This window comes from Medicago truncatula, chromosome 3 (genome assembly GCF_003473485.1).
Source record: "Medicago truncatula cultivar Jemalong A17 chromosome 3, MtrunA17r5.0-ANR, whole genome shotgun sequence".
Lineage (NCBI taxonomy): Eukaryota > Viridiplantae > Streptophyta > Magnoliopsida > Fabales > Fabaceae > Medicago > Medicago truncatula.
In genome coordinates, this window is record NC_053044.1 from 24,616,655 (window position 1) to 24,760,086 (window position 143,432).

Genomic DNA, 143,432 nt, shown 5'->3' on the forward strand with positions numbered 1-143,432 from the left:
TTAAAAGATTTTCCACTCTATTGTGCTTTAATTAAGATTTTATCATAAGTTATACCAGGAGTGTGATCTATTTAGACTTTTTTTTTTAAAAGGCTAAAGAAAAATATATTAAAAATCCAAATAAAGCTCCTCTAACATAAGAAGAAGTGTGAGAGAAACTTATCAATCCATGAAACTCACCTTACAAGAAACAGTAACAACTACGCAACAAAGGAAAAATTAACAAACTGCCGGTAAGCAGCATGACAAAGAATTCTGCCTTTAAAGATGATAATCAAAATCGAACAAGATATAATACGATTTTAACCACCAATAAATCTGAAGCTTGACCTTTTCACTTAAAGATTGAAGAAGATTAATTTTATGTTGAAAAATCATCTCATTCACCTCCTTCGAAATGACACAAAGCACATAAATCTAGATAATATTTAAAGTCAGATGAGAGTTTTTGTAGAACCCACCTAACCCACCAAACGACATAAGATGATCTTGTAAATTGTCATGAAAACTTGTTGAAATACCTAACAAACTCGAAATCAAAGACCAAAGTCGTCCAAACAAGTCACAATTAATGAATAAATGGTCTATATCTTCCACACGTCCACAATCAGCCGAAAAATTAATATCAATTTTAACCGAAATTTGACGCCTAAACAAGTTATCCTTTGTTGGAATCCTATTAAAAAACAACCGCTGGACAAAAACGTTAAATTTGAGGGGAACTGCTTTAAGCCAAAACACATCATTATATTCCACAATGAAATTGATTTTTATAGTAGTTAAGTTGTTATAAGCACTTTTGACCGTTTACAATTGGAACGAATGAAGCTTCTAAACCCAACGGTATGCCACCTCAACATGCAAAACAACACGTATCAATTGATCCACACACTCCCTCACCAACTCCTCCTTCCACACAAACAACCTCCTACGCCATTTCCAAGCCTCACCATTCACCGCAAAATGCTTACCTACAACAATAGCTAATTTATTCTCCGCCAATTCAAAAAGCCTTATAAATTTAACATCTAAAGAGGCACCGTCAAACCACAAACCACACCAAGACGTTTTCCTAAAATCTAAAGAGACTTAAGGAGAATCAGCCGACCCCCTAAAGAGAGATTCCTACTCTTTCTTCCTGACAATCTACTTCGAATAAGTCTAACCAAAGGGTACCAAAAATGAAGCTTTTTAGGATCCCCACCAATAGGAAACCCCAAATACAAAAAAGGAAGACAACCTTGTTTACTATTCATCACCAAAGCCGCCTCATGCAACCACGACTTAACCACATTAATTCCAAACAACATGCTTTTGTGAAAATTAACTTTTAAACCAGAAATCTCTTCAAACAAAATTAAAACTGCCTTCAATGATCTAAAATTAGCCCAAATTTTGACCCCCATCAGCAGTGTATCATCATCAAACTACAAGTGAGAGACAGACACATTAGCTTGCGCCCCCACATCGAAATCAGTAATCAATTTAAACCTTCAACATCAAATAGAAAAAGATGAAAGTGGATCTGACCAAGCCCTCTTTCCATCTTAAACTCATTAGTTGGGCTCATATTCACAAGCACTGACTTGTCGCTGTTGTTACACATTCTAAAATCCACTTACACCAAAGTAGAGGAAAGTTCATTTTAACCATCACATCTCCCAAATACCTCAATTCAACCGAAACATGCGCTTTCTCAAAATCATCCTTAGAAAGAGTGATCCTTTCTTCGAACTACGTGCATCATCCACTAATTCATTGACTATTAAAATACAATCTAGGATTTGTCTTCCTTTGACGAAAGCTGACTGAGACTCCGGCACAACATTACCAACCACATTTCTCAATCTATTATCAAGCACCTCTGACAAAATTTTATACAAACAACCAACCAATGATATAGGGGAAAAAACTACCAACCTTTGAGGAATTTCAACTTTGGGAATCAATGCTATAAAAGTACCATTAATACCCTTGGTTAACTTACCATTTCGATGAAAAACAACAAAGAAATTCAACAAATCTACCTTTAATATATCCCTAAAATCTTTGATAATATCAAGATTAATCTCATTCGGCCCATGACTCTTGAAACTATCAGAGCCTCGCATCGCTTCCTTGATCTCTTCAAGCAAGAAAGGTCTAATAAGATCAGCCCCTCATCCACACTAATAGATTTGAAAGAAAGATTCCCCATCCCTGGTTTAGATATTAAAAACTTTCCAAAGATTTTCCTCCCTATTGTGATTTTTCAAACTTTACAAACTACATTTATTCCATAACACTACTAGTAATTTATTCCATAAAATGAAAGAATCGAAGAAAATTATATATTATCATATATTGTGGATTTTTTTTTAAGAAATCAAAATGGAATATATTAACAACGGCGATGAAATCTCATTAGTACAAGGTGTACTAAAGGATCCAATCCGGTAAACAAACAGTCATAAAGTATAATTACAAAATGAAGGTCAGTCGATGTTGGTGTAAGCCCTAGAGGCCAATAGTTTATGTTAAACTTATCTTATGTATCATGACTTTTATTATTGAATAATATATGACACTCTTTATTATATTTAGATAATGTTAATAAAGTCCTTAGAATAGATAGTTCATGTAATTATATATTAATTGTGACTTAATCATGAGATTACATTATCTTAAAGAACGCTATTCTTAAATGTATCCGTAGTCAAAGCTTTAATATGAATAAAGGATAATAATAAAGTGTCGAGACTATTATGTATGTAGACTTATGACCACATCTCATGGGTCATAGATATGAGATATCAAGTCTATACATAGGTATAAATATTAGGAGTAATATTTATATTGGATTGACCCACCGTGAGAATACTACATAGTAAGTTATGAAATTGTCATAAGATATTCTCACAATGATAATAATGTATATCGCTCTTAGACCTGAAACCACTATGATCCCTAGATGTGGACTCAAGTGCTTTGTTGCCATTCTAACGTTGTCTGTAAAAGGATAATCATAACGTTGGTTGATGGGTACTTGATGAATCATGCTAAGGGGCATGAGTGTCCTAGATGGGATTTGTCCCTCCTCATAAACAGGAGATATCTTTAGGCCTCTTGATGAAATATGACTGTAAAACTGCATGGCCATGCCGAACTAAGTCAATATGAGATATTGGACTTATTCGTTATTCAGTATATTTCGGAATCAAGAAATATAATTATTGATCTATACAAGGGTGACAATACCTATGCCTTGGGATCAATAAAAGGTATCGAGACAAAAGAGTAATTGTACACATGAATTTTATCATGAAAGGTTTCGTCAGATCACTTGACATTCTTGTCACTTGGGTAGCAATGATGTGTTGCTAGATACCGCTCATTGTTTATAATATTAAATATCAGATTTAATATTATTGCCAACGTGACTAGAACCTATAGGGTCACACACAAAGAACAGTCAAAAGAGAAATATATATAAGTACGACTTATATAAGGGGTGTGTTTAGTAAATAACGCTAATTAGTTAGCAAAATTACTAAACTCGTTATTGGGCTTAGTGAAGTCCAATAGTGGCTTCTGACTTGCATAGCACACAAGGAGTTCTATAAATAGAACCCTAGTGCTGAAGTTTAAGGTTACGCGTTTTGAAGAAACCCTAGCTCTCTGAAACTTCTGATTCCTTGGCTAGCACCGAGTTTTGGATGAGCACTGTTCGTGTGGACTTGCTAGAGGCTTTGCTGCTTGCTGCTTGCTTTGCTATGATCGTGATTCCGGTTTCCAGCTTTCAGTTTTTAGTTTCACACTTCGAGGTAACAATCGAATCACTGATTCATGTGTAATTCGTAATGATCCAAGGAAAGAAAATCGAATTATTTTCCGCTGCTTATTCTGTATTAAAAAAATCGATTTTCCTTCAGTCGACACCCAAACAATGTAGAGGGTTCGACCACCAACTTTGAGAACCGTACACAAAAGTGGTATTATTGGCTTTAAGCCACCACAACGAATGAAATTTAACTTTATCTAATAGCTGCTCAATAGGTGTTTCAGTGTTTTTGAATAGTCTGTTGTTTCGTTCGTTCCATATCATCCACACACAAAGAAGCCATAATAATTGTAAAAATGATCGACGAGCCTTTGAATAACCTGAATAATGGATAAATTGATAAAAATGATCATGGACATTGTCAGCGTCTGACACCCGACACTCCAATCCAAGATCTAATCTGCTGCCAAATTGATAAAAATGATCATATATTGTGGATTAAAATAAAAACTTTACAAACTTATTATTAAATGAAAAGATTTTCCACTCTATTGTGGTTTAAGATATAATCACAATAGTGTGACCTAATATAAACTTTTCAAAGTAGTGATCTAATTTAAAAAAACCAATAAGTTACAAAGTGACGTCTTTTATTTTAGTGTTGTTAGAAATTAATCAATTGAAATTAAATGATGAAATTTTAAGAGGACGTGACAACATTGCATTTGTTGATTAATATTTGGGAAAATTGTTTTATGAGCCGTCTATCCCCTGCATACAACTGCAAAGATTAATCTCTTAAATCGGATAAGATTATAATAAATGATAAAAACTCTTCCTCAAAATATTTAAATAAATTATATTGAAAGTGTCATCTTTACGTATATTCTTAAGATGAAGATATGTGTATCTTTTTTTTTTGGTCAAGAGGATATGTGTATCTTTAATATCGATAACTAATTATTTCGAATTTATAATTTTACCATGAAGAATATTATTGCACCATGTCGAGGCCTGCATCTTGAAATGAATAAAATGTACAATGAGTCATTTGTTACAAGTCAACTTCGTCAAAGTTTGTCTCTAATATGCTATGAAATACTAGTGTTGAAACTCAATGAAATAGTTTGTTTAGTTATATAATGGGTGACGTGTGAAATTGATCATTTATTGGACCTACATTCATAATTTTGGTCTATAAAGTCCAAGCACCCGACAAGGAGTGTGTGCATAAGCCTCTTCAAGCATGTCTTCAAAAATTTCTCATTTCTTCTTGGTTTCTCTTGTTCTCTTTTTCTTTTGCTTTTTAGAGAAGAGCTTTGCCATTGAAAGAACATTGGAGGAAAGACACCATCTTGTTCAAATTAGCTCTCTCCTACCATCAACTTCTTGCAGCTCTTCTACCAAAGGTCAATATATTTACTCTTACATGCATGCTAGCAACTTTTATTGATTTTATTGTTAATTTCTACCAAATAAATTGAGCTATAGAATAGCATAGATACATAATTTGCAGTGGCATAAATCAAAGGACAACTTAATTAAATTAATATTGTTCCTAATTATTTGTAGTTAATGTTGGTATGTAGCATATGGTACACATAAACTCTCCGGTCTTGTTTTGAGGGTTATAGTAACTAAATAATTAGTGTCATGTTTGAGGGTCATAGTAGCTAAATAATTAGTATCATGTAAGTGTAGAGTAAAAAACTGCAGGGATATTTGATATGTTAAGCATGCAATTCCCATTTCTTTTTTTACACACGTCAAATACCTTTCAACATCTTAATGCTCCTACTTAGGTCATAAGCTTGCGTTATAAAGCTCAGCGCATGCAATTTCCATCTTGAACGCACTAATAAATGTGTAAGTTTCGCTTGTCACACTCTTTGACAAAAAAATAATAATTAAACAACCAATTCCTTGGACAAATTATAAACTGATGGAGGAAATAGAGTGAGAGAGAGAGAAAAAAAAAAAAGAGCAATTATTTGTTTGATATATTCCATAAAAAAGGAAGAGAAAATGAGCAATTCTGCCAATTTCTTTCATGGGTGGGCATCATTTGTCACGGAGAATATTCACATGGAACCCACCATCTTGTGCTTAGTGCTTTCTCAACAAATAAAATGGAACCCATCTTAAAAAAAAATGGAATCCACCAACCATCACATATTAAAGATAGGAAGGATAAAGGAACAAAAGCCAGCTGCCACTCATACATTTCTTGTTTGATTAATCGTTTTTATCCATAATAAAAAATAATATTAAATTTTTTACTTTATTAAGAATATATATATATATATATATATATATATATATATATATATATGTATATAAACATATACAAACAAATGATTATAATGTTTTGTAAAAAAAAATTGATTAGAATGTCATAATAAACTTATTAACATGAAAAATTTAACGGCAAAAACAAATTAAGTCATTTGATATATTTACCTCCGACCGAATTTCATATTACTATGACTATTTTCTTGAAAATGGTAGGGTTAAGAAAAAAAAAATTGTGCAAGTTGTTATCACTACAAAAATAATGTATTTCTTGTTTTTTCTCCTCCTTACTTTATACTAGTATGGACAAAAAGATAAGTTTATAATCACGGGTCTTCATGAACAACATTAATACATAGACATAAATATTGACTATGAAAGAATCTCATTCACGGGTCAGTGATCACGATTATATATTTTGGCTAAACTCATTGATTGATCAAGTATAGCATTGCATTTTGTTGAATTATAGATACAAACTTAGTATTTCAACAGAAAAAACAATATTCATTCACGTTTGGTACCAACCCACTAAAGTTTTTTTTTATAGATAGACGAAATGACAAAGTCATTATACTCACCCACATAAGTGGAAGTATCGGGGTTCGAACCCCGATCATAACATCTGATTTAACAATTTCGGCATTTTGCCAGTTGAGCTAGGACTTCTGGATCCAACCCACTAAAGTTAAAAAACAAATAACAAGTGGCTAGTTTTCATATTAGCTACACGTCACGGTTTTCTACCCAACTAGCTATTATTATTTTAGGCAAACTTTATATAGATGAAGATATTGACAAAATTTGGCCAAAAGATCTTGAGATGGAAAGGTGTGTAAAATCTTGACGTGTTTTTCCAATTTTCATTGTCGTAAAAGAAAGAAAAGAAACTAAAATATTTGTGGACTTTAGTCAATGATTTAACTAGATGGGGATACAATTAATTATATCATAGGGTATACGAGAATTAGTCTATTGCTTTTTGTAATTACTTGTCACCTTAAATTTTTGGAAAGAGTAGCCTTATAAAATTACTTGCAAAAGATGAGTGACTCTTTTCATAAACTCTTATAAAAACTTTATATATTTTCCATGTCGAAAATGTATTTTCTCAATATGTCAAATTGACACTTAAGATTTTTCGAATACACATCCACCACACTTGTCACTACCGGCTTTGTGAATAAATATAAGTGACAGGTGGCGAAGACAGATAGAGCATATACCAAATTTGATTTTGACTTGAATTTAATTCAACCTTATAAGATCAATCTATATATTTTCGATGCAAGACTTGGGTTTTTTTTTTTTTTAAGTCAGATATAAATTCTTTAAATAACATCGAGAGTACTCCAATTAATCCATAATTTTAATTGAATTGTATCTATTCTTTTATTTTAAACAGAAAACTAATTTTATTAATGATCCATACAAGCACAACCACAAAGTAAAGACACAAAAGTACAAATTGAAAACATCAAGCACCAATACTTTGACAATAATAGATGGAACTTCACACTTTGCATTTATTCAATTTCAATATCAACTTGTAAGGTTCAATTTTTTGTGTTTATTCGAATCAGATAAAAACATACATGCATGAAATAATGTAATATAATATATAATATAATTAATTGTATTTGAATAGTACTCAATCTCATCCAAGACAAAAAAAAAAAATGTGAGTGGTGGACAGTGGGGAAAGCTAGAAGTTGGAAAAATGATTATTTTTAATGCAAAATTATATTAAATTTTATTATGTGGTATTTAGTTATATGTACATCCTCCGATCACTAATATAAACAAAAATCTACTTTTTAGATAATTCAATTAATGATGTATGTGACATATAATAAAGACCACATACATCATTAATTGAATGTATCTAAAATGGATTTTTGCTTATATTAGTGACCGGAGGGTGTACCAAACTATAATAATAGAAAACAATTATTGGTGGGTATAAATAACCCTCTCACTTGTGATATATAACCAACTCAAGATAAGATTTTGTCTTTGAGTCCTTGAGAGATATGTTTCCATGACCTCTAGATTCCTTGGTATAGTCATTCTCATCCTTATATTATCAAGTATTTTCATATATTCCCTAAAAAAATAATATTCTCATACATATAACAAAAATTTAATTTAACAGAAGAATCGAATTTATGAGTTACCTTTTTCTAGGGCAACTTTTGAGTTACTTCTAAAAAGGTTGAATTACCAACAAAAATTTGAGACAGATAAAATGTAAATATTGATATCTAACTTTAGCAAGTCTTTAACATTTCATGAAAAAATTAGAAAAAATATATATATTTTTAATTTGACTTTATTTCTAATAATATTGTATGGATGTCATTATTCATTATTAGAAAAAATATATATTTTTAATTTGTTTTTTGTGTATTATGCAATATATGACATTACCTTGATGAATAGACTTGTATTATTGATTTTAACGTAGTAGTTAAGCAACAATAATTTGACACCACTAAGCATGTTTCATTGTTCAAATTCAGGTACCAAAACAAAAGCATCATTAGAAGTGTTACACAAACATGGGCCATGTTCCCAAGTGAATAATGGAAAAGCAAAAATTATTCCAGCACACAGTGATATTCTTGATCATGACAAAGAAAGGGTGAATTATATTCACTCCAAATTATTATCATCGATTAAGAATAATAATTTGGAGGGCTTGGATTCTAAATCTAAATCAATTAAGTCACGTAAATCAGCTAACCTACCAGCTAAATCTGGTAGCCTTATTGGATCAGGGAATTATTTTGTTGTTTTAGGGCTTGGAACTCCTAAAAAGGATTTGTCACTTATTTTTGACACTGGTAGTGATCTCACTTGGACTCAATGTCAACCTTGTGTTGGTTCTTGTTACAAGCAACAAGATGAAATTTATGATCCAACAAAGTCTACTTCTTATTACAATATTACATGCACTTCTTCAGATTGCACTCAGCTCTCTTCAGCTACAGGTATATATTATTACATTATAATTATATTATAACGATTAAAGAGTCAGTTATATATCCCCGTGAGCTTACCTCAGTTGGAAGGGATATTGCATTTAATATGTAGGAGCTGGGGTTCGAATCCCGACACTCCACAATTAAATTATGTGAGCTCTAACCACTAGACTATTTGAAAAAGGAAGAAAAAAAAAAGAGTTAGTTATATTATAATGATTAAAAAAAATTATTTACTTGTTTTGTTACATTATTATTATAGGGAAATTAATTTCATTAAAAAATAATTATTATTACAGGAAATGACCCCCGCTGTGCTAAAGTATCAAATGCATGTGTATATGGCATCCAATATGGTGACCAATCCTTCTCAGTCGGATACTTCAGCCGCGAACGGCTAATCGTAAATCCAACAGATGCCATTGATAGTTTTTTATTTGGTTGCGGCCAAGACAATGAAGGCTTATTCGGTGGCTCAGCCGGCCTATTAGGCCTTGGTCGTCATCCAATCTCTTTCGTCCAACAAACATCTCAAAAATACCAAAAAACTTTCTCGTATTGTCTTCCCTCCACATCTAGCGGCGTTGGCCACCTCACATTTGGCGCCTCCGATAACAAGTACGTAAAATACACTTCCTTCTCCACTGTCTCCCGGAGCAATTCCTTCTACGGCCTTGACATTGCCGGAATCAGCGTTGGTGGAACCAAGCTTCCAATCTCATCCTCTATTTTCTCCTCCGGTGGTGCCATTATCGACTCTGGTACCGTTATTACACGGCTGCCTCCGACTGCCTATGCTAGCCTCCGAGATTCCTTCAAAAAAGGCATGACGAAGTATCCAGTTGCTCCAGCGGTTTCAATTTTAGACACATGTTATGATCTTAGCGGGTACAAGATTGTTTCCATTCCAAAGATTAGTTTTTTCCTCGGAGGTGGTGTCACGGTGGAAATAGCCGCGCCAGGGATACTTTACGTGGCGAGTTTGAAGCAAGCTTGTTTGGCGTTTGCGCCAAATGGAGATGATAGTGATATTACTATCTTTGGAAATGTGCAACAAAGAACATTAGAGGTTGTTTATGATGTTGGTGGTGGTAAGATTGGGTTTGGACCAAATGGTTGCAAGTGAACATAGTTTTGAATATTTTGATCAACGATTCATTCTTATTTGAACACATACATATATCCAATTAATCAAGCAAAATGAAAAATACATTAAAACAATTGTATTTTGAGTTTTTGATTGGTCAAGGTTATAATTAAAGTGTTCATATAAGAATTTCTCTTGATCAATTGTTTTATCTTATATATGCTTTGGGCTAGTTAGGGGAAAGAAATCTTTATTGGCCCCTGCATTTGTTAATGTTATTGCAACTAGTACTAAATAATCATGTGGGGGTTTGAAAAGAAAAACAAAAATAGAAATGGAAAATGTGGGAAACTTTGTGTTATATAGTGAGTGGTTGAAGATGACTTTGTGGGCAATGGTGATAAGGTGTAATATATATTGATTGAAGAGAAGGGACTATATTGATGACTTTAAGATGTATAATTGCTGGCAATTGTTCATAGATGTGTAATTTGAAACAAATGTAAGCTTGTTTCTGTCATTAAAGGTTTGTTGAATAAAACCAGATTTTCTTGTTTTGGATGATTATGTTTTATTATTTAGTTTCGTCTGTTTTTTTTAATGTAAGACTATATTCTATGAAGGATAAATTCGCATTAAGGGAAGGTTTTGATTTTCGTATGGATGATGGAAACTCCTCTTGCTGGTTTACTAATTGGTCTGGCATTGGAAAATTAGCGGCACATGTTTTATATGTGGATATCCATGATCTCCACATGAGAGTGTGGGACGCCTACGTAGATGGGGCTTGGACGATTAATCTACTTTACACGAGCATTCCTACAACTGTTACGGGTCGTTTGAATTCCCATTTGGCTGACGGTTATACGAGGAAAGGTAATCTCAATGGCATTTATTCGACCTTAACAGGTTTGTTATTGTTGAACCTAGCATGGAGAATGCTTTTGGAATTGGCTATGGCAGCCGCTCCCTGCTCCGGAGAATATTAAATTTTTTCTTTGGACTGCTATGAAGAATTCTCTTCCCAACGAGATTGATGTTATGATATCGCGGTATGCTACATATGAATCTGTGCCCAAGGTGTAATCGGGAAGTTGAGACTACACTACACTGCTTGCAAGATTGTGCTTTTGTGACTGTTTTTTGGAGAGCAATTGGCTTCTCTGGTCAGTGATAGTTTGTATGAGTGGATGCGGAATGGTGTTGCTGGTACATCTATTTTTCTATTTCTAGCCGGCTGTTTGGTGGTTTTGGTGCGCAAGAGACAAGTTGTGTATGTCAAATGAACTAGTTTTACCTTTCTCTATTCGGATTTAAACGGAGAATTATGCTCATTCGTTGATCAAATGTTCCCGGCAGCAGCATACCATGGTGGTACTAGAATGATTTTGATTGTTGATTGTAGTAGTCTCGGTAACCCCGACGTTTCATGCTATGATAGATTGATTCGAAATGCTGATGGTGAGTGGATTCATGGGTTTGCTGGGAATATCAGATTTTCCAATATACTCCATGCACAATTATTGGCAGTTTATTATGGATTCGTTATGGCTTGGGAGTTTAGTTTCTTGGAGTTGTGGTGCTATTCGGACTCTAAGACTGTAATTAAGTTGATTTCTAAACCTGTTAATAATTGGCATCACTATGCAGCTATCCTTCACAACATCCGGGATCTTATTGATAGGGACCGACATATCAATCTACTACATACTGTTCGGGAGAAAAATGTGAGCGCCGACTACTTTGCTAAGTCTGGAGCTCAGAGTCTTGAGGCATATACACCGATAGTTGTTCCACCAGTTTAGCTTAGTCTCCTCGGATGCTAATGGGTTTCCTTTACTGGATAGTTTGCATTTTCTTTTTGTTCCTTTTCTTCTTTAGTACAAAAAAAAAAAAAAAAACAAGGATTTTTTTTTTTTTGAAGAGGAACCAATGCCTAGAATAGAAAACGGACTAAGCCACCAACCATGGTAATTGAGGGGAAGACTAGCATGTTTCCCTTTCAACCACGTAAAAGTCAGTGATTTGATTTTGTCCACCACCTGCACAATAGAGCAATTTTTGTCGTTGAAGATCCTATTGTTTCTTTCTTTCCAAATTTCCCAGACTGTTGCAAACAAAATAACCTGTAACATATAACACCTTGTCTTGGCCACACCACCCATAAAACCAAACTGATAAAAGTGACTAGTAATATCACCAGGCAAAACCGCGACCAAACCAAGCCACCTAAGGATATTATACCAAACACAGCCAAAAAAAGTACAGCGTAATAATAAGTGTGAAGATGTTTCCACCTCCCCACACAACTGAGCATCAACGTCAATTACAGGACGACGGTAAAGGTTGTCTTTTGTAGGGAGCCTGTCACGAAACAAGCGCCAGGCAAATAAAATCACCTTCAATGGAACATCCCTATGCCACAGAGAAGGAGTATTTTAGCAAGTGAATAACTAAAAAGTGGTTAAATACACCTTAAGGTGTAGCTTTGCTAAAACACTCCCACATAAAAACTAGTGGGTGTGTTCTAGCAAACCCCATATATATATATATATATATATATACATACTCATACGAGCCGTGTCGGACAACTCAAACAAATATCTAAAACATTTTTTTCTCTCTTGCTTCCACATAACTTAGATACAAGAGTTACATATGTACATATGTTTTGAGAAATGTTGATCAATTAGGGGGTAACAAACATTACAATTGATTATAACATTTTTAACCTTTTTTATAGTAGATGAATAAATAAAGGTCAAATACTACGATATCTTATTTTAGAATTTTTTCTAATGAAATAACTTGCTCAAATTAGATTCTTATATTTGTATTTTGATTTTCATTTTAGACCGTATATAAATAAATTAACATATATGTAGCGGTGTCAGTATCCTATATTTTTTACATTAACGGTGTCAATGTGTCTGTGTTGGAGTCCATACTTTATAGGTTTGAAGTCAAAAGTCATCATATACCAATTGCTAACTAACTTAATCATGATAAACTCTAACTCTTCTAATGCAAGAACTAAAATAAACAGAGCAGTCTGAATTCATAAAAAATCTAAGAAAAAAGTCTGAACAGTAATTAGAGTTTTTTCTATCAAGCAATAATTTGAATTAAATCCAAGACAAGTTGCATTAAATTGTAGATTATAAAGCTTGGCTCTTTAAAATTTTTACACTATTATCTTGTGATAAAGTAGATATTCTTCTCACTGTTGAAGTTGTGGGGTTTGATAGAAAAGGAGGACAGAAAATAATAAGAACTTTGGATATTATTGATAATAATTTGATATTGACTGGATGCCAAAGACTAAACACTAACCCCTATGTATTAGGGATGGCAAAAAACATTTTAAAAATCAAAATAATATTTTTTTTAAATTAAAAAAATGAATCAATTTTAAACCTCTATCTTAAAAAGGGAAAAATTCATCTTCAAACATCCTTCAAAAAACACAAAATTTTCAACCATTAATCACAAGAAATTCATCACCAAATTCATCTCAAACCCATTGTCAAATACAAGATATTATGTGACCTTTGTAAACAACAACTCTCTAAATTACAAAGCTTATATTCAAATTTGTTGTGGAAGTTGCAATTAAAGATTCAACAAATTGATTTGAAAACACTAACAGCAGCTTGAGAAAGAAAACCCCCAAAATCCATCTTCATCAAAAGGAAATGAAAGAAAATCCCCTCCACCATATACACATTAACAGCAGCTTGAACACCATTCAACATAAACTCAGATCCGCGGGAGTGATAACAACGTCATCAGAGTCCAAAAGAGATCCAACGTATTTCGTCATTAGTGCCTTCTTTGATTAGTAACAGGGGAGGAAAAATTATCTCTTTGATTCGCCTTCTGGCCACTTCGACAACCTTTTGCTTGCTTTTTCCACCAGCACTAGTTTCAGTATCCGCTTTGGCGGCAAGCCTTTCTAGCCCTATAACTGATCATTTGTGACCATTAAACGCAGCGTTTTGACACCCTGAAGCCTTTGAAACATATCGTTTTGATCCAACAACAACTTAACGACCACTTCAGCATCAGTTACACGGAAACTGACAATAGAGGTAACAGTGAAATAGTTTATCAACTAAAATGACATAATTTAAAACTTTTGAAACTTAAATGATTGACTTGGAATTCTGTCAAGTTAAAAGGACAAAAATTAGTATTTAGCCTTTTCCGTTTCTTTAGTGGTGACGTTTTTAGTCCTTTATGCATTATGATTTAGCCACCAGCAACAAAGAGATCAAATATTTTATCATATTTAGTTATATCAAATGTATATGTTTTTGCAACAAACTTATCATTTTTAGGTTCGACAGGGTTTTTCCCATCTGATGGTTTTAATAACTTACAAACGTAGGGAGGTCCAGATTTTAGTTATGCCACATTGACCTCATTTTCTTCAATATAGTCATAAACAATGTCAAAGTCTTGGTCAATTTCGTTAGTTTCGATATAAGCAACATTTTCTTTCTTATAAAACTTACTTGTTCTAGCTTTTAGTCTTTCGACTTGTCAAACTCTATCTGTTAATTGGGTCATATCCCTTAGATATTGAGTGTCTAATTTCTTCCTAATGGAATAATATAGGCCATCAGCAGTCATTTCGACTAACTCATGTTCATGGACTTGGGTGAAACACCTTGCATTCAGAAGTCTAAACCTATTCAAATAGTCATCTATAGACTCAGGAACTTTGCGTCTAACACTAGCCAATTCTTTAAGGCTAATCTTAAATTGACCCATGTACAACTGCTCATGGAAAAATCTTTCTAACTGATTCCAATTATGTATGGAATGTGGGGAAAGGGTTGAAAACCATGTGAAGGAATTCTTAGTCAGAGAATTTGGAAAATTCTCCATCCTCAAATTCTCATTATTTTCTATATCCCTTGCCTCAATTAAGTATCGACCAATATGTTCGACAACCGATTCACTAGTGTCTCCTGCGAATTTTGTGAACTTGGGGATTTTCCATCACATAGGAAATTCAGTTTGTAATACAAATTCAGACAAGGCTGACACAAAGTTTGGTCTATGTAAGCCCACATCAAGGCCATTTTGGGCGAAAATATCTTTGACCATATGAGCCAAATTATTGTATCCTCGAAGGTTTTGTTGGACATTTTTAACCACTTTATCAACATTTTGAGTCCTGTTAACCAAGACTACTTGTGGGTTTCTTATAGCCTTTCTTTGTATTAAAGGATCGACTAATTGGGGCATATTTTGCTGCCCTTGATTTTCAGGTTTCCTTCATTATTGGGCCTTTCCACATTCTGAACGACCAAACATTTTGAATTTGAAGAATCTGGATCACGCACTTGACGAGTACCAAAAACGTCTGCAATTCGACCCATCTGATTAGCTAACATTTGGTAACTATGGTTTGTGTTCTGAATCAAAAGATTGAACATTGTACCTATTTGTTGGGTAAGCATATTAACCATATCATGGCTACTTTCCTCCATCTGTTTCTTAATGACATGAGAGATGTTATATTTAACGATGGGTGTATATTTCGACCAGAATTACTTTGTGCCGAACCTGAAGCCAAATGAGTATTATAAGGCGAAAACGCCATTGTTGCGTAATTTGCATATGTAGACGCATTTTTCTATAGGCATGCGATCATTGATGTTGGCACACCATAAGGGTATTACCTAGTGATCATTGGTAACGAAAACTGTGGCATAGAAGGGAATCTAGATTCAATAGAGTTTCCATTTATGAGACTTGTAAGTTGTAACCATAGGTATTACTCGAAAACCCACTGGCTGTGGCACAAACTCCACAAGGTTAGAATGTGTCAAAGCTGCCATTGTCAAACGGATACATAAGCAGTTACCCCAATAACCGTCGAAACTGGCATATGAGCAGTTACCTCCATAACATTTGACACATTGGCGCCACTAACCGACGCTTGGTTTGATTGTTCTTGTGTACTTTGAAAGTTACTCTGTGTGTTAGATGTAGAAGCGTTATTGGCGTGTTTGACCGATCCATTTCAAGAATGGATTTACCACTTCTTAAGCGCATACACTCATGAACTTTTAAGAATAGCTTATGCAAAAAACAAATGCACCAACATAATGAAAAAAAATTCTAAGAAATGAAATTACTTAAAAATTTGCACAAAATGGGTCCTGCCGGTGTGCCAATTTTTTAACTAGTGTTTTTGGTAAACAATTACTAGTTTTAAATTAATTACTTGCATGATCAAACTAGTGAATATTAGGACATATTTGTGCAATATTTCTTAAAAAATGTTTGAATGTTCATCATGTTCATCAATTTGATTGTAAAAGATGAATCTAAATAACTATTTTCATTCAGTCGAAATTCGTTCAGGATCAAAGGAAAAACTTAAAAGTAAATTCAAACATTTTAAAAAGAAAAGAATTTGATTAAATAAATGAAGAAAATTGGTCATACATTTGCATAGGACTTGTTTCTCACTGTAACATGAATAATTTGAGTGTTTAAAGTTTCTGTGAATGATTTGTGACCTTTATTTCTTATACAAAACTATTAATATACTTGCAAGAAATAACTACAAATAACAGTACAAGCAAAAGCTTTCAACATGTGTCCTGTTATGTTTATCAACTTTTGACAAGTTCTCACGTGTCTTTAACATCTTGATCTTATCTCTTCATAAAAAAATTGAATTTTTGCAGTCGAAACTAATGACTTTGCAATCTCAAATATACCAAGTGCTCTCAAATGTCGAACTAACAATCATCTGAAATGTAATCAAATATTAGTCCCAACTTGACATGTTCTTTCCTTTTGAATTGTGTGCGTCGAAAATACAGTCTAACACCAATTATTTAAAAATATGTTTACCATCTAAAGTACTTGTACTAACTTGTTACAATACTAGTAAACATGTTATTATGTTAGTAACCCACGTTACGTTCGACAAAAGAATATATATCCACATGGCAAAAGACTAACCAATGGATCCATAGTTTACCCTAGAAGTGAGCCACCCTCACCAATCACAATCCAATAATCTATATTTGGTGTAGCACAAGGTAGGTTCCATCAATTTCATTTTGTTTTTTCTTCTCCATATATTTCTTAGGAAAATGTCAAAAACTTAGTGAATCTTAAGCATATGATAAAGTTTACTAGCTGGCAAATTAAGTTTTGAATCTGAATAAAACAACTTTCAAACAACCCATCTGACCATTGCAACACGTCTCTCAAATCTCAATTGGCACCTTAATCATTTGTAATTAATAATGATTTGGAATAATGGAATGGTTTCCAAAATAACCCAATCTTACAAATGAAATTGATACATGTTTCATGTTCATTGCCTTTGTTTATAGCTTGTGACTTCATTATTTGTACAGAAAAAAGAAAATAATGCAGGTGTTTTCAGTTGTTAATTACACGTATTAATGTTGGTAACCAAGTGGATTCGTTGCATTGGTTCCTTTTTTTCTTACCACACTACTCCCATGTGATGGTCCCACAACCATAGCTGGCTGGTATCTTATGTATTTTCTAATTTCTACTACTAAAAAAAACATATGAGATTGCGGCGATTATTGATGGAACAAAGTATACAAAAAAACATGTATCCTGCTTGTCAGCCAATATGATTTTATTTGTAATAAAAAAAGCCAATAGCAAAGACAATTACATTAAAATAAAATGATATACGTGAAGAGGGTAACGCAACAATCCAAGTTCTTGAAAATGTGTATGATGCGTATCCAAAAGAAAATGTGTATGATAAACCGCATAATTGTTGATGTCAATAATAATGGACTAAAATTAAATAGTCTAAAATTTATACAGAAATGCATATCAATACAACAATAAGAAAATTATCATCCAAAATTCTCATATTTTCTTCTATTAACGAATTTTCTATTCTTAAGTGTATTGACGTTGATTGTCATTCTCCCCGTCCTCCTTGTATATTAAGCAAGATAATTGGATTATGCCCCTCATTATGAGTTAAGTGTGTGTAGCATTAATGATGGGATAACCAAGGATCTCTTCTTTTTAGAGACCACCTTGGTAATTTTTTTTAGGTGCAATAGTCATTAATGATGGAGTAAATAGTCAATTTTCTTTCTGAAATTGTAAGTTTCGTCAATTACCCTCGAAATTAACAAAACTTCAATTACCCTCCTGAAATTGCATAACGTTAATCAATTTACCCCTCCGTCAGATTTTTCTATTAACTGTTTACGATTATGATCAAATATCCCCCTGAAATTTTGCACTTATGTGCAAAATGCCCCCTAAACTTAAAAATTTAGAATTTTCGTGCTCACCGTCCCGTACTATTTATCATTATCCAAGATTTATATGACCAATAGCTGCATAAACATACATTCCATACATATTTATATGATCAATAATTGTTAATTTGTTTGTCTTTAATATCTTTTGAGTCAAGGATAAAAAAAATATAAATTTTTAAAGTTCAGTGGGCATTTTGCACATAAGTGCAAAATTTCAGGGGGGTATTTGATCATAACCGTAAACTGTTAACAGAAAAATTTGACGGAGGGGGTAAATTGATTAACGTTATGCAATTTCATAGGGTAATTGAAGTTTTGTTAATTTCATGGTGGAAATTGACTATTTACTCATTTTCTATGTTAAAATTTGTGCAGCTAGTTATGCTATTAAATTTGCCCATGTCAAAGGTTGAATAAATTTATGGTTCAGAGTGTAACTCCCTCCTCATGGTTCAAGTTTTTACTATATAAATTCGATTCCTTGAAAGTTTAAGGTCAAATAAATGGAAGAATTGTCTTCATATTATTAGAAATTCCCGATTTAGATTTTCTCATATTTATAGTGAGGAAAATACATGATTAGATAAACTAGTCAATAATGACTTCTTTTGTTGACGATTTAGTTTGATGAATCACTTACGTAGATGGTCTAGAGAAGGTTTCTTTAGAGACATGATTGGTTTACCTTCTTATCATTTCCATTAATCTTGTTTTTGGTGGGTTTTGTTTATGCCCATGTTTGTTCTTTTTCATATCAATAATGCTTGTTACGATTTGAGTACATATTTTTACTTTATACATTTCGTAATATTCACGATGAATAATAATGGAATACGATATCTTTCATAATATTCAATGTGTCATGATCCAACCTTTATCAATTTCGTTAATAAAAACAATAATAGAATAATGATTTTTTTTTTGACAAAGTTATAAAATGATATATATAATTACCACATAGTAAAAAAATTGGAGAACACAAAACCTATGTCATTTTTTACCAAAAAAATTGAAAACACCTAAATATTTATGAATTTTATTTCTCTAGTGTCTTTATATTTTGAAATTGTTGCAAATTTTTAAGTTTTCAACGCTATCAAATGTATATTTTATGTGTAAGTGATCAAACAATTGTGGAAAATGCTAAAGAGTGATTTAAAGCATTGTTAAGAGGATAAAAATAATAATATTGCACTGGGAAATAAAAAAATGATGAATTTGACATTTTAAAAATTAATTGGTTCCTTTTTTTTTTTAAGAAAAAAATAATAATTCGAATTCATTTAATTAAGTCTAACCCGACAATATTGAGAAATTACATTAATTTAATTTAATCACTAGAAGATGTTGTAAGTAGTGTAATTATGGAGCTAGATTTAAAAGAAATTCATACCAAACAAAAAATATAAAATAGGACTAAGAAACAACTTTTCATTTTAAAAAAAAAAAAAACAACTTTTCCTTTCAAAAAAGATCTCAAATTCATTTTTCAATTTTAGGCCAACCTATTTATACCCAAACAAACACACACCACAACACAACTAAACAAATCACAATCTTCCCTTTCATCTCCATCATCAAAACCAATTCACACCATGAACGAAACCTCCACCCCAACAAAAAAAATCAATTTCGCAGAAGAATCACTATTACCAAAAACAACCACCAACATCAACAGACACAAATTCAACCGTAGCATCTCCCACGTAAACGACGAACTCCACACTTTCCGATCATATCTCCGATGGATGTGTGTGGATCAATCAAACGCAATCCACGCAACACTCTCCTGGTTCGTTTTCTTCGTCTTCGCATTGGCTGTTCCTGCTTTGTCGCACTTTTTTCTAGCATGTGAGGATTGTGATGCGAGACATTCGAGACCGTATGATTCTGTTGTTCAGATTTCGTTGAGTTCTGTTGCGGTGTTGTCGTTTTTGTGTTTGTCGACGTTTGTGAAGAAGTATGGGTTGAGAAGGTTTTTGTTTTTGGATAAGCTTTGTGATGAAAGTGAAAATGTTAGAATGAACTATATGGTTCAGCTCAATGTGAGTTTTCTTCTATCTACCTCTTCAGCTTGCTCTGTTTCTCTGTTTTTTTTCTTTTTTACTATTATTGTCTATAATTTTTCTAAAAATTATACATTTCAATAAATTTTTGGTGCTTCTTTGATTATTTTTCTTGAACAATGCTAACAAAATACAAGAATCATCGTTAAGCTATCAAATATAGTGTAATTATGCCTTATAACGTGTGTAATCAATAAGTTTAGAAATATTTGTCTTTGTAAACTTAACTTGGTTGATAGAGTTATTTTATAATATAAATAGAGACAATTTTGTAAACTTAACTCGATTGGTAGAGTTATTTTATAATATAAGCAGAACCTCAGACAATTTACTTATAAGAAGAATTTTCAAGAGTTCACTTATTCACTTTAAAAATGTGAATTTTTAACCTGTAAATTACATGGAAAAAAAGAAAAACATTTTTAGAATGATCTTTTTTATTAAACTTAACTAAAAGAGGAATAAAAAATGTTACATTTTTGTGCATAATAAAAATGAAACTATCCAAGTCATAGAAAGTGGTAGGACAATCTGTGATTACAACTGGCAAAGAGAGGAAAAAGAGTGATGTTTGTTTATACTTTATTTATTCATAGAATCAACTAGAACCATCATGTGCATTCATATTTGATGCAATAAACAATGCATCAAAATTGGGTCAATCGTTTAGTCGAAATTAATTCTTCAGTAATTTTTTTTGGAAAAAATATAAATAAGAAGAAAATTATGGCTAGTTAGCTACATAATCTGATTTAAAAAGTGTACAAAAAACTAAAATAAAGTGAAATAGAAAGAAAAAAGCCACTTATTGAAAGAAAATTTAATTTTATAAAAATATCTGATTTAAAAAGTGTTTAAATTTAGGTGAATATAATAGTACCATGATTTCAGAAGTGTGGTTAGGTATATACTCATTATCTAATTATTGATTGCATGTTATATATTTGTATTAATTTATTACACTGAAAAATTAATTTTTCTTAAGAAATATTTGCCGGTTGTAGATTCCGAGTACATATTAACATTTCTCTTAAATATATAATCAAATTTTAAAAGAGTTTTATCTATAGAGCATCGGTATCTAACCAAACTTTAAAATACTTAAGAATTTAGCTCAAATTTATCATTCAAACAATTAAATTTACGTCGAAAAATTTGAATTATTTTCTAAAATTATATTATCTTAATCAATTATTTGCTAATTGTGTGTTTGTTATTGGTTACAGAGATCTTTGAAGCTCATATCAGTCTTCTCAGGACCATGTTTCATAGCAATGGCAACATACAAAATCTGGTGGTATGCATCAGGAGGCTCACAAATCCCCTTCTTAGGAAACGTATACCTTAGTGATGCAGTAGCATGCATATTAGAACTCTGCTCCTGGTTGTACCGAACCACCACAATCTTCCTTGTGTGCGTTCTCTTCCGTTTGATCTGTCACCTTCAGATCCTACGGCTGAAAGATTTTGCCACATTATTCCATGTGGATTCTGATGTACATTCGGTTATGTCGGAACACCTGAGGATTAGGAGGCATTTGAGGATTATAAGTCATAGGTATCGTGCTTTTATTTTACTTGCACTTGTGTTGGTGACTGGAAGTCAGTTTGCTTGTTTGCTTGTGACCATGAAGGCTAGACATGATCTTAATGTCTATAAGACTGGTGAACTTGCGGTATGTGATCTCATCTCTCTCATTTACTCATTGTTACGGATCATAGACTCAGACACTGACACCAAATATGATACATACACGTCGATATTGATGATAATTCGAAAAAATTATATGAATTAATATAATCATATATGTCGGTGTCTTGTTGGTCTTAGGCACGATACATATCCGATACCGGAACATGTCAAATCTAAAGAGTATATATGTTTCATATTTGTTTATGAAGTATGAACACAAACACATACTCTAACACATCAACACCGATAATAACTTAAGAAAATGATATATTTAATATAATTATATGTGTTAGTATTGTGTCGACGTTAGATCAACGCCAAGACATCGAATAAGTGTATGTGTTTCATTGGTTACTATTAGCACTTATTTCTTAAACAAATGAAACTAGCAGCTTTTTCTTAAACAAGTTGTAAGATTAGTGTTTTTTGAAAAGTTTGTACGGTTAAAGACTTTCTAGGCCTAACATCACTTCATAAATAATGTTTGATAACTAATCTAAAACATGTGAAAAATATATGCTTTAGTTAGCTTTCAAAATAAGGACACATATACAGAACAAAATTCAGTCTTTACGGTATATATCAGTCTAACTTTCTATGTTTCTTTTATTTGAGTGAGTTTGACTATGGTATAATACATTAATATAAACAAACTTTTGGTTCATCTAATGACACCTTATATATACCATCATTTATATAAAATAGATTAAATTAATTGTTTACCCCTTTAAACGTTTTAGAAACATACAAGTGGGCATGTTGACCTAAAAAAAAGATTAGCTTAACATACAAAGCTGGCATGCTTATAAAAATGATTCTATTTGTATCATTTGATTTGATTGTTAAATATAATTATTTTAGTAACAAACGTTAATTTATGTATATAAACCATCTTATAAATCTACAAAGGTACATGGAACCCTTTGTTAGCTGTACATGCCAAAATCATGAAGGTCAATTGCAATAAATAAAAGTTTACGTAATTGAAATCATCCGAAATTTGAGGAAGACGTGTCCATTTTTATACAATTGTGACATGCCCCCCTTTCACTCTGTTCCTTCCTAATAAATTTCATATCTTATTAGAAAACGACAAGAACAAAACATTAACAAAGCAAAGATCTTAGTTATCAAACCAAACTTGGCCTACTATCGTGAAGCATGGACATGCATTGAATTAGGCGTGTTTCGGTGTGGACATGTATGGTGTTCGACACCAACATATATAATTACATTGAATTATATTATTTTCTTAAATTATTAACGGTATCAACGTATCACTATCTGTGTCGTATTTGATATTGTGTCCGCATCCGTGCTTCAATAGCCTAATACTTTATGTGTGATTTTGTTATATTCTGTTACAGCTATGTTCGGTAACGCTTCTTTCAGCACTGTCCATTATGTTCCGTAGTGCAACAAAGATAACACACAAAGCACAAGCAATCACAGGATTAGCAGCCAAGTGGCATGTTTGTGCAACGTTGGATTCTTTTGATGGAGTGGGTGAAGGGGAAACATTATCGGCTCAGATTTCTCGTGAGAGAATCTATCCTTCAGTGGGAACAGATGGAGAATCAGAGACTGATGATGCTGGCTCTGAAGAAGATGAGATTGATACCACAAAGATGATTCCATCTTACTCTTATAGCACTATCTCATATCAGAAAAGACAAGCTCTTGGTAATTTCCTCATCAATTATCATTTCTTACTTCCCCATTCAAATTATAACTTGTTTTAATAAAAACTTTAGTTATTTTTTTAATGGAAAATAGAAATTACTAATGATTATATAAAATTATTTTTCATTAATGACATTGAAAAAATTTTAAAAAAAACTAAAAGAAGATAGAGTAATAAATAATTAAAAATATGATAGGAGAATAAGTGGGGTAAAATGACTTATAATTTTTTTTTTTTTTTGTCACGTAGTTTAGTGGTTAAATTCACCTTATAAGGTAAATAAGTGGGGTGTCCAGGATTCGAACCTCGACCGCTGCATATAATAATGCATTGTCCTACCAACTGAGCTAAACTCACGGGACTATTATCTATTTATTTATTCAAAAAAAAAAAGTAATATTTTATTCTGAAAAATGACTAATAATTTTAAATTAGAGGTTTCTGCAATAGTATAGATGTTTTTAGAGGTTTGTGGAACCGCAATTGTGGTGGAATCAATCACATTTATCTGCATCATTCTATTTAAGCCAAGAAAAATGCTAATGAGTAATTTGATTTCATATCTTTAGAAAATAAATATACATGTTTGTTGATTTTGTGGTATTTTTGATCATATTTTGCAGTAAATTACTTTGAGAACAATAAGGCAGGAATTACTGTATATGGATTCATGCTGGATAGGAGTACACTACATACCATATTCGGTATTGAGATGTCGCTAGTTCTTTGGCTGCTTGGAAAAACAATAGGTTCTTTTTGAATAACATATATTTATTTTGTTTGATTATAGTTTATGAATCATGGAAGAAAAAAAAAATGCAGTGTGAGTTCCCTTATCTATGATTTATTGTTCTCAATTGCCGGCTGCTTACTGTTCAAATTGGATGAGAAGATAGAAATGGATCAGCTTTTATTTTAATCAATAATAATGAAATGTCATTTTTTAATGACTTCTTTTGCAACTTTAAATACAAAAGTAAAATAAACTTTTTTTAAAGAAAAATACTTAACATTTCATTAACTTTGTCAAAAAACATTTTATTAAAAATAAATTGTTCAATACAGCGAGTTACATTAAAATAAATAACGAGACTGACTGTTAATGTGTCAACCCCCGTCAAATGGTGAGCCACCTCATTTGTTTATCGCGTGTTGAAATCAACCTTATAGTTTCAGAACTGAGTGGTGAATAATCGTCTCAAGCGGATATAATTTGTTCAATTTCACTCATGCATGTGAATTTTCCACTATTCAAATTTCATGAAATTCTCAAATCATGAAAAGTTTAAATCCTGCAAAGTAAAAGAAAATCAAATATAAGCATAAATGGAATCGAAAAATTTGATTTAGAATCAGAATCTAAAGAGGAATTGAATTGATGAATCGAAACGACGTGACCTACCTTATGATTTAGAATCAGAATCTAAAGAAGGTCTCATAGTTTTTAGACATTTCACTGATAAACTATAGATGAATACAAACCACATCGTGCAATTAAGTAAAAATAATAAACCCTATAATGTGCCTTAAGAATGGTTAAGGAGTACAATTTAATAATACATTTTTCAGAGATTAATTTCCTTTTGGTGTATAATATAGTTTTGAATTGATGCAGGAAGATAACCCAATTTTACAGAGATTAAGAAAATCTACATATGGAGTTAAACTCACAATGAAAGTTAATCTTTGAAGAAAATTTAAAATTAAACTCCATATATAAATTGGTCACTGAATCTATATATGGAGTTTTGACCAATTTTGGAGAAGGATTACAAAATTCAATCCAAGCAGTTAGTTTTTACAAAAATGGATTCAAAAACATCAAATAATATATGGAGTTTACATTAGATCACTACTTAAAAATGATTAGTATTGTTACTTTGTTCAAATGATTTCTACTAATATGGAGTTTTTACATTATTAGTGAAATACATTCTGAACAATACAATATGGAGTTTTTACATTATTTGATGTTTTTGAATCCATTTTTGTAAATATGGAGTAGTGATTAAAATGATCACCACTCCATATTAGCAGTTAGTTTTTTTTTAACCATAAATATTAGTATTGTTCAGAGTGTATTTCATATGGAAATCAAACCCACCACCTCCTCATCTCTTCAGTCCTTTAACTACCCACCCCACATTGCCAACCTTATTGAACAATTAACTAGTAAATAATTTTTTTGATAAAACAAATGAACAGTTTAGTATTAACACTTCTAACATGCAAAGAGTACCGGAAAAAATATCCGAATGAATTCATAAGCAATTCCCCAACTCACAATTAGAAACTTAAATCCTTATTCTATCACTTAACACGTATCAACGAGCAACACGCAAAAAAATAGTGTTACCCTAAGCTAGCCCATACAATATTACATTACATAAAAGGTTACAGTCTACAAAACTAATGCAGCAACCCTTTTCAATGATTCAGATGCCTTGTGAACATCGGACTCTGAATGCCCTGCAGAAACAAACAATCTTATTCCGACAGGTAAACGGCACTTGTCTAATGTTGATCTTCGAGAAGTCGCCACAAATACAGAATCTTCTTTCAAAACCTGTGAATACAGAACAATAAATACCAGCAAAACCGAAAGTGAGAAATAAACATTGTCACAACAATTCTTACACGTTCGGCAATATTTTCAAGCAGGCGTAGGTCATCATTCAAAGAACCCGTTGACTTCTTTAATCTCAAATAAACAATTGGTGACTCTGGATGACTCGCAATCGTGAAGCCTGGTATTTCCAACAACCCTGCAGTAGCCAATGCATCTCATATAAAAGTTCTCAACAAAACAATAAAATGAAATAGAAGCCTTTTTAATTTATTTATTTGGAGATCATTTCAATCTGTTGTGCAAAAGCCAAATAATAGACACTACAATACAATTCCATTTATGAAAGTAGCAGGTGATATCAAAGCCTACCTTTCCATAACACAGCAATGTTGTTCTTCAACTTTGTTAATACATTGGGATTTTCGTCAAGGACATCAATAGCTGTAATTGCAGCGCTTGCAAGATATGGAGGCAAAGAAGCAGAAAAGACGTAGCCAGAGCTACTCAATCGCTGTAAAAGTTGAAAACACAGACGTTGGCGGAGGGAAAATGAACGAGAAATAATAGCATGATCAACCAATCACTTCGCCTTGAAAATAAATTCTTAATTTCAGCACACTTGGAAATCCAAGTTGGTTTATGAATCAGTGTTACAAATGACACTACCATACCTGGTGATCTATAACTCTTGCACTTCCGGTGCAGAATCCTCCTTCTGTGGCCAATGCATGTCCCATAGCAGCAGTTATAAGATCTAACTTCTCAACCTGCAGCACACGATCACAATCACCAACAGCAGTAGAAATTTGAATGCATTAACGGTAAATCTAGTGGGGCTGTATGCACCCACACCCAAACGGAGATTTTCGGTACATACTGGAACTCCATAGTGTTCAGTGAGACCTCTTCCAGAACTTCCAAGCACGCCAAATGAGTTGCTCTCATCCAGTAAAATACGAAACCGATATTTTTCCTTCAATTTAATGATATCATCTAAGGGTGCTATTTGACCAGAATTCTGAAATTTTTAAAAGGAAGCATATGTCAACAAATAATGATCAAGCAATTTTAGTTTTCACTTAAATGCTAGTATGAAAACTGGTGAAAGAATATCTACTGTAAGTCAGAATAGTTGACAAAACCAGAGCAAGTAGCAATAGTGTTTTAAAGAACGACATTGCAATAGGCACCAGTCTAACAGCAACACCATATGCTCACAATTTGTGTTTTTAATACTTCGTTTATATCTTCAATTTGCATGTGTTTATTACCATACTATCTCACCAGAAATAGTAGTTCATATAACAACTTGCCAATAATTCAAATTGCAAGAAACGAGTAATTCATTCAACTGAAGACTGTGAGCACTCCACTCGAAACACGATATAGAAGTGCAAAGCTATTAAAAATACGCTTCAACAAAACTAAAAATATAACGCTAATATAGAAGTGCAAAGCTAATACAGAAGTGCAAAGCTAATAAAAATATAGAAGTGCGCGGCTAATATAGACAACATCTACCTGGTAGAGAGCTTCGACAACAATATAACGCCTCAAATTCTTGGTGTGCTTATATTTAGAACTAAGCTTCTCTAATGTTTCTTCTAAAGAATCCATGTCATTGTGCTTAAAATACACGACAGTGCTTCTAGAAAGATAAAGGCCATTCTGTATTCCCCAGTGGACTCCTTCATCCCTGTTAAAAAATACAAAATTATATATGAAACTAGAGCCTACTTTAAATATCAGAGTTATATAAAGTGGATGAAAAAAGAATTAAGTTCATTCTTCACACCATTGTAATAAAAAAAGTAAAGATGGTAATAAAACCATCCAAATAGTTCTATATATGTGGTGTATGGTTATCAATGGCCAATATAAATGTCATCAGACAAAAAAATTGAACAAAAATGGATAGTAGATGCTTAAAGTTATGCATACTTACGCCACAATTATATCTCCTTTTTTAGAAAAAGCAGGAATAGCACTGAACATGGTGGAAAGTCCATAAGAGTATAGAATTGAATCAGGCGTTCGTAAAAATTTTGCTATTCTTGCTTCACAGTCAAGATGTACATCTGCACAGGGAAAGTATCATAAGAGAACATGCATTTCCTCAAAAACAAACTTTAATATTAAAGCCTTACCAATTGTTCCATAAAATCCACGGGGGCCACATGAACCAACACCATATTTCTCTAAAGCAGAAGTGCATGAGTCCTACAATATAAAGTAAATATAGATTCAGTGTACTGAAGCACTGGTCAAGAAAAAGAATTTATTGATATGAGATCATGTCCTTACAAGTAACTTTTGATGACCTATAAGCCCAAGATAGTTTGCTGAAGCAAAATTGATAACTTCTTTACCATTAACTATGGTATGAGGGCCAGCAGCACTGCATAAGAAATTTATCGCAATCAGTATTTTAAAAAATGGATAATTGGCTGTTTTTTCACAATACTGTTTAACTTACATATATTATGAGCTTATCATGTCATTTATCTGTCTAGAGTGCAAACTGTAATCCTAATGTATCATTTATGTATCAATTAAGATCATTACAAAAACTTGTCAAGAGAATATACTTCAACCAAAACTACTTCTAGTGAACTATACCGGTCTCTCTCTATTATCACAATCTTACACGAACCTTCCTTATTTTAACTTCAATAAAACGGACAGCTTCCCTATATGCCATGATAAAAGTTAGCAATAAGGAAAATGTATGACATGCAAGGGAGACATCTGAAAACCTATGAAATCACATGAGAACTTTTAATCTACACTAATTTTCTTTATCGCAAGATAAGAAGAAAAATGATTTAGAATCTAAAGGGTGGTCTTGTCCAGTGCATAAGACTGCCACTGTAGTGGGGTCCAAGTAGGGTCTGAACTGACAACCTTAACCTTGCTACTATGACTACCATGTCACAAGGTGGAAAACCTACCAATATGCTAGGGCTTATCCTAAAAAAAGTTCATGCATTTAAGTCAAATAAATGTAACCACGGCAGTGATGTTGACAAGTGCAAAACATAAGATTATTTCAGGGAAGGAACGCAGACAACAAAGCACACAAGTAACAAATTTGAAAGTGTGCAAAACATTTAAAATGATAATAGATGAGGATGCTACCACAAAAGAAAATGTAATCACCTCTCCAGCACTGGTGGTTCATAGTGCATATCTTTATCAAGAGAAGGAATAAGCGGTTGTGGAACCCATTCATCACATAACTCGTCAATTTCCTGCAGAAATAAAGAATAAATTTAGAAAATGTCAAAATATAACACAATGAATCTCGAATTAGATTGTACAACTAACATGGAACACTATGGTTAGAGTTCCACATTAATTTAAAACCAAAAAGGTTAGACGACAACAAACTGTTTTGATCATGAATGATGGGTGGACAGACAAAGGCATTCATCCTACTACTTTTTGGTGAACGAGCAACTCTAAGGGAACAATTTTCCTACTTTCATTGGACACTTCTGACTTCTAAAAAAAATATGTATTTGAAGATGCTAGATGATGAAATCAAATTGGTATCTGAGGAGTATCAAGTATGCAGTCGACATGGTTATGAATACTGCTGAAAATTTCAAGGTAGCAGGGAAATGTAATCATATGCTGAAATATCTAAAAAGACTAATGGTTCATCAAGTTACCATAAAGGGGGGAAGAAGGATAACCACGGACATATACTCTAGAACAATGCTTATTACCATGTTGAAGAAGTCCAAATATGGGAGGAATTTGACCAGACCTATTATGACTAGATTTGTTACTACTAATTTGGTTATAGTTTGTATCAGTGATCTAAAAGCATCATTGAGAAGTATGTTTAGGTCAAGGTCAAATGAGTGAAAATCAAGTAGGTTCGGATCTTGGCAAGAGGGAAGAAAAGTAGCAAACATTGTTTTCCCGATTGCTCCAGAAATTTTATGCGTCTCTCTCCGGCGATTCTCTTTCTAGTTATGTCCTCTCTCTGTAGATTCTCTATTGAACTTCTCTTTGCATATCCTGTGATTCTGTCTCACGTGCATTTGATTATATTTTAGTGCTTCTGTCTCTCTGCATCTCTGAAGATTACTGGCACGAATTGCTGCCTGTGTCATTCCTAGGCAAGAAAATTTTATTTGAATTTTAATGTTTAGACAATTTAGTTACTTTAACCCTTAGAGGATTAAACTTCTTGGTTAGTGATTAGTGGTTACCACAACTTTTGGTATTTTCTATGACTTTTTTATTGTTAAATATGAATTTCGAGTAATTTTTATCATTTTTTAGAATCACTATTTCGAGTAACTTTTTTTACAAGTCTAGGGGTTGAGTCTACAGAGGCTTCGCAAATTTACCTAAATTCTTGAATTTTACAACCTTGGTATAGACTATAGACAATCACCCAAAAGGCAAGTCCCAAATGCATCATGAAGATAGATGCTATTAAGTCACCCACCATGAAGCGACAGTGATTACTTTCAAACTTCACAAATTGAAATGCTTCATTTATTGATTCTTAAAACTTGAAGGCAAAAGCATACAAAATGTAAATGTAAGAGTTTGTTCCTGTTTCCAAGTAAGCAACAGAAAAAATGCATATGTTCAGTAATAAAAGCATGGCAAAGACCACAAGTGAGGAGCATATTTCCATCCATCGAAAAGCTAATGATTAATCAGATTTGTAAGTTCTAAAACCTCAGAAAGAATATTTAGAATTGCCCTATGTTAGATCCATAGAATTACTAAAAACTATAACAGATAAGTGTATATCACTCTATTTAGATTTAAGTGTTTGGATAAATTCTAAAACCTAAACATTAATAGAAACCTTTTGAACTGCACAACATACTCATACAAACTCCACACACACAAATAAATTAGAGCCAAATCCTATTAGCATTTCAATGACATAATAAACCAATAAAGTCACTTTACCTTTAAAAATAAAATCCTATTAATATACCAAACGCCAACTTTATTTTCAAATTATAAATTTTAGACAGCTCTACATAGCTAACACACATTCATAAAATAACTAAAAAAATCTAATACATAACAACAACCAAGTCTTATCCCACTAAGTAGGATTGACTACATGGATCAAACGACGCCACAATGCCTTGTCATAAATCAAATCTCTATCCAACTCATATCTCTAGGTCTTTCTTAATAGTTTCTCTTATAATTTTTCTTGGTCTTCCTTCGCCTCTTGCGACTTAACTACCTCCATCTGATCTATATTACAGTATAGTGAATAAACTAGAGTTAGATGATAGGTTAACTAGAGCTACCAATTTGGTTAGGCAGTTAGGGAGTTAGTTACTCCAACTCACTCCCATAAATAATTGTGGTACTCATTCCTCTCTTTTATCAATCTATTCATTCTACTATGGATCTCTATCTTGCTGCTCACTATGATCTTTATCCCTATGATTCCATGATTCATAACAATCTACTATACACCAACAACTACCAATCCTTATCCCAATAAATGGAGTCGACTACATGGATCAAATTACGCCATAATGTTCTATTCCAACTCTAATGTTTTCATTCATAATCATATCTCGTCTAGTCTTACCAAAAATTGTACATAGACGAGAAATCAAAATTTATACACACACGCTCAAAAAGATAGCATCATACCTTGTTTGTCAAAGGTCTTTTAGGAGGCTTGTAACTTTTCTGAGAAAGCAAGAAAAGTATGACCACCAAGAGAAAAACTTCAATAAATAAATGTCCTGCAAACATAAGATAAAAAAAAAACAAATCAAATTAATTAATCAATTAATCATCCATCTATAAAGTAAAAAGTAAAAGATAATTAAGTCCATAACAAGAAATATTACCACCAAAATTATATCCAAAAACTATAGCTCTTGCAGAAGGTGCATCTAAAGCATATGTAACCCAATTTAATGTAGTGTTCACGAAATTAACAGCAGCTGAAGCCATCATTAGCTTAATATATCAATCAAAATATCAATGAATCCTTCAATTTCACTCATGCATGTGAATTTTCCACTACTCAAATTTCATGAAATTCTCAAATCATGAAAAGTTTAAATCCTGCAAAGTAAAAGAAAATCAAATATAAGCTTAAATGGAATCGAAAAATTTGATTTAGAATCAGAATCTAAAGAGGAATTGAATTGATGAATCGAAACGACGTGACCTACCTTATGATTGAGAGTGAAACGACAAGAGCTTGATTCGATGCGAGATTCAAAAATGATAGGAAGAGAAAAAGAAGAGAAAGAGAAAACAAATATTTTATTTTACAGAATAGATGAACACACATATTTAGACACAAATACGACAGCAGTTACTTTTTTTTGTAATTTTTATTAAAGTACAAGGGCAAAATCGGGTTTTCAGCTGAATAATTCTCTCTCTGTACGTCAGTCTCCCTCTTCTCTCTGCTATCTCTCTTCCCTGACTTTGGTGGTGGTTAGGTCGAGAAGAAGGAAGAGGCAATTGTGACCGGGGTAGAAAGGATGGTGGTCGCAGGAGGAGGGCGTTATGGTGGGGGTCGGAGTCACAGAAGACAGCGATGGCTACAGGAGGCGACAAGGATGGAGGGAGGGACGAGCTCACTGTTTGTTGTGGTTGTGGAGGTCGGATCTGAGAAGCAGGAGGCGGTGGAGAGAGGAGGCGGATGTTGTGGCGGTGGTAAGAGGGAAGAGACGGTGGTGAGATGGAGAGACATGGCTAGAGAGAGAGTTGTTGAAAAGGGGGACGAGGTAGAGGAGAAGAAGAAAAAAAAAATAGGAAAAGGGAAAAATACCGTATTTCTATACGGTGTCGGTATCGTGCCTATATTTTTGTGTTTGGTTATCATTGCTGTTTATTTTAACGGCTATGATGATGCCACGTCATATCTCGTTACACATAATTTAATAGTTATCATGATGCGGCGTCTGTCTTTCTATCTGGATTCACTTCTGCTTGGCTGCTTGTTACAACGGGCAGGTTCGGGCCCCAACTGCCGAACCGACCAGAACCCGCGGGTGGCATACATGAACCCAGCTTCGCCCATTCACACATACACGGGTTGAGCGGGTTCGGGTCAATCGGGCTGCGGGTAAATCGGGCGGACATATGCGGGTTAACTCTTGAACAAACCCAAAAAAATTCTTAAGCAAATCAGATTCATAATAATACTCATCAAACAGAAAAACAAGAACACACCAAACTGAGATCTAAGAAAAAGAAAGATAATGAAGAAGAAGGAGGAGAAAGGAGTGATTATCTCTATTTTATTAGTTTAATAGTGGTGTTGCATGGTTGTCTTCTTGTTTACACAACAACAAGGCAAGGGAAAAAGATCAAGAGCCATAAAACTACAGACATGAAGAAGGAAGGAGAGAGGATCTGTCTACATGGTTTCAAAGAATAATGGTTTAAATGGAAATAAATAAGTGAAAATAAAGAGGAGAGGGTATAGATATTGATAATGGTAATTAAAAATTATTGGAAACTTAATATGTATGCATTTATTATTATTAATAGTAATAATCATTGTCTATCATAGCTCCATTGTAACGGCACCTCTCACATCACACATTTTTTCAAATAAAATTCAAAGATTGTCACACGATTTTCAATAAAGACTGTGTCACAGACTAGAATAAATTTATTATATCCTCAATTCCTATGCATAATCGGGTAGGTGAAGGTACCGACGGTCCAATATTCTCCATCCGGACCCGCCCGTTCTAACCCTTTATTGCCCGCAAATTCAAACCCGCAGACCCGTATGAACTGTTTCAACCGACCCGATTTGAAAAAATCTATGCGGTTAGGACGGTTTTGGACGGGTTCGGTTTTTCTGTCCACCCCTAGAAACAAGCAGCCAAGCAGAATTGAATCCAGATAGAAAGACCGACGCCGCATCATGACAACTATTAAATTATGTGTAACGAGATATGACGTGACATCATCATAGCCGTTAAAATAAAATATTTGTTTTCTCTTTCTCTTCTTTTCTCTTCTTTTTCTCTTCCTATCATTTCTGAATCTCGCATCGAATCAAGCTCTCGTCGTTTCACTCTCAATCATAAGGTAGGTCACGTCGTTTCGATTCATCAATTCAATTCCTCTTTAGATTCTGATTCTAAATCAAATTTTTCGATTCCATTTAAGCTTATATTTGATTTTCTTTTACTTTGCAGGATTTAAACTTTTCATGATTTTAAAATTTCATGAAATTTGAATAGTGGAAAATTCACATTCTTTTTTTTTTCTTTAGATTCTGATTCTAAATCAAGGAGAGTTGTTGGTGGTGAGTGTGTCAGATAAAATCTTGGAATCTGTTTCAAACAAACCAGAATGCATTCCATTCGAAATTGCCACTTTGATAGCTTCCAATAAGCTTGGAGTTTCAGCTTCCATAATGGTGGCAGAGGAAGGAGAATAATCTTATTTGCCCAACAAAAATTGACCCATAGAGTCTCGAAAACACATCATGTATCCCATAATAGTATTACTGTTGAAAGAAGTAGTGTCAACATTACACTTGATCATGCTTAGTGGTGGCTGAGTCCGAGTGTGCTCGGAATCTTCATTTCATATCGGTGTTTTTTCTCTTTGCGTACAACACAATTTGTTGAGGGTATCCTTTGCGAGAGTGACTGTGGTGGCGGGAGAGGTGTCTGTGGCATCCCATAGTTTGGTATTTCGGCTCTTCCATATGCTCCAAAGAGTCATGGAACTAACAATTTCTATTGTGTTTGTAACCTGTCAAAAAGATCAAAAAGCATATCGAAAAAATTGTTAGCATTTTGAAAGAGCACCCGTATAATGTCTTGAAGGCCAATAATTCGCAAACAACTTTTAGTCTATAGGTTTACTCTTTCTAAAGCTGACCCTAGTTTTCTAGTGGGAGAAACTCCAACTTCTCTCTAAACTTTCTTTCTCCTTCGTTCATCGAGGAGGGGTGGTTTTAGGTCATTTTTGACCTAAAATCACCCCTCTACATCTTTTTTCCCATTTTCTTTCAATCTAAATAAGTGGTTTTCACATCTATCAAGTTTTTCTTTTTGTGTTTTTTGTGATTTCGCCGTCTAAGTGCGGCATTGTGTTGTTCGTCGTCTTGTGCGGCGTTTTGTCGTGGTGTTTGTTCAATTTCTATTGAAAGATCTACATCAGTCAATTACAAATTCAACCAACGATTTGGACGTCAACGTTGCAGATCCGGAAGCATGGGTATTTCGGTGACTTAAGTTTTATCATATTATTTGTAGGCATTTTGCCGTTGTATGATATTAACTTGGGTGCTGTGAGATTGTTCGCAGATTCACCATTTACGTTTTTAGCGATGTGTTTGTATCTGATGTACTCTATCGATTTGAATGAATGAATGTCGTTTTATTTTTGTCAAAAAAAAAAAAACTTTTAGTCTTTGAGAAAACAAACGTACATATAAACCATTAAAATTAAAATATTACAAAATAGTATAACATTAATTAATAGTTTTTTTAAAAAGAACATTAATTAATAGTTAATACCTTCACAAGGCTTCAAAAAAAAAAACATTGATACCTTGACATCATTCTTCTCAATCTTCGGTTGATCAAACCTGAAATACACACACGATCATTGTCTTCATTTTTAAAATCAATTGACATAATTGCAATTAATGGCAATCAATTATTCCAAAATTTTGCATTTCAAATCATTCAAAACAATTCTATTTCAACACAATTTTGGTCCTATACCGGTGAAAAAGATGCACGGAAGCGCAGCCAACCACGGAGAAGCCTTGCGTTTCAAGCCAGAGGACGAAGATTACTTGATGTATGAAGAAGCTTCTCCTCCTCTCACTACAACATTTTTGACTTTAGACCGCGCCAGCCTTCCCAGGAAGACTAAAGGCCGCGGTTTCCATCAGGACCCGTCTCTCACCTCATCTCCAGGGGCGATGGATGTGGCCATGCAGTACCTGAAAGATCAATAGAAGGATGGATTGTTTTGGTGACTGGTGTACACAAAGAAGCTCAAGAGAATGATTTGAAAGAGGTCTTTCGCGATCACGGAGTGATCAAGAACATTAAGATCAATTTTGATCACCGTTATGGTTTTGTCCATAGTGCGCTGATTGAATATGAGCATTATGAGGAAGCCATGAATGCAATACAGAAATCAAATGGATCTGAGTTTCTTACACAAACCATTTATGTTGATTGGGCTTTCATCACTGGACCTGCTGTTAACCTGAGGAGATATTGACAAGATTGTCCATTGAGGTTACAAAGCCTGATTTTATTTTATTTTAATAAATTACAAAGTCTGTTAATTATTTTGCATGATGTTGTTGAAGTTGGTTTCATGTACTTATTGGTTGCTGGGATTGTTATCTTACATTATTTGAATGCTTTTAACTCCTGGTTTATTATGGTGTATGGTGTTTTTTTATTTTGGTAGACAGATTATAATTATTATGGTGTATTCTCTTGGTTTGTCTTTATATATATCATAGATTTAGAGAGTATTTTAAATTGATAGAGATTTCTTTGGTTACAAAAGGGATAGAGATATGATAATGAGATAAATAATAGATTTTTAAGAGAAAATAGCAACAACAAAAAAATTAAGAAAAGAGAAAATAGCATGTATGTAACTTATTATATCAATTATAATATTTAATACCATGGCGAAGTGTTTGGTTTAGTTTTTTGAAAGGTTCTTGTTAATGAGTATCCTAAGAGCATTCTATAAAGATTTTTAATTAAGAAAGTGTTTATTGAAAAAGTTAAATAGTTTGATTTCTAAACTATTGAATGCGTCAATTTCTATACAAGCTTACTATCTAAGGGTTGTTAAGGAATGCCCTTAGAGCCTTCGTTAACATTTTCCTTTTTTGAAAATATGTAATGACACTCTCCACGGAGATAGGGTATGTTTCGGATTTCACATTGTATGTGGTATGCATGAACGAGTAAAGTGTTCCGGTATGTTTATTGTTCTTTTGCTCTTGAATGTGTAACAAGTAACCAAAGTAGCCGTTCAATGTGACAGAATTATAAAATAGTTATTGATTGTGCACTTTGTTAATCAAAATAGTTCCTGATGATAACAAATTCTCCTATTTCCGATCAAGAAATACTTAAATATTTCATGCATATTTCTCGTTTTAACCTTCCCCATTTTAATCCACCACGCTTCAACCCTCCAAGAACTTCAAGAGTATGTTAATATACAATGGTGGACAATATTTGGTTGTCCATTTATCATTTCTCTAACATATATGCTCCACGGCGAGAAGGTGTTGATTGGGGGATAAAAGGAATTCATTGACCAAATCGAAAAATTTTCTAATGGCTAGGTGTCTTAAACCTAAATATTTTCCATGAAATATTTTCTTAAGGCTTCCTTGGGCCATTCCCCTAGCCAGGGGCGGTTTCACCGCCCGGCTCGATCGATAATCAGTGGCGGATCTTCCTTGGAACCCATGGTACCGCAATGTTTCTATATATATTATATCCGGCATAGTATTTACATATTTTCTAGTTAGCGCAGTGGAAAAGCAGTTGCCTTTTCTCTCAGAAGTCACAGGTTCGATTCTTCCTTCTTCTCCCAGTTTTATATTTCTGTATATATTTACTTTTTTGTCAAAAAAGTTCCATAGAGGGAATCAAACACACACCTTTGGGCCATACTCATGTCAATTAAACCACTACAGCAGTTAACATTTTTGATAAATCTTTCAAACAGTTTAATATATATTTCATAGAATTTTGGTACCCCCGAGAAAATAACTCAAGATCCACCACTGTCGATAAATCCTTCAAACAATTTAATATGATGATCCTTTTTTATTTTTATATGACTATTTATCTATATATATATATATATATTTTATTTTTTTTTAAGGAAAGAATTTATATATATTATATCACATGTGAACTTGCGATAAATTTTTCGCCCAGACTCTATGTAATTCCTAGCTCCGCCACTGCCCCTAGCTACACATGGAGAAACTTGTTTGAAAAATAAGGAATGGGAAGGACATCAATATCAGAAAAGATAATTGGTTTCAAGTCCTAACATGAAAACCTTGGGAAATAAAAATCATATAGATTAGGGATATTTTTTATGTTGAAAACTGTTGTCTGAACAATACCCAAGTGCTACCCCCTTTGATGAATCAAAATGAAGATGATCAAGTAACGTGAAAGGGAAATTTTTGAGATAAGAGACAATAACAAGCAAAAATCTAAAGGGTTGCTCCTCAATTTCTATAAGGCAAATTGTGATGCAAACCTTCACATGGAAGGTCACTGGGGTCTTAGTACAGTGATATTAGGGTTGCAAGTAGAAATGTGGTTGCTGCGGAAAATTGGAAAACCAAAGGAACGGAAGATGCAACAATGGCAGAAGCTCAAGTATTGAATCGCTCGTTTGATCTTGCGCATGCCTTTTGCTTCAAATCTATAATATTCGAGATGGATCGAGAAATTTTATCAAAGGCACTCAAGACCACGATGTCTCCTCGAAACTACTGGGGATCAATTTTTTCCAACATCAAGAGGAAATTAGTTTTTTCTTTTATTATGTTTGGGTTACTCATGTCAGTGGGAGTGTGATTGAGCCTTGTAGAGTTTTTTTTTCTTTTTCTTTCTTCTTTTCAATACCTTTTTGTTTAGACTTTCCTTTGATGCACAACTATATATACATGTATTACAGGAAATTGTTATTCCAGACATACAAGCATCTTCATTGAAATAAATATGATATTTAAGTACCCGGTAGAGGCAAAGTCTGTGGTGCATAAGGGATGCAAGTTTTACACCATGCACAAAATCACTTTAATGATTGAATTAATAAAACTCTTATAATTAAACTAAATTAACTATGAAGAGACTTATTGATAGAATGGTAAAAAATAAATTTGTGCCTGATGCAACTACAAATAACTTGTGCATATTAGACAAAGCCCCCTAGAGAAGCATCAACCATGTCAAAAAAGCAAGTAGCAATTAGCGAAAATGTTTTTCGATAATAAAAGAATAGTTCGACGATTTCTATAAGGCCATAACTTTTCCCACCCTATGAGTTTCTCTCATGCTCTAATGTTTCAACGTGTTTTGGAGGTTTTGATAGAGTATTTGTCGTTCGAATTCTATAATCCGAACTGCATAGGGCACGCAAGAAACTTATAGGGTAGGAAACTTCTTGTGGAGGCTTACCAAGAATCTTCTTCCTACTAGAGAAAACTTGTCCAAAAATAATATATCAATTGGACACTTGTTGCCCACTTTGCCGCATGGAAATAGAAACTTCCAAACATATGTTCATGCAGTGCTCAATAATTGCAAAACTTGTATAGTTTTCATGCCAACTTGATATGAAATGTTGGTTAGTGCAGGGATTAATTTGTGAGGAACCAATGGCAGCAAAACTGCTTTGTATCCTTTGATGGAAAATTTTGAGAGATAGAGACCAATGTATTTAAGCACAAAGCTGTCAACTCCTTTGAAATTAACAGCGCAGGAAGCAATGTCCTTTGCCCAAGAGCTAGGTATCTGCATTAAAACCTTTAAAACCGAAAACCTCCATAATCCCCCTTGACAATGGCTTGAATAAAAATTGTATACAACCTGTATAATGCACCCGAGAAAATACACATTGTACTCTCAAAGAGTAAACAATAAGTCTCTCATCGAGCCATTGATAGTATATATTTTTTCTATAAAAGTAAAAAATAGCATTATTCTTTCATGCGCCAGAAATGGAAGGGCCAAAGAAGATCCAAAGTATGGTTACTATTTTTTTATTCTATAATCTGCTGTTACTGCAACTGCTTCCTTTAAGTTTCTGCACATTCAAGGTAGGTAGCTTCATACAGAGGGACAGAGATAAGGATTGATACACGCAATAAAAGCTATTTCACAGCATTTTCTCGGATGCATCAAACTCCATGCACTGATGCACAGACAAAAGAATATTCATTTTGACTACTGGAAATCTAAATCTAATTTCCTTTTCAAATGTGATCTGTCAGCACTGCAGAAAAAAGAAACAGAAATTAATTATAATTTATAAGACATGATGGAGCATAAAATATAAGAGAATATCTTACGATATCTTTATCTCTTAAGATTAGTATTTTATCTTTAGCATAAGATTGTTTTTTATGTTTCTTAGTTACTGCTGTGAGTTGTTACTCAGTTTCCTATTTATTTAGGATATAGAGTCTTGAATTAGTAAAGGTTAATGCTTAGTCTTTGTATCAAGCTATTGTAATATTCAAATATCCTCTTTAAACTTTGTGTTCTCCTATTTATGCACATACTCTCAAACTAATTCGAATGACAAACTAACTTCTCTAACAACTCATAACTACAATCCAAACTAACTAACTAACGTCTTAAAAAATTCATAACAACTTTAACTATAATTAGTGAATATTCAATATCCTAACAAAAAGTCTTTATTCTTTCTCTTCTCCTTTTCTCTAAACTCATAACTTCAACAATCACAAATTCAACACAAACCGCACAGTATAAGTCTTACATATCTTCCAACGTCAAGATTAGTAAAATGTTCATGGTTTAATCTGTAAGCTCAAGAATTTGATTTTTGTTTGACAGGCTTGAAACTATAGATTAAAAATTATTAAGCCACTTTGAAATTATTAAATGAGAAATATTGCTTACCTGGTAATTGTTGGTCTATTTGGAGGTTTTAATCCAAAGACAGAAAAATTTAGTGAATTTGGTGTGGGCTCATTTGTGCCAGTATTATCGCCAACTGTATGTTTGAAATTACCAACATTATCATCAATCTTATTTCTTTCCAACGTACTGCCTTCAAATCCATCACACCTTGGCATCACTCTTCTAATCTTTCTTGAAGGTGATAATTGAAAAGAATTCAGATCTGAGACCCTAGATTCCCTCTTGGGAACAGGTCTTGGAAGCTTTTCTGGATCTGTGGGAAGAGGCACAGAAGAAAAGTACCTAAAATGGAAGATGAGAGATTGAAATCAAAGGAAAATACAGGAAATAAGTAATTATTTTTTTAGCAGAAGTTATATTGCAATACCTGTGTTCTAATGCTTTCTGCACAGAAATTCTAGCATTTGGATCGTAGGTAAACATCTTTGATAACAAATCTAAAGCATCATCACTTGCCATTGGAAATAAAGAACGCAACGGGGGAGCAGCAATATATTTTTCTTGAACATAATATTTAAGGTACATCATATCAGGCCACTGGGAAGGTGATGGGGTTCCAAATGCTGTGAAAATCTTCCGTGCTTGATGTGTATCAGTTGATCCCTACCAAATGACAATTCATAATAAGATGAAAAACAAATAAATGAATGCAATAAATGACATAGCGCACGTAGATATTATAAAGAAAAAGAAAAAAGCTGCACCAAAATAAACATAAAAACAGAATAAGATAAAAGCCAAATCATAATTCAATAAAAAAGCCTTGAATAGTCAATAGTGCCTATAAACATCAAAGCAACAGCACCTTGCTAATTCTATATCACCAAAACACTTTGAATGGTATACTCAGACGGCGACTTTAACTAGATGACAAAATTAAATGGTCGATCTCATCATAAACAAAGTCAAGTGGAGTTAAGATGGCCGGATAATTAAAAACCATTTAGCATTTATTACAAAAGCAATACATATATAAACCTTATCATCATGACAATCTTGGCTTACCTCCAAAAAAGGTCTACGAAGAAGAAGCTCAGCAAATACACAAGCTGTAGCCCAAACATCTACCCCTGACCCATACTTCTTGGCACCAAATAATAGCTCAGGCGCTCTGTACCACCGAGCAAATGCCTATCAATGTATACAAGTAAATTGTAAATCCATTATGAGAAGTTGAAAAATACAAACAGATAATATGAAACAAGTAGTGTTCGATATGGACAAGATATAAAAAAAGACAAGGGTTCCAAACGAAGCAGGTATGTATGTTGCTACTAGTTTAATATATTGTACACCACTCTTCACAGTCAGTCTAAGACATGGTTATCATCGAGAATTACAGTCCTTGAACACATACACCAACACCTATAGTAAATTTCTTAAATACACCAATGCAATGCATGGTATCTAGAAAATAATCTTTTTCCCACTCCTTGTCCTTGTTAGGTCTGGGGAACAAAAACAAGCAATAGTAATGCAGGTTTCAAGGTTAACCCCATTAAGTAACACCCTTGGTTTTTCGTGTATATATATTTAAATTAAATTACCATATAAGTCGAACCTGACTGTAAACAAAACCATCTCAGCCTTGTGGACTTTAATCATCTAACATTTGTGCAAAATTTGCTGGTATGATTGCAAATTAATGAGGAAATGGGATGATTAATGGTATGATTAAGTTTTATTTCACAGACTACTACGAACGCTGACTTGTATTAAAAGCAATCAGTTAATTTTCAAAGACATCAAAGCACGTACTCTAAAAGAAACAAACCTGATCAGGGAACTCGTGATCTGGGTCTCCAAATATCTGTGATAAACCAAAATCTGCAAGTTTCAGCTGTCCATTTTGTCCTATCAACAAGTTGTTTGGTTTCACATCCCTAAAAGTATATACAATCAAACTTTTCAGCTAAGAACTAAAACAAACAATTTTATAATAATCAGGTCAATATTGTAACCCACCTATGCAAAACCCATTTTTTGTGACAATAAGCAAGACCTTTTAGTATCATTAGAAGGTAAGATTTAATATCAGCTGGTGAGAGGAAAATATTTCGGTCTCTTATGACCGCTTCAAGATCTGTCTCCATGAATTCAAACACAAGATGCAAATTCTGTTTATATTGGAATACATCAATCAAATCAACAATGTTTGGATGTTTGAGCTCTTTGAGAAGTTTTATTTCTCTAAGAGCTGTAAAATTAACCCCGTCCAGCGGCTCATCAATCCGTTTCCGAATCTTCTTAATTGCAACCATTTGTCCGGTCTGTCCATGAAATAAACAAGTCTTTAAAAGAAGCTAAGAACCATGTGATAACAGTAGAATGCAGTAGTATTGATGTACTATCCTTTTTATTATTGAATAGAAGGCCAGCTTGTGAAGACATAAATGAACACAATCAACTAGTAATCAAGTATACATACCAAGTACCAACCCCCTAAAACAATTATAAAAATAGAAAGTGAACAGTCGTTTTAGTCCCTGAATGTGTCTGACACTACTGTCGCTATAGTTTTCGAATTAATCGAAAAGTAAACATATGAAATTCACACCGCAATTCACAACACAACCGATTCCATGAACCCAAATGCTGATTCCATTAACATACTTAATCACAAAAACCAAAAAAGTGAATCAATAAAGATCCATGCTGTTCCCTAACTAGCACAGTTAAAAAGATCTATCCAATCAATCCACCAAATGACCCCCACACCCAAAATAAAACCAGAAAACACAAACACAAAAATCAACTTGACTAGTGAAATTTGAATAGTGGCACCATAGTGCTGTAGCATAGCAGAATTTTTTGTGTAGTGTAGCGGAATTAGAACAAACTGCTACTCCCACACAATTGACAACGCAACAAATTGCATGAACTCTAATGCTGATTCCATTAACATACTCATTCACAAAAACGGGAAAGATCCTATGTAGTTCCTGAATGTGTCCGGCACTACTGTCACTATAGTATTCAAATTAATCAAAATTAATAATTCTCAAATGTGTCTCTCATTTGTCACACATTTACATGCCAAAATGATTGTTTATTCTAAATTAAAAAAAAAAACTAAAGAATTTAATTCTCCATTACAAGTTATAAAAAGAAGAATGCACAACTTTAAGAAATTCATTCTATTACAGCTTAAGATACACATACACTATGAAGCACCGACACAGACACCACACGCGACATTGACACTGACACATACACACCCATGATAATTTGAAAAAAATGACATGATCGAATATAATCACATGTGTGATGTGTCGATCTCAGACATTGAACACGTCTTTGATCATACGTGTCGGTGCTACAGAGCATATACATGAATATTCCCTGGCCAAAATAAAACCAGAGAACACAAAAACACAAAAATCAATTTGACTAGTGGATTTTGAATAGCGGTGCTATAGCAGTGTAACGTAGCAGAATTTCTTCTGTAGTGTAGTGAAATTTGAACAAACTGCTAGTCTCCACACGATTGACAACACTGCTACTTACTATGAGATTCACATCACAATTCACAACACAACAAATTGCATGAACTCTCATGTTGATTCCATTAACATACTCAATCACAAAAACAAACAAAAAAAATCAACCGGTAAAGATCCTATGTAGTTCCTGAATGTGTCCAGCAATACTGTCGCTTTAGTTTTTGAATTAATCAAAATTACAATGAACATTCTCAAATGTGTCTCTCCTTAGTCACACATTTACATACCAAAATGACTGTTTATTCTAAATAGGTTTAAATATGTCTTTAATCCTTGCACTTTCATCAGATTTTGGCATTGATCCCTACACTTTTTTTTGTTTGGAATTGGTCCCTGCACTTTGTAAAAATATTGGTATTGGTCCCTCTATTAACTTTCTGTTAAAAAAAAACACAAAATTATTGGTATTGGTCCCTGCACTTTGTAAAAATATTGAAATTTGTACCACATGGCGTGAAATGATTGGGCCACGTGGTACTCCGTTGGTTTTGTGTTTTTTTTTTAACAGAAAGTTAACAGAGGGACAAATACCAATATTTTTACAAAGTGTAGGGACCAATGCCAAACAAAAAAAAAGTGCAGGGACCAATGCCAAAATCTGATGAAAGTGCAGGGACCAGTGACACATTTAAACCTTCTAAATAAAACATAAAAAATTCGAATTTTCAGATACAAATTATAGGAATAATGCACAAATTTAAGAAATTCATTCTCGTTCAGCGTAAGAGACACATACACTATGAAACATTGACACATTCACGAACACAAACACCAAACATGACATTACATTGTCGTCAATGCCGGTAATAATTTTTATAAAAATGACATAATTAAATGTAACCACACGTTCTGGTTTCGGACATTGAAGATTGAACACATTTGATGAGACATGTCGGTGATAGAGAGCATATACATGAATTAAGCTTAAAATACATACAATCATAGACACGACATTTACACTGATACTGATACGTCCACACTCGGAATAATATGAAAAAATGACGTAATTGAATATAATCACATATGTCATTGTTAGACATTAACTCGTCTTTAATCAAACGTGTCGGTGTTCCTGAGCATATACATGAATATTCCCTTTCACATTACTCAACGGTTCAATATATAACGCAGTTTCATCTTAATACACGTTACTATAACATAATCAAACTCGTCTAATCATAATTTTTGAACTGAGAAGTGATCGTAATAATTAGTTTTAATAAATGTTTAAAAGGATGAAAAAGAAACCTGGGTATCAATGGCTTTGAACACGATACCATAGGTACCTTCACCAAGAACTTCGCGCTTCAGATACCTGTCTGCTAGTTTCTTACACGGATTCACTTCTGCCATTTTCGCTCAAAGGTTTTTACTGTCAAGAAAAATTCATATGCGAAAATTGAGAATTTATACAAACGGTTAGGGTTAAAATTGGGTGGTGTAGTTTTTACTTTTTATCAATGTTGCAAAAATTACACGTATTAAGAAAATTTAAACATAATAATTTGGAGGATAATTTTTTGAATTTTGTATTTTCTTTGAAATAAGTTTCGGCGGAAGATGGAAAAAAAATTACATTGACTATTATTTATGGAGAAAATTGAAAGTAATTTCTATTTAATTTCATGAGAAAAGGTAAAAAAAAATATATTGGAAAAGATGGTTTTAAAAATAAAAAAAAAATTAAATTAAATATGATAAAATTTTGTTTTTTTCTTTATAATTTGAGACAAAGCAAGTGAGTTTTTCGTACATTTTAGGACGGAGGGAGAGTACTTCTTAACCATTTGTTGGATCAAAGTTGAACCATCAAAACCAAATAACCTGGTTTTTTTACCATTAATGTAAGGTTACTATTCTTTTATGAAAAAATATTTGGATGAGTTTGTCCGAGAACTTACAGGGGGTCAAGACAAATTTACATAGATATTTACAAATCACCCAACAGAAAGTTTTTATGTTGACAACAGAAGTTGAACTTACACTTTTACAAAGTATGAATCAACTAATTATCAATTGAATCAATCTGCATTGATTAATGTTATCACAGTCCGAATCTTTTTAAAGAGTGATATTTTTTTTCAAAGTTTTGTTAACTTGTACTCTAAAAATACCTGTTAGAAAATTCAAAATTAGAAAATGTACATTAATATAACCAATATTTTAACCAAGTTGGTGGTGTTAAATATCTATATTTTTCTTCTCCTTTTCTTATAATAAGACCACCAAGCTACATTTTGTTGAGTTGTGTTTGGATGAAGGGATAGACAATAATTCAAATCTTTTTAAATTTAGTGTAATAGTTTCGATTTCGGATAGTTTAAAATTGACTTTAGAAGTGTAAATTTGATTTTAACATGTTTAAATATCTCAAAGTAAATTTTTTCCTCTAAAATTGATTTTAAATTGAAATTAGATATTGAAAACGTTTGACTTGTTCACTTAACTTTTACGTGAATATATTTAAACATAAAATACTTTTCATTCAACTTAATTTTTATAAAATCAATTCTTCAAAACTTTTGTCAACCAAACACAAACTCTATGTTTTCAATGGTAGTTTGAAAGCAGTTTTTGAAGAAAGAAAAAAAAAACTCTTGCATACTTTGTAATTGATTGTTCTATGATTCAGCCTTCATTGTCTCTTGCTCTATCGTTTCTGAATACTTGAATAAAAAGAAGGAAAATAAAAGCTGTAAGCTGCATTTTTTAAAATTTGGTCCGATACATTTTTAATAGGAAACTAAATGCAGTTATTGAACTAAAAATGACGAGACTTTCATCGGTGTCATTTCACATGGGAAAGGTGAAAATCTTCCCATGATGGACCACATGTGATTATAGGTTAGATTTTGAGGTTGTATTAAATTTTATCATATGTCTCCCACACCATAGCACTTCTCTTTCTTCTCTCCCTCGTTGCTCCCCAGCCAACATCATCCTCATCAACCTCAAACACCTAGAATGAAGGTTGTATCAAATCAGCATCACACATAATTTTTGGGTTTATATTTCATTCTCTTTTCCTTACTGTTTTTATATATTTAACAGTGCTGCAAATCTTCATTTCCTATGAGATTTCAACCATGGTCGGAGAAAATTCATAAAAACAGCTTCATTTCAAGTTCCAACAACTCGGTTTCCCTTCAATTCAATTGATCACTGGTTTTCTAAAATCCCATTTTTTTCATTGTGCAAGTTTTCACCATTGTTGACTGATATTGGCAACAAAAATAAAAGCAACCAGATGTTCGTAATATAGGCAGTTTGTGGCATCTGGAGTGGCTATTCTTGCTTGGGAAGAAGACGTCGTTGAGTTAACTCACCACCGAGTTGGTGACTCAGTAGAAATAAAAAAAAAATCAAACTATAAATCTAAGTGGGTGTGAGAGAAGAAGTGAATGCAGATAATTAGATGAAGTTGATATTACAGGGATGAACATTTTGATTTAACTTGCTCAAAAACATATTGAAGTTGCTCAAAATTTCAATCTTTATTTAAAAAAAGAAAAAAAAATCAATCTTTAATATTTGGAAAACACTTGCCCACGTTACTTCAGAAAGAAGAACATGTGTATTTCTTAAGCTCTTTTAGAGAGAGAGGAATGAAAAAGAAATATAAACAGGTTTGGTATTGGTGGTGGTGGTGGTGGTGGTGGTGGTGGTGGGTGGGAATGGAAAAGAGATGCTATGGTGTGGGAGACATATAATAAAATTTAATACAACCTCAAGATCTAACCTATAATCACATGTGGTTTATCATGGGAAGATTTTCACCTTTCCCATGTGAAAAGGCACCGACTTTCATCTGCTCCGTCTACAATTCCATTGCATCCATATGCATCCATATTCTTTCACTTTCTATCCATAAAAACTTCTGCAATTTCATTTTTTAGTCTGTTTGGCATCACAGATTGCATCTTTGTCTATGTTTGACATCACGGTCGTATGTCAAAATTACAATGACCCACTGTAAGATTCTAACATACCCCCGTCATGATACTAAACATACACTTAGTTGGCACAAAAGTTTAAGTTGAAGTTTGATTGCAGCTTTAGAAAATTACGCACGATAATACTCATGTGATGTTCCAATAACTTTTGCTCAAAATTTATAAAAATGATATTAGTAGTTCCTACTTAAGGCACAATAGTTCCTTCTTAACGTATCCATATTCAAATTGTTTACCCTCAAGCTTCATAAACACAATTAATTTGAATAATCTCTCTTAACTTCTATTTGTTCTTCTAAACTTCGTAAGCAAGAAGCCTGATTCCTTTTTCATTTCCAATTTCAATTTTGAGTGGGTGGAAGGAAGATCCACAACTTCACAACATTGAATTTATAAATTGGAGGGGCACCACACTTTATTGTTTGAAAGGTGCTTAAAGGAACTTTAACATATCAAAATGGTGAAAAGTTGTTCTCTTGGGACTTTAAGCCTACATATTGTCGAGGAATGAAACCCCAAAAATAAAAAAAGGTAACAGGTGATAAAGCGACAATATTCAACAAACAAACATGCATGTAGGTGTGTGGGTGTAGAGAGATGATAAAAAATCATCTCAGAAATAATTCAATTAGATCAATCAGTATAAGTTGTTGGCTGAGCATCAATGAATTGTTGTCCATTTTAACCTAAGCAACGGCAGAGGGTAACCATGGATAAGGGAGGCAAATGGGTAAAAGGGTTTAGCGGGAAAGAAACACCATAAAATCTGAGATTTCAAAATCAAATGGAAAAATAAAACTGTATACATGGATGGGATTTGTTCAACACTTCCACATTCTTTCTTCACGCTGTTAATAAACCAAAAAACGGTCATAAAATTATGCAACTCCCGGTATAGATAGAGATCCAAAATTCGAATGAAATGTCACATTATATACTAGAAAACAGCCCTATAGTCTATAAAGGGACTGATAAAACTATTCAACTTCATTCTTTCAAACAGAGAATGTTCATTGGATCACAATATTAAAACTCAAGGAACTAATGTATTATGAAGCACAACTAATCAACTGTGTAATACACGAAAAGAAATTAAGATGTCAATTATATTTCAAAATGAAACATTAACCATAGTTTCAAAATTAACAAAACACGACCTGAACAATCATTATCTATGGCTCCACTGTTGTCACCTGTTGCCATTCCCCATCTACGGCTTCTTTCCATAATGTGACATTGTTGTTTCCATCAGCCACAGCCAATATATTTCCTGTCAAAGACCATGACACCCTCCAAACAGGGGTCTTGAAATCATTCAAATCCTTGCCTTCCCAATGATCCCCTTCTTTGCCAGCAGTCCATATGATCACTTTACCGTCCTGTGATGCACTAGCAATAGTAGATTTAGGAAGTCCCAAATTCGGTGCCCAGGCAACATCTCGAACCCAATCGTTATGCTTCTGAAGTGCAGGGAAGCAATCCATCTTCCACTGTCCATTGCTGAGCTTCCACACCTTAACAGTATTATCACAACCACCAGAGCAAAGCTTCTGCACAGGATCAAGAAGCCCTGAACCAACAAGAGCACCCGGCGCCATCGAAGGAGCCCAAGAAACAGAAGTCACACCAACTGGGTGAGCTTGATCAATCCTTGAGGTGTCCCATCCACCATCTGCCCTTGCAGTAAATACCGATATATTCCCATCAGACGAAGCACAAGCCAAGCAGAGACCCAACTCATGAGGCGCCCAAGCAACTGAATTGACGGACGACTTATGCTCATCAAAGACATGAGCTTGGATCCATTCATTCTGGTTACCCTCCTTCCAAAGAATGACGCGTCCGTCATAGGAACATGAAGCGAGAAGAGAACCAAACTTAGGGTGAGCCCACGCAACCTCCCAAACAGGTCCTTGGTGACCAGTCAAAGTTGCTAGATGCTGAGAGGCTGAATTGCTCACACCAATTATCTTAATTGTGTGATCCGATGAAGCTGTTGCTAGCCTCTTTCCATAGTAATCCATTGAAACATCGTGGATTATGTCTTGATGACCGGTTTCAACCTTCTGAGAAGGCATGTTTCTGCTATCAACATATCAATAATTCAAACAATTAGTTTCAAGTAACCATTTCAAGATAAAAGTAGCCACAAACATATTAAAAATAACCAGGGTCGCCTTTAACAGCTTGGAGGCCCTGTTCTAAACTTACAAATTGGGCCCCTAATGAAACAAAAATGTAGTCAACTCTCATGATTTATCAGATGCTCGGAATGTCCTAGTGATTTGGTTTGTGAATGACACTTATGGGTAGTGGGTTCAAATCCCGAGTTTGGTAAATTTAAATTAACTAAAATTATTATAAAAAAAAGGCACTACTGGGGGTTGAACCCATGAAGGCGCGCGCCCATATGCAGACTGTAATACTTGTAGAGCATTGCATTCCACTTGTCTAAATGCTATCTTTCATTATATAAAATTATTCGTTTAGGGCCTTATAACATATAAAGAATAATTTGGGGTCAAAAAAGTTGAATCCCTGTGCCATAGCCTAGCATCGATGATCTGAGGCCCAGACCTGAAAATAACTAAACTAAAATCTTATTTAATTTGCTAATTCCGATGAAAGTTCGGATTAGCGGTGAGATTGACAGAATTACAGTGTGTTCATGTAATTTTGGCAAAAGAAAAACTTTGAAACTTCACCAAAATCATGGTGATTTTATCAAATTCACCATGATTACTAACATTCATCAACGCAACAAAAATCATAGACATAAGATCCAATACAATCAACATAAATAAACATTGTCTATATCTAAATCAGATACGATGCAAAGTAACGTAAAAAGGATCTGTGAAGCTATTTTCTTAGAGCAATGTTCTAATGTTAGATTGCAACAACTCTACTCTCGGTGATGTCCTGTTTCAGATTCTATAATCCAAAATCCAAACAAATACTTTACACATTCAGTTTATAGAATCCAAAATATATCAATAATAAACATTAGTTTCAATTCAATTTACATGGTTATGAATCCATGAATCACAAACGATGCAAATATAAAAACACAAGACAAAAATTCGTGCGAGGATTGATCGATAATTGAAAAAATTAGAATGATAAAACCCTAAATAAATCAACAAAAAAAAAAAAGGAGGAATCGCGAAATTGAGACAAAATGTGAAGATCTAGGTTGAAATTTGAACAGATCGAGTGAGAGAGAGGGAACCTGAGAAGAAAGTGAGACGGAGAGAGTGGTAGAACGGAAGGTGGAGACCGGAGACGCGGTGAAGGATTCGCCGGTGAGAGTAAGATGATGTGAGATCTAAACAAACGAGACACTTCGAACTTAATATAAGACGAGGAAATCTCAAATAAGAACCATTGTTGTTACTTTTTGTTTTTTTTTTCTATTACTCTTCTCACCCTATATCTTTCCTTCGCGTCCTATTATTTTTTTTTTTCAATTTTATCTTTGATTTGGAGTTCATTTTTCGGATTGCATTGTTAGAATTGTGCAGATGTTTCCGAATTACCAGAACTTTTGCAATTTTAATCTTCAAAATTCGTAAAATAAATGCAAATAAAATAAAAAATAGAAATAAAAAGACACAAACATAAAAACACCTCATTTTATTAATATATGAACAATATATTACAATAATTTTCAAGTTTTTTAAGCTTATTACATAAGATCCTAAATCTATTTCTACTCTTAACTTATTACATAAGCAATACCGGTGGTTCCAGCCATCGGTGGAGAGGAAAGAGGGGGGGAGGAATGAAGATGGCGGGGAAGAAAAAACCAATGTTGCCTCATAGGACATATCAGTAACTTTGGTGTTGGTGGGGAGACAAAAGGGGCACAGGGGCCTCTAGGGAACAAGAGAACATGATGGTCAACATGACACCCAGGCAAACCAACCTCACATCTAGACTGGCCCCTTCCCTATTGACCGATCATATGACCCCTGATGGATTTCCAAAGAGGCCTTTTTCTATGAAAGGTCAACGATGAAAACACATCGTTGTAGAGGAGAATAGGAGAAAGAAGAAGGTGTGTAAATGTTTGAGGAAATGAACCATATTTATATGGGAGGGGGATTAAAAAAATGTGGGGAAACCATCAATTCCGGTCAAAAAAACGTGTAGAAACACGTTTTTCAACTTGACCATCGTCCAAAACTTTTGAAAAACGTTTTCTTTGTGGTACAGACCACCGGACAAAAGCTTCTGGTGTAATCCGGAATGTATAATTCGGAATACACATATATTCTCGAATATATATTCCGGAAACATACGATGATGGGGTGAACAAAGGGAAACTTGAGACTTTGAGTATGGTGAAGGTTGGTTCGGATTTAAGAATCCAGATTTATTCAGCATTGGATTCTTTTGTGTGTCCCACATTGCACCGACAATTTTTTGTGGTCCACAACGCCCACATACCTCTCTATAAATAGGGGTCCCTATTTTCATTACAAGCAAACTACATCAGACAAAAAAACAAGGAATTCCCTGGCTTTGATCTGAACACCAAGTTAGCGGCAGTCTACTACAACGGTGGACACCACCCCATCTGTTTAGGATTCGAGACGATGTCACCCTCTCTGAGCTGAAGGATGAGATGGATCAAATCAACCGACAACTCAACCACAAAGACACGAGGAGGGTGGTCGGAGTTGAATATCGATGTCCATTGTCCGACTCAGCCGGATCTCTTCGCTTCAGCCGGATGAAACTCAAGAACGACGACGTGCGAACCATGTTCTCTTTCTTTGGTCAGCACAGTACAAGATGACCGATCGAGTTGGACGTTTCGTTGGTTAGATATGTTGAACAAATTCCGAAAAGTTTGCACCGGACCAGGAACTACGAAGAGATTCGGGCTCTGCTAGAGGGACAGAGGAGGAAGAAGTTAGTTTAGATGATCCGTGATAATGTGTTATGTTTTACTTAATCGCGTGTTTTATGTTGTTTTAATTATGTGTTAGTTATGTGTTGTTGAATTAAATTGTTGCATTATGTTTTAAATAATATATATATTATTTAAACTTTCATTATGTTTTAATTTACGTTAAATATGTTCATTTATTCGATAAAATAACCAAAGATATGCTTTTCGGATTACGAAATTCGAATTTGCCTAGGGCGTATGTGTGTTCTGGAAAACGAAATCCGGAATACCTCAGCATATGATTCTTTTGTATGGACCACATTGCACCAAGAGTCTATGTGGTCCACAACATCCAAGGACCTCTATAAATACATTCTTTTGTCTTATGTTGCTTCAGTATATGTTATGTACCTTTGTGCTATTTTTTCCAAGGCATTTGCAACGAAAACGATCCAAACAAAAGGGTCTGATGCAATTCGGACTTTAAAATCCGGACTAGCTTCATGCATTCCGGATTATAAAATCCGGAAACCCTCAGTAACAATTTGGCCGATGACGTTTCACCAAAGGTTATGCCGGTTAGTGGAGTTTTAATACGTTTTTTTGGACGGTTTTGAATGAAAAACACGTTTTCCTTGACTTCCAAATTACCTATGACTTGTTTTAGGCTATAAAAAGGTTTGGATCTTCAACATTTTCCTTCATTCTTCTTCACTCTCCTTTCTTACATTTTCTTTTTTTTAGTTTTTTAGGTAGATTTTAGGAGTGTTAGTGGTGTCATGGTCATTGTTGACCGCTCATGTGACCCCTGCAATTGCATTGCAGCTTATGCGGGGGTCGTATAACGGTCAACAGAGACCCTTGACATCAAAGAAAGACACAAAATATTCATATCGTATTTGTCCGGATTATATATTCTGGAAACACTAACAATCTGGTATGGATTACGTAATCCGGACCAGATATATTTATGGAATTTTTGCAAGGCGCGCGAGAAGGCAACAGGGTGGAAAAAGTAATAGTTGTAACGCCCTAGTTGTTATAATTAATTATTTTAATTTATGTGGAGTATATATATATTTATATATGATGTTTGGTGATTTATGCGGAGTATATGCTTATATTTATATATATATATATATATATATATATATATATATATATATATATATATATGTGTGTGTGTGTGATTTTGGATGATTTATGTGGTGAATTATTTTATTATATAGTTATTTAATAATAATTAGAATAAGTATGAAATATTAATTATTTTAGAGTTTGGGGAGTTATTTAATACTTATTAAAATTAATGGGGAGTTAAGTGAAAATATAGGGAGTTAAGTAATGGGAAGTTAGGAAAAGAAAGATTAGAAGCAGTTGTACGTAAGAACTGACAGTTTGGGAGAAAGGAGAGAAGAGCAAGTAGAACTCAAGGAACCTTTTGTGCTGTGCAATTTTCTGCAATTTCTAAGGTAAGGGTGAGGTTTACTTCAAGAATGTAGTTATTAAATTCTGATTTTGTATTTAACAGGTTTTGGTGAGGAATTGGGAATTTGGGGTTTTATGATAGAATGAGGATTTTGAAGTTGTAAGCATGTTTTTGATGTTAGAATTGGTTTCTGGTTGCATAGAACACTTAATTATGTATCTGTAAACTGATTTGGGGAGTGATTGGAAGAAAAATGGGATTTTTGGGTAAAACCAGTTTTCTGCCCGTACTGATGTTCATCGCTCGCCTCGCGAGTGAACAACATCATCACTCGCCTCGCGAGCAGTCCCACTCGCCATGGCGAGTAACCCATATCAAAACTTGATTTTTGAAAAGTTGTTATAAGATGTTTTGGGGATGGTTTAAGGTACCTAGATGATATTAATGATGAATGGTGAAAGTTTTAGGTTAAAAAGATGAATAGGGAACTTAGAATTTGGATTTGAGTGAGAAAATGACATTTTTCCCGAGAGCACCTGATTTTCACTCGCCTTGAGTTCGCCTTGAACTCGCCACGGCGAGCTAGTGTTATTGTGAACTTGCCATGGCGAGCAGATGTGCTCGCGAGGCGAGCTGCACAGTTCCTGAGAGTTGTTTAGCTAGCTTGAATAGTGGTGGTTGAATGTTGTTGTATTTGGGCATGGTTATATACAATTATGCATTATTTTGGTTGTGTGAATTGCTGGATCGATGATTATTGGTGATGGTTGAATGTATGTTATTTATTGAATCATACATATTATTATAGTGGAGTCACATGGAGTTGCATTGCATGGTCAGTTGTATGTAGATATACACAAGTAGGTCCATTGCATATGCATAAAACAGCGGTGAGGGCTTCGGTCTTGAAGTACTAGTTGCTCAACAGCGGTGAGGGCTTCAGTCCTGATGAATGCTTTAACCATTCAAAAGCGGTGAGGGCCTCGGTCCTGTTTGGTACCACATGCATATTGCATTTCATTAAGAAGTCTAAGATGGTGTCTTAGCAGTGGTCATGTCATGTGCACGAGTCTTGGTTGTTGATTTCATTTATTACCTGATGGATGATGTTGGTGTTGAATATGCATTTATATATATTCATTGTGATCATGGTGTATTGTTGATGTTTGTTGTTGCTTGTGACTTATATGTTTACAAGATAATGTGTTGTTGATTAGGGTGTTAGATTCAATTGATGATTTTAATATCTATATTTATTGTTGTGAATCTCACCCCTTCTGCTTGAAAATGTTGCCCTTCCTATGGGTAACTTGCAGGTGATCCTGAGTAGTTGGTGGTGGCTCAAGAGTCGTGTCTAGGGCTCTGATACGTGGGATGGGAACTGTCATTTATATTATTGTTGTTTTTCCTTTCCATGTATCAAATTTTGGAACTTGTTGCTGTGGCCCTTTGTTGGTCGACTTATTGTTGTTTAGGCCTTTAATGCCGCAGACTGTTGTTGAATTGAAAACTAATCCGCTGCTATGTTTTCATATTATATCAAGTGGTTTGATTAAATAGTTTTATTTTCTATTTAAGGACTTTTGAAATTGCAATGTAGCATACCCGTTTGGTGAATTACTCTGATGATTATTTGTTATTTAATTGCTTTTGGGTGACCGGGTGTTACAATAGTCATTTTTTGTTTTGTTCTCTACATTCGGTTATGCAATTATTGGGCTTTCTACAACAATTTGCAGGCCCATCACTATTTTCAGAGATAAAAATTCATGCACGACCAATCAGAACATTTAAAATCGTCACATCAAATAATGTTTTTAATTTACATGACAAATTAGAATGTTTTGATTGGTTGTGTGTGCAAAATTATCGTCAACCCATCTACCATTAAGGTCCGTTTGGTTCGAGAATTAGGAGGGGAGGGGATGGGAGATATTTTAATTAAAATCGTGTTTGGCTCGCAAGGGGAGGGGAGGGATTTTAAAATTATTTTAATGTTTTACCCTTAAACTTAATTAAATAAGGATAATAAAGTAACGAAATAATAACGATGTAATCGATTTACTCAACAACAAAAAATGATGTAATCGATAACAACATGATGTAGACAATGAAATAATAAATTAGCACTAGGGTTGTTACAAGTAGTAATAAAAGTTGTTAGTGTTATAAATATTAATAGTGGATGTCCAAATAGCAAATGTGTTATTGGGCCATACTACTAGGTTATTGGGCTTAGTTCATAAGCTACTCTATTTTCTTATAAATAGAGCTCATTTGTAACATTGGGATACACACATCAGTGAATAAGAATACTGCTCCTATTCTCTCTTCTCCTTCTCTCTATTATTATCATCTCTATTTACTTGTATTCATAACACGTTATTAGCACGCCCTAACCAATTAAAAAGCTGGTGCATAACTCTTCTTAATCTATTATAGTATCGATGATTATAGGCTATTATTACAATTCCATCAATTTGGAATCAAAGCCTTATAGATACTATTGCGGAAATTTGTTATTTTTACACGTATGATATGAACTTGTGTATGTGATATGTTTGTTTTCATTCTTATGCGTGGTGTGACTATTTGATTTGTTAATCCCATACGTGGGTTTCATTCTTGATTGTGCAAGTACCATTCGATTTGAAAAGAGCTTTGAACTTGACTCCACCTTGCGATGAAAACTCTTACAATGAGATTACATAAAATAATCAAATAATTAAAATGATGTTTTTTAATTGTTGAATTTCTGAAGAATCTAATTTTTATAATGAATTCCTGAAGAGTTCAGTTGTAATGAATTTATAAAGAATTCAATCATAATGTATCCACGAAGGATTGCACATATAAATTGGATTGCACATACAAAATTTCTGAATGAATTCCTGAAGAATTCTATACTAGTTCATCCTTAAAGGATCAATTAAAAATAAATTTTTTATGAATTTCTGATGAATTCAACAGTAAATGCATCCCTGAAGGATTGAACAAATATTTTATCAAATTCTTGAAGAACTTAAAAACCAAATTTTATTCTATGAGTCCTTGAGGAATCATCATTGAAGGATTCCACGTAATTGATTTGATCGTGAATAATATTAGCCTTGAATTCTTGAAGAATTCAATACAATATTAAGACCAAATAATCTCCGCTTGCGAGTGATTAGCATGTTAACGAAAAGTCGTAAAAAAATTGATTTTGGATTCAGTACATGAATTTGGCAATCAATTGATTTAAACTACAATTCAATGGATATTTTTCCACTAAACAAACTTGTTTGTTATCCGCTAACTATGAGAACAGCGATGTATTTGTTTAAAATGAAAGCATGACACAACGAATTCCATATAGATAGAGAATGACAGGTACAATTTTTTTAATATTAAAATTACATATGGTTTTGGTAGAAATCATGGATAGGAACAGTGTCATTCTTTCTTTCCGTGGATTTTTCCTCAAAATAGTATTATCCTTATGAGAATTAATTATACTCTTTATTCTTTAAATTAATAGGACATGTCGTCATACATGTGTTTCTTCTTGCATTTAAATAGCATCATTTGCTTTTCTATTAACAAATTAATAATGATGCAATCAAGTTCTTATAACAAAATAAGCGATTTTGATGGAACCAATTCAATTACGAAAAAAAGAAGTTATATGGAACTTAGTTAATATGGAACTTAGTTAACAAACTCAATTCAAATAAACATGATCAATCTGTTTAATTAATTTTCTGTTTTACTAATGAATGATCAATTTATTTTAAAGATTTGTGATATAGTTCTTGAAAAACTCAAAAATTTAAACATCCTTGAAGGAGTATTCAAAGTAATATTCTCAAACACCATCTACATTTTTGGTATAAATTCCTGAAGAATTAATAATGTAATATCAAGAATCCTTAAATGAATGCGAAAATTATGTTTATCTTTGATCATTGCTTAGAGAGATTTGTGACATTTTTTTTAGGAAATAAAAGATTTGTGACATAGTTCTTGAAGAGCTCACAAATTTAATATTCAAGCATCTCGTAGGATCGTTCAAAATTGCGGTATAGTTCTCGAAGAACTAATGCTAAAAATTCTTGAAGGATTATATGTATAAAAAATAAATAAATGTGTAATATAGTTCCTGAAGAATTAAGACTTTGATATAGATCATTTGGGACATGCTTCTTGAAGAAATAAAAGGATTGGTTGATGAAAGAATTGTTATTGGTTATCATTTATGATGATTTGATTGTGTGTTCTTGAAGAATTACACATTCAAAACATGATAAAAATTTATAAGATCTATTTGATATGAAAGAAAGAAAAAAGAAAGGGAAAATATGAAACACTATGTGTATTTCTATACCACTCGAATATGCTCCTGAAGTAGCAAATAAGTTAATATCTTCAAGAATATTTTGTATGATTAGTCACATTTGTAATTGAACAAAGAGTGTTTCTTGATTAAAATGGTGAAATGTCACATTGAATTTCATTCCCAGAAGTGAATGGCCCATACTATTTATTTTATATAACAGATGTTGTGGTTATAGTAATTTATTTAGCAGAGATTACTATTAATCTGATAAAGTCAAGGTCATAAAATTTCATTAGTATAAACTTAAATCAGTTGAAAAAAATAATAATCTTTGATCAAAGATTTTCTTGATACGATCATATTTCTGTTATATGTATTGAATCTTGCAAGATTGTTTATTTATTCTAAGACTTCTCTACATAAGACTTCTAGAAGGATTGAATTACAAGGTAAGCACAAATTCTTCTCTACATAATTCTTGAAAATATCTTCTATGAATTGACATTCTCTTATTGACTTCTAAATCATTCAAGATTATTATCTCATAAATATTACATGTTAGATATGTATATTTTCTTATGAAATAAATTTATTTGATCTTGATCTCACTTGTAATTTTCATTTTGGAGTGATCGAACTTTGAAAAGATTTTTTTTTAGTTGCCTAAATACAACCTTGAATGAAAAACTTTATAATTTATAAACTTTACTTGTTCGAGAAATTTGTGTGTAGTTTATTGATATATAACCATAGTAATGCAAAAGATAAATCAAGGTTTTAGAATGTTTATTATATAACTTCACTTGGATATACTATTTTCTTGTTCATTGTTGTTTTCAAATGGATTAGAACAAATGAATCATATGTTATTGTAAATCAGAAGTTTACAAATCATGTTTTAAATGCTCATTCTTGAGTGTATCAAACAACCACGAAAGGGTTGCTCAAATAATGATTTATCTTGATCATTTTTTATTTAGTTTTCGAAGAACTACATGATTAATGAAGGCTTCTGAAGAGCATGATTTTTTCTTTTGTTATTCGGTGAAATAATACTCTGAAGAAAATAAGTGTTGTGGAAAAGTTATTTTCCTCTGATTTGTATTACACTTATATTAGTGCAACGGAAGCACATATTATTGTAAACCAAAAGTTTACAAATTATATTAAGTTTGTAGTTGGCAATACCGGTTGGGTTATCCCGGATTCGTTATGATGCGAAAAATAAATAAATTTTAATGAATTTGTATTGAAGAGCCAGAAGATTCTTCAATAAAATACTTTTTGTGTCTTAACTATTTTTTTTTTCAAAGTAGAAAATTTGAGAATTTTGGTCTCTCAATATATGTAAATGCGTATAAGTTGATATTTGTGAATCAATACATCGAAAGTGTAGATGAACTAAATGACATGTATGGTTATTATTAACCCACAAACCAAAAGTTTGTGTGATTATCTTGTCAACAAATTTGACAAAGAGTTTATTTTCTGAACTTTTCAAAAAAAAAAACATTTGATAAGTATCATTTATCAATTGAAATTGATATTAAACAACTTGTAGCATATGCTCATAAAATGGACTTGAAGATCCATTCTTTAGACGTCTAAAGTTAATTGTATGATCTATACTTATGAGACCATACCTTCAAAATTCTACTTTGGAAATAACCAATATGTTGAAATATTGATTCGCATCAAGCCAACAAGTTACCATATGTAAGTCCTCCCCTTATTTTATAATTTATATTTTGATTAAGAACTTAATATTTCTCACATAAGTAAATTTTTGGATGTGTTGTGTCTATCACAATTACTCCAATATAATGCACTTAGATTGAATATGATAGAATATTGGGAAAATCTATTTGATATGAATCTTCATCTATTATAAATTGTATTGAGCCAACTTGTTTACAGCCTAGTAGGCTGATTAGTTTTCCCAATATTAGGGGGAGAGAATAAGCAGCTGAAAATGTGAACCTGAAATTCAAATGAATTATTTGAAACAAAATATTATTGTCTCATCTTGATCCTCAAAATATAACTCGTTTGCAAAGTTAAACAAATAAAATAAGCAGCTGCTAATGCTCCAATCGAAATAGATGTCCCTGTTGATTATTGCAAATGAGTCTCAACTGCGCATGAAGCGTGGTAGACCAATCAGTTCCACATATAAAATCCTCAAACAATAAAAGGAGCTAAAAATAAAGATAACCCAAATAAGGATGTGTAAACTCTAAAAGAGTCATATGACATTTGATTTTAAGTTCCAGAAGAACCGACCAGGTACCTGAGATGTATGAAAAATAAAGAGATCTCGATAAATGATGTCATGAATGGAATGAGGTGGAACAAAATTTAAAGTCAACGTTGACGATATTTTTGCTTATAACATAGCGCTATATGTGATGAGTGTTAACGAGGATCATGGATTAAAACATGAAATCAAACTCGCTTTGTAAAGTCGAACTTTTTGGACTTGTGGTCCGCACACTTGAAGATGTGAAGTTAATTAGATATATAAGATTTTTCGCGCGAAAGAGAATTACATTGATAAAATACACATGTAAAGAGTTTGATATGTTCACCGGAAGTGAGATGATATATGTCGAACGTTTATGTTTAAGAGACATATTTACCTGAAGTGAATTCAAGAACTTTTTCTTGCTTGATTAAGTTTAGTATTACATGAAAGGCTCAATTTATATGAAAGATGTGTTGCAATATAGTTGTATGACTCACGTGATAGTGATGAGTATATGAAACTCTCCGATAAAATTAATTTTCGTGAGATATTGAAGAAATGACATCATATGTCCATTCTAAATCTTTGAAAATGAATTTGTTATAATCATTTTAATGATGATGGTATAAATATTATTGAACTCCTGAAGAGATTCTAACATCTATTGATTATAGAAATATTTGAAATTAAATATGTTTCATGCACAAAGTTTGTTTGGATTTGCAAATTTATTATTTAATTGAGATTTTGTGCATCAAGAAACTTATATAACAAATGTATTTGATATGGACACATCTAGTTGACTGTGTACTATAATGATTGTGATGTCACTTGATATTAGTATAGATCATGTCCTCAAGAAAATGATAAACAACTTGAATTGGTCCTGAAGTACCATATCTTAGTTCAAACGAGAACATCAATGTATTTTGTTAATGATATTTATTGTGGTATTTTGGTTTGCCAATGTTAGTAAATACAGATATCAGAACAAAGGCAAGCATATATTTTGTATCTTAAAGAAGCAACATAATCAAGGAAGTGAAGAACACTCTTTTATCAAGGATGATGATTTTACAAGTACAAGAAACTTGTTGATTTCTTAAAGGGGGTCTTGCAACAACTCAATATGAAGAAACTTCTCAAGCACTACTAATTTGAAGAAGACTATGAAGATAAACCAGATATTTCAACAAAGTCGATGCAAGTAAACTTTTGAGTAACTAGAATAAATATTATTTGACTTTCTTCGTCTCATAGATGATTGTCTTTATGAGGGGGAGACATAAATGTGTTCTGCACTCTTTTTCCCTTAACCATGGTTTTGTCCCATTGGGTTTTCCTGGTAAGGTTTTTAACGAGGCAGATTATCATACACAAGATATTGCACTCTTTTTCCTTCACTAGAATTTTTCTCCTATTAGGTTTTTCTCTAGTAAGGTTTTAACGAGGCATATCGTCAATGGACATCCAAGGGGGAGTGTTATAAATATTAATAGTGGATGTCCAAATAGCAAATGTGTTATTGGGCCATACTACTAGGTTATTGGGCTTAGTTCATAAGCTACTCTATTTTCTTATAAATAGAGCTCATTTGTAACATTGGGATACACACATCAGTGAATAAGAATACTGCTCCTATTCTCTCTTCTCCTTCTCTCTATTATTATCATCTCTATTTACTTGTATTCATAACAGTTAGAACAAAAAGTTGTTATACGATAATATAACCTAATAGTAATAAAAAATTGTTACAAGATAATATAACCTATAACATATAACCTAATAATAATAATAATAATATAATAATAATAATAATAATAAAAGTTGTTTTAAGAATAATATAACATAATTATTGATTATAAGGATAATATTTAGATTTTAAATTAATCAAAGGATAATTTTGGCACTGCAATAAAATTTGTTCCTCTCTCCTTCTAAAAATTGAATCAAACACTTCAAATTAAAAATCTTCCATCCCCTACCCCCTTCAAAACTCTCGAACCAAAGAGACCCTTAAACTTATCTATTATAAAATAGTTTTTATATGATTTGCATAAATATTTCAACCAACATTTTTTTTAACAACAATTTTTTTATTAGTCATGAATATTTCAACTAACTACTACTACCTCCGTCCCTAATTATAAGATCCTTTTGAGAATTTTTTTTGTCCCTTTTTATAGGACACCTTTGTTATTTCCAACTACATTAATTATTTCTTTACATACATGCCCCTATTTATTATACATCTTTTTCTTCAATCAACAATAAATAACATGTTGAAAACATAAACCAACTCTATATCGTAAAGGATAAAATTGTCAAAACAATAGTAATTACAAACATATTTAATACAAATATCCATTATCTTAATTCCCGTTATTTTTTCAAAAGGGTCCTATAATTAGGGAAGGAGGTATGATATTTTATTAGTAAAAAAACTAACTGTTTTTTTTTTTTAGGAAAAAAAACTAACTTTATATTTCTAATAAATTTTTTAATTAGAAATTCATCTTATCCACTAAATGTTTCATGTAAATTTTTTAATTAATTTCTAATAAATTTTAGGTAGAACCAATTAATATCTAACTTAGGGTTCCCTTTAAAAAAAAATTAACTTAGGGCTCGTTTGTTACATATTAAAATAAAAGTGATTTTTACATCAAATAATTTAGAGATTATATTTTAGAGATTTTATGATTATGATGCATAATCTATTTTGCATTTGTTTACCGTGATAAAAATCACTTTTTTTAAACAAATAATTTAGTTTGTGTAGGTACAACTATATAAAAGGAATTTTTTGTTACAAAATTAGTTTAATCTTTTAAAACATATTTTCTCTTCCCTCTAAGAAAGATATATTTTTTGATAGACTACTTATAACAGCTTCTCATTTGAAGCTGTTTTTAGATTTTATTTTTTAAATTCTAATTTTTTTTTTAAAACTGTAACAAATTAATGTAAAACTCTTAAATTTCTCTTGATCTTAGCCTCAATCAGGTAGTATTCGAAACTGATTGTCAACTAGTTATGAATGTGTCCTTGGTAATAGCTCCTATCTGAACGAGTTAAGAATTTTACTCTCTAATTGTAGGACTTTGTATTTTCTAATTCTAGTTATTCTCTAATTTATGTTAGGAGACAAGCTAATAGAGCCGCTCATAATCTTGATCGAGCATCTATATTACATGTAGTCTCATTACTTTCTATTGTCCTCCATATTACATTTACTCTATTATTGTGGATGAAATGAGACGAATTATCTTCCCCTAAAAAAATGTTATATAAAAATGTTTTTTTTTTTGTGCTTACAATCCTATTATTAAGCGAAGAGATCTTAATAATTTAGAGTTCAGGTCAGATAATTTAATTCTAATAAATTTTTTTTATACCCAACATCAAACTCAAATTGTTCCGAACAATCCATCCCTATTTTCCTCTTCACTTCGAAGTTGGAACAGGTCCTCTTCCGCCACAGACATTTTCCATTAAGCCACTTTCAGGTAACACTGCTTCTTTTCTCTCAATTCATTTCTCCTCTTTTTCCTTCTTCCTCTTACATCTAATTGCTTTGCATACCCCCCTTAACCATTATTACTAACAAAAACACTCTCAATTTCATCTCCTTCTTCCACTTAATTTCACTCTAATTCAGATTCACACCATTTCCTTTTCCACAATGCGAACAACAAGAACTTCAATCTCTTCATGTTATCTCCGTCTCAAAAACCATAACAACCTAACCTCTAACCTTCACTTCTCCTCTAACGCCGTTAACAGCAACCCAACAAACACAAGAACCCATCTCTTAAACACCATAAGAACCCTCACAAACGTTAACACCGCCGTCACATTCTTTCACCAAATGCTCACACTCAAACCTCTCCCTAACATCAAAGACTTCAATCTTTTATTCACATTCATAACCAAAACCAAAAACTACACAACAACAATTTCACTAATCAAACACGCGCATTCGTTTAACATCAACGCCGATACTTACACGCTCAACATTGTAATTAACTGTCTTTGTCATCTGGGCCATACTAAATTCGCATTCTCTGTTTTGAGCCAGATGTTTAAAACAGGGTTAAAGCCGACAGTGGTGACTTTGAACACGATTGTTAATGGGCTTTGTGTTGAAGGTAATGTTGCACGAGCGGTTTGTTTAACCCGCGAAATGGAGAATGCGGGTTATGAACCAAATGGTTACACATTTGGTGCGTTGGTTAATGGTTTGTGTAAAATTGGGGATATGGTTAGTGCTGTTGGTTGTATTAGGGATATGGTTGAGAGAAACTATGAACCGAATGTTGTTGTTTATAATGCAATTATGGATGGTTTTTGTAAAGGAGGGTTTGTTTCGGAGGCTTTGAGTTTGTTTGCGGAAATGAATGAAAAAGGTGTTAAGGGTAGTTTGGTTACTTATAATTGTTTGATTCAAGGGGTTTGTAGCATTGGTGAATGGAAAAAAGCGTATTTTTTGTTGAATGAGATGATGGAAAAGGGCGTAATGCCTGATGTTCAAACTTTTACGATTTTGGTGGATGGTTTTTGTAAAGAAGGGTTGATTTTGGAGGCTAAAAGTGTGATTAGTTTTATGGTGCAAATGGGTGTGGAACCTAATGTTGTGACTTATAATTCATTGATTGGTGGTTATTGTTTGATGAATGAAATAGATGAAGCTATAAAAGTATTTCGTTTGATGGTTTTGAAGAAGTGTTTGCCTAGTGTTGTGACTTATAATTCACTGATTCATGGTTGGTGTAAGGTTAAAGATGTTGATAAAGCTATGTGTTTGTTGAATGAAATGGTTAATGAAGGTTTGTATCCTGATGTTGTGACTTGGACAACACTTGTTAGTGGGTTTTGTGAGGTTGGTAAACCTTTGGCTGCTAAAGAATTGTTCTTTACAATGAAGCAATATGGTATGGTTCCGACTCTTTTGACCTGTGCTGTTGTTTTGGATGGTTTAATTAAATGTCATTTTCGTTTTGAGGCGATGTTGTTGTTTAGGGCTTTGGAGGAAAGTGATTTAGATCTTGATATTGTGATTTATAATGTTATGATTGATGGTTTGTGTAAAGATGGAAAGTTGAATGATGCAAGGAAGGTTCTTGCACGTTTACTGGTTAAAGGGTTAAGATTCGATTCGTATACGTTTAATATCATGATTGGAGGTTTATGTAGAAAAGGGTTGTTGGATGATGCTGAAGACTTGCTTATGAAGATGGAAGAAAATGGATGTCAACCTAATAAATGTTCTTATAATATCTTTGTCCAAGGATTGCTGCGAAAACGTGATGTTCTAAGGTCGAAAAAATACCTTCAAATAATGAAAAACAAAGGGTTTGCAGTGGATGCTACTACCACAGAGTTGCTTATAAGCATTTACTCAGATGATAAAGAAAGCGACACATTTCAAGAGTTGATGCAGAACTGAGGTTCGTCTGAATTTTTCATATCATGTTTTGAGAGCCTTAATGATGAAATGGTATGCTGTAAAGGACAAGGGCGAGCACATTATGATGTTCGTATATGAAAATCCAAACTGGATTATGACAATGATGGTGTTCTAAACGTTAACAGATCGAAGAGTTCAGAGCCGCAGCTTTTTTTTTTGCCAAGATATTAGTACAATTCAATGCAATCAAAATGAAGGTCTTGCTTTGGCTTGATTGCAATTACATGAGTCTGGATGATATATAAATGTTTGTCTGATGTTCATACAAGGGAAGGTATGTTTCACATGACCTAGTCAAACAATATTTACCGTTTTCAAGTTTACCTTCTGGTATGTTAAAGTTACCTTTTGCGATTTGCAGTATGAAACATGCGTGGATAAGTTTGTTGCTCATGATTTAGAAATTATTGCTTGAAGTTCTGTTATAAAACATTTTCTTGCCTAAACCTCTCATCTCCCCTCTTTGCTTTGCAATGAGGTTAAGATTTAAGAAGAAAGAGGGTAAAAAAGTGCATTGTTCCTTAATTCTTATTGCTTTTTGCTGTAACTTTAGAATAGGGAATCATGTGTTTTGGCCATTATTGTCAAATAGGATAATAGCGCTATAGCATAGCGGGTTTTGATGAATTCGCAATGAAAACTGCAACATTATCCTAGTTTCGCTAATAGGGCAATAACATCTGCTATTCCATTTTCTGCTAGCGAGATGTAGAACTGTTTGGATGAAAAAATTACAAGAGCTTATGAGCTCCCCTTACAAGCTTATCAATTTGGGCCTATGAATTTTGGACACAGAGCGGAAACACGGAACCGGTTCATTTTGCAAAACTCAATTCTCTCACCAGGGTTCTATCTTCGTTCTTTTCTTCTACCTCTTCTTGAACCAGAAACAACGCTACATATCCGTTCTCTTCGACCTCTTCCTCTTAGTTCTCTTTGCTTGTTGTGCTATCTTCGTCTTCTTCATTCTCTGTAACTCAGGTACGCTAGGGTTTCTGAGTTTTTTGCTGTTGTTCCTTGTTGTGATTTTTACAGCCAATATTTGCTTATTCATGTTGACTTTCATTGCAATTGTTCCTGATTTGGTTGCTTGTTTCTCTGATTTTCTATTGATTTGATGCTGTATATCATTAGGCTTGGCTATTCAATTAGTTAGCTGAATTTAAGTATCAGATTGCTTATAACTTAGACAAATAGATGTAGAACTTAGACAAAGAGATAGATAGATGTCGCTAATGTTAGCCTTGTTCTGTACGTCCCAAATTTTAGATTGATTATGGTTTTGCTTTGGTTTTGTTTCAGATTTATTCACTAATGCAGAACTTGCAATTGCTATAAACCTCTACTTAGCTCTACTCTTCAGCATACCTTTTGCTGAAGTCGTAAGGTATTTGTTTACTTGGTTGTATAATAGGTGACAGTAGATGAAAGAGGGTATGACAGACCTTTAATTTCGAACTTGGTTGGATTGAAATAGATGAAACTTTTGAATTTATATATAACTTTTCAATTATAATCTTTTTATTATAATTTTTCAGGATTAATAAAACAATCTCATTGCTATTTTCAAAATCAAACCGGAAGTTCTTACTACCAAATCGGAACACATAATGTGATAGAGCAGAAACAGTAATAGAAGGAAAAATAAAAAGAGACTAGATGAAATAGTGAGTTTATTGATAGAAAATTCAGATGAGAGATGACTCTCTACAACTGACCCAGAGTCCTATGACTCCTCAGAGAATATTTCTCTGTCCTCTCTTCTAACAGAATGTTTGCCTTGTTTACTTGCTCACTGCTTATAACCTCTCCCATAACAAACTGCCAGCTAAACATTTCCCTTAACGGTATCCTTCTCTCCCCTCTTTTTCTTCCTCTCATACACTCTCCAAACTGTGGGCCTAGAATTCATAGGTGAGACCAACATAGCCTCATTTGGCCCAAGGGTAATTGGTGTCCTATCATAATGAGTGTGACCTGATTAATTGATGTACCCATGTTACTGCGGTATCGATTGAGCTTCATAGTAGTCAATATTGTCAAGAGTTGTTTGAAATGTCGTTTTTGTCACTAGTAGGTGTTGTTGCTTTTTCCTATCCTATTGTGCTTGATGTTGCTGCATATTCTTAAGGTTGTGGCTCCAATTGAAAGTAAATCAAATCTAGCTCCTCTGTATATATATGTTTGATAAAATGAAGAATGCCGCAATTTGAAAACAATTTTGTTTTCAAGCCTATGATTTTGATCATTAGTTTGTTTATTTCTGTTTGAGTGGGCGGGGAAGTTGGTGTTCATGGATTTTCAGTTAAGATTCTTGACAAAGGGCACTGCTTTTTTGTAGTTTCTTGGTTTCCACTAGACTTCCTATTCAGTATAGTTCTGATTTCTGGACCTAAATTTATAGAAACATTTGACAATTCTTTGTGATATTTAGCATAACAATTTGTGTGACTTGTGACTTCTTTAAGTTTAACAATTCTGTGATGTTTGTACAAGAGAACATGCTTTTATAGATTTACTGATGCATATTATCAATCTTTGCTTTTTCTCTCCTTTACTAATGACATTAATCTTGCTATGCATTATAATCTGATATGACAAACTTTAAGCCCTTAATTCTCTTTCACTTATTTTAATCTGATATGACAAACTTTAAGGCCTTAATCTGATATGACATTAATCATGTTGCATGTGCTTGTAACAGGTACCTGTAACTGTTGACCTAACATAACCATTTTGACTTTTGTTTAGCAAAATTGCATGTTTTATTTTATGAGGCATACTTCGGCCTAAACTGTTAAAAATGCATTTTCACTAGAAAGTAATAGAAGTAAAATTTCAACCTTTTCAATATTTAGTAAATCAAATTTATTATATGTAAGGAATATCCTGAAGTTGCAATGTTCAAAGACAGGGAGAATATGTGCCGGAGCCGGAGATCCTTTTTAAGGATACTATGGCATCCAGCCATGGTAAATGGGCATGGTCTATAGACCTAGAAATAAGGACTGAAGCAACTGGTGAAGATTATGGTGAGCATGTTGAGGAGTTAGTAGGGCAAGGTGAAGAGGTATCAAGTTCTTCTATTCAAAAGCCAAAAAGTAAAAAGGGTTGAAATTGATAACAAGAAAGGAGGTGCTGGTTCTCAAATGTGTGATCAATTTGATTGTATAGTTTAAAGTTTAAATAGTGAAAATACTTTTAATAGTGATAAAGCTGTTAATGTTTCTACAATTCTTTATTGTTTGGAGATGTTTAAACAATTGCCAGGGTTGGAGTATGAAATTGATACCCACCTTTTTAATATTTTAGACATATTTGATCATTTTCTATTTTATATACATAATTTTTAATGATGATTTCATGATCCCCTAAAAAAATTGATTTTATGATGATGGGTGAATGATGATATTTTTCTTTTTAAATTCTTATCATGATTTTAAATAATAGTTTTGTATTACAGTGATTGCAGATTTTGTGTCTATTTTTAGTGTAATACAAAAATATATATAGTCATCTAATAAAAAGATAAATATACCCAAGAACGCTTAGATGAGATGACACGTGTTTCTTCTAACTTCATCAAGATTCTGGGTTCGAATCCATCCTTACGCACGTGGCAGCGTTAAAACTCTCAGGAAGAGTTTGCCTTCCACTTGGATTCCACAAGACTCGAGAGATTAATATCTGTGATTGCGCGTGCAGAGGGTATCCGGTTTACAACAAAATAAATGACAAATATATATATATATATAAATGGTAACCGGTGCCCGGACACTAGGAAGCAACTATACACGTATTTCCAATGACTTGCATGTATAATTTTGCCAACCCAAACATACCCAAATTTAAAGCATAAAAAACACATGCACCTTTTATTTATTTTTTGGTGCAACACATAAACACCTTTTACTATATAACACGTGTCTAATTGTTAACAAAAATTCAAATTCCGAGATTAATGCATGTCATGTTTTAACGGTTTAACTCAAATACAAGAACCATTTTTGCGCGAACTCTTTTGTTTTCAACAAGGGAACCCTTTCTTCTCCTTTGAACAATTAACATCTCTCTGCATTTTTGTAACCCCTCTTTGATTCTCTTTCACAAAAAACCAAATTTTCATTTTCATTGCTCATGCATGGTATGGAGATTGTCACGGTTCCAAATGATTCAAACTCGAAAGAGAATCTGACCCTTTATCAAGAGTGGTTCAATTATGCAGATGCAGGTTATTCTATAAACAAAATTTCATTTTTTTTTTTTTACTTTTGTGTAAATTAAAATTTATAGGATATTGTTTTTCACCATGTTTGTTATGATTATGAAGTTTTTGATATTTAACTTTTACTCTAATCTTTTCTATAAAGGGATATAATTATGCTACATGCTTGTGAAAAACTGCACACGTTGATGTAGCCTTGAATAAAGCTTTTAATGTATTCATATTCCCCTTTATGTGGTTTCTAATGCAATATTTTATATTTTTTTTTGCATCATTTTACTCTTTTGTGAAAACAATATGGTGATTGGAAATTTGTGTTTTTTATACAGATGGCGATGGTCGCTTTACCGGGACTGAAGCCACCAAATTTTTTGCAATGTCGAATTTGTCTCGACAAGAGCTCAAGCAGGTTTCAATTTTTTTTATTTGGCTTGTGCATTGGAACAAGGTGTCTGTATAAATAGGAATAATGTATGTGTTCATTAGGGTGGAAACCAGTCAATTAGTATTTTGAAGTAAAGGCTTGTTTCCTTTGGTAAGGCATCTCAAATTTGAGTTTTTATAATTTAGGTTTATTGGAAAAAATTAGAGTGCACATCGACTAGAGATGAGGTCTATACTCTATAGTGTTTATACATCGATTTTGTGGGGTTCAGCCAGACCTAAAATCTAAGATGATATCAGAAGATTCGTAACCTATTCTAGATATGGTTGCAAGTCTTATCGACACATCTAACACTATCAACGAGTTATTAATATTATGCCACTCAATGAGGAATGAAATATATTACTCAAAGGCTATGGCATTTTATTGTTTACTACATAGTGACTATTACAATGATGATAGTGGATTACATTTGAATCGTGTAAAAGTTTTCTTTGATGCCATATTGTTTCCATTAGATGAAATTATATTGATTATTCAAGTTGCTGCTAGTTCCACACAGTCTCTTATTTTTCACTTTTTTATCTTCCTTGTAACTAAATTGTTTCTTTGTTTCTCACCTTACCAAACTAAGGTGTGGGCTATTGCAGATTCAAAGCGAGAAGGGTATCTTGGTTTCAAAGAATTTGTTATTTCTATGCAGGTAATTCTTTTCATTAAAAAAAAAACTTTGCTTTATCAAACTTTAATGCGAATCATTTTTTCGACTTTAACCCATTTGAATTGTAGCTTGTTTCTTTGGGACAATCTGGCCACTCAATAACACAGGATCTTCTGACTAGTGATCGTAAGTTCTGTATCTTTAGGTTTGTCCTCTATTGTATGGTTGGATAACTCTACTCTCTACATATGTTTTAGTTAATGATTTTGCAACTATGCAGCCACGACACTCTAGATTGAAGTCGTGTCTAGGCGTCTGATGACACCAACACATGTGGTTGGTTACATCCAATCACTTGCATTTTCTTAAATTATTATCTCCATTACATGTCGGTATTGATATTGATATCGCGTTTGATGTTTGTGTCAGTGCTTTATAGTTTTGCAATGCATATTTTTGTTACTTGTAAGTGCCTTTCAGATAAAGCTACCTAATAGAAGATTTACTTCGATTTCAGTTATAAAAAACGTAAAACCACCAAAAATGGAAGGTTTGGACGCATTAGTTGCAGTAAGTATTTCCATCTCAATGCTAATAGTTTATGTTGATTTAATCAAAGTGCTTATCCGTACCTAAATGGTTATGTATGTACAGAAGAAAAAGCGCAAACATAAAGATAAAGATAGGAGTGGTAATATATCTCATTTTATTGACTACGGTCATTTACACTTTCACATTTATTTTCGTTGGTTTTTCAATTTCTTTCTTCTCTTCTCTTCAAATTCCAAGTTTGCGTAATTTGCAATAATGCAGTTAGTCCGCTGCCATCACCCTCAGATAAGTGGTTTTCTGCAAAGTCATCAAAAAAGGTACACATTTTGTTATTACTATTACTCTGAAATTTGATATTCTCTGGTTGTGCTACTTGCTTATTTTTTGCATTCATATTGATTTTCCACTTCAACATTTTGTGCATTATGTCCACAGATATCTGCTTCCTCTGTGACATCAATTATCGATGGTTTGAAGAGACTTTACATTCAAAAGTTGAAGCCTTTAGAAGTTGCCTATCGATTCAACGATTTCGTATCTCCTTTACTAGTCAGTATATGACTCTTGTTCTTTTGTGTAACTTTTTGATTAAGCTAACCGCGTTTTAAATATCGGAAAAAACATATTCACTTCTATATTGATTGATTGTAGACAAATAGTGATTTTGATGCCAAACCTATGGTTATGCTTTTGGGTCAATACTCAACCGGGAAAACAACTTTTATTAAACATATGCTTCAAAGTAGTTATCCAGGCAAGTAGTTTGATCCATTCTCGATTTCTACTCGAGTAATATATATTTATGTCATTATTATATCTGTTAAACCGTACATGTTACTGATTTTATTTTCTTGTTTTTCTATTTACTTGTCATTAGGAGCTCATATTGGACCTGAACCAACAACTGATAGGTTTGTTGTTGTCATGGTATGTACTAAACCATTTACTCTCCATTACTAGTTACTACTGATATGGTAGCTTTCTTCAGTTTTGAATTTGTATCTTAAATTGACATATGAGTCTATAGTTCGGTTCACGAAGGAAAACTTAACCGTTACAACAGTTTCGTAAAACTGAACCGTTCCAAGCTGGTATAAAAGTTCGGTGTACCGGTTTTGTGTTTATGTACCGTATCTACCTTCATAGAAAACTAAACTGTAACTTGGACCAAACTGATTCTTTGTCAACCGAACCATACCAAATTTTTATTATTAAGAGATATTAGAACTGTTAAGAAAAACAAAAACTGAACTAAATTGAATATTAGGACTGTAAAAAAAACCAACTACCGAACTGCAACTCACCGAAAAGAACCATACTGTGAAAGATAGTTCATGAGCTGAACTGAATTGAACTAGTTCAGTTTGGTTTGTGAAGTTCCAGTCACAGTTTGGTCCTTTTCGGTTCAGTTCGGTTTTGACTTTTTTAACAGTCCTAGATATATGCTTGAACATCAAGCCTGTAATTGCAAACTTGGCTTAAGAATTTTCAAATTAATATATAACAAATGGTACATAGTCCATGACTGTTCAAATAAAATGAGGGAACATTGTTGTTGAGTTACAATAAATAAAGCAAGCTTCACACTACAGGAACACTTGGTGATATCTTTCGGAATTTTTCACTGAAATACATTGCAGTCTTTGCAGGCATATATGTTAGTTCTGATCCTCGATATCGTTTAATTATATTTATGAGATATTGGTTGTGTTTTTATATTACTTTATTCTCTTCAAAATCTCTTATAGTTTAAGTTGTAATCATTTTAAAAAATGAAATGTGAAGTTGGCTTATAAGATTGCTGTGGGCATTTATGATATATGATTTTATGGTCATAGTAGTTTGAGTGCCAAGTATGATATCGTGAAGTGATTGTTATCTATGCAGTCTGGACCTGATGAGAGAAGTATTCCTGGTAATACTGTTGCTGTCCAAGCAGACATGCCATTTGGTGGTCTTACAAATTTTGGCTCCGCTTTTTTGTCAAAGTTTGAGTGTTCTACAATGCCTCATCCTGTAAGTTTTCTCTAGAAAAAAATTGGAAAAAAATTATTAGCAGATTTTAGTCGTTGAGTTTATTAACTATGCAATAACAACATAAAAAAAAGTTTTACACATGACCAATATTATCAACATAATTTGTGTCATAATATATTTTCTAAAATATCTGCAAATTCAATAAGGAGAAAAGCAACAATCACATAGATCATATGATTTTACCGTGCCAGTATATAGTAATTAAGTTTTTTCATTTTTGTAGCATTTGGAACTAACTTTTTCTCATTTGTCCAAAGCTACTAGAGCACATTACATTTGTGGACAGCCCTGGAGTTCTATCAGGAGAAAAGCAACGATTAGAGAGATCATATGATTTTACCGGCGTAACTTCTTGGTTTGCTGCTAAGTCTGATTTAATACTCCTCCTATTTGATCCTCACAAACTTGATATCAGCGACGAGTTCAAACGTGTGATAACATCCCTCAAGGGGCATGATGATAAAATTAGAGTGGTTTTAAACAAGGCAGACCAAGTTGATACTCAACAGGTAAGATAACATTAAACAATTCATTTTGTATTTGTTTGCTTAGCAAATATTTTGAAACATAGTCGGAGAATATAATTTTATATATAATTGTGTGCCCTAATGTTTCAGTTAATGAGAATTTACGGTGCTTTAATGTGGTCACTTGGGAAAGTGCTCAATATTCCAGAAGTCACGCGGGTGTATATAGGGTATGCTACTCATATATGTCATGTGCACACATTCTCTACCATCAATCTTGAAATGTTATATTTGCCAATGCTTGGATAAACAATTTAATTATGTGCATATGGCATAGCCACTTATATATAAGTCTCTATAAATTTAGATGTGATTTAAATCTTATGACATTGACTTATATTGGCAGATCCTTCAATGACCAGCCTGTAAACAATGTTGTCAATGGTGTACTTGGCAATGAACTCTTCGAAAGAGAACAGGAAGACCTTCTTACAGATCTAAAAGATATACCAAAGAAGGCTTGTGATCGTAAAGTAAGGTTTTCATTTGATTAAATTTTTTAAGCATAATGCTTTTCTCAACGTAAATACTACACACATGTGCAATTTTTTATATTAGCTAAATTCGTTGATGAGATTCATTTGTGGAGTAAGTAAAGGATGAACCACAAAAGCTTGAAAGATAACTGGCATAGGGATGAAATAATAACGATTCGAGAGTACTTTTTAGTATATTTAGTGGGATAACATTAGTAAAAGGATTGACGTCCTTACCACATTAGTACCATGTTATGCAAATTTTTGTTGTGGTATTGACTTCATAGCTGTTGTGTATCCGATCTCTTGAATTTCAGCTTAAGTAACTAATCATGTTTTCTTAAGAAATTAATATGGGAGGGGGGATGATATTATTTATTTAGTGCGAAGGGAGAGACACTTGGCCACATAGTCTCCAAATCGAACCTAAATATGTCCTTTTATATTAAAAAGCCAAGCGATCACCGATGTGCTAGGGTCGCTAAGAGTTTGAACTGAACTATGCCTCTTTAGATTGCAAAGCTAAGCACTAACCACTATGCTAACATCTGATATATTTTTATTTTATCTATTGAAGTTGCATCTTTTTGTAATTGAGATAACATTTGTACATAATGTAGATCAATGAATTTGTAAAACGAGCTCGAGCTGCCAAAATACATGCATATATTATCAGTCATCTAAAAAAGCAAATGCCTGCCATGATGGGGAAAGCTAAAGCTCAACAAAAACTCATTGATAACTTGGAGGGGGAATTCGCAAAGGTATATATGAATCCACCAACAACTCTGAATTGGTCACAAATTTACGATAAATAAGGATTGAAAATTGAAAAAAATGTATAACAGGTACAAAAGGAGTTCCATCTACCAGCAGGAGACTTTCCAAATGTTGAACACTTCAAAGATGTGTTGAGTGGTTATAACATCGACAAGTTTGAGAAATTGAAACCGAAATCGATACAAGCCGTGGATGATATGCTTGCTCACGACATTCCTAATCTCTTAAAGACTTTTAGAAATCCATATGGTTAAGTTTGCAAGAGCAATGTCAATGACAAAAGCATGCATGCATGTACAGGAATGTGCATGCTTTGTGATAAATATGTATCATGTGGTGCATATTATTATCAATATAATGGCTTCACCATCATAGATAGATCTAATTGTTGAGAAGAAGGGATTTTTGTTGTGAAATGAAGATGCATTATTATCATTCTACAAAGATAAAACTTGAAAAGAAATAGAGGTTGTAATTTTCTAAAAAAGATGTTACATTTGTTTGGACCTGTCACTAGTTTAGAGGTCTTCCACTTTCTCAATAATGGAAACGGCCTTTTGTCAAAAAATGGAGATGATCGGTTTCTCACATAGTATAATATCAACTTTCATTTTAATCTTTATAAATTATATTCTTTTCAAACTTTCGTTCACAACATATTTTCTAGTTACCAATCTTAGCCATCACGTTAAATTATAGACACATGCTAAGAGAAGTTCATGTGGCAAGTGTCGCATGAACCTTTTATGCAAAATTTATCAGAAAATTACCGTTATCTCTTGATAGATGAATACTTTGGTTGAATATTTATACGGTACCTATAAGCAAAATTTACTCAAAATTTGAATTTTTTTTTTTACAAGCTCAAAATTTGAACTCATTTTAAAATAAATTTATATAAAATATACATGACATTAAAAGATTGAATGATTGATACATATCCAACCAAACTCCAAAGTACTAAAGTATTCACCAGATTTTTCTCCTTCCATTTCTGATAGTTTTTTTTGAAAAACTTACTAAAAAAAGAAGGTGCTACCTCGGTAGTAAGAGTTTAGCCTTACAAAGTTCAAATTGTTGGGAGAGTACTTTGTTTAATACTTGTTCTTCCTTCCCTGATTCTTTTTAAACATCTTGTTATAAATATTAATAGTGGATGTCCAAATAGCAAATGTGTTATTGGGCCATACTATTAGCTTATTGGACTTAGTTCATAAGCTACTCTATTTTCTTATAAATAGAGCTCATTTGTAACATTGAGATACACACATCAGTGAATAAGAATACTGCTCCTATTCTCTCTTCTTCTCCTTCTCTCTATTACTCTCTCTATTTACTTATTTTCATAACACGTTATCAACACGCTCTAATCACTGAAAAGGTATTCATATAATATATTCACTAATTCATAGTTTTTCGCTTTCATATAATTTACTTGTGTATATACGTGATTGCATAGGAATATGATCATTAGAAATTGGTTTTTGGTTTTCTTTTGGTAATCAACCATGATAGTTATGAAATTTATGTGCCTGTTTAATTGCTGTTATAAATTCATATAACATTATGACTCTTTTGGTGATAATCGTTTGTGTTTTTCAATCGGTTGCTTTAATTTGTTAAGAACGGACATGATGTTTTTGTATTCTATCATCAAATAATTGTAATTTTGTATAGATGATTTTAGGTCACTGTTACAATTCCATCAATTGGAATCAGGACCTAATAGATACACATCATTGTTATTTTGCAAATTATATAGTGTTTATTTATTTTAATTCAACATACATGCATCCTTGAAGGATTCGCTTAAAAGTAAATAAAGAAACTCTAATGAATTCTTGAAGAATTCAATACTAATGCATCCCAGAAGGATTGCACATATAAAATTTTCTTAATGAATTCCTGAAGAATTCAAGGGTAGTACTAATGCAAAATTTTCTTCATGAATTCCTGAAGAACTCAACACTATACTAATGCATCCTTGAAGGATTCCACATACAAATTGATTTTTTAATGAATTCATGAAGAATTCAATACTAGTGCATCCCCGAAGGATCGCTTAAAAATCAATTTTTTATTAATGTATTCTTGATGAATTCAATCGTGATGCATCCTTGAAGGATCGCAAAAGTACTACAATTTTTATTATTATTATTATCGTACGTTTGTGCATTTATCGTGAAATTTGAATAGCTACCATTTTAAAAGTTATGGTTGCATGAGTAATTGAATCCTCATCGTATGGAGGTACTAAAATCCTCATCTTATAATATAATATAAGTAATACACTTGTTTTTTTTATCCGATAAATATGGAACTATAACCTTAACGTGTAGCATTTTTTTCAACTAATTATGAGAAGGATACTTCTATTTTTTTAAAATTGAAGAACACGTAGTCATTAGTCATCATGTGTTACACATCACCTAAGAAATAGCATTTTGTAGTAATTATCTTATAATTAATTAATATATCAAGAAGTGCTTATCAATAGCATTGATCCAATCAAGTTCATATGACGTAACTAGCATACATATTTAGGAACAAATCAGCATTCTTTTTACAAACCGATGGCTGAAAAATATAACACAGATTTAATAGCATTCTTTTTCATTACATAGTCTGGTCAATTTTGCGAACCTTTTATTTACTTTGATACAATCTTGCCATATTTTTTACAATATTCTACTTTTAGATTGTAGTGTAAAAAAAAAAAAAATATTCAACAACAAATAGTTCAATTTGTTATAAATAAGCATGATCAATCTACTTAATTTTCTTTTCTTACTCGTTATATTAACTAATTTGATTAATCTTATAATTTGATGATAGTAGTAAGCATGTTAAATCTCTCAAAACTTCACTTTGAGGCACTAAAAAATTTCTGAACACAACTATTTGACTTGGGCCGTAGATGAACAACAAAAAGAAAAAACATTGATATTCCTTCGTCACCATATTAATGAAGCACTTAAGAATGAATATCTCACTGTCAAAGATCCACTTGTGCTCTAGAATAAACTAAAAGAAAGATACGAGCACTTGAAAACCATTATCCTCCCAAAAGCTAGATATGATTGGATGCATTTGCGCTTACATGACTATAAATCTGTAACTGCCTATAATTCTGAAGTATACAAAATTACTTCTCAATTAGAATTGTGTGGTGAAAAGGTAACAGATGCGGATCTGTTAGAGAAAACATTTTCAACCTTTCATGCATCCAACATGCTCCTACAACAGCAATACCGTGAAAAGGGGTTTAAAAAATACTCTGATTTAATTTCTTGTCTTCTGGTTGCTGAACAGAACAATGAGCTTCTAATGAAAAATCATGAAGCTCGCCCTGCTGGTGTAGCTCCATTCCCTGAAGTGAATGCATCACAACACAACCATTTTGGAAAAGCTCGTGGTCGCGGTCGCGGTCGCGGTCATGCCCACAATCCTAATGGAAAATTCAAAACCCCATTTTTCCACCAGAAGTGGAAAAATATGAAAAGGAAAAAGGTGGACAAAATAGCAAAACAAATGAAAATATTTGCTATCGATGTGGTGGCAAAGGTCATTGGTCTCGTACATGTCGTACTCCAAAGCATTTGGTTGACCTTTATCAGCAATCACTGAAAAACAAAGGAAAAAAAGGTTGAAACTCATTATGCTTATAATGATGGTGATGATGCTGATTATGATATTTATGGTGACATGGATACTACTCCTTTGGATATTGGTGATTTCTTTGAAGATCCAAATGGAAAAATTGATCACCTTATTGGAGATGGAACCGTGAAGAAATAGTTTTTTATGATAGTAATAAAGTCTTATGTTTTAGTGTGTTTTGAATTTCTCTATGTTAAGTGTGTTTTTGAATTTCTCAATGTTATTGACAATAAAAGTTATTTTCTCGTCGTTTAAATAATTACTTATCATTCTTATTCTTCTTGTTTATGTATTTTTGTTCCTATTTTTTTATAGAATGAGTAGCTATGGAGAAATGTGTCTCGCTGATAGTGCAACTACCCACACCATTCTCAAAGATAAAAAATATTTTTCTTATCTATTAAAAGGAGAATCGACTGTTAATACCATATCTGGTACTACAAAGATAATTGAAGGCTCCGGAAGAGCTAATATATCATTATGTGGAGGGACAAAATTATATATTAAGAATGCGTTGTACTCACCTAAGTCTCATAGAAATTTATTAAGTTTCAAAGATATAAAAATGACTCTGTTTGCCCATGTATTTTTATGAAAAGATCTGAAAATGAATTTGCTATAATGTTGTCTATGTTGATGACATAAACATAATTGGGACTCTCGAAGAGCTTCCAAAAGCCATAGATTGCCTGAAGAAAGAATTCGAAATGAAAGATTTGGAAAAGACAAAGTTTTGTCTCGGATTGTTAATTGAATAAATAAAAAATTCTATTGTCGAACATTTAAATAATGGAATTTTTGTGCATCAAGAAACTTACATAGCAAAAGTGTTAAAACGTTTCTACATGGACAAATCCCATCCATTGCCTACTCCAATGGTTGTTAGATCACTAGACGTGGAGAAAGATCCTTTCAGACATCGAGATGAAGGTGAAGAACTACTTGGTCCTGAAGTACCAAATCTTAGTGCAATAGGAGCACTAATGTACCTTGCTAATTATACGCGTTCAGATATATCATTTTCTGTCAACCTATTATCAAGATACAGTTCTTCACCTACACAAAGACATTGGAATGGGGTCAAGCATGTATTTCGTTATCTTCGAGGTACAATGGGTATGAGTTTGTTTTATCCTAAAGTACCCAAACTAGAATTAATTGGTTATGCAGATGCAGGTTATTTATCAGATCCTCATCATGGGAGATCACAAACAGGTTATTTGTTTACAAGTGGAAATACAACAACTTCATGGAGATCTGTGAAACAGACAATAACAACAACATCATCAAATCACACGAAACTTTTAGCATTACATGAGGCAAGTAGAGAATGTGTTTGGTTAAGATCCATGATTCAGCACATCCAAAAGAATTGTGGTTTATCCTCCGGAAGAATGGATGCAACAATAATTTACGAAGATAATACAACATGCATCGCTCAGTTGAAAGAAGGATACATTAAAGGAGACCGAACAAAACACATTTCTCCAAAATTCTTTTTCACTCATGATCTTCAAAAGGATGGTGATATCAGCATTCAACAAATTCGGTCGTGTGATAATCTTGCAGATGTTTTTACAAAGTCACTCCCAAGTAAAGTTTTTGAGAAACTTGTACTAAAAATTGGTCTTAGTCGTCTAAAAGATATTTGCCTTCATGAGGGTGGGAAATAAATGTGTTCTGCACTCTTTTTCCCTTCACCTAGGTTTTATCCCATTGGGTTTTACTAAGTTCACACTCAAAAGGATATAGTACTCTTTTCTTTCACTAGTTTTTTTTTTTTTCCATTGGGTTTTTATCTTAGTAAGGTGTTAATGAGGCATATCCTCAATGGACATCCAAGGGGGAGTGTTATAAATATTAATAGTGGATGTCCAAATAGCAATGTGTTATTGGGCCATACTACTAGGTTATTGGGCTTAGTTCATAAGCTACTTTATTTTTTTATAAATAGGGCTCATTTGTAACATTGAGATACACACATCGGTAAATAAGAATACTGCTCCTATTCTCTCTTCTTCTTCTTCTCTCTATTACTCTCTCTGTTTACTTATTTTCATAACACATCTTATATTTTAAAATTATAAATTTTTTTTTGAACAAATCAAAATGGAATATATTACTCAAAGACAGAGTGATTCACCCCGCACAAGGTGTGCTAAAATGATGAATCCTCTAATATCTGTTACAACACCACAACACCTAAACAAGATGCCACCACCTAAACAAAAATGTCCAAACACTTAAATCACACTCATACAATAAAGGGGATGTCTCCACCAATCGTAAAAGTAAAAAACAATAGGCTCAATATTCGAAGAAAGTCAAAGAAAAGAATTTAACTTAACTTTTTCAACAATATGTAACAGATCAATAATCGTATTATTGAAAACACGGTTGTTCCGCTCCTTCCATATTGCCCAAATACAAGCAAGCCAAATAACCTTAAAAAACACATGATATGATTGCTTAAAAATTATGATTTACGTACATTAAAAGTTATAAAGAAAAAGAAAATTAATTTAATAATAAATGATTGCTTAAAAATAAGTGCTTAAAAACTCACCACTCTTTTGATAAACCCATATCGCCGTAAAATGCTTCCACAGCGAATGAAGAAAGCAGTCACCGATAACCCTAAAAAACTTGCGAACTTAATCGACCTCGTTAACCTTCCTTCCACTCTCAGAGACTTCGTTGGTCAATCTCAGACTTCTCGTTTATCTTGTTTCATGCGTGTTTGGTCCTACATCAAAACCAATAATCTCCAGGTTCCTTTTTTCTTTTCAAATCAAACTCAATCATTTCTTGTTTACAATTTTGATTTTATCAAATTTATTAATAATATCAAAGTTACTTGTAATATATTATAATGATATGAATTTTTTTTAATTTTTAGTTAAAAAGATAGAAGGAAGATGTGGGTTTTATGCTAGGGGTTTACTTTGAAAGATAGCTTCAAATTCATATTTTTAGTTTTTTTTTTCACTTCTATGAAGCACAAACAAACTCAGACACTGATGACAGACATGGACATGTCGACACCAATAATAATTTCACAAGATGACATAAATCAATGTAATCATATGTGTTGGTGTTGTTTTGGTGTCAGACATGAAACATATCCATCAGGGACACGCCTAATCCGAGGAGCATTTGTGCTTCATAGGTTGGAATTAGAAATAATGGAAGGTTGTAATGGGGTTCTGATGAGGTACTTGAGCAATTTTGAATTGATAGACTTATAGTCTATGTTACACTGATAATTTAGATTGGACATGCCGTTTGGTGTTGGACCTCAACACAACACTGATGCATGTGGTTACATTCAATCACTTGCATCTTTTTTGAATTATTAGCGTTGTCTATGACGTATGTGTCAGTTCTAGTGTTGTGTCCAGTGACCCTGCATCGTTGCTTATAGCCTATGAAGCATGGATACGGACACGGACACCGGACACGACACTGACACGCCGACACAGCTAATAATTTGAAAAAATCACACAATTCAGTGTAATTACTAGTGTCGGTGTCGGTGTCGGACACGACACATGTCGGTGCTTCATAGCTTATAGCTGATCTTTGAGTGTTACTTTTGCTGGTTGAATTCTTCGTTGTAATTTTATTGTTCTTATCAATCTCCAGTAGTGTCTGATCTCAAAAACACTAGTGAATTGTGATACCAAGAGGCAGCTATTTTGAAATTTGTATACAATTTATGTAATTTATACTATGTGCATAAAAAATCAACTAGTTGTTGTTGCTGATCGTGAGAAGGGTGAGAAATGACAGGAAGAGTGAGACAGAGTGAGAGTGTAGAAGCCCCAACACTGTTTTGGTGTTTTTCATTGCAAAAATCCTAAAATATCTCAACCAAAACCCTATAATGTTTTAAATCTTTAAGGCTTTTTTGGAATTTTTTATTTCATTATGAGTTTTGGCGCTATCTAGCTTCAAAAACCCCGATATTGGTTGCTACACCAAACCAAACCGCTCTACTATTGCGTGTCCTGTAGCGGTCAATGGTCGCTCTGCTACACCACCATAGTGTGCTATTGACTGCACTGATTGCACTAGTACTTCAAAAAAAATGTTTTTCAGTAGTTAGCACTTAGCATTGTTTTAGGCTAACAAGAGCTCACTAGTTTGTCATCTGGATCTTGTTTGAGCCAAAGCACTATCAACCTAATATTCCAAAATAAAAGAGGTCTCTTTCTGATGTTATTGAGCTGTTATATGATTTTCTTATTTAACCATATTTGTGAAGTTGTGAATATATAAAATGCATGTGCCCATTTTTGAGTTGGGGCTACCGCCATATTTGCTATGATGTCTTATGGTTTTGGTATATTTCTTTTAGTTAAAACTGCACCAAAGATCCTTTAACTTGATTTAAAGTTTCAAACACATCCTTTATTTTTATTTGTGTCAAACTAATTTCATATCTTTAAAAACATTTACGTCGGAACAACTTTAATTCTTAGTCTACTTCTGTTACAAATTTGTCATGTAATTTTGATGTTATCTTGATGAATTGAAGATGTAATTCACCTTTTGAATGGTCAAGTAAGACTTTTGGTAATATGCATAGATGAAAAATGGAGTTTGGTCCAACATTGTTGACAGTTTTAAACATAAAGGACTACTTTGACACGAAAAAACAGATAAATTACATGTTTGAAACTTTAAATTTAAGTAAGACCACTCGTGCAATTTTGCCTTTATCTTCATATGCTGTTTGATATGTATGTTGAATAGACTGAATAAAAGATGAGTTGTTTCTTTGATAGAGCAGGATCCAAATAACAAGAATGTGGTAAACTGTGATGAGAAGTTGAAAGGCATTTTACTTGGGAAACCTCAGGTTGATTTAGCAGAACTTCCAGCACTTATCAAGCTGCATTTTCCGAAAGAGCCCAAGTGATGTGTGTGATACAAATCAAAATGTTTGTCTGATTGGAAATGAAAGCTCACATACTCTTCCTCAAGATGAGTCTCTCTACTGTTTCCTGCTCTGCTTTTCCCCCATAGATTCTGCAACAACATTAGTATAGGAATCTAGCACTTGAAACACCAAATTGGCAGTTTTCTTTGTGCTGTATGAATGGATTATTTTATTACATGTAATCCAACTTAAAACTGTCCTGTTTTGCTGCATGCTTTTGCGACTTTATAAATTTTGTATTTAAGAGCTTTTCTTGCTGGAGTTATGATTTTTTATGCATAAATTGTGCTTTTTATCATATACGCTGAGTCATTTTATCTTTCCTTAAAATCGGCCTCTGCAGCAGCTGCAGAACTGTTTCATCCAAATCTAAATTCAGTGAAGTAATGTTAAACTGCTTAATATCATCTTACTCCATACATATTTTCAAAATTTGACCGATGGATTGTAAGTTAAAATCATTTAGATCATCTATAAATCTTTACATTGTTAATCTATAAATCTTTACGTAAATCTGACCCCAAACACTGCAAAAATACACCAATATCGAATAGAATCAGTTGTACAATAGAAATCAAAGCAAACATATTCTCAAATATTTGGGAACTTGAAAACAAAATCGACGAGATGATTAGTTTAAAGAGGATTGAACCATGCTCTTAATGTCATATTAAAAATCTAGGATTTTAGAAAGAATAATAAAAAAGATGGCTCGGGTTTTGTAAGATTACAAGAGTAATTTGATAAAGGTTGCAAGAAAATATTTAATAAAATCAAGGTTCTTATTCCCGTTGAAGGGATTTCTTACCCTTAAAATCCAAAATTCCATTGTTTAGACCAATTTTTCATATTCTCTGAAAAATCCGTATTTTTTGCATTACTTTTATTTTATTTCACACGTTTTATTATTTTTTAGTTTGTTTCTTGGTTGTTTTTAAAAGCAAAATTCGAAACTGTTGAAATGAGAGAGATTTTGATTACTGATTATGTATAAGCATATTTCAGATTATATAGTCCGAACACATCCAAATGTGTTCGAATTTTATAATCCAAAATTCTAAGATCATTTTTGTAAAAATTATAGGGCGCGTAAGAAGTAGTTAGGGTGGGAAAAGTAAAACACAAAATCTAATGGAGACACCTTTAATGAAGATGTCTTTTATCAAGTTATTCTATAAGCATTTGCTAAAGAGAAATGATATTTGTACAACTTTTGTACAACTTTTTCTCTCATACTCACATTATCTTCTTATTCTCTCTCTTCCTTTTTCTGTCTCTATTGTTTTTGACCAATGAGAAGAGAGAACAATGAGGTTGTCTCAAAAGTTGTATAAATAGGTTGTTCAAATATCACTCCTCTTTGCTAAAAGACACCAGCTAATTTTTATGAAGGTGTCTTTTAACAAAGTTATAACTAAAAAGTGGAAATGTGTGGATTGCTAAAAGACACCTTCATGAGTGGCTTCTAGCAAAACCCATATATTATCATATGTTAATGCTATATGTACGATTTGCATATGTTATATTATCATATTAGAAACTTGGTAAGTTGGGCATTACAACTGCAATAAGAAAGCCAGAAAGTATTGTCATGAGTAAGATAAGATGATGAAGAAGAAAACTGGGCAGCAATTGGCCGGAGGTGCAAGTCCACACACATCTGTCTACCAATTGGCAGCCTTACCACTAGTTAAGTTGGTGCCGGTGACGTTGTTATTTAATAATTTTGCCTGCACCATTCACAAATGAAACAGGAAGAAATAGTAAGCAAATAATGTGTATAAATATGTGTCATCAACCTGCATGCTCATTCACAACTCATCAATACTATCAAAACTTAAGTAAATATATCATTATGAGTATCATCATGTCTTCAAAATTACCATTTTATTTTCTTTCTGTTTCAGTAATAGTTGCTCTCTTGCTGGCAACTACTGAACCAGTGACCTCTCAGAAAACAACTTCCTTCGACTTTCAAAAATTCACCTCAGGTCAATCTGATTTAATCATGCAAGGTAGTACTGAGATTTTTTCAAATGGGATAATGGCACTCACCAACCCTTCTAAGCCTAATATTGGACGGGTGTTGTATTCAAATCCAGTGCCTATTTGGGATAGTACTACTGGACATGTTGCTAGCTTCGTCGCTTCCTTCTCCTTCACGGTTGAGGACATTCAAGATTATAATAAAGCCGATGGAGTCATCTTCTTTCTTGCACCACAAGATACCGTCATTCCTCCCAACTCTGGAGGTTCAAATCTCGGAGTAGTTGATGCGCAAAATGCTTTCAATCAATTTGTTGGTGTAGAGTTTGACTCTTATGCCAATCAGTATGATCCCAAGTATCCACATATTGGAATTGATGTTAACTCTGTAATTTCCTCCAGGACAACACCATGGAACAGGGTGAGTGGGTCATTAGTCAAAGTAAGTATAATTTATGACTCTCTATCTAACACATTGAGTGTTGCTGCCACTGACAACAATGGTCAAATTTCAACTGTTGCTCATGCTGTTGATTTGAAAGCTGTTCTCCCACAGAACGTTAGGGTTGGTTTATCTGCAACAGTTACATCTGGCGGCCGCCAATTGCAAAACATTCATTCGTGGTCTTTCACTTCTACCTTGGCATGATTGGACTTCTACGTTATGTATGCATGCATGGAGATTGTGATAATAACTAGTATGGCTAGCTAAACAAAAGACCATACTAGATTGTGATAATAACTAGTATGGCTAAACAAAAGTCCATATTAGATTGTGATAATAACTAGTATGGCTAAACAAAAGTCCATATTAGATTGTGATAATAACTAGTATGGCTAAACAAAAGTCCATATTAGATTGTGATAATAACTAGTATGGCTAAACAAAAGTCCATACTAGATTGTGAATTTGTGATGATAACTAGTATGTCTAAACTAGATTGGATTGTGATAATAACTAGTATGGCTAAACAAAAGACCATACTTGAATCATGTATATGTTTCGGTTTTTCTATAAATAAAGTCCATGCTTAACCTAATGTTACCTAAATAACCAAGTCATGAATACCTATCAATTTCTCAATAATTAACTAATATATACGTACCACTCCAAACACAAATATAAGAAAAACAAATTCAAGTTTAGTGGTATAAAATATTAATAAATTTTAGGTTAAATATGTTTTTATCCTTATAAATATTTCAACTTTTTGTTTTAATTCTCTTAAAATTTTCTTTCGGCTTTAAGCCATGCAAAAGTTTTCTATCCACTTTTCTGGCCCCTACTTTGAACACATGTCATCTGTATCCTTTAAATTTTTTAATGGTTTTTTTTTTCTTTCAGAAATGCTTAGAATATTATAAGAATCTCTCACAAAAATATTATAATTTTTTAACCAAACATGAATTAAATCTGAAATTTTAAGAGGTAAAATCATATTTAATTTATGTTTTGTTAAAAAATTCTATTTTTTTGGGGGGAGATTATAATAATATTATAATTATTCTTGAAAAAACTCATTCAAATTTCAAATGATACACGTTGACCGAAAAGCAAGGACCATAAGTGGTGATGGAAAAAGATCTTTCCGGGAACAGAGCTCAAGGATGACGCATTTATGGTGCTTGTGCTACACTGGAAGGTACGGTGGAGGAAGAACTGTTGAGGATGACTTCTACAACGGTACCTGCAAAACACACACACTCCGACGCTCAAGCCAGTATTTGCTAGAGAGGGGGGGGGGGGGGGGGGGGGGGGGGACATCTATACGGCCAAGGTCATCCTGAGACCGTGTTCCCGTGTTGTGATGAGCATGGTGTAAGTGCCTTCGGAGGCGTTATGCCTGTTTGCTGAACTTGAGTTAATGGGCTATTGTTGGGTCGTTGCTAGGTTATTATTGGACCGTTGAGAATCTGAGATCTAGTCCGAAACAGTTTCCCCCTAATCTCTTATCGTCTTTATAACGTAAGGAGCTTGTTACAGGTTTGACAATTAGTGGCTGACCTCTTTGCTCTAAAGACGCCTTTATGCCAATTTTGTGCAGTGAGGATGGCTGTTGGGGAGCATTTAAGTATCAATTGAAGAGTTCTAAAAAGGGGTTGACGCAACACTCATTGCTATCAGACTGTAACGACCTTTTTGTCAAAAAAAAAATTATGCGTGTCCCATGATTCCTTGGATTGAGGCGTCGCGTTTGATGATGTTTGAGTATGGTTCCATTCTCGAGACGCGATCTAGAACGTTGAACCATGCTCTTTCATCTTCTTGTGAATCTTGAATCGTTGATTAAACTTTCTTTATAAGGTTTTTGTTGAAATATATCATTATTATTATTATTTTTATTATCCTATTTATAGTTACTTATTTATCATTATATATCACTCATAAAATAAAGGAGTTGACTCTTGTATTTTCTCCTATTAAATGGATTCCCTTTTCTTCATAATAATATTGGGGACTCTTGTTATTTTCTACAAGGCACGAGAGCCCCCAATTTTGGGGTTCGTACTTCCGCATAAAACCTATTGGTGGTCCTTACGATTTTGGGCGCCTTGTTTTCTATATTTTTTTTATCCTCACAGTCATTACGGTTTTATATTTTCTACAAGGAATCAGAGCCCTCGATTTTGAGAAGTGTTCACCTTGCCGACAATGTTCAGGGGAGCATTGTTCAATTCAACGACACTGTTCAAGCATCAATACTGTTCACGCATGCACACTTTTCACCACTGGAAAAAAAACTCCGAATTGTAGCTTGCTATTTTTTGAGTTACTCGGATCAAAAAATGAAGGGGATGAACAGACCTAAGCCTGGAAGAGAGGAGGCAAGGCAAAGGGTGATGATGCATAAGAAAATGTTCAATTCATCAATCGATGGTCGTGGGATCCAAGCTACTTATGATCAACATCCACAATCTTCCTTAAATGCATTACCATTCACCAAGGAACAACTAGATAAACTGTGCGTACTTAGCTTCTTAAGTCCCAAACACCTACCTCCTCCATAGCCTGTACAAGTAACTTCTCAAAATCATCCCACCTTAGTTTATTCATAATCACACATGGAGTGTTGATTCTGGAGCCACCAATCACATCATCGGAGAATCTAGTTTATTTTTTTCATATACACCATGTGTAGGAAATTTCAAAATTAAGGGTGTTGACGACTCTCTTTGAGTCGTGGTAGGAAAATGTTATATTTGTTTAGTCTCCCCTATTAACCATCCATGATGTATTACATGTCCCAAATTTATTTAGCAACTTGTTATATGTTAGTAAGCTGACCAAAAATAAAAATTGTCAAGCTCATTTCTTTGATAATCAATGTGTATTTCAGAATTTGATCTCAAGGTAGATAATTGGAAGTGCTAAGCATAGTGGTAGACTCTACTACTTTGAAGATGAACCAGAAACCAGACATCAATTTGGGCCAATATGTTTTTCTTTTGTTAAATCTTTTGTTGTTTCAAATAATTAGGGTGACATTATTTTGTGGAATTTATGGTTAGGTCACCTTAGTTTTAAATATTTATAGACATTGTTTCCTAAACTTTTTAAGGTGAAAGACATATCTCTGTTTCAATGCGAGGTTTGCGAATTTTATAAACTTCATCAAAATTCTTTTCCAATTCAAGCTTAGAAACCCTCAAAACCTGTGTCAATGATTCATAGCGATGTTTGGGGGCCTATTCAGACAAGTACTTCAACCAACAAAAAATAGTTTATCACCTTCACGGATGATAATAGTAGACTTTGTTGGGTATACTTGTTTAGAGAAAAATCAAAGGCAGATTAATAATTTTTTTATTTTTATAATTTGGTGCAGACATAATTTAACACTCAAATACAAGTGTTTAGAACTGATAATGAGACTGAATTTTGCAACAAAGTCATGTGAATTTGTTTTCTTGAGAATGAAATTGTGTGTCAAAGTTCATGTGTAAAGTCACCCTAACAAAACGAGATTACATAGAGGAAAAATCGACACCTTAGTCTATATGATGATACGAAGAGTGCGCTAGAGGGGCACAAATAGTGTTTTTCGATTTTAAAAGAGTTTGAGAAAATGTGAGTTAAAATATGATTATGATTATTGAATTGTGCTTGATTATGATGATATGAGTAAAGCAATGAAAGGAAATATAGATTCAAATATGAATGAGAAGTTCTCACTATTGAATCATATTATACAATTCAACAATCAATACACACATTCAAATCAATGAAATTAAACTATATCAAACTAAACCTATTAATAATAAATAACACTAACAACTAATGAACACAAGGTATATGAAGTAATTGTTTGAAGTTAACTTTTAACTTTGATTGTGAGAAAATTGAATCGGTGAAATCTCAATTAAGAAAATTGAGATTAGGTTTCAGTAAATTGTAAATTCACAATCAAATAATGATCACTTCATACAATGAATTCATATACACAAATAGAATCCTAAAATTAAAAGGATATGGAAGAGAAGAATACAAAGATTTATAAAGGTTCTCCCTTTTCGTCCTCGCTAGGGGTTCGCCCTCTCTTCATGATAGAAAACACCTTTATCATGGTCTTCTACTATGATGAAAAATGTTTACAAGTGTATGATTACAAAGATTCCTTGGATTTTCTATGCTAAGAAATCACAGAAGATCCAATCTTAAAGACCTCTTGAAATTGGACACCCATAAGGTTTTCAAATCTTAATCTTTCATTCAATCCTTTGAGATCCACGCGTATTAAATTTTACATGATGATAATTAAGTGTATCGAGACCGAACATGTTAGAAAAAAAAATTAATCAAAAATAATATTTTAGTTATTTTAGACCAATTTTAATTTTTAAATAAATTTGGATAAATTTGTTTGAGAACATCACCTTCCACTATTGACATGAACCTTCCCATGAAGTGTTTCAGGTGCAAAATTTCCAAACAAGAAGGATTGGTCATAGCCACATGTCACTCCTTTAAGATTAAAAGCTGATTTTTAATAAAGTATGTTACTCCTTTAGGTTCTTTTTTCTACCACTAACCCAACTTTTTCTCTACCTCTATGCTATTATGGGATTAAAATTGACTAACAACAATTGAAACTTTACAATCTTGGTGTATCTCAACATACACCATTAATCTTGGTAGTTTCAATCTTGGTGTATCTCAACATACACCATTAATCTTGGTGTATAACCTTTGGTGTATCTCAAAAACTTAACAAATGATTTCATATTTTAGTAAAAAAATTACAAATGGTATATACGATATAAATTTAGAATCTAGTGGTCAAATTTAAAAAATATGTATCGAGTAAAACGGTAAGTAATATTGGTGTAACGTTACATAAGTGTAGTTTAAGGTTCTCCAACAAGCTGATCTTAGTTTTCTCTCTCTAAGTTTTCTCTTCCATATTCTTTATTGAGGAGGAAGTTTTCTGTCAATTTTTGACCTGAAATCACCAATCTTCATCTTTTTCTCTCCATTTCAATCTAAATAAGTGACTTTCACGTAGATCTAAATTTCTAAGTGTGGTGGTATGTTGTTTGTCGTCTTGTGCGGCGTTGTTTGATTTCCCGTCTTCTTGCGGTGTTTATTTGATTCATATTGAAAAATCGATTATTCAATCAAAGATTTGGGCGTCAACGTTGTAGATCTGGAGGAGGCATGAGCATTCTAGTCACTTTAATTTTATCATATATTTTTGTAGGCATTATACTCTTATATGCTATTAACTTGAATACTGTGAGTTTATTCGCAGATTCATCCTTAAAATTTTTAGTGATGTTAAATGATATACTCTATTGATTTGAATAAATGAATATCATTTTATTTTTGTCAAAAAAAATTACATCAATGTAGTTTGATCTCTCATTGTGTGTGTATATATATGGTAATGCTATATGTACGATTTGAATATTTTATATTATTATTATATAATAAACTTGATCAGTTGGGCATTACAATTGCAATTTTCAATAAGAAAGGCCAGGAAGCATTGTCATGAGTAAGATGATGAAGAAGAAAAATCTGGTAATTGGGCAGCAATACCACTAATTAAGTTGGTGCTGGTGACGTTGCTAATTAAAAATTTAGGTTGCACCACTACTTCAGTATATTCTCCAAAGGAAAAGGAAGAAATAGTAAGCAAATCATTTGTATAAATATGTGTCATCAACATGCATGCTCATTCACAACTCATCAATACAATCAAAACTTCATACTATTATGAGTATCATCATGTCTTCAAAATTACCATCTTCTTTTCTTTCTGTTTCAGTAATAGTTGCTCTCTTGCTGGCAACTACTGAACTAGTGACCTCTCAGAAAACAACTTCCTTCGACTTTCAAAATTTCACTTCTGGTCAATCTGATTTAATCATGCAAGGTAGTACCGCGATTTTACCAAATGGGGTAATGGCCCTAACCAACCTTTCTAAACAAAGTACTGGACGGGTGTTGTATTCAAATCCAGTGACTATTTGGGATAGTACTACTGGACATGTCGCTAGCTTCGTTACTTCCTTTACCTTCACGGTTGAGGATTATCAAGGTTATAAACAAGCCGATGGACTCATCTTCTTTCTTGCACCACAAGACACCGTAATTCCTCACAACTCTGTGGGTTCAAAACTCGGAGTAGTTGATGGGAAAAATGCTTTCAATCAATTTGTTGGTGTCGAGTTTGATAGTCATGCCAATAAGTTAGTGTTTGATCCCAATTATGCACATATTGGAATTGATGTTAACTCAGTAATATCATCCAGTACAACACCATGGAACAGGGTGAGTGGGTCATTGGTGAAAGTAAGTATAATCTATGACTCTCCCTCTAACACATTGAGTGTTGTTGCCACTAACAGCAATGGTCAAATTTCTACTCTTGCTGATGTTGTTGATTTGAAAGCTGTTCTCCCACCGAACGTTAGGGTTGGTTTTTCTGGAACAGTTACAGCTGTCGGCCGCCAATTGCAACAGATTCATTCATGGTCTTTCACTTCAACCTTGGCATGATTGGTCTCCTACGTACGTTATGTATGCATGCATGCATGGAGATTGTGATATATAATAACTAGTATGGCTAAACAAAAGTCCATATTAGATTGTGATAATAACTAGTATGCCTAAACAATAGACCATACTAGATTGTGATAGTAACTTGTATGGCTAAACTCCCTCAAGAAAAGAAAAAGAAAAAAAAACTAGTATGGCTAAACTAGATTGTGATAATAACTGGTATGGCTAAACCAAAGACCATACTTGAACCATGTATATGTTTCAATTTATCTATAAATAAATCCATGCTTAAACTAATGTTACCTAAATAGCTAAGTCATGAATCTCTATCATGCCTCAATAACTAATACCCTTTCCGTCCTAAAATAGATGACCTATTTGAAAATGTGGACTATTGACCTAACATACTTTGACCGTATTTTTTTATTAATATACAAAGATAAATAATATGATATATAAGATGCACTACTAGAAAAAACAAAATTAGTGAGGGAAATCAATGACGGAAAAAATGAAATTTCTCACAAATTCCTTGGTCGCAAAATTTAGTGACAGAATTAGAGAGGGATTTTACATTTTCCCTCACTAATTTTTTGTTTTTTTAGTAGTGATGTCTATGGATTCGTCTCGATGAATATTTTCAAAATATCAAATTTTTATAATTTTTTTCTAATAGATTAGTAAAGTTATTTAAGATCAAAATTGTGCATTTGTATGTATGACAAGGTCAACTGTGTCATTTAATATGAGACAGAGGGAGTAGTTACGTACCACTCCAATCTCAAATATAATTAAAGAAAAATATTAACTTGTGTCCTTAGAGCACATGTTAAGAATTCCACTAATATAAATTATATATTGGAAATTGTGTTAATTTATTGTTCAAAATGTTTAATATTAAATATTTTTATTAAATTTTTACCATTAATATAATGAAATTAATGTTTAACATGTGTCATAACTGCACGAGTTAACATGACCCAGAATTAAAATATGAAAAATATTAACGAGTGCTCCCATGACACTCTTTAAAGCTTTTAAATGGTAATTTTTTTATGAAAATATGTGTCATCAATGAATTGAAAATTGAAATATTTGACTTTTTTACAAAAATAACTTCTTCTTTCGGAATCCCCTGCCCCGTTAACCCCGCCGTCCCACCGTCGGTTGTTTCCCCAGCCTCACCACCAACCTACACCTCAACTTGCCCAATTCTCACGCCTTTTTCTCCCTCCCCCTCGTCTGCCCATTCCCGTCGCGACCACACCCTCACCATTCCTCACACTTTTAACTCCCTCCCCTAGGACCCTCTCCGCCTCCTTCTTCCCTCGCACACCATCATCCTTACGCTTAACAGGCTTTAGAAACAACCAGATGTTTTTTAATCAATAATAGCAAATCTATCGTACCGTGTTTCTCTAGTCCAAACCTTAAGATGACCGAACCAAACATTGTTTAAAGCTTGAGATAACTTACTTGCATTCTTAACATTGGAGAAACGAACGAAACCATATATTTGTCCTCATGCGTTCCTTTGTCTTGCGATGAAAATGTCTGTCAGAATACCAAAAACTTCAAGCTGTTGTCTCAGAAGAAAAATAGGAAGACATTTCGGAATGTTGGTGAAATAATATGAAACCTTACCTCCCATTCTTGAAGTATCGAGGCCACGCTGATCAGAATCCACGAAATCGGAAACCTTACCCTCTCTATCAGTATGCACACCAGATGGAGTGTTGCGCATTCTTGTGCTACATGTAGGTTGAGTCGCGTCCGCTGTAACCTTAGAAGACCGAAGAAGAATCGAATTACCATCCCTAGATACAAAAAACTAAGGGAAAATACGTTTATGAAAATACTTACATACTTTAAATACTTACATACTAGCATTAAATTGTATCATATACTTTTTTGTGGGGAGTGTATTATATACTTATATATTATATATTAGTAATATGTCATTTTTTAGAGGCCATTTATGCGTTTATGAAAATTTAGAAAGGGATTTCTCAGAAAAAGAAAATTTAGAAAGGGTAAAATTTAGCAAAATCAACTATGTAAAATATAATTTAGAAAATTAGGAATTTTAGAGATTGAGTCATCCGATTCAATCCAATTTAATATCTACATGAATTCAAAATAGAAACTGAGCTATTTAACTGAGTTATCCGATCTAATTCAGTTTTATCATGCGGTTTAATCAATGATCAAGTGGTTCGACCAATGACTCAATGATCAAGTACCCTTGCCGAATCAACCACTGATGCGGTTTTTAAAACTATGGTTGGGTAAATGCTCCACGCACACCATAGTTGAGCATGTTACGTTGCTCGAGATTGTTTCCCAACTGTTGGATCGTGACCTAATTTCTTTCAATCTAGGATGTTGGTTTGAACTTCCATAGACTATAAAAGGAGGAAAACTCTTTCTGCACATGTCACTCCTTTTTCCACCACGAACCCAACTCTTTCTCTACCTGTAAGATTAAAAGCTGATTTTTAATAAAACATGTCGTTCCCTTTAAAAAAAAATGTCATTCCTTTTTTCAATAAAATAAAATATGTTCTCACGCGCCTTAATTAGGTTCTTTTTTTCACCACTAACCCAACTCTTTCTCTACCCCTAAGCTACTATAGGATTAGAATTGACTAACAACAATTGAAACTTCCAATCTTGGTGTAAGTTTGGTGTATCTCAACATTTAGAAACTTGATTTGCATATATATGTTATATTATTATATTAGAAACTTTTGATCAGTTGGGCATTACAATTGCCATTTTCAATAAGAAAGGCCAGAAAGGATTGTCATGAGTAAGATGACGAAGAAGAAAACTCTGTCAATTGGGTAGCCATACCACTAATTAAGTTGGTGCTGGTGACGTTGCTAATTAATAATTTAGGTTGCACCACTACTTCAGTATATTCTCCAAACGAAAAGGAAGAAATAGTGAGCAAATAATGTGTATAAATATATGTCATCAACATGCATGCTCATTCACATACTATCAAAACTACATAATATTATGAGTATCATCATGTCTTCAAAATTACCATCTTCTTTTCTTTCTGTTTCAATAATAGTTGCTCTCATGCTGGCAACTACTGAACCAGTGACCTCTCAGAAAACAACTTCCTTCGACTTTCAAAACTTCACTTCTGGTCAATCTGATTTAATCATGCAAGGTAGTACCGCGATTTTACCAAATGGGGTAATGGCACTCACCAACCCAACTAACCCTAATACTGGACGGGTGTTGTATTCAAATTCGGTGCCTATTTGGGATCGTACTACCGGACATGTTGCTAGCTTCATCGCTTCCTTCTCCTTCGTCGTTGAGGATTATCAAGGTTATATGCCAGCCGATGGAATCATCTTCTTTCTTGCATCACATGACACCGTCATTCCTCCCAACTCTGGAGGTAAATATCTCGGAGTAGTTGATGGGCAAAATGCTTTCAATCAATTTGTTGGTGTAGAGTTTGACTCTTATGCCAATCAGTATGATCCCAAGTATCCACATATTGGAATTGATGTTAACTCTTTAATTTCCCGCAGGACAACAACATGGAATAAGGTAAGTGGGTCATTAGTCAAAGTAAATATAATCTATGACCCTCTCTCTAAACAATTGATGGTTGCTTCCACTAACAACAATGGTCCAATTTCTACTATTGCTCATGCTGTTGATTTGAAAGCTGTTCTCCCAGAAAATGTTAAGGTTGGTTTATCTGCATCAATTACATCTAACGGCCGCCAAACGCAACACATTCATTCATGGTCTTTCACTTCTACCTTGGCATGATTGGTCTTCTATGTACGTTATGTATGCATGCATGGAAATTGTGATATAATAACTAGTATGGCTAAACAAAAGTCCATACTAGATTGTGAATTTGTGATGATAACTAGTATGGCTAAAGAAAAGACCATACTTGAACAACTACGTGTATGTTTCAGTTTATCTATAAATAAAGTCCATGCTTAACCTAATTATAATGTTACCTAAATAACTAAGTCATGAATCTCTATCCATTTCTCAATGACTAATATATACCACTCCAACATGACCGTCTAAACTAATATTGTCGGAACACTAGTTAATTATAGTGGAAGTTGGATAGAAAAACACAAGGTAAAAACTAGTGTTTGACTTAAAAATGTCTCACATTTGTGAGCCAAACAAACTAGCAACTATTTTATATAAGGGTGGGGTGACCTCCAAGAGGTACCCACTTTTGCGAGTGGATGAACGCTTAGAAAAACAAATATATTACGCACGTGACAACGTCGCCGCCATCGGGCCGGGTCGGGTCAGTCCGAACTTGGGCTTGGGTCGGGTCAAAAATATATATATTTTTTATCACTTGAAAATGATAAATTAATAATTAATTTAACGTATATCCAAAAGAAAACAAAACGCGTTTTGATTAAGCTGACTTAATCCAAGTCTCTCATTTTTTGTTACGAATTCTTCCTATAAAAGGAGATCTCGCCCCACTCATTCTTACCACCGAAATTCACAGTTGATGATTCATGTGCTTTTCCTCTCTTCTCCCTCCTTCGACTTGTGTTGACGAGTCCTTCTTCTTCTACTCCTTTCTGTCCCTTTCGGTTTCGATTTGAGTGATCTACGTACCATATAGAGTGGTTTTAATCGAACGATTTTTTGAGGTGTATATTCTCGAACAATTACATACTGTGCAATACGTAATTGAACAGTGAACTGAGCTGTTTTATCCCGGAGACGGCGCGGTTGTTAGTCTACCTTGCACAAACTTGGGTACTGTCGTGATACATCTTAAAGAGAGCGACCTGGTCGTGACTCAATCCAGTAATCCCTTCGGTAGTAGTTTCTGAATTTTTAAATACGAAATTAACAAATATTGAGGCTTAAAGCAACCTCTAAGAATGAAACCTTTTTAATAAAATTAATATGTTATGTAAATTATATTTTTCATGCTTTTTGAAATGCAAAGTCATTTTTAAATATCGTAATCTATTTTATTTAATATTTAATTTTCAATGGATAATAAAGTCAAGCCAAGATATAATTGTGAGACCGAGAGTATGTGATGAAAAGAAAGACCGTGCACTTAAAAAAGGAGTGTAAATTACAACTATAAACTTTAAGGCTTTGTTTGGAAGTTTGCAGAGGAAGGGAAGGAAGGGCTGTAAGGGGACAAAAATATAGGAAAAAAATTGAGAAATCTTTCACATTTTTTGCAAGTGATAAATTAATGCTTATGATTAATATATTTTTCATTTTAAGAATATTATAACAACATATATTAAATTGGAAAAATCCCCCCCCCCCCCGAAGAAAAAGTAAGTTCCCCAAAAACCCCTCCTCCCAATTTCCTCTATTTTTTCCACTTACTCCTTCCTTTTTAATTTCAAACCCTTCCCCTCCAAACTCGCAGAAAAAGCCTAAGAGTATGTTTGATGATCACGATAGGGAGACATGATATGATATATTAATCATATCTTGTTAAATCTCATGTTTGATGCACCAAATTGATAGGATAAAATAAACGATTTTTCTATCATATCTTGGCTTTCCTTTATGTTTTTTTGGCTGGGTTGGAAACTATTCTGGTAGGATTAACATATCATTCCTTATTTATTATCATGATATTCTGTCATTTTTAAAATAATGATTTCATGTATTTGTTTTTGTCAAAAAAAAAAAATCTCATGTATTTGTTATCTATATTGTATATAAAGAAAACTACTCCCTTCAGCTCTTTTGGATTAGCCTTTTCTTTTCGAAAATGCCCTCAATTTTCAATATAAATAACATATGTAACAAATAGATAAGAGTAAATTTAAATATTAAAACAAAATTGTAACAAACACAAATGTCCAATTTTTTACTTTATCATTTAAAAAGTGTAACAAACTAGATGAGTGTATCTATACATACATTTTATTAACCCAATTATACCCTTAAACAACAACTTTTTCTATAATAAAGATTGTTGTTGGTGTCAGTAAACAAATAAGAATTTAGATTATATTTTTTGTTATATTGTTAGTTTCATTGAAATAGATAATCATGATTAATTTGATTTGTTATAATTTGAAAGCAAAAAACATTTATATTTTTTCTTGTAATCAAAATTAAAATTTTATAAAAAACACTATTCATAATTTTCAAATGTTAGCACAATAAAAAGAGTGAAAAGACGAATACGTGAGTGCCACTATTTTCACTAGTTATAATTAATTACATATGCCATTTTTACAATATTTATTTTTTAAACAAGCAAAAATGGAATATATTAGAAACACAAAAGGATCCTTAAGCACAAGGTGTGCTCAAGAAACCTCAAAAGTGCACAATTACAGAGTCCAAAAAAAGAGTACATAAAAACATGTTATCCAATGCCCACGCAAACAAAAGGGCTCGAACACCACATATGAAAATTAGGCCGAATTGAATTATTAGTAGCCTTCATCCACCAGAAAGAATGTAATTTGACTTTCTCTACCAACTAATGGATGATACTCTCATTTAATTATAAGAGAGTATTTTTTCATTTATTATAATGATATCATGTGTGCATCAACATACATGATATGATTAATGCTTATCATGTCTCTATCATATCTTATGTATATCCAACTTCATATATTATCTTGTTTCTATCGTATCTTGACCATCAAACAAACTCTAATAGTAAAAAATTGCAATGTGTCCCAACAAACACATAGATATTAATTTAGTATTAACCATATTTACGGAGTTTGAATCACAAAATTTAAACTTTAACGGAAACTGCAAATGTAAAAGAAAATATTGTTATTTGGTTATTGAATTATGTATACATATATACAGTTGCGGAACCAGGGATGGTAAGAGGGAGCCACGGCCACCCCATCTTAATTTTTTTTTTTTTTATTTTTATAATCTGGTATTTTGGTAGAATTGTAAATGATACTTTAATAAACCCATTTTTTTTTTGTCTAATACACTTAACTTTGCTTCCTTTGCCAATTTCAATGATTATTATTCATTACATATTGTTAAATTGAGAAATAAGATGAGACATGAGTTTCTAGCAGATAACATGATAGTTTGTATTGAAAGGGAAATTAGTGTATGTGTTTCTTTCGAGTCAATTATTGATGATTTCACGTCACTCGAAAAGCGTAAAGTGTCACTTTAAGTATTTAATGATCGATTTTATATGTTATTAGTTTAAATTTTGAATGATCAATTTTTGGTTTATTAAAACTTAAATGTGTTGTATGCAATATGATTTATATATTTTAGTTTATTTTGATGGCAGACATCCCAAACTTTTTTGTTTGGCTCCGCCACTGCATATATACAAGTTAAAAAAAATTAAAATTTCGGGCCTAAAGCAAGAGAGTTGCCTAATGGTTGAGACCTTGCACTCCAATAACAAATATGTGAAAACAAATTCAAGTTAGTGATATACAAACTATGCATGACAATGACTTATGTAATCTATTCATTAGCATGGCCGTCTCTGGCAAGTGCAACATGTTTGAACCATTGCTCATGTATTTAACTACAAGTTAAAAGTCATGCATGTTTGAACCATTGCTCATGTATTATTTAACTACAACTTAATTATTTATCGCTATAAACAATGTTGGATTTTTTTTTCATTTCTTTTTATATGAAAATTATCATGTTTGTAACCGGATCTCTGAATTATTGGGAACGGCCCTGAACATTAGAGGTAGTCTTAAAGGTGAGCGGGAGAGACGACAACCCAGAACACCAACTATCAATCTTCTCTAAAATAAATTATCAATTTTTTTTATTAAGTAGCTTATTTGATAGAAATTCACTTCTTAAATTAAAAACAAGTGAATATAGAGTTTGAACACAATCTATATGACAACCTTCTTACCAACTATATGTGATAATTATGAAAACAATAATTAAATGACATAAGATCATATTACCTCCGTCTCTAATTATAGGAGTATTTTATAAAAATTACGGAGATTAAGAAAGTTGATTGTAGTATTAAATTTGTATATAATTATTATTGTTTTTACAATTTTATCCTTAAGAGAGAGAGTTAATTTATGTTTTTAACATAATATTTATTGTTGATTGAAAAAAGATGCAAAATAAATAAATGTATGTTGGTAAAAAAAATAATTAATGTACTTGAAAATACTAAAGAATTATTATAAAAAGGGATAATTTTTTTTCTTTCAAAAAGGACTTGTAATTAAGGACGTTCGTATACAACCCTCGTATTCCCCCACGACCCCGTCTAGTTTTCTTTCTTTCTTTCCAAGCAAATTTTCCATCATTTATTTTCCCCTCACTTTCTCTCCTCGTCGTTTCCATAAACCCTTTCATTTTCCTTCCAATTTCCTCTTAATTTCATCTTCAGTCATGTCCATCTACCGTGTACTTTCTCGATCTTCCAGAACCTTCACACTTCTCTCTTCTTCGCATTCTTTGCTGAAGCCACAACCCTTCTCCACCACTTTCTTCCATCAATTCAGTTCCTTTCCTCATCAATCACCAAATGAGGTATCTTTCTTATAAAACTGAATTAATAAAAATGTAATTTTTCTGTGATTTTGTATTGTAGTTTTTTTTTTCTTTTTCTCTTTAACTTTTCAAAGCTTGTCAAATGCATTCATATAGATTTTTAAGTTCCAACATTCAGAAATTATCGATGGTTTGAAGAGACTTTACATTCAGAAATTGATGCCATTAGAAGTGACTTATCGATTCAACGATTTCGTTTCTCCTTTATTGGTGAGTACATTGTTAATCTCTGTCGTTTTCAATAATTAGTTTTTAGACTAATATTTACTCATTCGTCTGGATTTGAACTCAGACCTCCAACTCGTTATCCCTTAGCTCAAACTAGTTGAGCTATCAAAATCCAACCCCATGTTTTCGCTGTGTTTAAAATATCAACTAACATATTAACTATTGATTTTTGCAGACAGATAGTGACTTTGATGCCAAACCTATGGTTCTGCTTTTGGGTCAATACTCAACTGGGAAAACAACTTTTATTAAACATATGCTTCAAAATAGTTATCCAGGCATGTGGTTTGATCCATTCTCGATTATTTATATTATTAATTTTTGGTCAAGTAGCCTAGTGGTTGGATTCGCACATTTAAGTGTGTAGAAGTGGGGAATCTAGGGTTCAGACCCTGTCCCATGCATATTATTGTCCTTGCGGCTATCAACTGAGTTGTACTAACAGGACATCTATTTTTGATTTCTGCTCGAGTAGTATATGTTTTTGTGGTTATCATATATGTTCAACAATATATGTTACTGATGTCATTTTTTGGTTTTTACTATTTGTTCATTAGGAGCTCATATTGGACCTGAACCAACAACTGATAAGTTTGTTGTTGTCATGGTATGTGCCAAAGCATTTACTCTTCATTACCCATCACTACTGATATGGTCTTTTATAGGGTAAAAAAACGGTAGTTTTCTCACTTTTAAATATCCATATTAAATTTGCTTCTGTGCCATGACATGATGAGTTCATGGTTCGGTTAAGAAAGGAAGATCGAACTGAATTGTTAGAACAGTTTGGTAAAATTGAACCGAACTATTATAATGGTTCGGTGCACCAGTTTTGTATTTCCAAACTCAAACTACCTTCATAGAAGACCAAACTGCAACTTCTGATACCGAATTGTACTGAATTGTTAATATTAATGGATATTAGGATTGCAAAAAAACATAAAAACCGAACTGAATAAAAAACTGAACTGCACCGAAAAGAACCAAATTGTGACGGATAGTTCAGACTGAATTGAATTGGTTCAGTTTGTAAACTTCCTGTCACAGTTTGGATCTTTTTGGCGTGGTTTGGTGTAGGAGTTCCTAATATGACTGAACACCAAGCCTGTAATTGCAAACTTGGCTTAAGCATTTTCAAATTAAAATGCAAACAACAGTACATATTACCTCGCATGTTCAGATAAAATGAAGAACATTGTTGTTGACTTGCAATAAATAGTGTGAGCTTAACACTACAGGAAAACGTAGTGATATCTTTTTGAATTGCTCACTAAAATACATTGCAGCCTTTGTAGGCAGGCTTATATGTAGTTCTGATCCAGGATATAATATAGTTATGTTTATGAGATGTTGGTTGTGATATTCATTTACATCATTCATTTGGAAATCTCTTATAGTTTAAGAAATTGTAATCATTTAAGAAAATGAAATTTCATGTCAGCTTATAAGATTGTTGTAGGCATTTTGTGATATGTGGTTTTATGGTCACAGTAACTTGAGTGCAAAGTTTGATATGTTGCAGTGATTATTATCTATGCAGTCTGGACCTGATGAGAGAACTATTCCTGGCAATACCGTTGCTGTACAGGCAGATATGCCATTCGGTGGTCTAACATCTTTTGGCACTGCTTTTTTGTCCAAATTCGAGTGTTCTACAATGCCTCATCCTGTAAGTTTCTCTAGAAAAAATTGGAAAAAAGATATCAATTGATTTTTGTTGTTGAGTTTAATAACAAGGCAATAAAGAAGTTTTACACGTTTGTTCAATCATATTTCACCAGTGTCGTGTCATAATATTATTTTGTAAAGTATCTCCAAATTCTATAAGGAGAAAAGCAACAATCACATTGATCATATGATTTTATCGTGTTAGTATATAGTTATTTAATTCTTTTTGTTTTGTAGCATTTGGAACTCACTTTTTTTTCTCATTTGTCCGAAGCTACTAGAGCACATTACATTTGTGGACAGCCCTGGAGTTCTATCAGGAGAAAAGCAACGATTAGAGAGATCATATGATTTTACCGGCGTAACATCTTGGTTTGCTGCTAAGTCTGATATAATACTCCTCCTATTTGATCCTCACAAGCTTGATATCAGCGACGAGTTCAAACGTGTGATAACATCCCTAAAGGGGCATGATGATAAAATTAGAGTGGTTTTGAACAAGGCAGACCAAGTTGATACTCAACAAGTAAGATAACATTAAGCAATTAATCTTCTATTTGTTGGCCTAGCAATATTTTTGAAACATAGTTAGGAATTAGGATGAATCTAATTTATATAAAATTATGTGCCCTAATGTTGCAGTTAATGAGAATTTATGGTGCTTTAATGTGGTCACTTGGGAAAGTGTTCAATATTCCAGAAATCATGCGGGTGTATATAGGGTATGTCACTTCATATATGTCATGTGCACACATTCTCTACCATAAATCTTGAAATGTTATCTTTGACCAATGGCATAGCTGCTAATCATATAAGTGTCTATGTATAAGATATTTCTATAATTAAATATAAAATAAAGTCACTATTTTCGTATAAGCTTAAGTTGTTTTCGTAAACTATCTTTTAGAGCTTTTGGAAATAAGATGGTAGCAATTTATGGACAGGTCATACGCAAACAGTCTCATAAGTGCTTATGCCACTATTTATGCGCATATAAATCAATCCGAACAGGCCCAAGATTTTCTTAATTATTATTGACTTTTCTCAGCTACTTTGTGCACATTCATATAAATTTATATGTGATCCAAATCTTGTGACATTGACTTATATTGGCAGATCCTTCAATGACCAGCCTGTAAACAACATTGGTGTACTCGGAAATGAACTCTTTGAAAGAGAACAGGAAGACCTTCTTACAGATCTAAAAGATATACCAAAGAAGGCTTGTGATCGTAAAGTAAGTTTTTCATTTGATTAAAATTTTTAATCATAATAATTTGCTCAACGTAAATACTACATACATGTGCATTTTTTTTAGCTAAATTTTCTTAAGAGATCATTTGTGGAATCAGTTTTAAAGTTGAGAATGAACCACAGAAGATTGAAAGATAATTGGCATGTGGATGAAATAATAATGATTTCAGAATACTTTTTTAGTTTATGTGGTGGGAAAACATTGATAAAAGGATAGATGTCCTTACCGCATTTAGTACCATGTTATGCAAATTTTCGTAGTGTTATTGATTTCATAGCTGTTGTGTATCCAATCTCTAGAATTTCAGCTTAAAGTTAAGTAACTACTCATGTTTTGTTATGTAAAAAAAACTAATTATGTTTTGTTTTATCTATCTGTTTTCTTAAGAAATTAATATGGGAGGGGGAATGATATTTTATTCACTGTGAAGGGGTAGACAACCAATGTGCTAGCATCCATCAAAGTTTGAACTGAACTCTGCCTCTTTAGATTACATGCTAAGCAGTTACCACTATGCTAACATTTGATATTTTTATTTTATCTACTGAAGTTACATTTCTTTGTAATTAAGATAACACTTGTACATGTAGATCAATGAATTTGTAAAACGAGCTCGAGCTGCCAAAATACATGCATATATTATCAGTCATCTGAAAAAGGAAATGCCTATCGTGATAGGGAAAGCTAAAGCTCAACAAAAACTCATTGATAACCTGGAGGTGGAATTTGCAAAGGTATAAATTCATCAACAACTCTCTAATTTCTCACGTATTGTTATGATATTGATAAAGAATGAAAATTGAAACACGTGTAACAGGTACAAAGGGAGTTCCATCTCCCTGCCGGAGACTTTCCAAATGTTGATCATTTCAAAGAGGTGTTGAGTGTTTATAACATCGACAAGTTTGAGAAATTGAAACCGAAAATGATACAAGATGTGGATGACATGCTTGCTCATGACATACCTAATCTCTTAAAGACTTTTAGAAATTCATAAGTTTGCAAGATCAAAGGACTAGTACAAAAGTATGGATCCGGATCCATTTTAAAGACATTCTAATCTCTTGTATCATGTATCATGTGGTGCATATTTTGCAAAACTATGCATGCAGGCACAATAATGTACTTTTTCAACAGACAACTCATTCAATGGTAACCAAAAAAACCTTTATATTTACAAATTACCCATATTTCTCTATATAATTTTCATTTTCGAAAGAGCTTAATGGCGAAACTCACATGTAAAATATTAAAAAGTGGGAAATTGCGGATTCAAACCTGCATCTTAACATATCAAATGTCTCTACAACTAATATCTAAGTTGAACTTACTAAGCTCATACTTCTCTATACTAGTATAAAGGATGTTAGGCCAAGAGAGAATGTATATGTTGCTAAAATTGACTTTCTAAAAAAGAGGTCTATTATGACAATACTCATATATACACTTGTGATGAAATATCATTTTATAAGCTACCATGTTATTGGTATGAAGTTTTCACATCCATTTATCTAATCTGTTTGAGAACCTTTGAAGCACACAAGTAGGATGAACACACATCTATGACATTGCTTGTTAAAAAAAATTGTATATTTATTAATTATTGAGTAATATTTTAATAGTTTTCCAACTAAAAATGATGAGTTGCACCACTAAAAATTATTAAATATTTTCCTGTGAAGAACTAAATGCTAAATCTTGTTTGAGACAACATAAAACAAATTTGAAATATAAGAGACACATACTGACCAATTATAATTTGTAGATTTTGAATATCTTCAATTTTAAAGTTTCTATATTTTAACAGCTTAATATCAATTTGGTCCATAAATTTATCTAGTTGCCATCATATTAATCTTTAGGCTTTAGCATATTCTTTAAACGATTAATACAAATAAAATTCGATAGAATAAAAGACTTTTTAAACTATTCATAAAGTAAGAAATCTATTTAAGAACACCCTATAAATTCTTTTTAAAAAAAACACCTTATAAATTCAAAAACTAAATTGGGGGTTTCTTCTAGAATTCTCCAAGGTTTAAAAACCCTATTAAACCCACAACACAAAAAAAAAAAAAAAAAAAAAAAAAAAATTGTCGTTTCTAATTTTTTCCAACCACAAACACTTGCACACCGACTCTTAACCCGACCCGATACAGTTTTCTCTTTCTTTCTTTCCAAGCAAATTTTCCATCATTTATTTTCCCTTCACTTTCTCTCCGTTCATAACATTTTCCTCTATTTCATAAACCCTTTCCCTCTCCAATCCCAATTCCAACCCTAATTTTCCTTCCAATTTCTTCTTCTTCAGCCATGTCCGTTTATAGGGTACTTTCTCGAGCTTCCAGAACCTTCACGCTTCTCTCTGCTTCGCATAAGCCACAACCTCTTTCCACCAATTTCTTCCATCAATTCAGTACCTTTCCTCATCAATTGCCCAATAAGGTATCTCCCTCGTAATTCTGAATAAAAAAAATTAATTTTTCGTAATTTTGTGCTGTAGGGTTTTATTAGGGTTTTAGGGTTTAGTGAAATAACCTAAAACCCTAAATTTTCCTTTTCTATTTTGTCAAATTCTGGCTATGAATTATTGAATTAAGTTTAAATTTTTTGCAGCCTAACTTATAATTTTTGTTTTTTGATGTTTTGGGTATGAATTGTTGAATTAAGTCTAAAAGTGTTGTACCATAAATTCCCTTTATCTATTTTTTTGATGTTTTGGCTATGAATTATTGAACTAAGTTTAAATTTATTGTTGATGTGGCACAAGTAGTAGATATTAGGTTTACTTAACTATTTGGTTGGCGTAGTTCGATCCTGGACGATGAGTATAAAAAACATACGCTGTGAGATGTAAGCCTCGTTTTTTTTGCTGGTAGATAGCCGCAATGACAATAACCACTTGAAAACTCACACACAGACACACACACAAATAGGGGATTCCGGGTCACGGCGTCCAACCTAGGAATTTCGGCATTTGCCAATTGAGCTAGGACTTGTGAGATGTCAACCTCTTAAATGGATCCCAATAACATGAGGGACTCTGCTGTTGTCCACAGGATACCTTGATTTACCAAAAAAAAAAAAGAAGTATAAATTTATTGTTGCTTTTTAATCACTTTATTCCTAGATTGTGTATTGCCCCTCGATTATTTGTCTGAGTAATTTTGGTTTTAGTTATGCATTGTGAAATTCTCATTTAAGTACTATGTGTGATTTCTAATGTTTCAGCTTATTCCGATTCAAGCCAATTTGTTGTATTCTCCAATAAGTTCATCCTTGACTCCAAGATTTGGATTTTCTTCCTCGGCCTCACCTGAATCTTCAAGTGATGACCCTGCAAAAACAAGCGAAAAAGCCAAGGTAGTTGATCAGAATGAAGAAGATAAACGTGAAGGTCAAAGCAGTGAATCTGGTTAGTGTCTATTCAGAATCTTGTTTTCGATGTCAATCTGACAAAAGACAACAGAAAGTGTGGAGTTTTTAAACTGAAATGTGTTTATTTTTTTATTCAGATTCCGATGTAGAGATTGAATGTGATCTATCCAGAGATGAATTAATAAAGCTTGTTACTGAGAAGGAAGCACTTTTGAAGTTGAAGCACAAAGAAGTGGAGAAAATGCAAGATAAAGTTTTGCGCACCTACGCGGAGATGGAGAATGTCATGGACAGGACTAATCGCAATGCGGAGAGTTCAAAAAAATTTGCTATACAGGTCTATATTTTGACTTTTTATTTGTTTTAAATCGCGGGGTATAAATCTTGCTCGTTTTCGACTCTTTGCTCAGTGTTTCTAATGTGAATGTAGAGTTTTGCCAAGAGTTTACTTGATGTTGCTGACAATTTGGGAAGAGCTTCTTCAGTTGTAAAGGACAGTTTTTCAAAAATTGAATCACCTAAAGAATCTGATCAAGCCGCACCACTCCTGAAAACACTTCTGGAAGGTGTTGAAATGACTGAGAAACAACTTGCAGAGGTAGACTGTTCTACTTTGTGCTATAGATCTTTAGTTGTTAGGTTCAAAACTAATCTATGTCCATTCTTTTCAGAGCCATTTGTGTGATCAATTTTATTTTTGTTTCGTGTTCACCTTCCATTACATTTTTCCACATTTATATGGTTTTCTAGTTTAACGATAGAAAAATAAGTGGATTCTGAAGGTTTGATTGTGTTTTTCTTTTCGTCTTTAGAAGTTAAGAAGAGAATAAAAGAAAACTAGGAAATTGCAAGTTGCGTTTGATTGTCTCATGCATCCATGAACATAGCAATATGCTTTGATAATTTATTGATGTGATCATTCTATTTAAGAGAAAGTGTTTTGTTAGGAACCTTTCTTTTGGTATATGGAAAGAATTCCCAAAACTGGGCAGAAATGAATAAACTGCAGAATAATTCTAGCTAGAATAAAGGTTGATCAACAAAATTGAGAAAAGAAGAATTATTTGAATATCTTTTTCTTACTACCAATATATTGGTATGATAGGATTGCAAGAGAAGATACGAAAGGTTTACAATGAAGATGATAACCTTGCACTCAAGGCTACCCCAAATGAGCACCGTCCTTTCACACTTTCATTCTATTCTCTAGTCACGAAACATATTTTTCAAATACTATCTTTCTCCTCTAGCCTTGAGGGCTATTTAAAAAAGACTTCTAAGAATAACCAAAATAACAATTCTTTTCAACCACCTAGCATTAACTTCTTAGCTCCAATCCTAAAAAACAACCCTTTATTCTTAATCCTAACATTACACTCATCCTCTCAACAACCTTGTCCTCATGGTTGTAATAGAGAAAGACTGATCAGGAGATAGAATCCGATGGAAAAAAGGTCGATGAACCGTATCTCCCTATAGGGTTTTTGCGAGTGGAAGTTATGCTTCAATAAATCTAGGGGCTTTTAAGCAAAACTTAGGGGGCTGTAGAGCAATTTCTTTTCCTGCTGCTGAAACCCCACTTAGTGGGATATGGCTTGGTTGTTGTTGTTTTCTGCAGCTGAATCAATATTCCTAGTTGTTACAGATACAGTTGTTGATTTACTGTGGTACATCAATTTCTCCATGCGACCCCCTTGCATTAAACAATAAATTTGTATCTTTCCCTGTTCCGGTTTCTTACTAAGTGTCTGTCACCTTGGCATTACTTTCTGGTTCTTGAATGCCAAACCTTGAGATAATGTCAGCAATCTTGTTGATTGCAGATTGCAAATTGTCTAGCTTGCTTGAATGTTCATCCAGCTTGCCCTTGATTTTGCTGGCAGAAAGCTCCAATGTTGCCACCCATCATGTTTCCTATTAATCATCCTACAGATTTTGGGAATAGAATCATAATGTCAGTAGATTGATTGATACTTCCCAAATATCTTTCGACAAATACAATACATGAAAACCTAAGATAAGCTCGTATATCTAATTACAAACCTTTTTTTTTTGGTGGGCCGGGGTTCAAACCCCAGACCTTGCATATTTTATGCATTGTCCATACCAACTGAGCTAAGCTCACGAGGACATCTAATTACAAACCATTACGAGTAGACCACAAATATGCAAGTTATTAAAATTACCTGTAGGAATGTAGATTGAAAAATATAGAATCAATTGAATTGACTGCATTGTTAAGCAAAAAAAAATTGTAAATAACAACAATCTAGTAAATTGATATCCATGCTTAGGAGAGTAGACTGGTTGCATTGCATTGCTTTTTTCTTAAGTAATGTGTTTCAATGGATAATGCCAGTGTTCAATCCCATTATTCACGATTAACATCTGCTGCTTACAGGTACTTAAAAAGCACGGTGTTGAAAAATATGATCCTACAAATGAACCATTTGATCCAAACAGGCATAATGCCATCTTCCAAATACCCGATGCTTCCAAGCCTCCAGGCACTGTTGGAGTTGTTCTCAAGGTACGTTGCATGATATTTTGTTCTTTGTACTGTCATTCATTTTTTCTTTTCTGATTTTAAAATTTGCTTTGACCTTCAAAACTATGTTTCTATATGGTCAATCCCTTTCAATACAAATTACAAAACAACATACCTTTAGTTCCTAAAGTACAAAACTACATGCTTTTAGTCCCTCTTTGCAGGAACTGAAAATTGGGCACCTAATAAGAAAAAATATAAATATTTTTTTTTTTTTGGTTGGTAGACGAAATGGCAAAGCCATTATAAACTCACACAAGTGGAGGTGCCGGGTTTCGAACCCCGGTCAATCACACTTTTGGTCTTATTTTATGGTTAATTTATGAACATAAAAAAGTGCTACTATTTGTCATTTCATTCCATTCATGATATTTCTCCATCTCATACCATCAATCTGAACACGACGTGTGTAAATAAAAAGGAATACTTTGGTTATATTTGCAGGCAGGATATATGCTCTATGATCGTGTACTTCGTCCAGCAGAAGTTGGGGTTACACATGAAGTGGAGGAAGATAACAAAACAGATGAATGATTATGGCATAAAGAAATTCTTGAGTAATTGGATATTTTCCAATGGCTTTTTATGCAGTTCACACTCTAGTTCTCGTTTGCAGAGCTGTAATTTGTCAAATGCGGAAAGGGCTGATGTCTTCTCTTATATTTCTGGAGTTATTTTTTAATAATAATAACAAGAGTATATGGATTTGATTCCATGAGATTTTGGTTGTATTCATGCTACTTACTGTTTCATTATAGTTGACTCTATTGTAGTGGCTTTTCTACATACCCCACATTAAGTTCAGGAGCTCTCTAGTTTAGTTTTGTCCCTTTCTTTTTAGGAAATCATAATTTGTAAGAGCAAAGATCGATCAGTCCTTGTAAGATTTGAAGTTAAGTCTTGAGAGGATGCAACTGTTTTTATTTTCTAATTTAATTTATTTGGTGTGGCTCTTGAGTCTTGACCTTTCATTTCTATATTTACTTTTTTATATGTTACCCGAGAAGAACTAGGAACATTATCTTTCTAACACACTCTCTTATTGATTAAAATCATTGTGCGACTAACATTTTGAAAATGGGTTATACATAAAATGATGGGATTCAACATAGATTTCACTCAATAAGAGTGGATGTTAGTGAAATTGTTGAGAAGAGTATCCTTGGTTGTTATTTTGATTGATTTATATCATTTTAAAGGGGTAATGTCCAGGTTAGCTTGTTGGAGATTTCTACCAGACAGGGTAGTGTATGATTTCTCCTCATTACTACCAAAATATGTTTCAAGTTTTTGGAAGTGCACATCTGGACTGTACAAATTGTCTGGAAGCATGTTTTTAGAGAACACAATTTAGTGATATTTGGTGTAAGGGTTTGTGTAAACAAGGGTGAGGGATAAAACACAACCAATTGTTTTTTATTGATCAATTCTGCCTTTTTGTATAGGTAAATGACCACCTATAGTGACGTTGAACGTGTTGCTTTTATTGAGCTCATATTTACGGTATTACTAAAAATAGGAAAAATAATTTTGAATTTATGGTTTTTATTTTTCATCAATTCAATAAAGACAGAAGTAAATCGCAAATATTGGAGTAATGAGTCAAAGAGTTTGATAATGATGATTAAAAGACCGTACATGGACTTCAGAGATTCCGAGTTTAAGGAATGTAAATGTAAATTCTGTTGAAATAGTCCTCGTGAGCTTAGCTCAGTTAGTATAGACAATACAAACCCCGGCCACCACAAAAAAAAAAAAAATTAAATTAAATTTCCCTTGAGATACTATCCCCTCACTCTAATTTTATTTTATTTTTTTTTAAAAAAAGGGGTGAAAAGTAAAATAAAAATAAGGGTATACTGAGTAAATTCTGGAGTCATCCTTAATTACAATCAAATGGCAACGGTGAGAAGCACATAAAGTTTACTAATGATTAAACTGACTATTTTTTAGAAGAAATAGGGCTAATCCCAAATTAAGCTGATTTTTAATAATCCAAATAAGTAAAAAAACCCAGCCACTCTTTTATTAAGGAAGAAGTGACCCTATCCTAGTAATCAAGAATTCAATCATAATATAAGTTTAACTAATGCTTGTACTAAACTGGTTTGGTCTTTAACTGTCAAGCTCAACGACTTAGTTAAAAACAAAAGCTCCCCTTGAAAGAAAAAAAAAAGCTATATTTTTTCTTAGCTTTCATATTCCAAAACCAGAAAAGATGCAAATATAAGTGATACCATGAGTAGTGAAAAGCATATTAAGATTTTATATTTACATATACTACTACTGTCTACACTACAGGTACTAAACAGCCTCAAATCATGTCACATAATGCAACTATGATGATCAACACTAGTTTCTGACGCTTCTGGCACTAGATAAGTAGTACTAAGTACTGACTATATACAAGATTCTGACTGACTAATTAACTACATCTATGTAAATATAGGATCCCAACTGATATTATGATTTCAAAGACTCTTAGTTCATGGACCACCCACTGGATATTTTTCTTCTAAATGATCATCACTTCTAGCTGTTTTCACCATTGTTCCCTTGGAAGTCGAAACCAAGATCCAACTCATTCATGTTCGAGTCCTGCAACACCAATACATATTTGTAAGCCAGTGTTATTATTGATCATTATTATGTAAGCCAACAAAAGAAACAGCTTTTTCCTTTGAACTGTTCATGGCTCGGTTCAGGTAGGAAATTGAACCGAAGATGAAAAATAGTTCACATGAAATGAGCAATGTAGTCAATTGCGGATTACGGAAAATAATGGTTTGTTAAAACGCCGCTACAGGGCAGTACTATAGCTGCTAATTGACAACACTTCATACTAAATGGGTAACGCAAAACAGTTCTTTAAAATTCTGCTTCACTATAGCGCCAGTGTAGCTGCTAGTTGACAACCTAGGTAGTCAATCCCAGATAATTGCGTGGAGCAGCGAACCCAAAAGTGGGATAATGGGATAGCCGCCATTTGATTATTTTTTTTTTTTGGACAATTCATGACTAATACTATAAACACACAGTTGATATAAAATTAAACAAATAACTAAACTTGTGAAATATTCATAACTAGCAAACGGAAAAATAGAAAAATATTAAAACAAAGCGTGCGAGAGAAATAAGCAAAACACAGGGAAACAAAAAAAAACGAGGAAGAAAAACTGAGTAGAAAAATGAGAATAAAAAACATAACACTGGAGAAAAAGACAAAGGGAAATGATTGGTCTATGCATTCACAGAGAAGACCATAGAAGTAGGGCTTGCTTGCAAAATACCCAGCATACCACTCAAACGTCTCAACTTTTAAGCCAAAATATGGTTTTACACACGATTATCACTATCGCGTACGAGATGCACTGCGGCGGTGCAACACCAACATGCTGTCTTCTTTGCAAACATGTCTGATGTGGCCGCTCCTGTAATACGTGACACAACTGGTCCTACAGTGGCAGCCAATAGCAGCTCTGCACCATCGCGATCGCGGCACTATTTCCCACAATTGACTACCTAGTTGACAACTCTGACTAAACCATATTGCTTACTTTTTATCCCAAACTGAACTGCTTTGTAAGTGTTCACTATCATCACATCATAATTATATTGTTTGTCTCTTTTAATTGTCCAACACAATCCTCCTCTTACATCCTAAATTTTAAATCTAAAGCAGATTACAAAAGAGTCAATGTATACATATACTGAATTGGAAAATTGATTTCCTAACCATTTCTAAGTTCTTACGTCTTAGGCACAAATCATAGCAGTTCTTAGTTCTTACATGGTGTTGAGGTATAATGCATGAACATCAATAATCAATGCTCAATGTTAACTTAAGAAGAAATCAGAAGATCATAGCACAACCCTTGCATTTAGCATGCATGAAATACTATAGACTAATTTATAATTCATAAAATGTGGAAAAATCACGTATTACAGGAGCGGCCACATCAGACATGTTTGCAGAGAAGATCATAATCTAATACAAACTGATAGCCAGACCAGAGGCCTAGCAACACAGAAATTAACTTATATTGCGGTGTTAAAAATTTAAAACGACACATCAGACATGTTTGCAGAGAAGATCATAATCTAATACAAACTGATAGCCAGACCAGAGGCCTAGCAACACAGAAATTAACTTATATTGCGGTGTTAAAAATTTAAAACGACACAAATATATTCGCTGGGATTGACATTTGATATTTAATTGGATATGCAAAATTGAATGCCAATGGATGGTAACATGTGGCACTGTAAAAAGCATCGTCTTAGTAGGTGTCATATTTTTCCAGCAGTACTTTCTATGATACAATACAATATTATGACCGCTTCATCCTCTTGAAAATCGATAGCAGTAAAATGTTAATTTACACAAGCATCAAACATCCATTTATATTTTGATAGAATATTCAACGGTTGTAAAAAAAAGTAGAATTTAAGATCAGTTTGAAACAGGGATGCATAGGTATGGGTACGGTACAGGGTATGCGATATGTACTATTAAAATAAATCAAGATACAAGTACATCAATAAGAAAGCATGAGTAAATTTATATAATAATGTTCAGTTCACAATAAAACAGTTTGAAACAGGGATGCATAGGTACAGGTACGGTACTGGGTATGTGATACGTACTTTTATAATATTTTTCAGTTCACAATAAAACATCGCAATATAAGATTTAAAAGTTAAAAACTGTTTTTGGTTATGACAACAAAAAAACTCAAGACACAAATAATAAGTGGTTAGCATTCTCCTATATTAATATATGAGAAAGCCACGAATTTCACTTGCAATGGAATAATGAGAAAAAATGGAGTACCGACAAGTACCATACGGCGTACCGGATATGTACCCAGTAAGTGTACCTCACCGTTTTACAAGTACTCATGAGGCAAAGATTAAACGTGAAGGGCATAAAGTCTTGTTCCCACTTTCAAAGTCTAAAAATTGAAATCAGATAAATGTTCAAAACCATCCAAACTAGAAATGAAAAAATCACGTTACTTTACCTTTGTGTCCTCTGAAACTTCATTCATATTCAGCTTCCCATGCACCTCATGATTCACATTTGTCTGTCTAGCTGTCACTTGGTCACTCTCAATTGTAGATTCATGTTCAACCTTTTCCACAGCCCCCTTTTTCTGTTCTTCTAGCGCAGCAATCTGTATCATGTCATGGCATTGATGATCAATCTCAGTTATAATAAAAAACAGTTGTTTAACTTAAACCGTAACACACCAAAGGAGATGTAATTGATAAGACAATGCACGACATAGTTTTTCAACAAATTGTCTTGATTGTGAATTCTTTTCACAACTCCAAGTAAAGAAACCTGTAGTTGTTAACCCGATCCACCCACATACAAAACCATACGAAATAATGTCACATGACCTATGAATCACTAACACAGACACGAACACCTGTCACAACACTGACATGTACACATACTAGACACTAGATATGCCTTCAATCTAAAGTGTCAGTGTTACATAGGATATAACCCCGTTTCTACCCAACAACAAGTCAACAACCAAGCTGGGTTACCGAGTCAAACAATGTCATAACTGTTCTATCATAGATCATAGCTCTTTCTACCAAAAAAAACATGAAAAATTTAATGGTAAATCAAAATCTCCACTCGAATGAATTGAAGACCCAAACAACGTCGTGTAATAACCAAAAAAATTAAAGAAAGAGATAACAACAACAACCAAGCCTTATCCCACTAAAGAGGCACGGAGAAAATTTCAATGAGGGATATATATAGATGATATAACAGACACAAACTCAAACCTCAGAAACCAGTTTATGTGTCTCAACCAGTTTATGTGTTTAGTTCTGCAAGGACAAAAATTGATTTTTAATGAATTGGTTTTAGTTAAAAGTGAGATGAATAATAAATTTGAGTGTAGTCCCTGTGAGCTTAGCTCAGTTGGTAAGGACAATGCATAATTTATGCAAGGTCTGGGGTTCGAATCCCAGCCACCACAAAAAATAAATTTGAGTGTAAAAATCACGTTTGGAGTCAAAAGCTACAAATCCTAGCTCTAAGTTAAAATCAATTCTACTTGAGAACATCCAAGCATGTTAAAATCAATTCTCCACCTCTAGAATCAATTTTCTCCATAAAAAATTGAAACCAAACATAATTCTAAATTGTGCTCACGGAACTGCAATTGTGACTGCAGTTCAAAGCGATATCACAACCGCATTTTCCTGCATTTTGCAGAAATATCGAAGTTCATGGTGTACTATGAGCTATGAAGCACAGACACATACATAGACACAGACACCAGGACATGTCTAATTTGAGAAAATGACATAAAATTTAATGTAATCATGTGTATTGGTGTCGTGACGGACACTATACATATACAACACATAGACACGCCTAATCCAAGAAGTATCTGTGCTTTTTAGACTACGTGCCACAAATCCCAATTCAACCTACATGCATACATTGCAATACAATCCAATCCAACCCAACAACCCAAAAACTCTTGTTCACATAAAAATCATTGTTTCTCTTGAATTCCACAAACCCAACAAAAAAATTGACGCCAACAAACACATCAGAAGAAAAAATCAAACTTTTTAACCCCAAAATAAAACCCTAAACCCTAAATATTCACTTCATTTTTCACAGAACAAAAAAAAAGGCAATAACATACAGGAGTATAACGAAACTTCCTTCTAGGTGGCTCATCAGAAACATCCTCAGCAGAAGAAGAATTCGCAACCGGAGTCCAACGACGAAGAAGTAAACGAGATTTCTCGTTACTATTATCCTTATTATTTTTCTTGTTGTTGTTAAACGAAGAAGGTGAAACATGAACCCATTTCTTCTCCCATTTACGAACAGGACCATTGAACACTGCAGGTGCACCGTAGCGTGAAGATGCTCTACCCAACCTCGTAGAACCCACTGTCTCCATTGTGTTGTTGTCGGTGAAATTGAATGGAACAGAACAACAAAATTGTAGCGTCTTCACTTTCTATATGTCTCTCTGTTTGTGAGTTTGACACGACAACAAAGAAGTACAAGTGAGAAAGCGACAAGTAAAATGTTCCTTGTTCAACAAGAGTGAATCAGTGTCGTCAATTTATTCAAGTCAAGTCAAGGTCCCTTCATGATCGATGGACTAAAGCAGAAGGGAGAAAAAGAAAAGAGATGAAAGATAAAATACGAGAGACTTGTCCAAATTTTAGTTTTAAAATGACTAGGGGTGTATATTAGTTGGCTCAATCCGGAAAACCAATCAAACCCATTTTAAAAACCACAAAAAAGTGGATTGTATTGGGGTAATTGAGTGAGTGTGGTTTAAAAAATGAAAAAACTCAGAAAATAACTGGAATGGAGTAAAATTAGGAGATTAGTCACTTTAGTCTTTGAATATAAAAGAAGTCGTCACTTTAGTCCCTGAATACAGATAAATTGTAAAATAGTCCTTGAATGTAGACTCTGTTAGTTAATTTAGTCCCTGAATGCGGACTTCGTTAGTCAATTTAGTCCTTGAATGTGGACTCTGTTAGTTACTTTAATCCATGAAATTGACCAATATAGTCTACATTCAGGGACTGTTTTGAAATTTATCTACATTCAAGGACTAAAATGACTACTCATTTCCAATTCAGGGACAAAAGTGACTAATTCCCCAACTAAATTCAATCCCAATAAACTCACTTATCCAATAATACCAACATTTTTATTTTTATTTTCATTGAAAAGAAGGAGAATATAAAAAATTTGGTCGTAGATTAAGTCTAATTTTCAAAATTGACAAAAGACATTCTTTATATTGAAAATTAAAACTAACGAGTTACAAATTCTGATGTTGCACTTTTTAGTTGTTTTGATACTGATGCAAAACAATATTCATTATTATTTGGCTTAATTACATAAATGATCCCTTAACTTATTTGTTGTTTTCGATTTGGTCCTTAACTCTAAAAAATTTCCGTTTGGTCCCTCATGTACACCTCCGTTGTGAAGTTTGTCTTCGCCGTTAATTTTTTAATGTATAATATGTATAATGTGATTTTAACCACTTGATTGCAGGTCCATTGTATCTAATAGTGCACCATCACCACATAATTTTTTTCTTTTCATCATCTCTATATTCTAACCATTCCCTTTTTGAAAAATAGATCAAATGGCTGGAATTAAAAAATTAATAAGGTATATGGTGGACCACCTACAATATTGATCCACCTAATACATTTGGAGTTAAAGTTAACCGACAGAGATCAATTTGACTAACGCGGTGTACTTGAGGGACCAAATCGAAAATAAAAATAAGTTAAGGGACCATTTATGTAATTAAACCTTATTATTTTGATGCTAAAGTTAAGTAATGCAACTTTACTTTGTTGCAAGTATTTTATGATGAAATTCATTATTTGATATTATCATTTTTTATTTTTTACGTTAAAATTTAGTGAAAATAGGTTTTACAACTTTTTTTTTAGAAAATAAAAAAGTTGAGTATTTGTACTCTTCTTGATATAATACATCTCTATCAAGGACTTCCACTATTGTTGAAATTTGATTACAATGCTGTGATTACAAGAATTCCCTCAATTACCCTAATTCTCAATTCCTACGCAACCACAACCACCAATCATCAAGTAGCTCTTGAAATTGGTGATTATCCAAGTTTTCGAATCCTTAAACTCATATACAATCCTTAAAGCTCTACATCTTGAACTCTTCTTTGCTATGTCTGGAGCTTGTATCCCCTTGAACTGAGGAAAATTAAAAAGAACCCCCAATCCCCTTGGAGGTTGAATGTAATTACTCTATTCTCTTTGAACCCTCGATTCCCAATCAAGTTCCTTGAATGAAACCAATATACGATGCCTATATCACTCTAGCAATATATGACTCTAAGATCACAAAGATTCTTAAAAAGTGTTTAATCTAAAGAACTAGTGGAAAGAGAAGTTTGAACACTTAAGAGAGATAGTTGCAATTGATTCAATATTTTTGGGCGTTGTGGGGATAAAGCTATATATAGAAATGAGTGACAAGTGTAAAAAATTTCACAAAAACAATGTATGATTCGAATCACCAAAAGTCTGATTCGATTCAGACAGACATATAGAAATAGACAATCTGGATGTATGAAAATTGATACCCATCAAACAAAGCTTGAATCAAATCAAAATCTCCCAGATGAAGGTTGATAGATTCAAATATTTGTGAATCGAATCAACACCTCAAAAAACAAGTCCAAAAGAAAATAATATTATGAATCAAGGTATTTTGATTCGATTCGCATATGATACGATTCAAAGGATCGTGAATTGAATCAAACTACATGAATCACAAGAAACAAAGGCAGAAAGAATGATTGAACAAATCAAGCAAATGTGAATTGAATCAAGCATCTTGAAAAAAAGTTTCGCCACCCAAAGAGGAACAAAAGGTCACACTTGACATCTAAGAACCATATGACACAATGAGGCAATGATTGCTAGGTGCTTTAACATTTTCTAGGCTATAAATAACATTATATAAGCATTATCAAAATAACCTAGTTAATAAACATTATCAATAAAACTAGCAACCTAAAAAACATCATCAAAACAAAAAGTTACACTATAAGGGCAACTTATTTCTCCCCCTTTTTGATGATGATGTCAACCCAGGTTGATGATGTTGGCATAGTTCCCCCTGAAATATAGCATACAAGAAACCAAACCAAGCAAGAAATAGTTATATGTACAAAGGTAAAGTATAGGTAAGGGGTATTTATTCATTGTAGCTAATACACTTGGCCCATATGTTGGCCCATTTTGATAGATCATTGTACACATTTTAGGATTTTTTGTAAAAATAAATAAAAGTTATGACGTTTTTATAATTATATAAACATTAGTCAACATTTTCGCCGTGAAAGAGTAGTGGTAATTTTCTATTTACTCGATTATCTTGATTTTCTTGTCGTTTTTCAATATCGACATTATTAAAGTCTTGAATTTACTTTGATTTGAGGATCTGCTTTGCTCGATTCGTGAAGATTGGAACAATTATTTATCACTGCTTTTTAATTGTGAAGTTATCTTTTGTTGATGGTATGAATTTTTATATTAAAACTTTATTTGATCTTTCTACTAAGATTTTGTTAACCGATTCTTATGTTTGTGTGTAGAATAAGTTTTTACATAAGAGATTCTTATGTTCTGTGCTAATTAATGTTTGAGATAACTTGTTTATAACTTTATAAGTTTGCTAATTGATTTTCTCAACAAGTATTTTTTTTTTTTTTTTTGATAAAGCTACCAATCAATAAATGCTGCCAGGAGCGGCCTGAACCGGATACAAAAGTACAAAAACAAAACAAAGAACAAGCAAACAATCACCCTCCTAATGTAAGAAGGAGAAAGCGAGAACAATAGTTAATTCAAAGACATTCTAGAGTTGGGTATCCCTAATCTGTCCCTAGCCAAAAGAGCATGAATGAAAGTTGGAGGGGCTGGCCACCATTGTGAAGAGAACATAGAAAGTCCTTGACCATTCTTTGCTAAAGCATCTGCAACCTTATTTCCTTCCCTATAAATGTGAGTGCAAGTACAAACAATGCTTTGACAGAACCTGATGCAGTTATGCCATCTGACTCTCATCTTCCAAGGGACACCAAAACTATTGTGAAAAGCATTAACAACCTTAATGGAATCTGTTTCCAAACAAATGTTACTCAAACCCAGCTCTTTGGCTTTTTCAATTGCAAGCATACAAGCACATAATTCAGCTTCCACAGGATTAGCATTGCCAATGTTACTAGATAGAGCTCCCAAAAACTGAAACTGAGAATCTCTGAACACCAAGCCAATAGAACCACAGGGATGAGCTCCTACAGAGGAACCATCATAGTTTATTTTAACAGTGTTACCATTAGGAGGATTCCAGACAATATCAGCCACATTGTAGGCTCTCTGCACTTTGAGAGGGATGCTAAACAGTCTTGAAAGCTTGTAATCTTGCATTGAGGAAGCACCTAAAGACAAAGGTTATAGCTGAGCTTTACTTCTGCAAGCACACTGTTAAACAGGGATGGCATAGCATGATGTATATTATCAAAGTATCTATGATTTCTTTCAGTCCATATAGCCCATATCATATGAATAATAGCAGAGTTCATCAATTGTTGCACCAGATTACTTCCAGCACCAATCCTATTCATAAGGAGATTAAGGCAATTGGAACAGTCCAATATCTGATCAGCACCTTTGCTTAACCAATCCCATAGTTGTATAGTAACAGGGCAAGTAAAAAATATATGATGAGATGTTTCATTATTGTTCTTACAGAAACCACAAACAGACACAATGCAGCATCCACGCTTCCTTAGATTTTAACAAGTATAACTCATATACTTAATTAACTTTGTCCAATTACCATGATATTTTAACAAGATCAACCTAATTACTTCATTGGTAGCTAAGACCTCGTGGTACATATGTTGGCCCATTTTGATAGCGCATTGTACACTTTTTTAGGATTTTTTTTGTAAAATAAAAAAAGTTATGACATTTTTATAATTACATAAAACATTAGTCACCATTTGTATATTTAGATTCTTCTAGGTTTAGATACGACATATATATTTGAAATTTCTCTTTCTTTTCTTCCTTCTTCTAAGATCATCCACCGTCATCGAGATCTTCGTCTTGAAAGAGTTGTGGTAATTTTATATTTACTCAATTGTCTTAAATTTCTTGCCGTTTTTCAATATTGACATTGTTAAAATATTGAATTTACTTTGATTTGAGGATCAGGCGTTGATCGATTCGCGAGGATTGGAACAATTATATCCATCATTGCTTTTAACCGTGAAGTTATCTTTTGTTGAAGGTATGAACTGTCATAACGATGCTTTATTTGAAGGTTTGGTCTTTCTACTAAAATTTATTAACCGATTGATTAGATTTGTGTGTAGAATGATTTTTTTTATCAGGAATTCTTATGTTATGTGGTAGTTTATGTTTGTGATAACTTCTTTATAAATTTATAAGCCTGACAATTGATTTTCAGAATCATTATATTTTAATCGGGAAAGATTAGGGTAGTTTCCTGGCGTTTTTCAATATTGAGATTATTAAAATCTAAATTTTACTTTGATTAGAAGATAAAATGTTGTTCAATTCGTGAGGATGAAAAGATTATCTATCATTCCTCTTAAATTGTAATGTTTTCTTTTGTTTAAGATATGCATTTTCACATCGAAGCTTTATTTTAAACTTTGGTCTAGCTACTGATATTTCTTAATTGATTGATTACATTTTTGTGTAGCATGAGTTTCTTTCATATGAGATTCTTATGTTGTTCTATAATTAATGTTTTAATTTTTTGTTCAATAAAATTATAAGCATGATAATAGAATTGTTGAAACTTATATTCGGATTGGGGAAGAAATTGTTCACAAAAATCGAGAAATGAAAAAATTAGGGCATTTTTCTTTACTACTTGTTCTTTAATTTCTATTGTTATGTTGATATATATTTGGCTCCCCTATTCACAAACAAATATTGGATCATATTTATAAATTTGATCCTTTAACCCGAAGGATTTATAAAAAAAATATATTGACAGATGAAGGATTTATAGTTATTTCATATTTGTTCTTTTCTTTGTACTTTGCTTGATATAGTATTCCTCTATCGTGTTTTATATTATTTGTTTATTGTGCTTTGAAAATAAATTATTTTAAATCTATTACCTCTCAAACCCATGTAACCCCTGTGAAGTATGATCAATACAAAGAAGGATGTTTTTCTGTCTTAATACCTCAGTTTTGAGGTTGAGTAACCCTTGCAATCCCATGTTAGATCACTAGGTAAATAAAGTTTGACTAATATTTTTTTAATTAGGTTTCAAACTCAATTAAGTTTGATCAATTAGTCTTAAACCAAATGTTATTATTCAATTGAGTGAAATCATTAAGTTAAAAAGTCATTTTTCATACTTAACATGCCTCATTACCTCTAATGGTGGACAATTCCATACCAAAATGTGCACACATTTGTAATATTGTGATATATGACATATTATTATTTAAATTTGTAATGTTGTCTTTGAAATTGTGAGGGTTGGACAATTTAGTCCCTCAAGTTAACAAAATAGCAACTAGACTGACATCGTGGTTTTAATTTTTGACAAAAAGGCTAATTAAATTTAAATTGTTGGACTCATTGGATTCTTGATATATTTAAGGTACTAAATTGTTCAACCCTCGCAATTTTAAACACTAAATAGATTGTGTTATTTGTGGTGTACACATGTTATTCTTATTTGTTATGTTTTACAATTTAAGCTCTTTGTAATCAATCGAACTACCAAATCGATATCAATATGAAAAATTATTTATCTCCAACACTTTCATTTTCTCACAGATTGTAAAAATCTATTTTACATGTTTATTTTTATCAGATCAATTCAAAAAAAGTTAATAAATAATGGCTCCCTTTTTTGAACTTATTTTTATGATAGATGTAGGTGATATAGAGCCCCATCTCTTTTTCTGAATGATCTATTTTTATGGCCTATGATATCTTGCTTTAAAAATGAAAAATTCATTGACATTAGTAAATCCTTTTGTAACAATCACAATAAATTGCAGATAAATGCTATGAAAATCATAGTAAAACTAACTAAGAGAAAATCATATTGTGTAACAATTTACAAGAAAGTGATTTGAATCATTTACTCTACACCAAACCATCATGTATTGATTCTGTTCCATTGTAAACAGATTTAAGAGAATATTTTTTGTTAAAAACCTTCTCTATCTTGCTTTTTCTTATGGTTAATTCATAATATATTTACCATTTTGGTTATTTTTTAAAGATTATATTTCGAAAATTTGATTGTTATGTTAATTAGCTTAGTTTAATATATTTAAACAAGTTTATTTTTATCAGATGTCATTGCATGAAGATATTGTGGAGAAACAACCTAAAATAAATAAAGTAATGCATAATGAAATAAAAGTGGACATAATTAGTGCCATGCCTGATTGCATTATTTTATACATCATGGATTTTCTGATTACAAAAGAAGTTGTTCAGACTTGTATCTTATCCAAAAGATGGAAGGATCTTTAGAAACATCTTCCTACTTTGAATGTTAGCCATGTACACTTTAAGAGAGCAGATTTTTTCAAGAAGTTTTTGAATAAGGTTTTGAAACACCATGAAAAATCTAGTGCCTCGTGCCTACGTAATATTGAAGTTGATCATCAGGGGTATGTTCCATCAAAACTTTTGAGCAAGATGAGCAATTGTGCTGTAAATCATAAGGTGGAAAAATTCAAAGTTGGCACCTACCTTCGTGATAAGGAAAGTAATATGCTACTTTTTCGCTCAATATTCTCCCTTCATTCTTTGAAGTGTCTTGACCTTTCATTTTATAGATGTGAATGTGAAGTAAAACTTCCAGAAACTCTAGACCTTCCAGAGTTAGCAAACTATTGTTTAAGACATGTTACATTTACTTTGGCTGATGGCAAAGATTATGCTACGCCTTTCTTAAAATGTAAGAAGCTTAGTACTTTAGTCATCGACGATTGCAAAGTAATTGGAGATGACAAAATACTTGTTATATCTGGTGATACATTTTCCAGTCTAACAATCATGTATCACTTTGCGGATCTTAAACATTTAAAAGTTCAGATATCCGCTCCGTATATGCGGTCATTTAAATTTATGGGTTGTTTTGAGGGTTATATCAATCATCAAGTCTATGAGCACAACATGGATTTTATTGAAGATGCAAGCATCATTGTTGTGTGGAATCTACCTAATCCAAAACTTGTAGAGATCTTTAAAAACATGTTGAAAAGGATCAGTAATGTACGCTCATTGAAACTTCATTGGAAGAGTCTTGAGGTACTTGAAATTAGTGTGCTCCTATTTCTTATCAAATCTATAAGAGCGGTGCTATTTGGCACGACGCTCTTTCCCCACGAATTTGTACGACCAGCACAAACTACACCTAATTTGCTCTTTTTTTAGGTTTGCATAACTGTCAGCATAAATACAACAAAAAACTAAACGCTAAAACAAAAAGTAAGTATAGTCTAAACATTGTTGCTATAATCACTGTCACCATGGGTGTTACTACAGTCCAAAGAAGTGTGTTTTCCAATGGGTAAAAATTCCAAAGAAGTGTAAAGTAATAACATGGAAGAGTTATTTAAATATATTATGTCATAGAATTGATTTGTCGTAAATGGGGTAGTAGTACACAACATCACTGGAAGATATATGTTTGTGATTTTTCATTAAATAAAAGAAAAAAATCATGTCGTGCAACATGCACGAAAAAGCATGTCGTGCGTTGTATCATTATCCAATCTATAATATTAGCATTTATTATCTACTTCAAATACTCACTAAAGATTGTGTGGCCATTAACCCTTAATATGTGCAGGGTCTTTCTCAAATCCCCAATTTTCCCAATATAGAACCAATTGGTCTTGGCAACTTGAAGTCATTAACGGTGCTTCTAGACAAATATAACAGACCACCTATGTTAGATGATGTGATGAACTATTTACTTCAAGGCTCTCCACATGCAACAAAGCTAATCAATTAAGGTAATATTAATATTATTTCTTTGTATTAAGATATGTGAAAAAATTAGCTATTGTTTTTATGATTTTAATCTCTATATATTTAATTTCTATTAAGCAAACAAAATAAATATTTTCTTCTAAAGAAACCAAGCTTTCACAAAGATACTCCGCAAAATGCTGATATAATACAATGCAAAATTATTGAGAACTGACTTAATGAAAACCAATCTTGAATATTATTTAACACAGGATGCCAAACTTTCACGCCAACCCTCTCCTTGTCCAGTAACATGAACCCTTATTTAGAGTAATATTTTTTTTTATTCGAATGACAAATAGATATAATATATACGAGAAAGAGAATGAATGTATCAGTTCGGTCAGGTTCACACAGAACACTAAATATTGAACTTGGAAATGTTTATTGTGTTTGTACATTATGTAAATTATAAAGAAGGAAGAATTGCCTTATTTTTTATATGATAAAATGGTAAATTTTGGTTTGATTATTAGGGATGGAAATAGGTCAGGCCGGCCTACAGGGCCTACGACCTAGCCTACAACAGGCCAGGTCAGACAAGACTTTTTTCTTAAATAAAGAAGGCTTAGGCTTTTTTAGAAGCCTATTTATCTTAAAAGGTCAGGCTGGAGGCCATTCAAAAAGCCTCTTAAGCCTATTAGGCCGGCCTATTTAAGTAAATATGGATAATTTTATTTATTTTTATATTATATTTTGTACTTTGAATTAAATTATAAATATGTTAACTGTTTTAGTAATTTAAGCTTATTAGCCTACATTAATTTTTTGCATATTTATATGTATTATTATAAACTAAAATTGAAATCTGATACAATATATAGTCAAATACCCCTAAAAATTCATGTTGATTATCAAAAGAGAGATTAATCTAATTGATATATTAGTTCGCTAGTCTATTTAAACTTAGATCACATTGCTTATTTAAAGATGTTCATATGAAACAGGCTAGCAGGCCGTATCAGGCTTTCAGAAGGCCAGACTCAGGCCTAAAAAAGTAAGCCTATGATATACCGCAGGCCAGGCTTAGGCCTTCAAAAAAATTTGTAGGCCAGGCTCAGACCTTGCAAAGCCTAACTCAGCCTATCCTATTCCCATCCCTATTGATTATATTTTATCTTTAATGAAAGGAATTGGATATGTTGGTCAAGGAAGTTTTATGTATAATCCAAAATCACATGGGATGCTAATTTCCCCCTTCAAATCTACCATTTCTTTGGAGTACATTTTTCTTTCTTCTTATTATTTCTAGCTCACCTTTTCTTTCTTCTCTTTGATACAGGGATATCCAACTTCAACAACAGACATGTCTTTTCAATATTCTGTCTTGACTCGATAGTTTGGTTATTATGGTGATTCTGATGTACAACTTCGACGATCGGTTGCAAGTGGTTTTTTTCAAAGTCAGATAATTTTTCTTAGACAGTTAATTAATGTGGTTTACTGTTTTGGTGGAGTTTAAACCACCGAAGAATCAAGACCTGTAAATGAAAGACCTTTAAAATCAGAAGTGCTTTAATGTCCGACACTGATAGGACAAGTGTTTGTTATTTTAGACAAGTGCGTAATTTTTTGTTCTTTACTTTAGTACTTCTTGTGTGATAATTTATGTTTGAAATAGCTTGTCATAAATTTATAAGTTTGAGAATTGAATTTTTGAATTATTATATTAAGATTGGTGTGTAACTCATTTCAATGCTTGAGGATGGAAAATATTAGGGCATGTTTTTTTTTTCGTTTTTCAATATTGATATTATTAAAATCTAAAAATTTACCCTGATTTGAAAATCATGCATTGTTTGATTCGTGAGGATTGATACAATTATTTCTCACCACTCTTAAATTGTTAAGAGTTCTTTTGTTTAAGGTATGAATTTTCATATTGACGCATTACTTGAAGTTTTCTTCTTGCTACTAAGATATGTCGTGTGATTGACTAGATTTGTGTGGAGAATGAGTTTTTTTACATAAGAGGTTCTTATGTTTTGTGATAATTATTATTTCAAATAATTTTTTTATAAAAAAAAATAAAAATTCCGAAATCAATAGCAATGGAAAACATCAGGAGGAGACAAGACATCCAAACTAGCTTGGCACCTCAAGATCACCTCCATCCTCTGCCACCATGCCCATAAAATTTTATTAAAAAAATGAGAAAATTGTACAAGCAGGGGGGACCAGACTTGAAACCGCAAAAAGAATGTAGAAAACTAAAATAAAACCCGAGACCTAAGGAAAACGGTAATTCGAAAGCCCAACCCAGTCCCTAAAAAAAATCTTGGCTAAAAAGAGTCGTTATATTATTCATACAATACCCCGTAACCCGAATATAATTCTAATACCAGTAGTAAGATGTCGAAAAGGTGCCTTAGGTTCAGCAATAAACGTAATCTCCGGTCTATGATTTCGATAAAAATCATGAAGTGCAGTTCGGGATTCTGAATTTTCATACCTCTAATATTCCAAAAAAAATATCTTCATTGTGAAGTGGATGAAGGATCACCCTTTGAACGGGTATTGTAAGCCAACCTATTAAGAGCCTTGCGTTGCTTTTTTGTCAAAACGGGAGTAAAAGGTGCATTGTTCTCGTCTTTGTTTTCCAACACATGCCGAACCAAATCAATATCCTTACGGAGTGTAGGACAAATCTCACTTGTGTTCACGCTCACAATTTGCGTCACCAGAGCCGAACTTGCAGGAGAAGAGAGAGTGCTATACTACCCTCGACATTCAGGACTTTCTCCAAAGGTTCCACCTGTTCTAATATTGGCCATGTTATAAGACTGATAATTGAATTTTTGAGTAATTATAATAGAATTGGGAAGAGTAATTTATAATAGAATTGGGAAAACGGTTCTCTAAAATTGCAAAGTCATTTTATGACTGATTGTGCAAAACTCATTTCAAAGATTATCAATGGGAAAGAATATGTGTTTTCTTTTTTTTACTTGACTTTGAATTTTTAATTTTTATTGATTTTACCCAAGAACACTTGAATGATATCGTTGGTCTCTCTTTTCCTCTATAATTCTAAGTGAGACATTTTAACTTGAATCTTTTCAACTTAAACCAACAGAAACATAGACTACTCTACCCCAAAAAAGAATACATAATTAATTTATTCTTTATTTTAAACATTTAAGAATGTTAATTTATAATGAATTGAATATTATTATTTTGTGTAAAAGAACGCATGTGTGTTCTTGGATTTGAATATAAACTTCACATTATTGACAAATTTCTATTTTGTGTTTGATGAACTTTAATCACTCAATCTCCGAATTGTCATCACTTACTCATTGAACTCCAATTTAGTCAACATCTTTTTAACTTGATGAATTGAAGGATTAGGACAAAAAGAATTGTCTGGTTGTAAAGATAGAAAAACATTTTGTATTTTAATCCTTTGATTCGAAGGCAGAGTAATCCTTGTAATTTGACGTTCGGTTAATAAGTAATTAAACTTTAACAAATAATTTATCTATTTAACTTTCAAAATTAAGCACACTTGATTGGTTTGTCTCTAATTAAATGTCATTATTAATTTGGCTGCCAATTCATTTGAATAAAAAATAATTTTTCATTCTTATCATGCCTCATAACCTCTAAATTCTAATGGTGGATACATGCATACCAAAATGTGCAGGCAATCTTATGAACGGTGTGATATATGGCATATAATTACCTAAATAATCAATCTGGCCCTTCAAATTATGGTGGTCAGTCAATTTAGTCCATCATGTTTATAAAATAGCAAATAGACTAACCACAGTGTTCTAAATTTTGAAAAAAAGAAGTTAAATAGACTGAAATTGTTCAATTTAAGGGACTGCATAGATATTTCATAAAACTTATATCCTACACCCCCATCTCTTTTTTTAAATGATCTATTATTATGGCCTTTGATCTCTTGCTTTAGAAGTGACAAATTAATTGGTATGATAAATACGTTTTGTAACAATCAAAACAAATTGCAAATAAATGCAATTTGCTTACGAAATGCTCAAAACTTGTCTTTGCTAAGCTCTTAGGTCAAAATACCTATTGTTTGTTGATTTGGAGGCACAAAAGGTAGATAAAATATTCCATAATTTATTTTCTCTTTTATAAAGTGACGATTAATTTCAATATTCTTTGTTTGATTTTGTTGAACTGGATTATAGGCTATCTTATTACGGTCTTGTTGTCACAAATATAAATTCAATGGAAGTTCTACTGTCATCTTTAGCTCCTTTAGAACTCAATGAATCCAAAGACCCTTACAAATTCCTTGGGTCATTTCTCTAAACTCAGCCTCTACATTGCTCCTAGCAAGCAACCACACCTTCCTTCTTACTTCTCCATGTTACCAAGTTTCACAATACATCAGTACAATATCCTGAAGTCAACTTTCTATCTGTAATGGATCATGCCCAAACAGCATCAGTCAAAATAGCCACATTCATATCACTGGTTTTCCCAAAGAATAAGCCTTTTTCGGGAATAACCTTCAAATATCTCATAATTCTATAGACGGTGCCAAGGTGTTATTCTTAAGGGGCATGCACAAATTTACTAACAACGGCTAACATGGAAAGCAAAGTCAGGTCGTGTATGTGCCAAGTAAATCAATTTCCCAACTAACTTTTGGTATCTTTCTGTGTCGACATGTATGCCCCCTTTTTCCCAAAGTTTTGCATTTGGATCCATGGGAGTATCATCAGGTCTACATCCACTCATACCTATTTCTTTTAAGAGATCAAGAATGTACTTTCGTTGAGACACTGTTATTCCTTTCTTTGATCTGGCTACTTCCATGCCAAGGAAGTACTTTAGGGATCCCGAGTCTTTGATTTCAAACTCTGTTGTGAGGTTTCTCTTTTGTCTTCCCATTTCTGTGACATCATATCGAGTAAGAACTATATCATTGACATAAACAATTAAAATAGTAATATTTCCACTAGGATTGTACTTTATGAATATAGTGTGATCTGATTCCCTTTGAGTGTATCCGTGTTTCTTTACTGATTGAGTAAACTTTTTGAACCAAACTCTTGGAGACTGCTTTAAACCATAAAGAGATTTTTTTTCAATTTGCACACCTTTAAACCAATTTTTTGTGCTCTTCTGTCTACATGTGCAAATGGACAAAGGACCTCAAGAACAAAAGGAATGCAATGGATAATTATACTTTCAACAAAGGAAATTCAAAGAACTATTCAACAGAATTATCCATATCAGGCAAAGGGTCGACGTTCTTGATTGAAGATTCTCAACGACTCTATTTGCGCTGACACTCTTCTCGAACCTCTGTCAAATGACTGCCTATACAAGGAGTTGTAGACCTGAAGAAGATTAACAAGACTCTACTATTTTACTATGTCATTACTCTTTCAAATCTAATAGCACAAAACACTAAGGATTTTTGTATTTAAATTCATACCTTAGAAATCCTAAAGAGTCTTTTCATTCGGTCAGTGTACACTACCATTGTTAAATCAAGTGTATGAACAATTTTATTCGTATTTAGAAAGTCTCTCATGTGCGTTGTTGATCATATAAGTCTCTTGGTGAAACCTTGAGCATTTAGGAAGTCTCGACTAGTTATGATTGAGCAATGGAAGTCTCTTCGAGTTGTCCTTAAGCAAGGAGGTCTTTAAGTAGTGACCTAGAGAAAGGAAGTCTTGTGAAGTTGTGCTTGAACAAGGACGTCTCTTGGAAGGGTCTTGGAAGTGCAAGGGGACTGGACTACTACTATATGTTGTAGGAGGAACCAGTATAAAATTGCTTTGTGTCTGCTTTCTCTCTCTGTGTTCTGTACTTATTCGCTGCATGTAGACTATGAATCAGAATATGTATACCTTAGATTCTGACCAGCTTATAAACACCAAGAAAAAGAAACCACAAAGAGCCAACACAATTCACCCCTCCTGTGTTTTTCTCACCTTCACAAGCCATTGAACACAACTTGGATTTGATAAAACATGCAACAAAATCATTGTTTGATCGAATTTAGATCATCCGAAAGTTTTGGAGGCCTTAAAACATTTCTTATTTACTTCAAATAATTACTAATGAATTTGTGCATCAACCCTTAAATTGTTTGTTGTTCTGATGGAGGTTAACCCACTAAAGAATCAAAACCTCTAAATCATAGGCATCTCTGAGATTAGATGTGTCTATATGTCCGATACTTATAGGTCAAGTATTTGATAGTTTAGACAAGCGTGTAAAAAAAATTATTTACTTTGACGTTACTGCTCAAAGTCTCGAAGCCATGACGATCAAAGAAGGTTTTAAAGACATTTACTTTCAGTGTATATATCATATTTTACCTTTACACGAGTGAAGATAAACAAAAAATGATAAATAAATTCTTCATTCCTATAAACGTATCAACTTTCTTTTTTCGTCCCTAAACAAAAGTGATAGTAATGTGTGCCTATAAATTTTCCTCCACGCAAGTTTAGTCCCTGTTAAAACCAAATTTGCTTAATTATCGTTAAGTTTAAAAAAAAATTAATAATAAATGTGTAGACATATTTAGAACATTAAAATATCTAAAATTATCTTACATGTGATAAATAAAATCTGAATTTTTTAATGCAAAAATTCAACATTACATTAATAAAATATATAACATTACAATATGATATTTTTTTCAACATTACATTGAAAAAATTAAAAATTAAAGTAATAAAAATCTGGTTCTAAAAATTATATTCTGAGCTTTTTTGTGTGGAGGAATTTTTTATAAAATTTTAAATATTTTTACAAAAACTGCAGGCTTAAATTTTTTATAGGGATGTGAAAGTGCTACTTTTCTTTACGAGGATGAAAAACAGAAATTGATAATTTTAAAGGGACAAAAATTTTATTGCTTATATTATGGGACGGAGGGAGTATATATATGATTCATCTGATCCTTAAATCAAATCATTTATATGTATATTTTCACATTGATGCCTTTACAAAATTAAATGTTGATGTAAATTAGTGTGAATGTATATTGGATAAGTGGACATGAATTTAGACCTTTGAATGCACAAATTGAGTTTTGAAATTTTTTCGAGGTCTGGAATGATTCGTCAGACGAACCTGCCTATGCCAAACTAATAAGGTAGAGCTCAAAAAATTTATGTGTTTTTGACAATGACGTAGATTTGTTTGTGAAGTGAGTAAGAAAAAAATTGGAATATTTCTCCTCTAGGATAGTCCTCCCTCGTTATTCTTTTCTTCATCCTTCTCCTCTTATCACTACAAGAAATCCTGCATTTTGCCAGGAAATTATGCCAGGAGCATCAACTCCTGGCAAATTTGCCAGGGACTATGCCAAGGAAACCCCTGGCAAAACGACATAGGGACCACTTACAATTAGAGAGGGGTTTACCCCTGGCAAAAAACACAACCCCTGGCAAATGACCTTTATCTCCTTTTTCTCTCCCTCCCTCCCATTATTATTATCATGAAAGCCAATTAAAAAAATAAAAAATCTGACTCATTCCTCTTCTTCCTCTCTCTTACGATACCAGCCTCCAATTCTCTCTTCAAACAACCCAACCACCGCCACCAGCTTACCGGCGATTCCTTGGCCGCCATTCTCACCGATTGACGAAAATGAAACCATTTTCTTTTTCCACTCGACGAGAGCTTTCCGTTGGTCCAATTAGTTTCACGAAAGGAGCAACTTTTCTGTTGACCCTTTTTCTTCCTCCGCCGCAGTAAGGTCTTTTCCGGTCACCATACATCTCTTTCCTTCTTCTTCTTTTATGCTTCATTCATTTTTGCGACGTTTTCCTTCTTTTCTCTTTATTTTTGTGGTGAGAATCAGTTGGGAAGAACCACCGTGTAGGAGCTCCGATGGCCGCCATTAACTTCACCTTCTCCAAGGGTGAGTGTTCTCCTTTCATCAATTTTTGAGTTTGAGATTTGAAAACTAAAGAGGATTAATTTTTGTTGAACCCTAACTTTTCCACTCCCAACACATTTGGTTTATGTTTCTATCAGAATCCAAATTGTAAATTGTTATATCTCTTACTGCAATATCACTAGTTTCACAATGGATATATCTTGGTAAGTTCACAAATGAGTTAAGGTTCACCAATGTGTTGTGTTCATAGAAAATATATTAATTGGTCCATTTTCTGATAACTGCGTTTGTTTATGTCTGATGTGTGAAATGAATTAATTTCATGATAACTGCGTTAACACTTTCTGATAAATATATATGATACTACTATTGTTTTGATATGTTTATGTTAATCGTATTTATGTTTGTTATTTAGTATGTAGGTATGATTCTGAAGGTAGTGATGCTTCAATGTCTGCTTTGAGATCTGATTCAATTCCATCGTCCAAGAATGGAATCAAATCAGTGTACTCTGATTGTGTTCAAGTTTCTTACATAACCTCAAACCTTCATGGGCTGAGAAGGAATTCATTGAGCAGCCTGCATTCTTTATATTTAGAGGATATACATATGTTCATTATTCTCTTTAGGGTAAGGAGTCCTGTGAAATGAACACTAAAGAGAAGATAAAAGCTTCTCGTAAGAAGCTAGACGATGGGATTGTACTGTGGAAAGTTGGGAAGTATGAAAGAGCTTCTAAAAGATTTAAACAGGTGACTATCATGTATATTTTGCTTAAACTAATATACAAAATTAGCTTGTTCATTTTGCCGGTTCTATCATGTATATTTTCTTAAACTGAACAATAATGCAGGCTGTAAAGATCATAGAGGATGGTACTTCCTTCAGTGATGATGAGAAGAAAGATGTCAGGGACTTGAAGTCATCTTGCGGTGTACACATTTCAAAATGCGATGCGATGTTGCTTTATGATCAACAACTTATGAAATCGTATGAAGAGCACCGGGTATGGATGATGTCTCCTATTTTTGTACTTTGAGACTTTGATGACATTTGAGCTATTTTATAATATTTAGTGGGGCATATCTATGAATTAGAGAAGATAAACTATTTCAACAGTTGAGTTAGTGCTTAAGGAATCAATTTATTGAAGTTAAAAACAACTAGTTGATAGATTAGCCTTTGAAAGTAATGATTCTTGATGACGAACGATACTAAATTCTTATTAAGTTCTTGATATGGATTGTAGTGTTGATGCTATTTTGAAAATGATGACTTAAATTGATATTAGGTTGTTTCCAGGTAGTAACATTTAATTCATATTTAACAATTTTTAGTTAGAAATTCTCCTACTTTATGTTTGTTCTTTTATTAATGTACTACTTTATCATCAGAGATTTTAAGGGCTTCTAGAAAGAGTGGATTGATGTAGAACCAAGGGTTTAGTGACTATGACAGAGTGCATTTTGGAAGTGTCCAGCCTAGTCTTATGCCTTCTTTAGACACTACATCAAGTTTCACCGGATGGAACAGCTTGTCGCATGAAGTAAGCGTTTCTGTTCTATGCTTTTATTTAATGAACCATTCGTTCTCGCATGTAGTAAGCATTCATATGTGTTAGTGTCGGACACGCCTTTTAGAATAAAAGGTGCTACATTTTTAATGTTAAGCCATTGTAAAAGAAAGATAAATTAGCATCTGGTCCATTGATCTGTATTTTTTTATAAATTTTGAAACAGAGAAGCTATACCATGTGTTATTTCTATCATGTACCAATATTCCCTTCCATTACTTTTTCATTCTTTAACTTATATTTTTATCTCTACCCTCTAACCATCAAATTTGCTAAGAGATTAAGTCAAATATTACATCAGGGGCTCAATGTGGATTGGCAAAGAGCACCAACAGTCTCAAATTCTCACATAGTGAAGAAGATGTTGCGCTTGGATATTCCTCATGATAACCATCCAACTGGAAGATATTTGAAACATTATATAAATGCATTGTCCATTATAAGAAATCATAGAAGAGCTACTCAGACATGTGGTATTTCTATTTTTCAACTCTTGTAATTTTAGTAATATGAATAACAGTTTTTTTCACTTTCTTTTTCCCTTGACACATTGTCATTATAATATGCATTTTTATGCAAGGTGTTTCCAAATATGTTGCTTTCCTTTTCGAAATTAAAAGAGGACTTGGATTTCCTGCAGTAAGGGAAACTATACAATCACACAGTCAAGTGAGCTCGGCTATATGAAGATCGGAGGACTAATATATTGATTTTACCAAATCGGGCTTTAAAATGTAACTCGAAAAAAAAATTGTTTTTTAAATTATTTTAATTATTAAATTTTAATATTTTGATTTTATAAACAATTAAAAAAATAATTTTTTTTTTAAAAAATTCGTACACAATTTGCCAGGGGTTTACCCCTCGCAATGTCCCTGGCATGTGATGCTGACACAGTCTCCAAAAGCCTGCATTGACCAGAATGCGTCAGAAAAGCCTGCAATCATGCAGACACAGTTTGCCAGGGGTTAAGCCAGGGCCTGTGCCAGGAGCGCATTTGCCAGGAGCTAAAGCCCTGGCAGAGTCATTTGCGATGAGCATATTTGCTGGTGATTCTGCTCCTGGCAAAACTCCTGGCAAACGTCCATTTGCCAGGGTTTTTAGCATTTTGCCAGGGCTTCTGCCCCTGGCAAAATGCAACATTTCTTGTAGTGTATTTTCTTCAACTAAGCGTTTATTTTTATTTTTTTTGACAAAAACAAAATGATATTCATTCATTCAAATCGATAGAGTACATCAGATACAAACATCGCTAAAAACGTAAAAGGTAAATCTGCGAACAAACTCACAGCACCCAAGTTAATAGCATACAACGGCAAAATGCCTACAAATAATATGATAAAACCTAAGTCACCGAAATACCCATGCTTCCGGATCTGCAACGTTGACGCCCAAATTATTGGTTGAATTTGTAGTCGACTGATGTAGATCTTTCAATAGGAACTAAACAAACACCGCGACAAGACGCGAAACCAAACGCCGTACAAGACGACGAACAACACAACGCCGCACATAGACAACGAAATCACAAAAAAAATACAAGAAAAAACTTGATAGATGTGAAAACCACTTATTTAGATTGGAAGAAAAGAGGAAAAAAAGATGTAGAGGGGTGATTCTAGGTCAAAAAGACCTAAAACCACCCATCCTCGATTAACGAAGGAGAAAGAAAGTTTAGAGAGAAATTAGAGTTTCTCTCACTAAAAAACTAACGACTACATTTAAATATAATCAACTAAGCGTTTATTATTAATAATCTTTGTATTACATTGCTTTGTTTTTTTATTTATTTATTTCAAAGATTTATTTGTTTTAGATTTTTGCTATAGTATTTATGTCTTTTTGTTTGGAGAGAAAAAATAATGGTTTGCATGTTTTTTTTATATGTTAAATTTGATTTTTACATTGTGGAAGTGAACTTTGTCCAATTAGAATGATATTATAACAAGGTCAGCCTAACTTACTTCATTGGTAGCTAAGACACTTTGGCCCATTTTGATAGCTCATTGTACACATTTTTAGGCTTTTTTTTATAAAATAAAAAAAGTTTTGGCATTTTTATAATTATATAAAACATTAGTCAGCATTTGTATATTTATATTCTTCTAGGTTTAGACCACATATATATTTGAAATTTCTCTTTCTTTTCATCCTTCTTCTAAGATCATCCGCCGTCATCGAGATTTTCGTCCTGAAAGAGTTGAGGTAATTTTATATTTACTCGATTGTCTTAATTTTCTTGCCGTTTTTCAATATTGATATTGTTAAAATCTTGAATTTACTTTGATTTAAGGATCAGGTGTTGCTCGATTCGTGAAGATTTGAATAGCTATTCATCACTGCTTTTTAATTGTGAAGTTATCTTTGTTGAAGGTATGAATTTTCATAATGATGCTTTATTTGACGATTTGGTCTTTCTACTAAGATTTGTTAACGAATTGATTAGATTTGTTTGTAGAATGATTTTTTTTTCATTAGAGATTCTTATGCCGTGATGTAGTTTATGTTTGATATAACTTGTTTATAATTTTTTTTTTTTGAGATTGTTTATAAATTTATAAGCCTAATAATTGATTTTCATAATCATTATATTTTGATCGGGAAAGATTAGGGTAGTTTTATGGCGTTTTTTAATATTGAGATTATTTTTTGAAGGGTTTAATATTGAGATTATTAAAATCTAAATTTTACTTTGATTAGAAGATCAAGTATTGTTCAATTCGTGATGATTGAAAAAATTATCTATCATTCGTCTTAAATTGTGATGTTTTTGTTTAAGGTATGCGTTTTAACATTGAAGCTTTATTTCAAGCTTTGGTCTAGCTACTAAGATTTATTAATTGATTGATTAGATTTGTGTAGCATGAGTTTATTTTCATATGAGATTCTTATGTTGTTCTATAATTAATGTTTTAAATTTTTTGTTTAATAAATTTATAAGTATAATAATAGAATTGTTGGAAACTTATATATGGATTGGGGAAACAGTTCACTAAAATCGAAAAATGAAAAAATTATGGCATTTTCTTTTACTTCTTGATCTTTGATATATATATTTGGCTCTCCTATTCACAAACAAATGTTGGATTAGGTTTATAAATCTGATCCTTCAACCTCAAGGATTTATAAAAATAAAATAAAAAATTGGCAGATGAAGGATTTATAGATATTTTATATTTGTTCTTTCCTTTGTACTTTGTTTGATGTAGTATTCCTCTCTTGTGTTTTATATTATTTGTTATTTGTGCTTTTAAAATAAATTATTTGAAATCTATCACCTCTCAAATCCATGTAAACCCTCTAAAATATGATCAATAAAGGATATTTTCCTGTCTTGATACCTCGGTTTCAAGGTAGAGTAACCCTTGCAATTCGATGTCAGATCACTAGGTAAATAAAGTTTGACCAATTTTATTTTTTTTTAATTAGGTTTAAAACTCAATTATGTTTGATCAATTTGTCTTGATCCAAAAGTTATTATTCACTTGAGTCAAATCATTCAATTAAAAAGTCATTTTTCATACTTACCATTCATCATTACCTCTAATGGTGGACAGTTCCATACCAAAATGCCCACAAATTCTAGTTAACAAAATAGCAAGGGTTGGACAGTTTTGTCCCTCAAGTTAACAAAATATCAACTAGACTGACATTGTGGTTCTAAATTTTGAAAAAAGGCTAATTAGATTTAAATTGTTGGACTAATTAAATTCTTGGTAAATTTAAGGTACTAAACTATTCAACCCTCACAACTTTAAACTCCAAAATAGATTTTGTATTATTTGTTATGAATCACAATTTAAGCCTTTTCAAATCAATCTATAACTACCAATTTGATATCAATATGACAAATTATCTATCTCCAACACTTTCATATGCTCACTGATTGTAAAAATCTATTTTACATGTTTATTTTTATCATATCAATTCAAAAAAAATTATTTTTATCAGATACCATTACACCAATATATTGTGAAGAAAGAGCCTAAGATGAATATAATAATAGCCTCATAAAATTGAAGTTGACATAATCAGTACCATGCCTGATTAATAGAAGCCTAAGATGAATAGAGTTTTTTCAAGATTTTTTCTCGTTAAACTATAATGGCTCCCTTTCTTGAACTTATTTATGATAGATATAGGTGATATAGACTTGAGTCTACACCCCCATCTATGATCTCTTGCTTTAAAAATGAAAATGAAAAATTCATTTGTAGATAAATGTAATGAAAATCATAGTAAAATTAAGTAAGGGAAATCATATTGTGTACCAGTTTACAAGAAAGTGATTCCATTCATTTACTCTACACCATCATGGATTGATTCCCTTCCTTTGTATACAAATTTCAGAGATATTTTATGTTAACAACCTTCTCTATCTTGCTCTTTCTTATTTTCAATTTTATCTTTCTTGCCTTATATGGAGGTATATTTCTCTTGATGCTTAATTCATAATATATTTCGAAAATTTGATTGTTATGTTAGCTTAGATCAATATATTTAAACAAGTTTATTTTTATCAGATGTCATTGCATGAAGATATTATGGAGAAAGAGCCTAAAATAAATAGAGTAATGCATAATGAAACAGAAGTGGACATAATTAGTACCATGCATGATTGCATTATTTTACACATCATGGATTTTCTGATTACAAAAGAAGCTGTTCAAACTTGTATCTTATCCAAAAGATGGAAGGATCTTTGGAAACATCTTCCTACTTTGAATGTTAGCCATGTACACTTTAAAAGAGCAGATTTTTTCAAGAAGTTTTTGAATAAGGTTTTGAAACACCGTGAAAAATCTAGTGCGAAGATTTTGAATAAGGTTTTGAAACACCGTAAAAAATATAATGCGAAGATTTTGAATAAGGTTTTGAAACACGGTGAAAAATCTAGTGCCTTGTGTAACATTGAAGTTGAGCATCAGGGGTATGTTCCATCTAAACTTTTGAGCAAGATGATCAATTGTGCTGTAAAACATGAGGTGGAAAAATTCAAAGTTGGCACCTACCTTCGTGATAAGGAAAGTAATACCCTACTTTTTCGCTCAATATTCTCCCTTCATTCTTTGAAGTGTCTTGACCTTTCATTTTATACATATGGATGGGAAGTAAAACTTCCAGAAACTATAGATCTTCCAGAGTTAGCAAACTGTTGTTTAAGACATGTTACATTTACTTTGGCTAATGACAAAGATTATGCTATGCCTTTCTTAAAATGTAAGAAGCTTAGTACTTTAGTCGTCGACGATTGCAAAGTAAGTGGAGATGACAAAATACTTGTTATATCCGGTGATATACTTTCTAGTCTAACAATTATGTATCAACATTCAAGAGTTCAGATATCTGCTCCATATGTGAGGTCATTCAGTTTTAAGGGTGCGTTTAAGGGTTATATTAATCATCATCAAGTCTTTGAGCACAACATGGATTTTATTGAAAATGCAAGCATCACTGTTTTGTGGTATCTACCTAATCCAAAACTTGTAGAGATCTTTATAAACATGTTGAAAAGGATCAGTAATGTACGCTCATTGAAACTTTATTGGAATAGTCTTGAGGTATTGAAATTAGTTTGCTCCTATGTCTTATCAAATCTATATTATTAGCATTTATTATCTACTTTAAATACTCACTAAAGATTGTGTGGGCATTAACCCTTAATATGTGCAGGGTCTTTCTCAAGTCCCCAATTTTCCCAATATAGAACCGATTGGTTTTACCAACTTGAAGTCATTGACAATACTTCTGTACAACCGTGACAGACCATCTATGTTAGATGATGTGATGAACTATTTACTTCAAGACTCTCCACATGCGACAAAGAGAATCATTTAAGGTAATATTAATATTATTTTTTTTGTATTAAGATATGTGACAAAATTTAGCTTTTGTTTTATCATTTTAATCTCCATATATTTAATATCTATTATGCAAACAAAATAAATATCTTCTTCTCACGAATCCAAGCTTGCACATAGGAGTGCTACACACTACAAAGAGAATGAATGTATCGGCTGGTTGAGGTTCACACGGAACAATAAATAAGTGGGTGAATGTTATTCAAATTTTTTAACTATCAGCTAATTGAGGTTCACACATCACACTAAATATTGAATTTGAAAATGCTTATTGTGTTTGTACATGATGTAAGTTATTATAGAGAAGGAAAAATTGCCTTATTTTTGATATGATAAAATGGTAAATGTTTGTTTGATTATATTTTATCTTTAATGAAAGGGATTAGATATTTTCCTTGCATCTCACTCTTTCTTTCTTCTCTTTGATACAGGGATCTCCAACTTCAACAAGAGTCAAGCGTTTTCAATATTCTATCTTGAATTGATAGTATGGTTATTCTTCTTATGATTGTGATGTATAACTTCGATGATTGCTTGCACGTGGTTGTTGTCAAAGTCTGATAGTTTTTCTTAGACGAATAGTGTGGTTTATTATTTTTGGTGGAGGTTAAACCACCGAAGAATCAAGACCTATGAATCACAGTCATCTTTAAAATTAGAAGTGTTTGTTTTTCTGCTATGTTTTTTGCTACTTTTTACAAGGTTGATT

At 32.9% G+C, this 143,432-nt stretch overlaps 16 protein-coding genes, 1 long non-coding RNA gene and 1 pseudogene across 19 annotated transcripts; 14 read left to right on the forward strand and 4 right to left on the reverse strand.

Annotated features, from left to right (window-relative positions):
- The first annotated feature begins 4,846 nt into the window (after positions 1-4,846).
- Positions 4,847-10,685, forward strand: LOC25489024 (aspartyl protease family protein At5g10770). The gene is made up of 3 exons (XM_013604427.3): positions 4,847-5,169; positions 8,575-9,045; positions 9,336-10,685. Exons 1-3 carry the CDS (start codon positions 5,007-5,009, stop codon positions 10,160-10,162), a joined length of 1,461 nt encoding a protein of 486 aa, XP_013459881.1. The 5' UTR covers positions 4,847-5,006; the 3' UTR covers positions 10,163-10,685.
- A 9,270-nt stretch (positions 10,686-19,955) lies between these two features.
- On the forward strand, positions 19,956-24,789 carry LOC25489025 (uncharacterized). The gene is made up of 4 exons (XM_013604428.3): positions 19,956-20,468; positions 21,716-22,165; positions 23,550-23,865; positions 24,490-24,789. Exons 1-4 carry the CDS (start codon positions 20,019-20,021, stop codon positions 24,624-24,626), a joined length of 1,353 nt encoding a protein of 450 aa, XP_013459882.1. The 5' UTR covers positions 19,956-20,018; the 3' UTR covers positions 24,627-24,789.
- Positions 24,790-26,046: 1,257 nt separating this feature from the next.
- Positions 26,047-33,158, reverse strand: LOC25489027 (long chain base biosynthesis protein 1). The gene is made up of 13 exons (XM_013604429.3): positions 32,624-33,158; positions 32,294-32,513; positions 32,091-32,185; positions 29,595-29,686; positions 28,740-28,833; positions 28,583-28,655; positions 28,381-28,513; positions 27,957-28,131; positions 27,313-27,453; positions 27,107-27,202; positions 26,805-26,946; positions 26,504-26,631; positions 26,047-26,432 (listed from the first exon to the last, which is right to left on the reverse strand). The coding sequence occupies exons 2-13, from the start codon at positions 32,400-32,402 to the stop codon at positions 26,268-26,270; spliced, it is 1,443 nt and encodes a 480-aa protein (XP_013459883.1). The 5' UTR covers positions 32,403-32,513; positions 32,624-33,158; the 3' UTR covers positions 26,047-26,267.
- Positions 33,159-35,941: 2,783 nt separating this feature from the next.
- On the forward strand, positions 35,942-36,824 carry LOC25489029 (RNA-binding protein Y14A-like; annotated as a pseudogene).
- A 2,521-nt stretch (positions 36,825-39,345) lies between these two features.
- On the reverse strand, positions 39,346-46,058 carry LOC25489030 (cyclin-dependent kinase D-3). Its single transcript, XM_013604432.3, has 7 exons — positions 45,877-46,058; positions 43,091-43,395; positions 42,900-43,008; positions 42,131-42,256; positions 41,493-41,728; positions 41,105-41,407; positions 39,346-40,451 (listed from the first exon to the last, which is right to left on the reverse strand). The coding sequence occupies exons 1-7, from the start codon at positions 45,979-45,981 to the stop codon at positions 40,403-40,405; spliced, it is 1,233 nt and encodes a 410-aa protein (XP_013459886.1). The 5' UTR covers positions 45,982-46,058; the 3' UTR covers positions 39,346-40,402.
- Positions 46,059-49,493: 3,435 nt separating this feature from the next.
- On the reverse strand, positions 49,494-51,971 carry LOC25489031 (protein transport protein SEC13 homolog B). Of its 2 annotated transcripts, none has more exons than XM_013604433.2 (2): positions 51,814-51,971; positions 49,494-50,663 (listed from the first exon to the last, which is right to left on the reverse strand). In XM_013604433.2, the coding sequence occupies exon 2, from the start codon at positions 50,657-50,659 to the stop codon at positions 49,754-49,756; it is 906 nt and encodes a 301-aa protein (XP_013459887.1). In that variant the 5' UTR covers positions 50,660-50,663; positions 51,814-51,971; the 3' UTR covers positions 49,494-49,753. The 2 variants fall into 2 exon arrangements, with proteins under 2 accessions (XP_013459887.1, XP_024635471.1); XM_024779703.2 differs by having other exon boundaries at positions 49,494-50,666; positions 51,814-51,970.
- A 12,884-nt stretch (positions 51,972-64,855) lies between these two features.
- LOC120575757 (putative pentatricopeptide repeat-containing protein At1g12700, mitochondrial) lies at positions 64,856-70,249 on the forward strand. The gene is made up of 2 exons (XM_039831174.1): positions 64,856-64,982; positions 65,555-70,249. The coding sequence occupies exon 2, from the start codon at positions 65,555-65,557 to the stop codon at positions 66,920-66,922; it is 1,368 nt and encodes a 455-aa protein (XP_039687108.1). The 5' UTR covers positions 64,856-64,982; the 3' UTR covers positions 66,923-70,249.
- Positions 67,081-70,249, forward strand: LOC25489033 (uncharacterized). Of its 2 annotated transcripts, none has more exons than XM_039831175.1 (4): positions 67,081-67,217; positions 67,739-67,924; positions 68,246-68,330; positions 69,854-70,249. In XM_039831175.1, the coding sequence occupies exons 1-4, from the start codon at positions 67,178-67,180 to the stop codon at positions 70,056-70,058; spliced, it is 516 nt and encodes a 171-aa protein (XP_039687109.1). In that variant the 5' UTR covers positions 67,081-67,177; the 3' UTR covers positions 70,059-70,249. The 2 variants fall into 2 exon arrangements, with proteins under 2 accessions (XP_039687109.1, XP_039687110.1); XM_039831176.1 differs by having other exon boundaries at positions 69,858-70,249.
- Positions 70,250-70,872: 623 nt separating this feature from the next.
- On the forward strand, positions 70,873-77,002 carry LOC25489034 (EH domain-containing protein 1). The gene is made up of 16 exons (XM_024778831.2): positions 70,873-71,174; positions 71,498-71,577; positions 72,188-72,256; positions 72,343-72,400; positions 72,732-72,784; positions 72,869-72,905; positions 73,028-73,083; positions 73,202-73,315; positions 73,418-73,520; positions 73,644-73,693; positions 74,654-74,782; positions 75,061-75,312; positions 75,421-75,500; positions 75,677-75,803; positions 76,427-76,570; positions 76,655-77,002. Exons 1-16 carry the CDS (start codon positions 71,081-71,083, stop codon positions 76,838-76,840), a joined length of 1,632 nt encoding a protein of 543 aa, XP_024634599.2. The 5' UTR covers positions 70,873-71,080; the 3' UTR covers positions 76,841-77,002.
- A 5,801-nt stretch (positions 77,003-82,803) lies between these two features.
- On the forward strand, positions 82,804-85,489 carry LOC25489035 (upstream activation factor subunit UAF30). The gene is made up of 2 exons (XM_024777817.2): positions 82,804-83,017; positions 85,042-85,489. Exons 1-2 carry the CDS (start codon positions 82,844-82,846, stop codon positions 85,168-85,170), a joined length of 303 nt encoding a protein of 100 aa, XP_024633585.1. The 5' UTR covers positions 82,804-82,843; the 3' UTR covers positions 85,171-85,489.
- A 1,508-nt stretch (positions 85,490-86,997) lies between these two features.
- Positions 86,998-88,228, forward strand: LOC25489037 (putative bark agglutinin LECRPA3). Its single transcript, XM_013604439.3, has one exon. The coding sequence runs from the start codon at positions 87,047-87,049 to the stop codon at positions 87,824-87,826; it is 780 nt and encodes a 259-aa protein (XP_013459893.2). The 5' UTR covers positions 86,998-87,046; the 3' UTR covers positions 87,827-88,228.
- A 5,133-nt stretch (positions 88,229-93,361) lies between these two features.
- Positions 93,362-94,413, forward strand: LOC25489038 (putative bark agglutinin LECRPA3). Its single transcript, XM_013604440.3, has one exon. The coding sequence runs from the start codon at positions 93,395-93,397 to the stop codon at positions 94,178-94,180; it is 786 nt and encodes a 261-aa protein (XP_013459894.1). The 5' UTR covers positions 93,362-93,394; the 3' UTR covers positions 94,181-94,413.
- A 2,776-nt stretch (positions 94,414-97,189) lies between these two features.
- Positions 97,190-98,114, forward strand: LOC25489039 (putative bark agglutinin LECRPA3). The gene has a single exon (XM_013604441.3). It carries the CDS (start codon positions 97,208-97,210, stop codon positions 97,985-97,987), a length of 780 nt encoding a protein of 259 aa, XP_013459895.3. The 5' UTR covers positions 97,190-97,207; the 3' UTR covers positions 97,988-98,114.
- A 4,331-nt stretch (positions 98,115-102,445) lies between these two features.
- LOC25489040 (EH domain-containing protein 1) lies at positions 102,446-107,065 on the forward strand. Its single transcript, XM_013604442.3, has 10 exons — positions 102,446-102,712; positions 102,830-102,943; positions 103,137-103,239; positions 103,519-103,568; positions 104,502-104,630; positions 104,904-105,155; positions 105,272-105,351; positions 105,746-105,866; positions 106,475-106,618; positions 106,702-107,065. The coding sequence occupies exons 1-10, from the start codon at positions 102,572-102,574 to the stop codon at positions 106,879-106,881; spliced, it is 1,314 nt and encodes a 437-aa protein (XP_013459896.1). The 5' UTR covers positions 102,446-102,571; the 3' UTR covers positions 106,882-107,065.
- Positions 107,066-108,057: 992 nt separating this feature from the next.
- Positions 108,058-112,759, forward strand: LOC25489041 (grpE protein homolog 2, mitochondrial). Its single transcript, XM_013604443.3, has 6 exons — positions 108,058-108,329; positions 109,116-109,299; positions 109,400-109,599; positions 109,693-109,860; positions 111,664-111,792; positions 112,255-112,759. Exons 1-6 carry the CDS (start codon positions 108,198-108,200, stop codon positions 112,342-112,344), a joined length of 903 nt encoding a protein of 300 aa, XP_013459897.1. The 5' UTR covers positions 108,058-108,197; the 3' UTR covers positions 112,345-112,759.
- A 1,252-nt stretch (positions 112,760-114,011) lies between these two features.
- On the reverse strand, positions 114,012-119,009 carry LOC25489042 (uncharacterized). Its single transcript, XM_013604444.3, has 3 exons — positions 118,497-119,009; positions 116,835-116,987; positions 114,012-114,408 (listed from the first exon to the last, which is right to left on the reverse strand). Exons 1-3 carry the CDS (start codon positions 118,758-118,760, stop codon positions 114,343-114,345), a joined length of 483 nt encoding a protein of 160 aa, XP_013459898.1. The 5' UTR covers positions 118,761-119,009; the 3' UTR covers positions 114,012-114,342.
- Positions 119,010-134,869: 15,860 nt separating this feature from the next.
- Positions 134,870-137,408, forward strand: LOC25489043 (uncharacterized). Its single transcript, XR_003009842.2, has 6 exons — positions 134,870-135,145; positions 135,251-135,310; positions 135,705-136,041; positions 136,143-136,295; positions 136,684-136,835; positions 137,164-137,408. It is a non-coding gene; the product is annotated as an uncharacterized lncRNA (long non-coding RNA).
- A 4,091-nt stretch (positions 137,409-141,499) lies between these two features.
- On the forward strand, positions 141,500-142,700 carry LOC112420163 (putative F-box/FBD/LRR-repeat protein At5g62970). The gene is made up of 2 exons (XM_024778832.1): positions 141,500-142,423; positions 142,536-142,700. Exons 1-2 carry the CDS (start codon positions 141,500-141,502, stop codon positions 142,698-142,700), a joined length of 1,089 nt encoding a protein of 362 aa, XP_024634600.1.
- Positions 142,701-143,432: the final 732 nt, after the last annotated feature.

Bases quoted from the DNA above. Each gene is read 5' to 3' on its own strand.
- LOC25489024 (XM_013604427.3), top strand. From the start codon at position 5,007: ATGTCTTCAAAAATTTCTCATTTCTTCTTGGTTTCTCTTGTTCTCTTT. The intron at 5,170-8,574 runs GTCAATATATTT...GTTCAAATTCAG, and splicing joins TTGCAGCTCTTCTACCAAAG to GTACCAAAACAAAAGCATCA. The intron at 9,046-9,335 runs GTATATATTATT...TTATTATTACAG, and splicing joins TCAGCTCTCTTCAGCTACAG to GAAATGACCCCCGCTGTGCT.
- LOC25489025 (XM_013604428.3), top strand. From the start codon at position 20,019: ATGAACGAAACCTCCACCCCAACAAAAAAAATCAATTTCGCAGAAGAA. The intron at 20,469-21,715 runs GTGAGTTTTCTT...TATTGGTTACAG, and splicing joins ACTATATGGTTCAGCTCAAT to AGATCTTTGAAGCTCATATC. The intron at 23,866-24,489 runs GTAATTTCCTCA...CATATTTTGCAG, and splicing joins TCAGAAAAGACAAGCTCTTG to TAAATTACTTTGAGAACAAT.
- LOC25489027 (XM_013604429.3), bottom strand. From the start codon at position 32,402: ATGATGGCTTCAGCTGCTGTTAATTTCGTGAACACTACATTAAATTGG. The intron at 28,132-28,380 runs GTAAGTATGCAT...ATTTTTTAACAG, and splicing joins AAAGGAGATATAATTGTGGC to GGATGAAGGAGTCCACTGGG. The intron at 27,203-27,312 runs GTATGTACCGAA...CGTGTGCTGCAG, and splicing joins CTGAACACTATGGAGTTCCA to GTTGAGAAGTTAGATCTTAT.
- LOC25489030 (XM_013604432.3), bottom strand. From the start codon at position 45,981: ATGGCAGAAGTGAATCCGTGTAAGAAACTAGCAGACAGGTATCTGAAG. The intron at 42,257-42,899 runs GTTTGTTTCTTT...ATACATTGATAG, and splicing joins ATCACGAGTTCCCTGATCAG to GCATTTGCTCGGTGGTACAG. The intron at 41,408-41,492 runs GTATTGCAATAT...CTTCCATTTTAG, and splicing joins CAGAAAGCATTAGAACACAG to GTACTTTTCTTCTGTGCCTC.
- LOC25489031 (XM_013604433.2), bottom strand. From the start codon at position 50,659: ATGCCTTCTCAGAAGGTTGAAACCGGTCATCAAGACATAATCCACGAT.
- LOC120575757 (XM_039831174.1), top strand. From the start codon at position 65,555: ATGTTTAAAACAGGGTTAAAGCCGACAGTGGTGACTTTGAACACGATT.
- LOC25489033 (XM_039831175.1), top strand. From the start codon at position 67,178: ATGATATATAAATGTTTGTCTGATGTTCATACAAGGGAAG. The intron at 67,218-67,738 runs GTATGTTTCACA...TTTTGGACACAG, and splicing joins TGATGTTCATACAAGGGAAG to AGCGGAAACACGGAACCGGT. The intron at 68,331-69,853 runs GTATTTGTTTAC...CAATGTTCAAAG, and splicing joins CCTTTTGCTGAAGTCGTAAG to ACAGGGAGAATATGTGCCGG.
- LOC25489034 (XM_024778831.2), top strand. From the start codon at position 71,081: ATGCATGGTATGGAGATTGTCACGGTTCCAAATGATTCAAACTCGAAA. The intron at 73,084-73,201 runs GTACACATTTTG...TTATGTCCACAG, and splicing joins CTGCAAAGTCATCAAAAAAG to ATATCTGCTTCCTCTGTGAC. The intron at 73,694-74,653 runs GTATGTACTAAA...TTATCTATGCAG, and splicing joins ATAGGTTTGTTGTTGTCATG to TCTGGACCTGATGAGAGAAG.
- LOC25489035 (XM_024777817.2), top strand. From the start codon at position 82,844: ATGCTTCCACAGCGAATGAAGAAAGCAGTCACCGATAACCCTAAAAAA. The intron at 83,018-85,041 runs GTTCCTTTTTTC...TTGATAGAGCAG, and splicing joins TCAAAACCAATAATCTCCAG to GATCCAAATAACAAGAATGT.
- LOC25489037 (XM_013604439.3), top strand. From the start codon at position 87,047: ATGAGTATCATCATGTCTTCAAAATTACCATTTTATTTTCTTTCTGTT.
- LOC25489038 (XM_013604440.3), top strand. From the start codon at position 93,395: ATGAGTATCATCATGTCTTCAAAATTACCATCTTCTTTTCTTTCTGTT.
- LOC25489039 (XM_013604441.3), top strand. From the start codon at position 97,208: ATGAGTATCATCATGTCTTCAAAATTACCATCTTCTTTTCTTTCTGTT.
- LOC25489040 (XM_013604442.3), top strand. From the start codon at position 102,572: ATGTCCATCTACCGTGTACTTTCTCGATCTTCCAGAACCTTCACACTT. The intron at 103,240-103,518 runs GCATGTGGTTTG...TTTGTTCATTAG, and splicing joins GCTTCAAAATAGTTATCCAG to GAGCTCATATTGGACCTGAA. The intron at 105,867-106,474 runs GTAAGTTTTTCA...TTGTACATGTAG, and splicing joins AGAAGGCTTGTGATCGTAAA to ATCAATGAATTTGTAAAACG.
- LOC25489041 (XM_013604443.3), top strand. From the start codon at position 108,198: ATGTCCGTTTATAGGGTACTTTCTCGAGCTTCCAGAACCTTCACGCTT. The intron at 108,330-109,115 runs GTATCTCCCTCG...CTAATGTTTCAG, and splicing joins CTCATCAATTGCCCAATAAG to CTTATTCCGATTCAAGCCAA. The intron at 109,600-109,692 runs GTCTATATTTTG...ATGTGAATGTAG, and splicing joins CAAAAAAATTTGCTATACAG to AGTTTTGCCAAGAGTTTACT.
- LOC25489042 (XM_013604444.3), bottom strand. From the start codon at position 118,760: ATGGAGACAGTGGGTTCTACGAGGTTGGGTAGAGCATCTTCACGCTAC. The intron at 116,988-118,496 runs GTATGTTATTGC...GACATGATACAG, and splicing joins GGAAGTTTCGTTATACTCCT to ATTGCTGCGCTAGAAGAACA. The intron at 114,409-116,834 runs GTAAAGTAACGT...TTGGTGTTGCAG, and splicing joins AAGTTTCAGAGGACACAAAG to GACTCGAACATGAATGAGTT.
- LOC112420163 (XM_024778832.1), top strand. From the start codon at position 141,500: ATGGATTTTCTGATTACAAAAGAAGCTGTTCAAACTTGTATCTTATCC. The intron at 142,424-142,535 runs GTATTGAAATTA...TAATATGTGCAG, and splicing joins TTTATTGGAATAGTCTTGAG to GGTCTTTCTCAAGTCCCCAA.